General features: G+C 32.7%; 6 protein-coding genes and 1 pseudogene across 13 annotated transcripts; 4 read left to right on the top strand and 3 right to left on the bottom strand.

The window, feature by feature from the left end:
• The first annotated feature begins 209 nt into the window (after window positions 1-209).
• On the top strand, window positions 210-31,242 carry LOC143056370 (uncharacterized). 3 transcript variants are annotated; one of them, XM_076229457.1, is made up of 15 exons: window positions 210-316; window positions 5,235-5,321; window positions 11,816-11,914; window positions 13,261-13,359; window positions 13,865-13,963; window positions 14,806-14,931; window positions 15,184-15,199; window positions 18,222-18,467; window positions 19,424-20,176; window positions 21,030-21,136; window positions 22,605-23,825; window positions 24,858-24,903; window positions 25,506-25,762; window positions 26,734-26,776; window positions 29,567-31,242. In XM_076229457.1, exons 1-15 carry the CDS (start codon window positions 278-280, stop codon window positions 29,860-29,862), a joined length of 3,534 nt encoding a protein of 1,177 aa, XP_076085572.1. In that variant the 5' UTR covers window positions 210-277; the 3' UTR covers window positions 29,863-31,242. The 3 variants fall into 3 exon arrangements, with proteins under 3 accessions (XP_076085572.1, XP_076085574.1, XP_076085575.1); XM_076229459.1 differs by lacking the exons at window positions 21,030-21,136; window positions 22,605-23,825; window positions 24,858-24,903; ... (1 more) ...; window positions 26,734-26,776; window positions 29,567-31,242 and having other exon boundaries at window positions 19,424-20,293; XM_076229460.1 differs by lacking the exons at window positions 15,184-15,199; window positions 19,424-20,176; window positions 21,030-21,136; ... (3 more) ...; window positions 26,734-26,776; window positions 29,567-31,242 and having other exon boundaries at window positions 18,222-18,382.
• Window positions 31,243-35,912: 4,670 nt separating this feature from the next.
• Window positions 35,913-42,870, top strand: LOC143056011 (tyrosinase-like protein 2). 2 transcript variants are annotated; one of them, XM_076229083.1, is made up of 4 exons: window positions 35,913-35,987; window positions 37,801-38,214; window positions 40,371-40,489; window positions 41,804-42,870. In XM_076229083.1, exons 2-4 carry the CDS (start codon window positions 37,801-37,803, stop codon window positions 42,732-42,734), a joined length of 1,464 nt encoding a protein of 487 aa, XP_076085198.1. In that variant the 5' UTR covers window positions 35,913-35,987; the 3' UTR covers window positions 42,735-42,870. The 2 variants fall into 2 exon arrangements, with proteins under 2 accessions (XP_076085198.1, XP_076085197.1); XM_076229082.1 differs by lacking the exon at window positions 35,913-35,987 and adding an exon at window positions 36,064-36,151.
• Window positions 42,871-49,188: 6,318 nt separating this feature from the next.
• On the bottom strand, window positions 49,189-60,624 carry LOC143055934 (transmembrane protein 47-like). Of its 3 annotated transcripts, none has more exons than XM_076228988.1 (5): window positions 60,524-60,624; window positions 57,712-57,805; window positions 55,283-55,442; window positions 53,175-53,324; window positions 49,189-51,231 (listed from the first exon to the last, which is right to left on the bottom strand). In XM_076228988.1, exons 2-5 carry the CDS (start codon window positions 57,802-57,804, stop codon window positions 50,996-50,998), a joined length of 639 nt encoding a protein of 212 aa, XP_076085103.1. In that variant the 5' UTR covers window position 57,805; window positions 60,524-60,624; the 3' UTR covers window positions 49,189-50,995. The 3 variants fall into 3 exon arrangements, with proteins under 3 accessions (XP_076085103.1, XP_076085102.1, XP_076085101.1); XM_076228987.1 differs by lacking the exon at window positions 60,524-60,624 and adding an exon at window positions 59,454-59,593; XM_076228986.1 differs by lacking the exon at window positions 60,524-60,624 and having other exon boundaries at window positions 57,712-57,966.
• Window positions 60,625-62,626: 2,002 nt separating this feature from the next.
• LOC143057738 (regucalcin-like) lies at window positions 62,627-67,975 on the top strand. Its single transcript, XM_076231119.1, has 5 exons — window positions 62,627-62,904; window positions 63,299-63,478; window positions 64,899-65,114; window positions 66,537-66,674; window positions 67,287-67,975. The coding sequence occupies exons 1-5, from the start codon at window positions 62,748-62,750 to the stop codon at window positions 67,490-67,492; spliced, it is 897 nt and encodes a 298-aa protein (XP_076087234.1). The 5' UTR covers window positions 62,627-62,747; the 3' UTR covers window positions 67,493-67,975.
• A 2,949-nt stretch (window positions 67,976-70,924) lies between these two features.
• LOC143057739 (regucalcin-like) lies at window positions 70,925-78,429 on the top strand. Of its 3 annotated transcripts, none has more exons than XM_076231121.1 (6): window positions 70,926-71,068; window positions 73,461-73,631; window positions 74,547-74,726; window positions 75,961-76,164; window positions 76,858-76,995; window positions 77,635-78,429. In XM_076231121.1, exons 2-6 carry the CDS (start codon window positions 73,475-73,477, stop codon window positions 77,838-77,840), a joined length of 885 nt encoding a protein of 294 aa, XP_076087236.1. In that variant the 5' UTR covers window positions 70,926-71,068; window positions 73,461-73,474; the 3' UTR covers window positions 77,841-78,429. The 3 variants fall into 3 exon arrangements, with proteins under 3 accessions (XP_076087238.1, XP_076087236.1, XP_076087237.1); XM_076231122.1 differs by lacking the exon at window positions 70,926-71,068 and adding an exon at window positions 71,213-71,344; XM_076231123.1 differs by lacking the exon at window positions 74,547-74,726 and having other exon boundaries at window positions 70,925-71,068.
• Window positions 78,430-79,717: 1,288 nt separating this feature from the next.
• On the bottom strand, window positions 79,718-87,608 carry LOC143056146 (aplysianin-A-like; annotated as a pseudogene).
• Window positions 87,609-125,241: 37,633 nt separating this feature from the next.
• Window positions 125,242-135,614, bottom strand: LOC143056497 (aplysianin-A-like). The gene is made up of 7 exons (XM_076229572.1): window positions 135,460-135,614; window positions 131,825-132,022; window positions 130,829-131,021; window positions 130,100-130,204; window positions 128,699-128,908; window positions 127,018-127,132; window positions 125,242-126,028 (listed from the first exon to the last, which is right to left on the bottom strand). Exons 1-7 carry the CDS (start codon window positions 135,569-135,571, stop codon window positions 125,339-125,341), a joined length of 1,623 nt encoding a protein of 540 aa, XP_076085687.1. The 5' UTR covers window positions 135,572-135,614; the 3' UTR covers window positions 125,242-125,338.
• Window positions 135,615-144,179: the final 8,565 nt, after the last annotated feature.

The raw sequence follows: 144,179 nt of genomic DNA on the forward strand, positions 1-144,179 counted from the left end.
TAAAAACTGAGCTTTTTTTAAATGAACAGCTAATTAATGATATCAAATAATCTGTGTTGTGAATAATGTAATATGTTTAAATGTTTTCCATTGTTTAATGTATATTGAATTGATCATTTAGAATTGATAAAGTCCATGTGAGGACTGTGACAGCTTATCAAATGTCCAAATTTTAGAAAAGCATACCTAATATGCATTTAGGTATAGAACTCCAAGGTTTAGGAATGGATTGAAATCAGTCCTCTTTTTATGACACGAAGGGGCAAGACATAAAGAAATGTCTACTGCGGCAAGAAAACAGAAGCAACTTAATGAGGTTGGTACAATCTGAATTTTATGATATTATTTTGGGGGAAAATGTATACAACTTTGTACACAATACTATACTACTATGAAATGATAAGCAATCCAAATTAGTTTTGGAAGTTTCTTTGTAGTAATATAAATCAATTTATTCAGTTTATCTTGATTATGTTACTTTGTTGATATATGTTGTCAAGCTGTATGACACTCAAAACTAAAAAGATGTTCCTGGTTGCGTTCAATATCGTCGCGGCTACGTCGTGCTACGTAGATTTTGACCATTGAACGTGTAGCTATAGACTAGTTGTTAGATAGATATTGATAGCAGCTACGTAGCTGCTACGATATTGAACTCAACCACTGTGACTTGACTTCAAGCTATGTCATCTTGCCTCACAACTAGATACACAAATGAGTCAATTGATTAAATATTTCTCTAACTCCATTCAATTTATACCTTTTTAAACGGGTGGATAATTAACTAATGATCAATGTGTTGTTCGGTTGACATCAGTTCTTTACTGATTAAAATTCAATTATGACGTCAACTTTCTTGCCATCCTCTGAATTTCCTATTTAGATGTCTCACAGAAAGGCAACCTACCCGATGTCGCATCATAGAATGCTCGCATCTTTTTCGCAGTTAATTGTACAAAGTAGGATAATATTTGCCTACAGGTTGTTTGACCTCATAACAGTGTCAGATTCCAGCACATATTCTCTAGTAACAGGACATTTCCCCACTCTCGACAGTTTCAATAATTTTAACTGCATGGCAATTATGCTTTAAACTTTAAATTTTACGTATATGAAAATCTTATCACACCAAATGCAACTGTAAGAATCTACATTTATCAAACTGCTACAGAAACCCTTAATTTAGCAAATCATATGGCGTGTCAAAAGGTTGTGTTACTTTTAATTGTTTTCAGGTGGTATATTAATAGCACGTTCAACAGTCGGTAGTTTTCCCCATTCACATTCAGCTCTGATAAAATCTCAAAAATATTGAACTCCCTGAAAAATTCAAAACGGAAAGTTGTTAATCAAATGGCAAAATCTAAAGCTCAAACACACCAAACGAATAGATTACAACTGTCATATTCCTAACTTGGTACATGCATTTTCTTATGATGGTTATTCTTCCGTTCTCTCATTGAGAATTCAAGTTAATATATCTACTGTTGAAACTTTTCGTTTTATTTGTTTTTATTTTGAAGGGTATTTATTAAATATCACTCATTTGTTCACACATTTTTGTCAATATAATGAAATTGTATGCAACTGTTAAACGTCAAACAATTGAGAGGAATAGCTAGCTATAAAACCAGGTTAAATCCCCCTTTATCTTCATCAGAGTCAAAGACAGAATCAAGATAGTTTGTTTGAATGATGTGTTCTTCATTGTGCTTCTAAATGTTTCAACTTGTCGGAATGTCCTTTTGATATATTTCGCTTCTCTCTTAGACTGCTGACTTGCTGGAGTGCTCATTCAATACAATTAATGTTGTCGTTTCATAAGGTGGACCTTTATGTCATGACGTAAACACCACTGTAGATTTTCTCATTTCATTTTGTTTTCATATTGGTCTAAGTCTGAATTTATTTAGAAATGATTAAAAGGAAATTAAGATAAGCTGTGAGTCTAGTCCAAGTAATTTGTTTACATCTTGAATTCCTGTATTCCCCAGATTTAAATGCATATTTATTGTAAGTGGGTCTAATCTTAAATTATTTCATTTCAAAATGCATGTTGTTTTTTTATCAAAAGTTAAAAAATATTTTGACATATATTTACTAATTGTTTTGTACTGCTGTTTATTGGTGAATTCATAATGGCTTTGTTAGTTTACGTTTTGGAAGTCGACTTTCATATTTATATAATGTTTCCCTTCTAATGCATATGCTTCCATTATGACAGCAACATTAATGTCAACTTAGTTCTATAATGGGAAGTATGAGTAGATACTTAGCATTTAATACACTTTAGACATGCCAATTGTTAATAGACATACATGTTTCTTTGTCTTGATTTAAGCTCCATAATTCATCATATAAAACATAAGAATGATTTGCCCAACCCCCCTTTTTTTAAGATTGTGAGTGATTTTTGAATAGGAATACTGAATACAATTCCAAAGAAAGACAATATTCATATAATAAATTGTTAGAGATGATCTCAACAAGTTTAAGTCCCATGAAATGTTAATTAGTTTGACAATGATATTTTTTGTTCAACATTGTTGAATTAATAGAATTTGTTGCGACTGTCATACAAGTGAAAAGTTTACCAAGATATAAAACCAGGTTTAATCCAACATTTTCTACAAAAGAAAAAGTCAGGAATATGACAGTTGTTTTTCATTCGTTTGATGTGTTTGTGCTTTTAATTTTTGCCATTCGATTAGGAACTTTCCGTTTTATATTTTCCTCGGGATTCAGTATTTTGGTTATTTTAACTTTATACATAACAATGATTTGCACTACCCTCTTTTAATATTTTGAGTGACAGGAATACATAAAAATAAAACAAACGAAATACACTATTCGCAGAAAATAAATACATAGAGGTAAACTCAACATGTCTTAGTTCCATTAAATGTCGAGCTCCGAAACAGCGGTTACGTCCTCTTTACTACGCTACGTTGACTTTAATAGTTTAGCGAAGCAACGTCACCACTGTTTCGGAGTTTGATTAAATGTATATTTGTTTGACAATTATACTTTTTCTGGTCAGACATTGCAATAGTGTCATGACGTCACTGAATTTTATAAAGAATGTGTTTATCATAGGTAAGGTTAAGATTGTGCTATGGGTTTTTTGCTTATCAAAATTTTAAATACCGATGTTTGAAATGTCTCTCAGAGATTTTAAATGTTTGAGTTATATTTGAACAAGATTCATTAAAGGTACCCGACTTACAATTTAGTACACAACTCTTTAAGGTCCCACGTCAGCATATAGCTTAAGCGTCAATGTATTTATAAGCTTCTGTACTAAATGCTTAGAAAAAGTAAAACAAAAGTGCCGTACTTCAAGGCAAATTCAAATCAACGGAACAAGTGGCAAGAGATATATTCCTGACTAGGTACAGATATTTTCCGAAAAAAAAAAATAGTTGGTTAAACCTGGATTTATAGTTAGGTCATTTTACTTTTTTGCGTTTCTGTAGAAGGCAATTAAAAAAAATCCGATCTAAAAATCGTACTTATATCCTTTATCATTTTATAGTTCACAAACCAAGACGAAATAGTTGTTGGCTATTCTAGATATTTATAAAGATACAAATCTAACATGACAGTTTTACCATGTGGGTGGTTTGGACATCAGCCAAGATATCAATCGAAACACTATTAGATCAGCTGATATTAAATACGATATAATGTAAAACAATTATAAGCATATATATAGACATTACAACATTGATTATATAACGAATTCACATGGGTGATTATATAACAAATTTACATGGCTATGACATTTATGACGGCCTGGCTTTTTGACAACTTCTAGTATTCAGCGTTTTTCTTTTAGTGTCAAAAAAATGGTTGGTTATTAAATTGCACTGTAAGACCGTACTGCACATGCACTTGATATAACAGATAAATGAATCATAGTTAAATTTTCACACGTATTGCATATTCAAATGTGAAGCTATATCTTCACATATTGACGCTGGCCTTGGTGGCCAATGATCTAAGTAGTCGAACTTCTGTACTACTAGCCAGTCAGCACTAATGTTGTGAGTTCGAATCCCATATGGGGTACGTGCACTCGTCTCAAATCTGACTTAACTATGATTGTCAGTTTTCCTAAAACTCCTGTTTCCTCCGCCTTTAAAAACTGATCGACAGGAAATAGCATAATTGTTTTGGATCAATTAATCAATAAATAAATAAGATATAAACTAAATTACTGGCAAACAGTGCAATATATAAGTAATAACATTACTTTTGTTATCAAAAAGTGACGTATTTTTGTGACGTATATGTTGTCAAAGGTAGTCTTGAAATTCATACAATTATATGGAACGAGGTACAAAAATTCAAAATTATTTTCCAAAAAGCTAGTCCAAATAATTACCATGATTATGATGGTCTTGAAAGGCTTTTTTTTAGATTAATGCTGTGACGACATCACCAATATTTGGACTAACACAATGCTCTATCCATGGAAAATGGAAATAAATAGCCGGCTGTAAGGCACGTGCAAAAACTCATTTAAGATACCAGCTTACAATTTTGTGAAGATGTATGATTGTACCAGCCGTTTGTACTAAAACCCTAACAATAAATTAAGCATGATTGTACATGTACTAGCCGTTTATGCGACCATCCGAACAGCCCACAGGGCTATTGTCGCCATTTGCGTCTGTTATCGACCTTACAATATTTACAAATATCTGTTCTGAAACTTCTAGACTAAAAATAAATTAGAATCAAACATAAAGATATAAAATTAAAAACAAAAATTGTTTTGACGAATTTTCGTGCTTTCATTCAATCTAGCATATCTGCTTAAAAATAACAGTAGATGCACAGAACCTCTGAATAGTTAAAATGAATACTTTCACAAGATCTTCAAATATGATTTAAAAGTCGGCAACCGACTAACTGTGAGTGTCAATCCCTTAAAATCAAAATTTCAAACACTTTATTATCTTGATGGAAATTATAATGAACAAAATTTATCAGTAAGACAATATTGTGGCCACCACAATTTTAATTCAACACAAATATTCTCGTTGCATTGTATCAATGTTCTGCCAAATATCTATAAACATCTCGTGTACTCCTTAGACAATAACAGGCAAATAAGATGAAAGACCTTATTGAATTTATTTGTTATATATAAATGTCTCATTTACTCCTTGGACAATACAAAGCAATGAGATTACAGACCTTATTGAAAAAATCTTTGTTTTTTACAGTGTCTGTTATGGGCTGCTGACAAGAATGATACTGAGAAGTTGAGGTATTACTTGAAGGAAGGAGCAACAGTAGACAAGACTGACCCGGTAAGATCGTCATGTCATAGATTGTAGCAGTGTGTGAAATGTTTCTATCGTAAACAAATCTGACCCGGTAAGATCATCATGTCATAGATTGTAGCAGTGTGTAAAATGTTTCTATCTTAGACAAGTCTGACCCAGTAAGATCATCATTTGATAGATTGTGGCAGTGTGTAAAATGTTTCTATCTTAGACAAGTCTTACCCGGTAAGATCATCATTTGATAGATTGTAGCAGTGTGTAAAATGTTTCTATCTTAGACAAATCTGACCCGGTAAGATTATCATTTCATAGATTGTTGCAGTGTGTAAAATGTTTCTATCTTAGACAAGTCTTACCCGGTAAGATCATCATGTCATAGATTGTAGCAGTGGGTAAAATGTTTCTATCTTAGACAAATCTGACCCGGTAAGATCATCATTGCATAGATTGTAGCAGTGTGTAAAATGTTTCTATCTTAGACAAATCTGACCCGGTAAGATCATCATGTCATAGATTGTTGCAGTGTGTAAAATGTTTCTATCTTAGACAAGTCTTACCCGGTAAGATCATCATGTCATAGATTGTAGCAGTGTGTAAAATGTTTCTATCTTAGACAAATCTGACCCGGTAAGATCATCATGTCATAGATTGTAGCAGTGTGTAAAATGTTTCTATCTTAGACAAGTCTGACCCGGTAAGATTATCATTTCATAGATTATTGCAGTGTGTAAAATGTTTCTATCTTAGACAAGTCTGACCCAGTAAGATTATCATTTCATAGATTGTTGCAGTGTGTAAGATCATCATGTTATAGATTGTAGCAGTGGGTAAAATGTTTCTATCTTAGACAAGTCTGACCCGGTAAGATCATCATGTCATAGATTGTAGCAGTGGGTAAAATGTTTCTATCTTAGACAAGTCTGACCCAGTAAGATCATCATGTCATATATTGTAGCAGTGTGTAAAATGTTTCTATCTTAGACAAGTCTGACCCGGTAAGATCATCATGTCATAGATTGTAACAGTGTGTAAAATGTTTCTATCTTAGACAAGTCTGACCCGGTAAGATCATCATGTCATAGATTGTAACAGTGTGTAAAATGTTTCTATCTTAGACAAGTCTGACCCAGTAAGATCATCACTTAATAGATTGTGGCAGTGTGTAAAATGTTTCTATCTTAGACAAGTCTGACCCAGTAAGATCATCATTTGATAGATTGTGGCAGTGTGTAAAATGTTTCTATCTTAGACAAATCTGACCCGGTAAGATCATCATTTGATAGATTGTAGCAGTGTGTAAAATGTTTCTATCTTAGACAAATCTGACCCGGTAAGATCATCATGTCATAGATTGTAGCAGTGTGTAAAATGTTTCTATCTTAGACAAGTCTGACCCGGTAAGATCATCATGTCATAGATTGTAGCAGGCAGTGTGTAAAATGTTTCTATCTTAGACAAATCTGACCCGGTAAGATCATCATGTCATAGATTGTAGCAGTGTGTATAATGTTTCTATCTTAGACAAATCTGACCCGGTAAGATCATCATGTCATAGATTGTAGCAGTGTGTAAAATGTTTCTATCTTAGACAAGTCTGACCCAGTAAGATCATCATTTAATAGATTGTAGTAGTGTGTAAAATGTTTCTACCTTAGACAAGTCTGACCCAGTAAGATCATCATTTAATAGATTGTAGTAGTGTGTAAAATGTTTCTATCTTAGACAAATCTGACCCGGTAAGATCATCATGTCATAGATTGTAGCAGTGTGTAAAATGTTTCTATCTTAGACAAGTCTGACCCGGTAAGATTATCATTTCATAGATTATTGCAGTGTGTAAAATGTTTCTATCTTAGACAAGTCTGACCCAGTAAGATCATCACTTAATAGATTGTGGCAGTGTGTAAAATGTTTCTATCTTAGACAAGTCTGACCCAGTAAGATCATCATTTGATAGATTGTGGCAGTGTGTAAAATGTTTCTATCTTAGACAAATCTGACCCGGTAAGATCATCATTTGATAGATTGTAGCAGTGTGTAAAATGTTTCTATCTTAGACAAATCTGACCCGGTAAGATCATCATGTCATAGATTGTAGCAGTGTGTAAAATGTTTCTATCTTAGACAAGTCTGACCCGGTAAGATCATCATGTCATAGATTGTAGCAGGCAGTGTGTAAAATGTTTCTATCTTAGACAAATCTGACCCGGTAAGATCATCATGTCATAGATTGTAGCAGTGTGTAAAATGTTTCTATCTTAGACAAGTCTGACCCAGTAAGATCATCATTTAATAGATTGTAGTAGTGTGTAAAATGTTTCTACCTTAGACAAGTCTGACCCAGTAAGATCATCATTTAATAGATTGTAGTAGTGTGTAAAATGTTTCTATCTTAGACAAATCTGACCCGGTAAGATCATCATGTCATAGATTGTAGCAGTGTGTAAAATGTTTCTATCTTAGACAAGTCTGACCCGGTAAGATTATCATTTCATAGATTATTGCAGTGTGTAAAATGTTTCTATCTTAGACAAGTCTGACCCAGTAAGATCATCACTTAATAGATTGTGGCAGTGTGTAAAATGTTTCTATCTTAGACAAATCTGACCCGGTAAGATCATCATGTCATAGATTGTAGCAGTGTGTAAAATGTTTCTATCTTAGACAAGTCTGACCCGGTAAGATCATCATGTCATAGATTGTAGCAGGCAGTGTGTAAAATGTTTCTATCTTAGACAAATCTGACCCGGTAAGATCATCATGTCATAGATTGTAGCAGTGTGTATAATGTTTCTATCTTAGACAAATCTGACCCGGTAAGATCATCATGTCATAGATTGTAGCAGTGTGTAAAATGTTTCTATCTTAGACAAGTCTGACCCAGTAAGATCATCATTTAATAGATTGTAGTAGTGTGTAAAATGTTTCTACCTTAGACAAGTCTGACCCAGTAAGATCATCATTTAATAGATTGTAGTAGTGTGTAAAATGTTTCTATCTTAGACAAATCTGACCCGGTAAGATCATCATGTCATAGATTGTAGCAGTGTGTAAAATGTTTCTATCTTAGACAAGTCTGACCCGGTAAGATTATCATTTCATAGATTATTGCAGTGTGTAAAATGTTTCTATCTTAGACAAGTCTGACCCAGTAAGATCATCACTTAATAGATTGTGGCAGTGTGTAAAATGTTTCTATCTTAGACAAGTCTGACCCAGTAAGATCATCATTTGATAGATTGTGGCAGTGTGTAAAATGTTTCTATCTTAGACAAATCTGACCCGGTAAGATCATCATTTGATAGATTGTAGCAGTGTGTAAAATGTTTCTATCTTAGACAAATCTGACCCGGTAAGATCATCATGTCATAGATTGTAGCAGTGTGTAAAATGTTTCTATCTTAGACAAGTCTGACCCGGTAAGATCATCATGTCATAGATTGTAGCAGGCAGTGTGTAAAATGTTTCTATCTTAGACAAATCTGACCCGGTAAGATCATCATGTCATAGATTGTAGCAGTGTGTAAAATGTTTCTATCTTAGACAAGTCTGACCCAGTAAGATCATCATTTAATAGATTGTAGTAGTGTGTAAAATGTTTCTACCTTAGACAAGTCTGACCCAGTAAGATCATCATTTAATAGATTGTAGTAGTGTGTAAAATGTTTCTATCTTAGACAAATCTGACCCGGTAAGATCATCATGTCATAGATTGTAGCAGTGTGTAAAATGTTTCTATCTTAGACAAGTCTGACCCGGTAAGATTATCATTTCATAGATTATTGCAGTGTGTAAAATGTTTCTATCTTAGACAAGTCTGACCCAGTAAGATCATCACTTAATAGATTGTGGCAGTGTGTAAAATGTTTCTATCTTAGACAAGTCTGACCCAGTAAGATCATCATTTGATAGATTGTGGCAGTGTGTAAAATGTTTCTATCTTAGACAAATCTGACCCGGTAAGATCATCATTTGATAGATTGTAGCAGTGTGTAAAATGTTTCTATCTTAGACAAATCTGACCCGGTAAGATCATCATGTCATAGATTGTAGCAGTGTGTAAAATGTTTCTATCTTAGACAAGTCTGACCCGGTAAGATCATCATGTCATAGATTGTAGCAGGCAGTGTGTAAAATGTTTCTATCTTAGACAAATCTGACCCGGTAAGATCATCATGTCATAGATTGTAGCAGTGTGTATAATGTTTCTATCTTAGACAAATCTGACCCGGTAAGATCATCATGTCATAGATTGTAGCAGTGTGTAAAATGTTTCTATCTTAGACAAGTCTGACCCAGTAAGATCATCATTTAATAGATTGTAGTAGTGTGTAAAATGTTTCTACCTTAGACAAGTCTGACCCAGTAAGATCATCATTTAATAGATTGTAGTAGTGTGTAAAATGTTTCTATCTTAGACAAATCTGACCCGGTAAGATCATCATGTCATAGATTGTAGCAGTGTGTATAATGTTTCTATCTTAGACAAGTCTGACCCGGTAAGATCATCATTGCATAGATTGTAGCAGTGTGTAAAATGTTTCTATCTTAGACAAGTCTGACCCAGTAAGATCATCACTTAATAGATTGTGACAGTGTGTAAAATGTTTCTATCTTAGACAAGTCTGACCCAGTAAGATCATCATTTGATAGATTGTAGCAGTGTGTAAAATGTTCATATGCTTATTTTCTGATGCGGTGTCTCTAACGATTTATAGGCTGTTTATAATAACTTCCCAAAATATTCGGTTTTGATCTTGACTGCACTACTTGGTTCTTTTGATTTATCTCATACGATAGACGGTATCAGATGAGTTTTATAAAATAAGAAGAAGTCCTTTACTTTATCTGCTTATTCTTAAATCATGCAATGTTTTGTAAGAATATAAGAATTCTGTTACGTCTATTTTAAATGAGAAAAAAGAAAGAGGAAGTTACTAAAGGGACATTCAAAACTCATAAGTCAAAAATAAACTGACAACGCCATGGCAAAACGCACCCAACAAAAACTTGGGGTAATCTTAGGTAGTTGAATTTTGTATTTTCTGTGAATTTGATATCCTCTTTTTGTCGTTGGGTTTGAGTTTTTAATTTGCCACAGCTCCTTTAGTTTCTACATAGTTCTTTCTATCTTTACCATTTTTAACTTTTAACTAATTTCTTATTACATGTATTGGAAATCATATTGCAAGATTTGTATTGGTCAATATTTATGTTAAGCAATCTTATTGAACCATCTTCAAATGCTTTTACATTTAAACGTCATTTTAACATAAAGTACCATTGTACTGCTGAAAGTAGCACGGTAGTATTTGCATTCCAGAATTTAGGTTGCTCTTTTTGGTACCCTGCCTAAGTCAACGTATTTGAACAGTGTGATTGGACAAAAAGTACAGTATCAACTGAACATACTTTTCCAAAATTAGGAATGAATCAGGTGTAGAAAAATATGAAACAATTTTACAAACAAATGAAAAAGAATTTTTGAGAATTTTTGAGAATTTTGTATTCACTGCACGATAAAAGACCTAAAAGCACTAGTGGCCATAGGTTTTTTAAAAATATAAAAAAAAGTCAACGGTCATGATAAATATTCAAATTCATTTCTGAATAGTAAAATGAAAGTACTTCAGTTAACTGTGAGTGTAGATTTTTTGGCAGTGTTAGAAAGTGTTGAAAATTCTAAGAAGGCTATCATTATCCCTTATGGGCCAGGAAATACTACCGTGCCACCATAACAAATGTAACGATTTGTTCACGAGTAATGAAAAATGAACACCTTACTTATTAATAGTACACATGATTTAACAAGATTAAATCTTACTGTGTAGAAGTGAGTTAATATTGTAAAGATAACCTCATCATAGTTATCAGGAGAAAATTTCTGAACACACCAGACTTTCATTCTTCTTAAAAAAACTCACAAGTGACGCTCGAATCAAAAAAGATAAAATAACCAAATAAAGAACAACTGTAGTGCCTAACGACAGACCGCGTTACACTGAGGTTTATTGACAAATTATTTGTATTAAATGGTAGGGTAAATATGAATTTTTGGGAAGGATTGTACAGACTAGAACAGATATAGCTACATCCAGATTTATAGCCTGGTCTTTTGTATCAATAAAGGCAACAGTAGTGTACCGCTGTTCGAAAGTCATAAATCGATTGAGAGAAAACAAATCCGGGTTACAAACTAAAAGCGAGGGAAACATATCACATATAAGAGGAAAACAACGAAATAACAGGACCACTAAAGTGCAAAAAAAAAAAAAAAAAAAAAAAAAAAAATACAAACAACAATGTTACACACGCAGAAACGAACTATAAGATAACAATGAACTGCCATATTTCTGACTTGGTACAGGATATTTTAACAAAAAATGATGGGTTGAACCTTGTTTTGTGGCTAGCTAAACCTCGCACTTTTATGGCAATGTTAAATATAACACTAATATAACAATATTACATGACAGGACTACAACTGTATAATGAATATTAAATTTTCTCTCAAACAGTACAGAAGAACAAGTTTAATCAAAGTCACACAGTATGGTAACTTGGATTCTTTTGAAATTTTGATTAGTCATGGTGCTTCAGTGGACAAAGCTGATGTTGTAAGGTTTTTTAAATGAACATAAGTATAAATTAAAGAAAAATAAGATTGCCATTATGAAATAAAATTAACGGTACCAATTTTCTTGCACCAGATGCGCATTTCGACAATACATGTCTCTTCAGTGATGCTCGTGGCCAAAATATTTGAAATCCAAAGCTTATATAAAAGATGAAGAGCTATAATCCAAAAGGTCCAAAAAGTATAGCCAAATCCTTGAAAGGAATCAGAGCTTTGCATGAGGGAGATATTCCTTAATTTATAATAATTTCTATCATTTTGTAACAGTAAATTTTAATAACACAAAAAATCCTTATTTTCATGCCAGTACCGAAGTACTAGCTACTGGGGTGAAAAGTATCCGTTTGAGTTCATATGACGTGATTTGAAGTAACTATAGGTCACCGTACGGCCTACGAATACGAAGAAATCACATACCATATATTCAGCTCACCGTATGGCCTACGCATACGAACAAATCACATACCATATATTCAGCTATAGGTCACCGTACGGCCTACGAATACGAACAAATCACATACCATATATGCAGCTATAGGTCACCGTACGGCCTACGAATACGAACAAATCACATACCATATATTCAGGTCACCGTAAGGCCTACGAATACGAACAAATCACATACCATATATTCAGCTATAGGTCACCGTACGGCCTACGAATACGAACAAATCACATACCATATATTCAGGTCACCGTAAGGCCTACGAATACGAACAAATCACATACCATATATTCAGGTCACCGTACGGCCTACAAATACGAACAAATCACATGCCGTATATTCAGGTCACCGTACGGCCTACGAATACGAAAAAATCACATTTCATTTATTTAGCTATAGATCACCGTACGGCCTACGAATACGAACAAATCACATACCAACTATAGGTCACCGTACGGCCTACGAATACGAACAAATCACATACCATATATTCAGCTTATATGTACTGAATAAATCAAAACAACATTATCTTATTTTGTAAAACATTAAAATTCAACTGACGGTTTTAAATTTATCCAATACTCAAGACAAAATACACTGCGTCGTTCAAATCTGAAAAATGGCAAGTCTTGTTGTGAAAAAAAGCTATCATGCAACAAATATCAAATTTTTCTATATCGTTCATGTTCTCTTCATTATATCTATGAAAGTATCAATTTGAGATGGAAATCGACAAATTGTCATTATAGTAACTTAATCAATAATCAGATAACCAGACGCCAGCTTCGTCTACAAAAGACTTATCAATGGCACTGCAATAAAAAAAAATCAAAGGGTCGTCAATTAACAGTTAATGTCTTACAATACCTTGATTCTTACAGGATGGCGAGACAGCACTAACTCATGCCTCCTACAAAGGTTGCTTCGATATCCTGTGCCGTCTGGTAGAACTTGGAGCCGATGTCAATCACAAAAATAAAGTGAGCAATAGTTTTTTTAAGAAATGTATACAATTTTTTTTTATAACGTTTTTCTAATGACAGAAGTATTTAACTTGTTGCACACGCAAAAAAGTTATGGTTATGCAGTGAACGTGAAATTTACAAACTTGACACATTTTTTTCTTATGCAAAATGTGATGCTAGCCTATCATAATGTTTTTATTTCAAATCATACGAATTTAATTATAGTAATTTAACTAATAACATTATTTGTTTTTTATGCAATGCAACTAGAATATTTGCGTGGAATTGAAATTGAGGTGGCCAAAATCATGTCTTTCTTATAATTTTTGGTTCCTATCCATTATAATATTCATCAAGATTTATTTGACGGATAAACGATATAATGATCCAATGCTTAATTCAAACAAATTGTAAAATAGATTAATACAAAATGACATCGCAACATACATAATAATAATTACCCATAATGCATTTCATTCTGGACAAGAAATGGTAAGTTTGTATTTTTTTTCTTCTATAGAATGACGAAACACCATTATACATTGCCAGTAAATATGGTCACTACGACTGTGTACGTAGACTTGTAATGGTTGATGGAGACTATACTGTACAAAGTAAGGTATGTACAATTTGTTTGCCATGTCGTATAATGTTGAGGAAAAATTAACTTCGACAAAAGAACAACATAAGCCTATGAAGTTTTGTACACGTCCTTTTTTCATCTATGTTGATGATAGTATTTAACTACATTGACTGGATATTCATCCCTTGTACGGTCTGTCACTTTTCCTCTATTGTGAACTCCTTAATTGAGACTTATCATCCATTTTCTCTAACTTTTTCGTGAATAAAGGTTACCACTTGCAAAACAGGAACTCCTTCAATCTGGGAGCATGGTTTGTGTTGCTCATTCTTGATTTATTTCTATGCGTTTTCTCATTTCGTTGTTTTTCTTTTTGGCTCGAGTCTTGTCTTTTCTATTTTAAATAAATTTAATTTGCGTTTCACCCTTTCTCTTGTCCAATAAGTATAAGTTCGATAGATAAATCTGTAAATCTCGAATTTGCAAAACATACACGTTCAATCTATTCGTGGCATCTATAGATAAAAGGTACAACTCTGCCTTCTTATAGTATACAATGTTTAACTCGACAAACGAACAAGGTTAAGTTAAAACTATATGTGTACAACTTCCACAATGTAATTATAATTCTTATATTTCTGTCAGAAAACACTACAGATGCAACAAGTCAGACAGGAAGTACATACCCTTCCGTTGTACCTGCTTTCACAAACAGGTCCTATAAAAAGTAAAATCACAAAAATACTGAACTCCGAGGAAATTTAAAACGGAAAGTCCCTAAGCAAGGGAATCAAATGGTTATCATCTAATATGCAATGAAATGTTATGTATATGTATTTTTTTAATAATTATTCTATTTTCTGATATCATAAATACAGTTTAGAAAAACAGCTTTGGATGTTGCCATTGAATCTTTATGCAAAACGAAAAAAATGAAAAAAGAAGAAAAATGCAAACAGTTGGAAAGAATTGTTGAACTACTGAGCGATGCTGATGAAATACAGGTACCATGTATGACTATTGTATTCTTTTAAATTACAATATTCTGTTAAAAATACAACAATAGATAATTATCAATATCAATAGATGGAGCATACAATTGTATATGTTTTCAATTTTGGAAAGCAAGAGTCGTTATAAAGATAATAATATGTATGAAATTATTTAGGTATGATGGAAGGACAAGATGGCGATAACAAAAAATATATTTACATGCATGCAATTCTTTGGTGAAATATTTTTTTTTGTGCATACAGGCACTTCGGAAGCAAGGTTTGTATATGTTGTGTTTCGTTTGTTTTCATCTACAAGTGGCAAATAAAAGGTGTGGCTGCTTTTTTTAATATCTAAAACAATAACGATCTCCTCTCTTTTGTGTAAAATAACAAAACAAAAAAATCTTTAACATTATTGAACAACACATAGTACGACACTGCTACTTGGACCTGATACTTGCTCTCTTTATTCTTTTAAACAGAATGATAAATTCAACTAGTATTTGTCAATTGAATTCGAAATATAAAAGTCTAACAAATTAATCAATGACATAAAGTAACCTTCCTTAGATATTCACAATACGACAAGTTCACAGGTGTGAGACGATATTTTTTGAACATATGTATATATACTGAATACATTAAAAGTTACATATATTAAACAGGTTTCATCTCGTACCTTTGAATAGCCTGTTACATATAAGTATCTTTTAATTCTTTTCTTGTCCGAATGCGTGTTTAAAACTTTATGGAAATAAAACGCGACCTTTTTATTAGTATATAATTATGCAGCATCCCTTCGCAAAGATATACATTTTTCATTATGTTATATGCAATTGATTTTGGTATGAATAAACAGCTTTTTACTGGTCAGGTTGTTTGTGGTATCTGATTTGCTTACAACATATACTATAGCAATATAAGGTCCAATGTGTATTGTGTGGTGTTTTTACAAAGTTGGAGGGCTATTTTTATAACAATATAAGGGACAATGTGTATTGTGTGGTGTTTTTACAAATGGGCTATTTTTATTTTAATCTTTCATTTTGACTAATGTGCTTTGTCTATGTGCCTTTTTGCGTTTCTTTGTTACATATTTATTTGTTTTATAGTGATTAAGGTCATAACACAATGTTGACTACAATACCCCAATTTTTTACATTTTTACCTATTATGTCTGTTTGTTTTGTTCACACATCGTTGTCAATATCATATAATTCTATGCGACTGTCATACAAGTGAGAGATTTAGCAACTATAAAACTAGATTTAATCCACCACTTTCTACATAAATTATTTGTTTGATGTGTTTGAGCTTTTGAATTTGCCATTTGATTAGGGACTTTTCAATTTGAATTTTCCTCGGGGTTCGGTATTTTTTTCAATTATTTTATTTTTTTTCTGCTAGCCAAAAAAATCAGTGGAAAACCTCAAATGTTCCGTGTTCAAACATTTGAAATCAAACAGCAGTATCGTGCACCGCCTTTCGAATGTCATTGCGAATTATTTACAAATAGCATATCAACATTAAAGTGTCCACACTTGTCAATATACACGCATCAATAACATTCATATTATTTTTAAAGTATTAAAAATGTTTTTTTTTTTAAAGTTTTTTTTTTTTTTTTACTTTTCAATTTTTTTAACCAAATACTTTAATGAATACACGTGTATGTTTTTAATGAAGAATATAAAATGATGAAACTCTCCATTTCTTTGTTAGTGAGAATGTCTTGCATACATATCTTTTTGATAAAGAAAGATCAGACCACAAATCTTATTGTGTGGTTTGGACATTATAATTGTTTACTCGTTTTCGCATTAAAATGCAAAAACAACAAGTTAATGATATGTAAAATAAGTTCATCTTTAGTGCAAATAAGTAACGGATGTTTGTTCACAAATATCAACACTAACTAAAATAGAAGATTCGTAAAGTTGAAGAGTCATAAAAAATTTTGATGACCCCATGATTGCAAAATTAAAAATCCAAACACAAAAAAATGAATAATGATTCCCATTGTAAAAAACTTTGACAATCGTTAACATGTGAGAGTTTCTTTATTTATAGATGTTTGTGTTGTATTATTTGTAACGGCAACGTGCATGTTCGAACGGCCCGGGATATTATAATCCATACAAAAATATCATTAATCGGTCGGCATACGGAAACAGAGAATTACAAAAATACCGAACACTAAGGTAAATTCAAAAAGGGGAAGTACATAAAAACTGGCGAAATCAAACGCTTTCGGACAACGGAACAGGCAATACTATTTTTCTGTCCTAGTCAACTAATTGTTAAATGTAAAGTCTGTTTAATATTCACATCTTTACTATTCATATATCTTCATACATCATTTAATATTTACAAGTGATCAAAAACATTTTAATAAACTTGCATGTGTTTTAACAGTAGTTGATATTCTTACTAAAACTAGTAGATTTCAAAAGTTATACATTTATGCTAAAACTAACTATTTTAAACATTTTCATGAATTTGTTCTATCAAAAATATCTGCAATCTATTTTACCCAAAACTTTATTTTGTTTACCGTAAAGTTTACTAAACTTATCGAAATCATTGCAACTCTACAGTGTTCCGTTTAACTGTCAATATTAAAAAAGGTGAACTATCATTGAAAAAGAATGAATAGAAAAAACGAACCCCAAATCAAATTATAAAAGAAGGAAGTTTATAACAACCAACAAAACGAATTAAAAACAACAATTGTATTTCTGAATTGGTACAGGTATTTTCCCCAAAAAATGTGGATTGAACCTGGGTTTATAGCTACTCAAACCACTTGTATGATTGTTGTTTATTGATCTGTTAAATTAACAAAACTTGGTGAATAATATAGGCAGATACAATTCAAATGACCATCAACACTTCGGTGAAATAGACCATGCGACATGAATATGCAAATATCGTTGATAAAAGTGAAGACGCATATTTTTCACGAACTTTTGCTTGAATTATACCTTTCAAAATCATTACAAACTAGTAGTCTGTATATGTGTAAACGTTTAAATATTTCATTTATCTTTGGTATTAATTGTTTTTCTTTTCTTTGCCATGAATTATGTAATTGCCAACGAAATACCTTTCCTCTACTGAGTACAGCAAACGATATTAGAGTGAAGGGCAACACACTTTCAAATAATCAGATTAATTACTTTGAGCATTTGTTGATCATTCGTTGATACAGTAACGACGAAGAGACCAACACAAAAAAGAAACAAAATAATAAAGATAAAATGTTTCAAATCTGACACTATAAATATATTTTATTTTAGAGAAAATGTTTACTTTAACACCAGAAGAATTCCGCATCTGCCTCGAACGAAGCGAATATCGTCCATCTGATGTAAGCGTACGAGTCATTGGATTAAATGACCAATCTACTATGGTTGTTACACGTGCTCTCATTCGTCAGTCAGCTTACTCCAATAAAGATGAAGACATTGAAAATGGGATAAATATCTATAATGGAATGTGTGAACTGAATATTGAAAGTGGAGAATGGATAACACATGGAAAAAGTATTTTAAATAAATTTATATATTACATGATATAAATGACTGACCATCTTTTCAAAAGTGTACCGTGAATTTGCATGGCGGGTAATGAGTGCATAGCAGGAGACATTTGCCCTGTCGAAACACATAGCAACTCCCACAGCTTTTATTGTTACCTTGATTAGTATCTTTTTAATGCATTAATGAGATTTAAACAAAACTACTGAATCTCCTTGAATTGAAACGATTACCCAATATTTTATCCTCTGTTTATGTTAACCAAAGAAGTAGTAAAGACTACTATTCAACGTTTTAGCAATACGACAATTACCATACATATTGGCGGGGATTGATTCCATGGGTTTACATCTATATCGGAAGGAAAAACTTGTTGATACTTTGTTCCTACTTTTTATGTAAAAGTCCTAAAGAAAATTACTATGAATTTGAAAAAAAGTATAGTTTCTAAAAATACTGAAATACTCGGCAATCTTTGCAGTCACAAATGTTTGATTCCTCTTTTTCTTGTACGATTAACTTATTATAAGTTGATGAAATAGTACAGGTTATTGGTTTATAGATTTTCGAATAATATAACAAAGATCCTCGTATCTTTGATGAGTTTATTTATTTTGATTTATGTAGAACTTATTTTGAATAATTTTAAATCGTTTTACTGGATCTGTTTTCTCAGAACTAAACTTCAAAGTACGTATGAATACAATTTTTGTTAAAACATGTTTAATGGGGTTACACCAAAACACTTAATATCTGATTAAGTTTTACTTCTCAGTTAACCACAATGGCGTTTTCTTATGTAAACCTAATAGCAAAGCTTACTATTATTGCTATATAGAATGCACACGTTATTTAAAGGTTAATAGAAAAAAAATCAACATTCAAAAATAAATTGTATTTAATTGTGACTACTTTTGGAAATCTACCGAATGTTCTGTAATGATTCCTAATATTATTCTCAGTTGCAGACGAGGATTTAGTTCACAGACACATGGGAGAGGTCGTACGACACTATGTCAACACACATGATTTCAAAACAGAAGCCGAGAACGAGGCATCACTGAAAAGGAATAAACAGTCGCTACTATTTAGAAGTAACACTGTCTTTGAACCAGAATTGTCGCTAAAACCATTCAGTCTTACTCCCCATTTAAATGGTCTACGTAACAATAGTAGCAGTAATTTATTGTTGCCAAGGTCGGCAACATCAACTAGTTTATATTCACTTAAATCCGAAAGGAGCGTCGTATCATTATGTGATATGGATATCAAAATGACATCAGGTAGTACTAGGAATTTTCCCAATGTGGATGAACATGTTTCTAGTGATGGAGCTCAAGTTAGATTTAAGCAATTTGTATCAAATACTAAGAAAAAATTTGTAAAAGCAGCACAAACAATACAACAGAAAATGGATACGTTAATACATGGAGAAACGTCAGAAACTGGAAATCTAGATCCTAAAGGTGCATTAGTGAAAAACAGAAAGCACGTTTATGAAACATTTGAACATGTCAAGCGTTTAATGGATACAAACAATAGCAACCTAGCATCAATTTCTGTGTGCTCACTATCAACAAAATTTGAATACGCAGCAGCCCATAAGTTTTTGTTCACGTCAAGTGCAATATATATTGTTGTTCTAGACTTAGATATCGAAATTGATGGATTTAGTTCTGTGTTGTCTGATAGCAGTCCTCCCGTTACCAATAAAGGTCGGGTTTACAAAGAAATATACTTAAGGATAAAGAAACATGAATTTAGATAAAAATCATTTAATTGATCAAATTGTAATATTTATACTATGTATTTTATTATATCTTTATGACTTGTCCAATCTTACAAGTGATACTTAATTTTTATGACTTGATCAATCTTTCAAGTGGTATTTATTTTTTATGATGTGTGTCTAATACTGTAGTATGTAATTTCACATGTTTCATCATGAACACAATCGCAAAAAAAAAAATAATCTATTATTATCACTGTTATATGATGCTAGAAATAAGTCTTTTAGGCAATATAATTGAATTATATGCGACTGTCGTACAAGTAAGAGGTTAAGCTAGCTATAAAACCAGGTTTAATCCACAATGTTGTACATCGGAAAATACATGTACCAAGTCAAGTATATGACAGTTGTTATCCGTTAGTTTGGTGTGTTTTAGCTTTTGATTTGCCACTTAATTAAGATTATCTGTTTTGAATATGCATGAAGGTCGGTATTTTTTGTCTCTATATTCTCAAATATGGGATAGTTGACAAATATGCACAAAATCTCAATGATTATTCTTTTGAAATAAGTTACTATAGCTAATAGTCCAAATGTGTATTGAATTTTATTGCGCACTTATTCTGTTTTATGATAAAAATATATTAAGGTTTTACATAGCAAATAATTAATTTTGTTGGAAATAGGGGAATATGTTTTAAACGTACACTGAATATACTAAAGGATATATCATCAAGCCCTTTGGAAACTGACCATATCAAAGTACCATATTAGATTAAAAATGAATTACTAGCGTAAGTTACTAGATATTATAATCTTTTTTTTTCGAATTACAGATTATATTAAATACTTGATGGAAACAGTTACAAGACGGAATGAAGATTCATCGGTCCAGTTTTCTAAAATAATTTTTGTTGTCCTGAATTCTGGATCGAATGAAGAGGTATATTTTCGATTCGTTATATATATGTTTACTGAGATGTGAAACGATCTAGACAATCTTAGTGAATAAACTCATCATAGATACAAGGATTGAAATTTTATATCTGCGCCAGACGCGCGTTTACTCTAGGGGGTATCACAAGCCCAGTAGTCAGCACTTTTTGTGCTGACATGAATTGTCATTGATATGGTTATATTTATAAATTTACTGTTTACAAATTTTTGAATTTTTTGAAATACTAAGGCTTTTCTACCTCAGACATAGATTGCCTTAGCTGTATTTGGCAAAACGTTTAGGAATTTTGGTCTTCAATGCTCTTCAACTTCATACTTTATTTGGCCTTTTTAACTTTTTTGGATTCGAGCGTCACTGATGAGTCTTTTGTAGACGAAACGCGCGTCTGGCGTATATACTAAATTTAGTCCTGGTATCTATGATGAGTTTTATTCCTTAAAAGTTTTGCCAAATACAGTTAAGGTTACCTATCCCTGAGGTTGAAAAGTCTTAGTATTTCAAAAAATTAAAAGTTTCGTAATTTATAACTTTGATCATATCAATGGCAACTCAAGTCTACACAGAAGTGATAACTACTGGGCTGGTGAAACCCTCGGGGAATTATAGCTCAGCCAGCTATGGCATCAACCTTGTGGTTGAGGCACCTTAACTATCTTGAATAAGAGTTACGCCAATGTAGTTAATACTATATAGAAGATTTAAAATTTGTGTAGAGATAAACAAAAACATTATATTACTCACTTTATATATGTGGTATGATGTAAACTAGAGTGGGTAACATTAAGCGAATACTAGTAGCAAGCAACAAACAAATGTCTCCTAACAGGGAATGTGTGTGTTGGCGTAGATTTATTCTGTTTTATTGTTTAGGATCAAAGGTAGCTTCAAATACAATTGTGTAATAATTACGTTAAAGTTAAATTGGAAGGGGGATTGATTTATATGTGTCACATTCACAGCTATGTTTTAAATTGAAAGAATACACTGACTATATGATGACTTATATATGTCAATTTGGTTATTTATGTCGTTGGGTTAACAAAATCTTCTTGTATTTGTATTTGATATTAAATCAGATTTAAATATTATTACGTAACCTAAAGATAAAACATTTGAAAATTAGTTTAATGTTTTCACTTCAGAGGATTTATATACTAATAAAATTATGAAACTCATTACGAACCCAAAGATAAAACATTTAAAAATTAGTTATAATGTTTTCATGCCTTTTCATTTTCATGTGTTTTAAGTTAGTTTTCTCGTTTGAGTTGTTTTACATCGTCATCAGGGCCTTTTATAGCTGACTATGCGATATGGGCTTTGCTCATTGTTGAAGGCCGTACGGTGACCTTTAGTTGTTAATTTCTTTGTCATTTGTTTTCTTTTGGAGAATTGTCTCATAGACAATCATACCACATCTTCTTTTTTTATATTTTATATTTTTGGTATTTAGGGGCCAGCTCAAGATGGTTCTGGACTGCTGAAGACGATTACAGACATTGCAGTTAAAACAAACACGTGTGATTTTGTTATAATTGACAATGAACTAGAGTTCACATTAGAGGACTTATATACTGATAAAATTACGAAACTAACTAAACATATTTCCTCTATAGCATGTAAAACTATTGAAGCACGGGAACCTGTTCCAGCAGCATGGCTTTCCTTACAAGAGATTATTATTTCAACAAAGAAAAATAGTTTGGAAATCATCAGTCAAAAAGATGTAGTAGAACTCTGCATGAGTCAAGCTAAGCATATAACAGTGCCAACAAAGTCGGATGTAGAAAAATTCCTAAAATATCAAACTCAAAATGGAAATTTACTTAGTCTGCCATCAGACGGCGCTCTTAACAACCTTTGTGCAGATATTTCTACTCTTTATAAATTAGTAATATTTTTCAATCATGTGTCAATAATGTTGAGTAATGATAAATACGAATGTGCGCCTCTTCACGAGAAACTGATGTTTGTAAGTGAAGGTCACGTCGATAAAAGTATCACCAAATGTTACATCTCAGCAAATGATCCACTGTTTCGTATAACATGTTGTCTCTGCTTAGCATCAACAAATTCATTTAGACTACAGTCAGGGTCGCATCACATCGAAATGTTCTTGTCATCATACATGAAAGAGCTGGCACCCGATGGACTTGCATTGCAGTTTAGAAATTTTGATCAAAGTGTGTGTCTTGCATATAGACTAAGCAATTGCATTCAAGTTTCGTTAATTTTCAAACAATTAACCTGTGCATTCTTTGATGTGTTTCCTTTTAAACGAATTCATGGCAAGCCGATTGTATTTAAGAATTTTGTTGCATTTACTATAGACACATCATATTGCTTAAGTATAAGTATTGATGCTGACAGAATAATTCTACACGTAACTAAAAATACTTCTGATAATCCAACACAATGTTCTTCAAAAGTTGAAATCTGCAGTAGCATTCACGAGATAACGGCATACACAATAAAACAAATAATAAACGTATTTACAACTAGAAATGAATTGATGAGAGAAGAATTGCCTGTGGAATTTGAAACTTGTAATCTCACACCTCCCTGCTTTGTGGCCTCTACAAAACTCCAGCAAATTGATTCGTATACGTGTTCGAAGCATGGGACATTTGTGGATCCACAGGAAATACTCAGTGTATGGAACCTTACTCTTCAGGTACATTAAATTAGTGAAACATAGTCTCAGAGTTCGCTTTTTTAATTCATATCGTTTTTAAATTTCTTTATATTGTTCCCACAAATAAAATCGTCTACTTTCGAAATGCATATAACACATAGAAAATCACTTGCTAGCTCAACCAAAAATAAGCCTTTAAATGAAGGTATACATTGTAAATATCACTTTATTAAGCACAATAATTACTTTTCATCTTTGTATGTTTCAATAATGATAGGATAATCGTCGTTTACAATCTCGTCATATTTAAAATAACTTACATCATGTAGCCACTTTATAATGCTGAAATTAAAAACATATTGTGTTTTTTATATCAAATTTTGAAAAAAAACGTGTCAAAATTTAGATATTTGTGTTATGATACTTCACACACAAATAAGTTTAATGGTGATCTGATTAAGTCTGAAAAAGATACAGAAGGGATGTTCAATCTCATAAGTAGAAATTATCTGACAACCATTGCAAAAACAAAACAAAACAGGAAAAAAGGAAAACAAGGTATCAAATAGACAATCAAAACTAAAGTCGAAGATAGATAAACAAAATCATGGCCATGATAAACAGACGAAACGAAGGATAAATAGTCAACAAACACTACACAAGAAATATCAATCAATACTAACGGAAGGCAAGGGGTTAACTTGAATGGGTAATACTTTGTAGTATCTGTTCAACTATCAGTGTTAGCACCCGTCGCGTTGAACATGATAAGTTGCAATTCGTTGATAGGGACATCTAGTGAGCGGATCACAGCTACAGATATATGTGATGCAGATATTCTACAACGGTTAATCAATTAATGAAAGAGTCCGAAAAACTTCCGTATAGAGCATTGACTTTATTATTCAGAGAACTGTATACAATAACTTTTCTGGAAGTAGCAGTCCCTTTCTAGTAAGACATGAATAGTTTATTTTTTTATTAAATATTGCAATACGAATATACATAGAATAGCTATGAATATATACACTATATAATGAATAAAAATGGTTCATGTTATTTATTTTACAGGCCTGTCCAATGTTAGATGTTGAAAAATGCAGCAATTCATGTGAAGGTATGTGTTATTTTTGAAATATAGTGAAAGCAGTGCTGTATTTGAAAAAAAAAAATATGTTATCATCTAGGGCCGAGTTCACTTGAAACTCTAGAGTTAACTTTACAAACTCGAGTTTCAACAATCCGAGTTTACTCGAACCTATCGAGTAAACCCTTCTCACCCCGGTTCCAACCCTCACTGAGATAGGGTTAAACTCTGAGAAACCCTTGGATGACGTCAAACTAATCAGATGTTTGCCTTTTTTTTAATGCTGAGTCAGGTTCTGACCCTAGAGTTACTTAGAGTTGTTCCGAAAAGGGACTCGAGTACGTTCAAGTGATACTCTTGAAACTTTGAAGTGGACTCTAGAGTTTCAAGTGAACTCGGCCCTTATGTTTGGACAATGTCATATTTAGTTGTACATTTTTAATTGAAAGTGCCATTTTGATTTATTATGTTTCTGTCTTTGTATCTTCTTGCGTACACAGTTGTAAACCTGGTATATATGATGAATATAATTTCTCACACTTACATTTATTAAAATAATTTATAAAATGAAACCTTAACTTCGAATGAAAAAAATTCAAAAACTCAAAAACTTGATTTATATTGTTCATTAGGCTTGAGTGCTCAATCTTTGACAGAAACAGCCACCGATTCAGATCTCTGCAGAATGATAAGAAGAATGCCACCAGGTTCTAGACGAAGAATTTTGAATTCACTGAGGTCAGAGCTAAAAGAGCATACCTGTTCAAATATAGATATTCAGTTACTATTAGTCTTGATCGGTTGGAGAAATGCGGCAAAACAATTAACAATGAAGGATATACAGAAAAAACTGATCAATTGTGGTGAACAAAAACACATTATGTGCATGGTAAGGAAACTACTTGACGACCTCTTTCATGTAAAAACAAAATATGATCGTCAGAATATACATAAATTTTATGAACTTTCCGCTTTTTGAGTTAACATTGAAGTTTGACATTTTTTTTTTTTTTTTTTTAAATTATTGAAAGATTAAAGTTATAAGAAACCTCAAATAAAAAAAAAATTAATGCATATGTTTTTTATAAATCAATGGATAATTTTGATTATAAAGCTGTTGTACATGTACTTTTTTCTGCAGATTTTTTTTTAATTTGTTGATATTTAGAAGAAGTTTACATTATTTTAATTGCTTCCAGGAAGCAATTCCCCGACATATTTTCCGTATGCAAAGTGACCTCAGTGTGACCCATCTCGTAAAAATCTGGTGATCGCAATACGCATCGATGTCCTTGAAATAAACTATTATCTAGTTGTACATGTTAAACACGTGCTCAATATCCATGCTTTTTTGTTGTTTGTTGACAAACAGGTGACAATCGTTAAACTTCGGCTTTAAATACCTGCCATATTTTCACAACAACACTGACCCATTGAGAAAAAAAATTGACGATTATACGAAATTTATGAGAAAACAACGATAAAAATCGTGCACAGAAGACTAAGTTTATGATGTTTGTATCCATTGGTTCAAGAATTGGAATAACATTATTTTTCGCGGGTCACTCGTTCCATATGACTTTAATATAAACCACCCCCCCCCCAAAAAAAAAAAACAAAAAAAAGCTTAAGACTCAAAAACACGAATCCTTTCAATATCGAGTGATTTCAACTGCTCTGGAAGGGTGAATTTATCCTGCTTCACTAGTTACATCCTTCATTTTGCTTAAGTAGAAAATAATGGTTTCACAAGTTTTCCCTCTTCAAGGCATTTGTTTTGTCAACGTTGAAACGTCAGGATACGACACACGTAGCAAAGAAATGTAATATTTACTTACATTTTGTGCTTTTGTCTTTCAGATATATAGACATCCAAACGATGACCATGGGCTAATTAATTCAGGTAATATTTAATTATATGTTACCATAACATGGAGAATTAAGAGAATACTATAGCTGGTTTCGTAATCTCATAAAACAGTGCAAGCAGTAGATGTATGAAAGTGCATGTCTATGGTTCTATGTATATACTAGTACATGTTAAGGGGTCCAACGTTTCACACAAGGCAAGATATGTAAGATGAAAGAAGCAAATTAAAATTCTTGTTGAGCATAACAAAAGATTCAAAAGTTAAAGTAAACAAATGAATATGTGATCCCAAAAAGCAAGTACAATTCCCGAATTATTTCCATATCACTTTTTTGTACAACTGAATAAATTCTATGAAACTTTGAGTGTCATGAAAACCGGAGAGTTTTATTTTTATTATTGCAATTTTGGCTGAATTAATTATAAGAGGAACATCAGAAGCAAAGATTAATATATATAAATTTGAATATCTAATAGACGGAAACTACACTATTAAAAAGGATGTGCGTCTAAAATTGTCGAACTTTGTAACTGAAGTTTATAAATAAACTTTATAGGATTGATAAACTTTTATTAAAAAAGATTGACTACGATTCGTTGATTTTTTCTGTTGATTTACACTAGTAAGCACGTATAAAACATTAGGTGTGAATTTTTTGTTTTGTTTTTCAAATACTTATTGGTGATGGACGAGTTATGAATCAAATATATACATTTATTGGATAACAGAGTTAATTATGCATAAAATAGTATGAACAAATTAAATCTAATTCTGTCATATATAAAAATGACACGTTCATTGAACAAAACTTAAAACGTGTTGATTTATAATATTATTTGATTATTTTTCCAGTGATTAGAATGAAATTTGATATACTACTACTATAATTCTTTCACTGTACTATTTCATTGGTCCATTTTTAACCAATTAGGTTATTGAAAATTATAAAACATTGATAAAAGATAATGTGTCGGTATACTATTTGTGAACTTAAAACAACGTATATACACATTATAATAAGTGTTAAACGTTAACTAATGAAGAAGAACAGATTACTCTTTGACCCGAAACCGATCATAAAAAAGATGTTTTCATGATTGATGTGAAATTTATCAATTCATCATAGAAAAGGATGAATATGATATCTTCTTTTGTTTTAAAATGATATACATTACCGCGCCGGTGGTCTCTTGTGGTGCGTGAGTCGAGTGCGCGAGGTAGCAGTCAAATTTCTGACCTAGTAATCCAAAAACTAAAAATCGGCTCTTGCTGCACAATGTATTATTGTCCTTGAAAGTTTAACATGTACATTTTAGCTTATCAAGGCTATATGTTGACGATTTTCCCCTGTGTTGTTCCTTTGAAGATTATATATATATATATATATATATATATATATAGCTTTTACTGAATTTTTATATAAAATCATAATTGAAGGGAAATTAGATATGAGTTTAAATTAAGGCAACAGTAGTTTACCAATCTTTAAATCTCTTAAATCGATTGAATAATGTTGTCATAAATAAAAAGGGACGAATCAAGGTAACAAAAAATCAAAAATACTGAACTCCGAGGAAAGTCCTTATCAAATGGCCAAGTCAAAAGCCTAAATTTATCAACTTCATATTCCTGACTTGCTACATGCATTTTATTATGTAGAAAATGGAATTAAACCTGATTTATGGCTAGCTTAATCTCTTACTTGCATACCAGTCGCATTAATTCCTAATATACTGCAGCTGTGCTATTTGAGCAGTCAAATTGCATTGACCGTATATTCATATGTGATATACAGTCACTGACCGTATATCACCTTGTTTGTGACGTTGACAATGTGTTTCCGTAGAGTCTTATTTATGACGTCAATAAAACATACAGGTTCGCGGAGATTTTACGTCTTCCACTCAAAATTTAGAAATGAGGGTTTTTACCCTAAATACTTCATTTAGAACAGTTATAAGAGTTGCAGTATATAAAGAATAACCATACATTGTCTCAAAATATCAATGTTATTTGTACTCGGCTCGAAACAGATAGAAATGCTCGGCACAGCCTCGCTTTCTACCTGTTTCTAAGCCTTGTACAAATAACATTGATATTTCGAGACAATGTATGGTTGGTTATTCTATATTTCTATGTATTACCTACCATGCGAATTCACTTAATACACCTAATATACAATATCTTAATATTTACTTCAGACAACAGGTTTATGTTTTCTTCACAACCAACGCATTTAGTTTACATATGTCATATTATTATTGATACATTGCATTAAATTGTATCGCATAAACGTTTCAATGCTTGTCAATGTGAATGAAACTAATAGCCTCTAGTTTACTACAGGTTGAAGCAGGTACAAGGTGCACATGTCTTAATAATGGAAAAAAAATTCAACAACTTTAATACTATCGTATGAACATTGGAAAAAAATCAACAACAATGCTTCAATTTAAAGATCGCTTTATACTCTTTAACTTCGTACTTTATTTCGCCTTTTAACCTTTTTCGAGCGTCACTGATGAGTTTTTTTTATAGACGAAACGGGCGTCTGACGTAAACACAAAATATAATCTTGATATCTATGATGAGTTTATTTAATGTTCAAAAGATTTATGACAAATATATTCAGCCTGACATAAGATTATTAATATTGGTCTAACACCACCTACTGCATATTATCCGCAAAAAAAATACCTCAAGAACAATAGATCTGCAAATTTACGGTAACAATTTCTTCCTTCCCTGAATAAGAATAACTACATGTTAAATACAGTTGTCTTAATTGTGCCATGATATTCATCATCTTTTTCATTTTTCAGTTAAGGCTGACAGGTTACGAGAGGTTGCTTTATCCCCTTTTTTGCTGAACCAATTGGCTGTAAGACTGTTGACCAGGAGCTTGTTTCTAGCGCTTGAGCTTGGATTGGATGTTGTTGAATACAACCAAATTCTACAACAAAACAGAAACAATCCAGTGAAAACAACTCGTGAAATACTATTATTTTGTCAACATAAAACATTAGATAATATTCTAAGCATCTTCCAAGAAATAGGAATAAAGGGACATGGTTTAGACGAAATAATTTCACTGCTATCAAACACGAGCCACCTATAGGTTATAACTTTTTTTAACCATATCATTTGAAGTTAACATAGATGGTTTCAGACTTACCGCATGCTTTGACGCTTAATATTTCAACACATCCTTTTTTGGCGTTTGGAGTTCAGGAAACCATCACCATCAAAACAAGTTCTACGCATTCCCTATTATCAACAGTATTTGATAATCGTAATAAATAGAAACAGAATTTACCGTCTACGACATTCAATCATCTCCAGAAGCATTTTGAAGATCTGCTAAAAATATATATAATCTTGGTTAATAAATTGAATAAAAAGTCACAAATTAACAAGTTCTGAAAAAAAATAACGCCATATAGTATTTTAATTCAAATTGGAAAGAATCTGCTATTGGTTGTAAAAAAGAATGAGTTGTGAAAGACAACGGATATTCATATAGACAAACGATAAACCACAAAAACCAGGAGAATATATAAAGGTCCGATCTTCAAAGCTAAACGTGGACAGAAAAGCTGAGAATAGATTTTATAGAAACGTCAAATTCTGCCTTCAAATCAAAATACTCACAGCAACGGTTAATCTGAAAGCTTTGATGAATTAAAAGTAGCGAGCGTTTTTTTTTCATAAAGGCGAAAATAAAACGTTGAAATTGTATCAAACTTGAAATACGAAAACACGAAAAGAAAGATCATCACAAAAATAAATCAACCCTTAGGAAATAGCTGATAGCAAAAAAAAAGTACCTACGAAAATAAGTTTGTTTAATAATGATATTCATAATTTGATATTTAGAATTTTAAAAACGCTTTGAAGGTCACTTCACTTACTAAAACACTCCAAGTTTCTGAACCATATATTTTAAATTGCTGTTGTAGATTCTCAGTTTGGTCCACAAACTGTACTGGTTGGACTTCCAGATTGTATGAAGTCTGGCAAATGTTGCACGTATCTTGTATAAATAAAGGCAACAGTAGTTAGTATACCGCTGTTTGAAAGTCAGAAATCGATTGAGAGAAAACAAATGTGATGTTCAAACTGAAACTGAGGCAAACACATCAGTTATGGTGGATAACAACGAAACAACAGCAACACTGAAGTGAAAAAGAAAAAAAAAAACCAAAACGACAATGCAACACAAAGAAACGAACTATAAGATAACAACTGCCATTTTCCTGAATCGGTACAGGACATTTTAAGAAAAACAATGGTTTTGAGGCTAGCCAAACCTCGCGCTTTTATGGCAATGTTAAATATACTACACGTGCGTTTCAATTACATATCAGTTATCAAAGGTACCCGGATTATAATTTAATACGCAAGACGCGCGTTTCGTCTACATAAGACTCATCAGTGACGCTTAGATCAAAACAGTTATAAAGCCAAACAAGTACAAAGTTGAAGAGCATATATGACCAAAAATTTCAAAAAGTTGTGCCAAATACGGCTAAGGTAATCTATTCCTGGGATAAGAAAATCCAAACTCACCAGTGAGTCTGACGCTCAGATCAAAATAGTAAATTAAAGAAACCCTAGATAGTCTTACCTTTATATCTGTCCTATTATCTATACTCATGGTGCTACAAAGGAGTGAAATCTTCAACACTGTTCACTGGCAGAACATTGATATTAATTGGTGTAGTATTTGGCACTATAAACACCCCGTTTGATGATTTTTTGAAAAGTTGAAATGTTTGAATTGTGGTTATTAAAGAGATAATACTTGCTTTTCGTCGTGATCGATCGGATATATACATAATAAAAAACAAAGACAAAATGCAGTGCTTTGAAGCCAAACCTGAGGCAACCAATGTTCATCTATATACAACTATAGGAAGAGACTGATATCATTGAGCCGTAACTCCTCTAAAACCAAACAAAAAAGTCGGAAATATCTGAGATACGACGTTTAAATGTAGTTTTTTTTTATACTTCCTAAATTTGTCATCGAAACAATGTTTTTCCCACAGAAAACGCGATTTTTAAAAAAATACCTTCTAGTAAAATTAAATAGAGTATTTCTATATGTTCTTGTTATCATATATATAAGTGCATGTTTGTTTTATTACATGCTCCCTGAAGAAATTTGTTGATAACATTCTCACAGACAACTGTACTAAGAAACCTCTTTCTATGTACGGAAATATGTTGATTTTCTGATGCATATTAAAGTGCAAACACATAATTAAATAATCATGTACTTTTAATCGAATACTTGTCAAGAGGTGGAATGACATTGTTTGTGAAAATTAATACTTTTTACAAGTTTGAATGCCGCCACAACAATTTAACTTCTTGTATTAATCAAAGTATTTTTTTATACACATTGTAATTATGAAATATTCATGTTATTTCTTGTTTTTTTTTTACTGTCGTACAGTAATCAATTATATGTATAATTAATTTGATGAATTAATTTAACATCCCAGCATAGACGTTTGTTTAAATGTCTGCAAAATCCCACATCTTCGCACACCCCTCTTCTAAATCGATAATCATCCTTGCAATCGAAATCAATCTTAATTTATAAAGGAAAATAAAATGACATTTCCGCATGTCATATAATTTTGAGAATGCAGGGTTCTTAACTTTCATTGATTAATTGCACAGGTATGAAGATTTGCAATAGTACAAATAGAAAACAGATTTCGTTTCGTTCCTTCGAGGATTATCTCCCTTTAATTATTTTTGTCGAAGATATCTTTCTAGCAAGCAGGTAAATTTGATCCTAGTTTGTCAGATGTTCGGAACCCGTGATATTTATCTTACGATACAGAGTAAATCATTTTGCCCCAAAATCACCCGGCAAACATATTTTCATAGAAGACACCAATAGCTCGTCATAAAAGTTCATAACCAAACTAAAAGCAGAGTATTGGGTTCTGTCTTACGATTTGAGACGCAAATTATACCAATGCTGAATATAAAGTAAACGCGCGAGTCATACTTTTATCATTTTCAGCTTATTTTGTTCCTTAATATAGCTCTTCTAATTTACAATAAAATTGAGAATGGAAAGGGGAATATGTCAAAGAGACAACAACCCGACCAAAGGGCAGACAACAACTGATGGCCACCAATGGGGTCTTCAACGAAGCGAGAAAAGCTCGCACCCGGAGGTGGTCCTCAGCCAGCCCTAAATAAAATCAGGTAGCAGTTCAGTGGAAAAAGACGTCACACTAAACTCCAAATATATAAATGAACTGAATTAAAAAAAAAACATACAAGACTAACAAAGGACTTGGGACAGGCGTAAAAATGCGGCGGGATTAAACATGTTTTGTAAGATGTCAACCCTCCTCCTTTACCTCTAGCCAATGTAGAATAAAAAAAAACTAATATCAATACACACAGGGCCGTAACTAGCCTCATTTAATAGTGAGGCAAAATATATTCGCCGAGCGGTGCGAGGCGAAAAATTTTGGGCGAGGGGTCTGGGGCCCGCTGAAGGCCCCAGAAGCTCTGAGAAAAATAACGCAAAATCGTGCATTCTGAGCGTTTCCCCAGACTCTTTCTTGCATTGAAACGGCTTAATTAATTTTTAGATATTTTCTTCGACAATCAGGTCCCAAAGCAAAAACAAAGATTCATTGTAATTTAAGACTTTTAGGTATTAGAGACAACATTAAAAGACCAATATATAGGATAAAGCAAAAATCGTCATTCTGATAATTATTAATACCATATCTATCTGTTTGTTCTTGTCTTGTATTGTAATTAGACTTTGGAGATTTTTTTATGACTAGATTTAAATATAGTGACATTGCAGTATTATACTTTAAGTACTAGTACTGCTTAAGTCCACACTAGGGACCATCTTCACCTTATTTTACGATCTTTTACGGTATTAATGATTCTTTAAAAGTATTGTTGAAGACCATTCGGCAATTATCAAGATGAAGAGCAGGAACACAAACTTTGACCATTGATCATTTGTATTTTTTCTATGCATTGACTTTGTGTGCGATTATGTCCCCATACTCCTTTATTATCTGTTAAAGGTTCTCAACACGACTTAATGCAAGTTTAACCTTTCAATGTAAAAGGTCATATATGGCAATACCTTGTTTTTTTCTTCAAATTATTTGATACCGGGAAATATGTGACCTTACTTTAATTCAAACCATGTCAGCTATCTAGTTTTATTTACAATAAAACAAGCTGTTTTGTATTCTTTGATATCAATTTCAATTATCCATGCAGAAAGGACAATTTTTTTTTTGTGTCCACTGAGTAGCATCGCATGTTCTTAAAATATATTTCTCGCACAATGCTGGACATCGGTGGACATGCAACATTGCAAAACCACGTTTACAAATGAAAATCAACGTTCAGACTATAGTCATAAAGTAGGACAATAAATGAACAAAAGACAAACCCGGAACACATAAGTACAAACAATAGACCATCAACTCTGAAAACTAAAATGAAACTAGAAACATGAATAACGAAAAACATCCAGGGGATACACCAGAGAGTGAAGAGAACGTCTTGCTTCTTGCAAGACACTTTCCGTGAATTTGATATGAAAACAACCTTTTGTTTTATTATTTTTTTTATTTTTATTTTTTACATGAGGCATTTGCCTCATTTGCCTCAATGTAGTTACGGCCCTGACACATAGTAAAACTCAGTTTGAAAGAAGTCCGAGTCCAATGTCAGAATAGGTAATAAAAGAAACTAAGCTAAAAAAAACATTATACATACATTAACAAAGGACTTCTACACGAAGCAGTTACCGACATGCCAGCTCCAGTCCTCTATACAAATCTAAAATTCCAGAATTTTTAAAACTATACCTGACTACATATTTCTTGAAGCTGTTTTAAAAGGTTGCCAAAGAAAAAAAAAAACAAAAAAACAAAGGGAGAAGGCGAAGATACCAAAAGGAAATTCTAATTAATAAGTAGAAGTTAACTGACAGCGCCATAGCGAAAAACGTAAATGACAAAAAGACAACAACAAAATGTTAAACAAACACAACATGGCGAATTACAGATTGATCAACACTTACCCCACCGGGGATTATCTCAGGTGTTACATGTACAGAAGTGTAAGCAGATGTCGAGCCCGTCGTTTTACTCAAACATAAGTAAAAAACACAGTCAAATCGGTAGGTCACATTCGGGAAAAGAGAACGAGATTGTGATTACGATAATTGGAACGTCATCTGGGAAACGGATATTGTATTACGTGCAACCAACTCCTGATGGCGTCCTTAAAATTCAAGAAGAAATCACTTGGAACGATTGGTTTGATAGCTTCCCTGTGAAGAGCAACCCTCTATCAGATAAATCATGAATTACAAAATCTATCGTATCAGCTTTGAGATTATACCCCTTTTGCAGGCGTTTCTGGAATGTTGCGACATAGAAATGGAATGTTCACCATTGGGAATCTGAAATTTGAAGGTTGTCAAACAAATTTGCACATCACATGGTATCTAAACATATCTGCAATGATTAAGAAGTATAAACCGAAAATATAATTACCAACCTTCACATGTACATCCCTATGCAGAGTGATTATACTTATGTGACATGAGTAATCATGCAAATGACAATAACATCAGTTGCGAACAAATTAAAAGTAAATGAATTTATAGACAATAACAAGACATTTTCCCTCGTAAATTCGATAAACCAAAATCAAAATCACAATAGAAGGTATCGTCGTTTGGATTTGCCCAGATACCTAAAGAATGCTAAAATATTTGTTTGATGGTATTTATAATTATGTTTGTACTCGTTTAGTCGTAGAACCATATTTGGAAAAAAAACTATGCATTTACGGTTGAAAGCAGGTACACTTTTTTTTTTTAGAGAATAAAAGATAATATATAATGTTTTATTTAAAGAAATTAACATATTTGTAATTGTTTGATTTTAATTGCAAATTTATAATTACAATCCTTTTGTTTGTTTGCTTTTGTAAACTTTTTTTTCTGCGCGTGTCGCTTTGAACATAAAACAGGTCAAAAGGTCGCTAGCTCATAAAAGATGCCCTTCATATATTATGACACATTGGGAGGTAGACTCGTCCCATGAACAATATCACCCGATGGTACCTGATACGACTACAGGCAATAAAACACAAAACCGAGAGAAGATATCGAGCCCCGCAGATGACTTGCCCGTCAATAACACATCAGCCAATTGTTAGGTAATTAAATTCACTAACTGTCAAATTAATATACAAATGTATAATTGTTATTAATAAATATCATTAAATCATTTCATACACACCAATCCGTGACAGATATACGAGGAAAAGATGTATCTATTAACGGATTTGATATCAAACTATGGTTCCTGAATTTATTTAAGGTAAGCCTTTATATAATTCTGTACTCCCAGTTTGAATCAGAAGCATTCTTGATAATAGCTCACCTCGTATCACCGTGTAAAGTAAGATATATGAACGTGTAAAAGCAATTATAAATATGATCTGTCAAAGTGTTCGTCTTTGTGAACAATGACCTTTGTGTTCGTTTAGTTAAAAAGGGTTACTCATATGTAAACAAATGCTATATCTAGCTAAAATTTTACTTTTTTCATAGAAAATTAAGTGATGGATAAACACGTACGATTTATTAGTTGTTATTTACTCAAAATTCCGTTAGATACTGGATCAGATCTTGGATCTTTCCAAGGGGCGTAATTCCATAAAACTTAAGAAATATTTTGGATGTTTAAATGTAAAAAAAATATATATTTTTCAATCAATAAGGGGCATCCCTACGCTGAATCCGCCACTGAGATAGGTTCTGTAAAATTTGTATACAGGATAGTTATTTGAACTAGTTTTTTTTTTATAAAAATTAGACCGGAGGTTTCCTGTTTGAATGTTTTTTTTACATTAGTAATGTTTTGGGGCCCTTTATAGCTTGTTGTTCATGTGATCCTAGACTCTGTGTTGAAGACCGTACCTTGACCTATAATGGTTTACTAAATTGTGTCTTGGATGGAGAGTTGTATCATTGGCACTCATACCACATCTTCCTATATCTATATCTATAAAGAGTTGGTTAGGTAGTAAAGATTTAGCCTTGCTATACGCATACTATATAAAAAAAAAGAAGATGTGGTATGATTGCCAATGAGACAACTCTCCACAGGAGACCAAAATAACACAGAATTTAACAACTATAGGTCACCGTACGGTCTTCAACAATGAGCAAAGCCCATACCGCATAGTCCGCTATAAAAGGCTTCGAAATAACCCACTAAAGAATTATTAAAAGGTTTTTTAAACTGCATAGTCTAAAATCCCGGTAATCTCTTGTCTGCGTAATGGTATATCTCACACTATTTGATAACGGACTCTTCCCTCGGCACGGGTCATTACAGTCAAACAGTAGACATCATGTTGATAATATACAAATTCAGATATATTGTCCAAACCCAGTCAAACTGAAGGCTACCCGAAAAAATTAAAACAAATCAAGCAAATTAATAATTCTGCTGAGTAGGAAAAACTTAAAGATTGTTCTACACAACTACACAACCAGTATAATATCAGTATTACCTAAGTTATATCAAAACTAGCTTGCTGAATACGGACGATGTGTAAGAAATATAAAAATAACCATAATTTCGGTGCGGTATGGATTTTGCTCTTTTTTGAAGGAGAGTTGTCTCTTTGATAACAATATACATATCTTATATATATATATAAACTAAATTAAAACAACATGTTGGATAATATGACCAATTTTATGGTTCTACCAAGGATTTTTTTTTTAGTCTTACTAAGGCATTGCCAATTTTAAAGACATCATTTCGAGTACGAGTCCCTATCCTATTGTATACAAAGTTCGTAAGGTTTGCCATTGCTTAAAGTAGCTGATAGCAATGGGATGCTAACTGTATATCGTTATTATATTCATTAAACATTTCAGATAAACCTAGTTTTCCCTCAAAGGTTATTTTTTTTTTCAACTTGTACTTTTACATTTATATATATATATTTTCAGATGAAACGAACACTTTATATGTTGCTGACTATCACTTTATTCATGGTGAATCTCTGTTGTTCGAATGCATTTTCAAGTGACATTTCAGACTGTTTCGACCTTTGGTCAGATGCGGGTATCATTGGGGAACAATATTCTCGAAAAATGCAAAACAAATGTGTTAATTCATTTTTAGTCGGCACAAAGTCAGCCTTAAAAACAGATAAAAATACAATCAATTACTTAAACTCGTTACTACGAAAAAGAATCGGAGAAAGCAATACACGAACACACCGGAGTAAAAGACAGACGATACAACAACCAACTAAATCTCCAGTAACACCAGATAAACTCAGACATGAAGTTAGGACACCGAATTATAAAATGGTATGGGAAAGATTTGCAAACAGAACAAAACGACTGGCAAATTATACTGTAAGTACATATACTTGTTAGCTCTTTTAATCCTAAATAAATAGTCAAACCTGATGAAACACCACTATCATATCATGCAAAATATGTGTTACAAATAGATATAAAAAGAAGTAGTATGAGTGCCAATGAAACAACTCTCCATCCAAGTCACAATTTGTAAAAAATAACCATTATAGGTCAAAGTATGGCCTTTAATACGACGTTAGAGGCTTTAAAGGGCCCCAAAAATGACTCGGTCTAGTGTTAAATTATTAATCAGGAAAACCAACGAACAGTCTAACCTATTAAAAAACGAAAAATGAGAAACAGTTAAGAACGGCATCAAACAACGACCACCACTGAATAAACTACACCATGTATTTAGTTAAAGGTCTATCTGTAGTGCATTTGATACATATTGAACCTGAGATAGACCTTTTGTCTTATTAAACAACATTTGCTCTCCCTTAAGTGTTTTTTTTTAAACAGGTGCCATTGTCGTTTCTTCGTCTGAACTTACATTTCGTGACCTTTTGTCTAATTGTTTACCATGATTGTGTGTTAGAACCTGCACATATAGAATTATTATTGATATAGCTATACTTTCTTTTAAAAGAGGGGCGAAAGATATCAGAGGGACATTCAAACTCAAAGATCGAAAATAAACTGACAACGGCTTACCTAAAAAAGAAACAAACAGACAATTAATAGTACACAAGACACAATAAAGAAAACTAAAGACTAAGCAACATGAACCCCACCAAAATATGGAGTGATCTCAGGTTCTCCAGCAGATCCTGGTTCACCTGTTGCACCCATCGTGTTATCAAAAACCCAGAAAAGCGTCTAATTCGGTAGGTCACATTCGTGAAAAGGGAACGGGATTATTCGATCATGATAAACCCTTTGCAAATAAAGTACGTCCGAACCGTTTTTGTTTACTTTTTTTTATTTACCTTAATTCATTAGGAACTCTCAAACCAAAGATTCATTTGCTATATAAGAATTTATAAATACTTAAAAAAGCGAGAAAGTATTTGACAAAGTTGACATTTAACAGCAACATTCAGCTAAAACAAACTTAGACTGATTGATTCGTTGAAAAAGAGGGACAAAAGATACCAGATAGAGAGTCAAACTCATATATTGAAATAAACTGACAACGCCATGGATAAAACTGAAAAAGACACACAGACAAATAATTTATCAAAAAGGAAAATTTAAGGAAAGTCTGATAGAATAAAGTCGGTACCGAAGCAACGATAGCTGCTAATCAGATTTTCATTTTTTTTTTTAAATTTTCGTCGCTTTGATCGTTCTGACTATGAATGAAATATTTGCCACTGGTCATTAACAACCAAATTTTATGATAATGTAACTTCGTTACTGAAAGCTACACCATAATAAAAAAATAAATAAATTATTATACGAGTTTTTACATGTAAACTGTATATAATAGATAAAAGAAGATGTGGCATGAGTGCAATTGAGACAACTCTCCATCCAAGTCTCAATTTGTAAAAGTAAACCTTTATAGGTCAAGCTATGGTCTTAAAAACATAGCCTTGGTTTATTGTTTATATATAGTCTTCAACACAGAGCCCTAGTAATAATTTATATGTAGTCAGTCGCATCAGCTAAGAATATATATTTTATTTATGTTCATGTTTAGAAACATTCCCCTTACTGTTCCTTCTTTTCTTCTTGAAAATGACTCAACAATTGCTTTAAAAAAAGTGCAGTAAATTAAAAGAAAAACAATACACAAGTTAAAATTCTTTATAACACGTTCCTGTTTTAAGACATGTTATGAGACATACGTATGTAAATACTTCCTTTTTGATGCCAAATAATTAACAAGAATGTAATACAGTATGATACAAACCATGTCCTACTACTCATTCGTCTTCCATGTAAACTAAAAAATGTATATACTAGTACATTTCCACTTGTATATTATGGTATTTTATATTATTCTGGTTCTCAAATATGGAACAGCACAAAATTTTCACGGAGAAGGCCTTTTCATTAGTGCATTTGTACTTATATAAAATTGTATAGTGTGTTTGTATTATTATATTATTGTATGTACTTTATGAATTAGGTTTAACTATTATGATTATCCTCTTAAAGTAAATAGTATTTATTCATTTATCTAATTTTGTTCATTTTTTCAGAGTGTTCGAAATGGAATTACTGACTATGCCGTTTTAGCATCGCTTCACGCGGGAACAGCTCTAGAATCTGTATATGGTGGCCCAGCTTATCTAGCATGGCAACGTATTTACCTTCTCTTGTAAGTTTTACATCCGGGTGTTTCCGTGGGGTTGTCTATGTTTTCATTACTAAATTAGTACTAAAAATAAAATTCATGAGATCAGCATACGAGAAATTGAACATAAATGCTGGTGCTAACTAAAGATTGCCGAGAGTCATCTTGTCTGGACAGCAAAATATAAGTACTGACAATTTTGCATGGTTCTGAGAGTTCATTTTTGTTAGTTCATCTGACAGAGTGTTTTCGACCTGTTTGGGTTTGATTTAGAGAATTTCGAATAAAATAAAATAAAATAAAAAACGAGAAAGATTCTTTATGTACTTTCACTACCTATAAAGTGAAACTTGCATGTATTACAATTTATATTATGACTTGGAAGGAGAGTTGTCTCATTGACACTCATATCACATCTTCTTTTATCTATTTCACATTTTATTCTGCCGAATTTCAGATTCAATCGAAGATGAACAGGTGTTTTCAATTGTTTTAATTCAAGTTTTTTTTTATACTTTTTATTTTCACATAAAAGTCAAAGCGTACAAAAATACACATTTATTGCTATTTTATATTCTCCTTAACATATTTCGTGTAAAAATGTAATTGTATAGTGGTTTGATTTAGTTCCATAAATGCCTTGCATACTGCAATAAATCATATTTTGTTTTACACGAAAAGAACACTCTGGGTCACAAGAAAGTAGTTCCATGTAACAAACAAATTACTACGCTTCAACTTGATCTTGGTATTCGCATTGTTATTGTTATTTCTGCTTTGTTTGTTGATTTTAAGTATACTCAATACCATTATAATTTGGAAGAGATGAGGGTTAATTAAATCGTACAGCTTAAATGATAAACATTCGTCAAAATCATATTTCTAATAAATATCTGAACAATAAAAGAGGGCCAAAAGATACCAGTGGGACAGTCAAATTCATAGATAGAAGACAGACTGACAACGCCATGGCTAACAAAAAAAAAAACCACGAAAAACAGACAAATAATAGTACATTTTAGTAAGACACAACATAGGAAATTAAAGACTAAGCAACACGAATCCCTATAAAATTTGGGTTGATCTCAGGTGCTCCGGAAGGGTAAACAGATCCTGGCCCACATGTGGCACCCGCCATGTTGCTCGTGTTTCAGATTTAATTGAAACGCCCGCAGAACCGTATTATAAACTCTAAACTACATAAATTTAAAATATCATCAATTCTGTCGAAATGTTGACATAAACCGCTTTTTGCGAATTTATTTTAAAGGTGGTCGTCAAAAGATTATGTTAGTCAATCACCCTTTGATATTTTATTGTTTAAATTATCCATTTCAGATTTGAAGCCGCCATTGGAGTTCCTGTTCCCTACTGGGACTGCTCACTTGATTTTCATATGCGTGATCCTACCAGATCTAACGTTTGGAGTCCGAAATACTTTGGTAATGGATTTGGCGAACTAACAACTGGTCCTTTCAAAGATTTCAGGACACCTAGTGGTGCGCTTATTTTTCGGAATGTTGGAGCCGATGGAACACTGTTGTCAAAACAATCAATAGAATTGATTATGTCTAAAACTAACCATTCCGAAATAACAGAGCCTCTTGATGATCCACGACATAGTCTTGAAGGGCACGCGCTAGGAGTGCACGTCTGGGTGGATGGTACTTTCTCGCGGTTAAATATAGCAGCATACGACCCAATCTACTTTGTGTATCATTCATTTATTGATATGTTGTGGGAGCGGTTCCGAGAACAAATGATATCTTTGTACCAGCAAGATCCGGCTTGGGATTATCCTATAAAAGGAAAAATCGAACACAGACCTCAAAATTTAATGAAATTTGAACCGCGGTATGGATTTATACCACAATTCAGAAATGTTCAAGGTTATTCTGAATCTGTTGCTAATATGATTCATTTTGCCCCGGCACCAGATTGTCCCGTCTGTCTTAACACAACAGAACTTTACTGCAGTCCTCAAGATATATGTATTGCAAGGGAAGTACAGGAAAACTTACTCGTCCCTATCCCAAAGTCAAGACAGAAAGATGGTGAACAGTTATCGTCCTTTGCTAGAGGATCTATACAAGGGGCTAATCCAAAAGAAGCCCCAAAAGAGGAGGAGGATGCGCCTGGTAGAACGCTGGCTGCACTTGCCGCTGGGTTTAGGATAGATCTTGGACCGAAATTTAAATGTCCGTTTAGAGATGTTCGTACTAGAGGTGATCCTATTTCTGCAGAACCAAACAGTTCTCCAAAAGGATAATCTTTGGGCAAAAAGATAATCTTTGGACAAAAGGAAAATAATCGTTGGGAAAAAGCCTAATCTTTGGGAAAAAGCGTATCATGACAGTTTGTTCGTCACTTTACAGTAAAGGAATAAAATACTTTATTATATGTGTTATTAGCTTATTTTCAATATATTTTGACTGAAAAGTTTGCAATAATTTAAAAAGTTCCTGGATTACAATATAGTCATTGGTACGATTGAACTGCGAACAAATTCATTTGTTGTTTTCTGATATGCAACTATGTAAACTATAGCTAAACTTTGGACAAACTTTCAATATCGGAAATATAACCCTATCATTGTTATGGCCCCGCAACGAAGTTGTCGGTGCCATATAGTTTTACACTTGTCTGTAATTCCGAAACTCTGTAATTCCGTCATTCTGTCATTCCGCAACAAACCCTTTATACGGAGTTTTTTTCTAAACGCCTTCAGATATTGGGCTGATTTTTGGTATCTGAGTTAACCATGATGAGTTACAGATCAAGTTTCAGTTTCGTTCCGCTCAGCTAATTTTTGCCGAAATTACGGGCTTTGGACTTTGATAAATTGATAGAAATCACAGTTATACGGACTTTTTTCTAAACTCTTTCAGATATTGGGCTGATTGTTGGTATGTGAGTTAACCATGATGAGTTACAGATCAAGTTAAAGGTTCGTTCCGCTCGGCTAATTTTTCCCAAAATTACTGGCTTTGGACTTTGATAAATTGTTGAAAATCACAGTTATACGGATTTTTTTTTTTAAACTCTTTCAAATATTGAGATGATTTTTGGCATGTGAGTTAACCAAGATGAGTTACAGATCAAGTTTAAGTTTTGTTCCGCTCGGCTTATTTTTGCAGAAATTACGGGCTATGAACTTTGATAAATTGTTGAAAATCACAGTTATACATACTTTTTTTTTCTAAACTCTTTCAAATATTGGGCTGATTTTTTGGTATGTGAGTTACTCATGATGAGTTACAGATCAAGTTTAAGTTTCTTTCCGCTCCGCTAATTTTTGTGTCATTCGTGTCGCTTTGGCACATCTAGTTTAAATGTACAGTCGTGCTCGAAAAGTTAAAGCTCGATCTTGTTTCTTAATTTTGTTATTATGTAGTATTTTACAGTAAATATACTATACGGTATGAGTTTTGTTCATTGTTGAAGTTCGCAGGGTGACATGCAATGGTTCACATCCTTGTCCAAATTACTTGAATTTGTTGTATCATTCACAATCACACATGTTCCTCATCGCCTCATTTTTACATAATGACCTCCCAAATTCCACCTTGTAAAATGAGATGATTTCTTTGGTTTCTTTTCGACGTAAGTTTTGAGTAACTTGATGCTTAGGCTTAAGAAGTCTTTAGCAATTTAATATATAATCTGCCAATAGTCCTTTGTTATGCGCATTTCTCAACTCATTCGGTATTCAAGAGGTTACAGCTGCTACTCAGACTTTATTAAATGTCAAAGGTTGATGAACCAGTGTCACGTCAAAAGCGTCTCGTACTTTTTCTAAAAATATTCAGCGGAAGAGGCCAACTGAAGAGGCCAACTGAAGGCGTAGTTGATGAATACTCCGTATTTGGTATACCCTTTTGGCGTGGCTCGGTACTTATGCATCCCGCTTATGTGTTGTCATGCTGTGATTATTTATTTGTATTCTATTCTTGTCTTCTTTTTTTGCTTATGTGCACTGTCTATATGCCATTTTATTTTTTTAATTTTGTCGATATATTTGTTTTATATAAGATTATATTACGATCATGCCTGCTGTACCTTTATTTTTGACAGTTTTACCTAATACGTCTGTTTATTTTTCTTCAAACATTGTTTCAATATCATGGAATTGTATAAATCCGACTGTCATACAATTGAGAGGTTGATCTACTTATAAATCAGGTTTAATTTACCATTTTCTACTTAGGGAAATGCTGTACCTAGTCAGGAATATGACAGTTGTTTAACATTGGTTTGATGTGTTAGGGCTTATGATTTTGCCATTTGATAAGGCCTTTCCGATTTGAATTTTCCTTGCAATTCGGTATTTTTGTTATTTTACTTTTTGTTGATTTATGTTGATCACTGTCTTTTTGCTCTGTTTCTTCTGTAGCCTGTATATTTTGGCATCGGCTATTATTTAACTGATTTCTTATCTTAATTTTGTTGATCATGCACCTTCAGGGACATATGCTTAATTCATACTAGCCGAATTTTAAAAACCAATTCGAAATACAAGCATACAAGTTTTGTACTGCAGGCTTATTTAAAAAATTATAAAAAATGTGTTAAGTTGTGTTTATGTCCTGCAATTTCCTAACCAACCCAAACAGTATCAGGACAGTTGATACAAACTTGAATCAGATACATGTATGTAAAGGGTTGTCTTTTCCATAACTTATTACGAATCCAGATAAAAAAATACACAAAAAAAAAAAAAAAAACAATATTCAATGTTTAAGCCAATGAAAGTATGGTATTCTTTTCATATCTAAAAATCGAAATCAGCAATGTTTATTGAATAGCTAACAACATATGAAAATCATTTGTTTTGGGTTAATGAATAAAAACCATTTGTTTTGGGTAAATGAATGAAACCTAACACGTTTAAATGCATACAGCTGACTTTGCGTAAAGAAATTCCATTTTACTAAATACGTAAGCGAACCATGAATGATTCTTTTGCTAAAGAAACAATGAAAGTAATTTGACCTAGTCAACACAAACTTTCATGAAGAAGGTAAGAATTTGTTTTGTGTAAAACTTATCATTAAATTTTATTTCAAATAAGAAAAAATAATTCGTGTACATAATTTATAAAAGTGGAAGTATTAATTCAACATGGAATTGTTTTCGTGGGTTTTTTGTAAGTGTTAATAAAAAAATGTAACATATACCATTTCATTCCTCAAATATTTTTTTAATGAAAATGTGCGTATTGAATTTCTTTTTTTTTTAATTGGTTGAATGACTTATAGTTATTTACACTGACGTTCCTGTTTAAACTTTATCTTTGTTTCAGTTAATTTGACAGTTCTGCTCTGACAATGACATCAAGAAGAGCGAAAAAGACTCCTCGTACACCAGTTTCAACAAACTGTGGATATTGTCCACTGCGGGAACAGCCAGCTGAACTATGGTGTACTCTTTGTAAACAAGGCTTATGTTCCGATTGTAAAGTCCATCATAGATCTGTAGGCAGTACAAAGAAACACGAGGTGCTTCCGATAGAAGAATACCATAGGTTACTAAATTTTGTTTCTAATATGAAAGAATTTTGTGGTTTGCATGGAAAGAAGTTTGATTATTACTGTGTTAATCATAACTGTGCTTGTTGCTCTGGTTGTCTTGCCTCTAAGCATGCCAAATGTAACAATACACATTTTATCGATGATAACTTAACCCAGCTAAAAACACCAAGAATGTTAACCGATTTAGAAAAAAGAAGCAAACAACTGGCTTCCGATATACATTCCATTCGTGATAATCGGAAAGAGAATATTAAAAATATTGAACAACAAAGACAGAAAATCCAGAAAGAAATAGTAAACGCCAGAAAAACTATCAATCAATTTCTGGATAAAATTGAACATGATACACTTGTAAACTTGACCATGGCTGAAGAAAAACAGATTGGTGAATTAGATGACGTCATGTTAGAGTTTGTCACCATTGAAAAGAATATAAAACATATAAACAAGTATGTAAGCAATATTAAGAATTTTGGGTCAGATTCAAAGACATTTCTAGCCACGTGCGAAATGGAAGCAAAACTTGAAAAAGAGGAAAAATCGCTACACAAAATGTACGAGGATGAACGATTGAAACAACGTGATATGGAACTTAAATTCAATCCAACTTTTGCATCCTTGTATAATGAAGTAAAATCATTCGGAGACATAATAGTAAAAAAGAATCCGGTTAGAATCATTTCTGCTAGAAGCCGTCCGCAGAGCAACAACAGCAGAAATCAAAACGAGGGTGCTTCCGTTACCGTTTTTGGTGTCCGTAAACCAACATGTCTGTTAACACTTAAGAGAAGCATTTCGATAAAAAAAGGAAAGCGTGATAATTATATTACCAGTTGCACGGTGTTACCAAACGGTAAATTTATTTTCGTTGATTGTAGCGACAAGCGTCTTATCGTCTGCCATGAAGACGGTAGTCATAATCGTGACATACCACTTCCGAATCAACCTTGGGATTTGACTGTAGTCGGAAGACAAAGAGTTGCTGTAACTGTGCCTTTGGAACATGCCATACTTATCATCGATGTGGCAAGTGGATTGACTATTCGAAGGTTTGATGTCGAAAGTCAGTGTTATGGTATTGACTTTTCTGATGGGAAACTAGTGGTTATTTCTCATCGAGACGGCATAAAATTCATAAATCTTGAAGGGAACGTGGAAGAATCTTTATCACTGAGTGTTTCGAATGTGTGGTACGTTGCAGTATGTAACGATCAAATCGTTTATTCCGAATGGAATACGCATACTATCCATTGTTGTGATCGTGACGGTAAAACACTTTGGAAATTTAAGGATGAAAATCTACGTAACCCTCGAGCTATCACGTATGATGAGGAGGGACACATCTACGTTACCGGGCGTTGGTCTAACAACGTTGTTGCAATATCACCGGATGGAAAGCAGAGTAAGGTATTATTAAGTAAAACGGATGGACTTGATTGCCCAACGGGGGTCTTCTATGAAAAGGATAAGAGGCGCCTACTTCTATGCAGTAGTTTTCAAGGAGCGGTTTCTTATTACGAAGTTACAATCGCAGGACAAAAGTCGTCGGCATGTTCTATTTCATAATTATTTATATATTGAAATCTTCGTTTCTTTACTTTTGTTTTTTTCTTATACACTAAATGTATTTTGTGTTATATTTCACGTTCATCTTATTTCGTTATCAGCAGAATGGATGTAACAAAATGACTCGTGTTTTTTTTTTTATATATCTGTCAAATATCCGATGCCGTCTAAATTGCAAATGATCAGCACGCACGCCTAGACAAAAATAAAATGTTTTTAATTTCCGTGCAATTATTGTTTTTGATTCTTGTTCAGAATTTTGGTTTATCTGGAGTTATACTTTACTTATAAGAATATGGACTGCTCTAACAATTGATGGCATTGCATCATATAAAAATTAAATGATGTGGTATGATTGCAAAGGAGATATATATCAACAATAGTTAAAATGAAGTGGTAGTAAGCAATTATAAACCATCATAATGCCTTGAGAAAAACGTATACCGTATAGTCGCCAATAATAGACCCCGAAATGAAAATGTGAAAAAACGATTCGGACGAAAAAAACTAACGGATTAATTTATAACAAAACAATTTGCGACAATCACATATGATAGAAATGAACAAAAGATAACCACTATACTAGAGGTTCATTACTTGGGACGATGATATGATTGGGTGTAACATGTGTGTGAGCACTCATCATTATCCCTAATGCTTACCCTTCCATGGGATTGTTTGGTTGAATTATTCATTGTTGCCTCTTTGACACATTCTCCATTTCATTCTCAGTGTTATCATTGACAATCATACCTCATCTCCTAATTTTGTATTCTCCATATATAATTTCCTAGAACCTGTCTTTTATAATCTGATTGGAATGAGAACGGATTATGAGTTTTTTCGTAGATTCAGTTCACGTGTATTAGAGTATCATGTTCTACAAATGTCAATGTTGTGTTTACACTTTGCAGACGATACATGATCCGCTCACGGTTTTTTAGAGTGTTTGTAAAGTTAAATACGTTTTATGCTAATCCATGTCAGTATCGATCCCTGTTATGTGCTTGTCCATTTATTTTTACCGATACATGTTTTCATGGCAATCATAGTATCCTTCCTTTGTTCGCTTCGAATTTTCAAAAAGGGCGGCTGGAAACATACAAATATCATGTCACTCGTGGCGTACGTTGTAGATCCTGAAGTATGGTCTCTGTTTCTTAAGGGCCTCGGTGACCAACTAGTAATAGAAGTCGAACTACTGTATCACGGTTATCGAAAGAAAAAGAACTACTGTATCACTAGACTGTCAACACTAAGGGATGACATCAAAAGTTCAATGTAGGATAAAAAAACTTAATTCACATAGTTTTTTCACTGACCCCCCCCCCCCACCCCCCTTTTAACTTAATTTGGGAAAAATTGATTTACCAATAGGGATATATGTAAAAATCGATTTATACAAAACTTGCAGAATTTTAACCCCCCTTCATCCCCAAACTATTTGATTTAATTTTTTTTTATCCTACATCGATCTTTTGATGTCGTCCCTAAGGTTGTTAATTCGAATTCAGCTAAACGGATACATTCGATTCAAATCTTAATTGATAATTAAGGAGTTAATTATTTACCAATTTTTCCTACAGAAAGTCGGTATGATTCTTCATAAAAAAATGAAATTGAACAAACAATTTGGTAGGAATTTATTATTTTGCATTTTTCAACAACATTTTATATACAAATGTGTTTATATAAAAATATAAATGTAACAATTGGATAAAAATTCAACAAAAGGAACAAATGCAGTAAAGGAACAATAATGTAAATACAGGTATACTCAAACTCCCCAACTGTAAGGTGTAGATCGGATAGAACAAATTTGGCGGGAAATACAAGGATTCACTCAAACTATGACAAACAGTGATAATTGAATGACATATTTCAACCGTCCAGAATATCACCATAATATCATATATTACATTATACTTACTGGTACCGAGATTCAAATGGGTCACGTAAACCAGTATCGCTCTTCAAAAGTCTCGTGTTAATGTAGTTATGTCTTTTGCTTAATTGGTACATGATATGATTTAATGTTGAGTTCATTTTGGTCTCTTGTGGACAGTTGTCTCATTGGCAATCATACCACATCTTCTTTTTATATATTCAGTTGGAAACTGTAAGATATGAACGTTGCTATGATTTCCTCGTATATAGACGTATGTACCATGTGTACTGTTATTTCGCTATTTTTCACCCTTTTTTAAAAAAAATCTCATCGATTTGGGTTGCTATCTTATGGCGTGTACTTTACACTAACAAGAAAATAATCTAGAGAGCTTGATTGTGGTATTCTTAACGTCCAGTTGCAAATGTTTCATGCATGTTCAGAATGACGATAAGTTTGAAAAAAAGTTACAACCAATATAATGATTTGAATCACCAAATATTGTACACACAGTAACCAGCAAACCCAATATTATTTTAAAAACGCTTATTAAAAGACCATCGATAATCAAACAGCAATTTGTGTAAAACGTATATATAAACAAACTTCAAGAATTTTGTGAAAACAATTTTCAGAAACTCAAATGCATACTTAATATATCATCAGTCAGCAGCAGGTTCGTTTTTACTTCACTTTAAGCATATTTACGTTATCACAAATTAAAATGCTCATTTTGAAACAAAAAACGTTTTTTTACTAAGAGGTTGAAAATCAGCAGTATTTCCTCTCACACAAAAAGATAATTGAACATAATATCATAAAATTAAGTACGCAAACTATGTATTCAGTAGACAATATTCTCTGAACAAAATAGAGTTTTATCTTTTAAACATAAAAAGATTATCTTAGATTCATACACTTCGTCTTCCGTCGTAAGTTCTTGATTTTAAACACTTTCACATAGTCATTAAATATAACAATTATAAATATTACAAATAATAAATAAGTACAATAATTTTAAAAATCATGAATAAATTTAAATTCTGTTTACGCTGATTTATTTTGCCTTAGAATTTTTCTAAGGTGAATCAGTATACCATTATATCTACAGAAAATATGTTGAATCCATTACAGCAAAATGCATTAAGTGTGTAGGTGAAGGTAATATCTTTGGCTAGCTTGTTTGCTAGCTGAACCGTGAAATCATTACAAGGTTAACTATACTACCCTCCTTTCGGAGTAGTCTAGTCCTACAGACACACAAGTTGGTCTGTCGGACCAGTCTACTTCTACGGGAGGGTAGTATGCTTAACCTTATAGTGACTTCATGGTTCAGCTAGCAAGCAAGCACACCAGAAGAATAGAATAGAATAGAAAATTTTATTTTAAGTCGGGTTACATGAAATACTACAAACATAAGCCCTGTGGAGCTTTTTGTCGACATTAAAGAGATTACCTCAATTCATCTTGATGTAAGACGTGAAAAAGCCGAGATCATAATGAATACCAGTATATCATATACCCCTAATAAATCCTTCAAACGATTCAGGGGTCATACGATTCTTCTATTGAATCATTATAGTTTGTTCTCTCACGATAAATCAATTCATCTGCATTTTTGTCAATGTACAAGATAACAGCACCTACGGTCATTAAAATAGCAGCTATCCATCCAAGTCCATATGCCCAGCCCATACCCCAAGAAAGTTCAACAACGTTCTTTTCCATCGCCTCATTATATTTGACAGGATGAATGATTAAACAAATCATTTCTGATAAAGCTGAAATGAAATTAAATTTTCATATCATTTTACTGGCATTATATCAAATCTATAAACAATTATGTGGTATGTTGTGATATTCCATTATTGTTTTAGATAAGGGTGAAGGTTGGTAACTATTTAAACGTTTAAACATACTGCCTTTGTTTGCACCTATCCTAAGTCAGGAATCTGATTTTCAGTATTTGTTATTTGTTGATGTGGTTCATAAATGTTTCTCGTTGCTCGTTTTATTATATAGATTAGACCGTTGATTTTACACTAGTAATTTTTGGGGCAATTATAGTTTGCTGTTCGGTGTGAGCAAAGGCTCTGTGTTGAAGACAATAATTTGACCTATAATGGGTTACTTTAACAAATTGTGACTTGGATGGAGAGTTGTCTCAGTGGCACTCATACCACATCTTCTTATTTCTAATTACAATGGTAACGTATGATTTAAAAAATAAGTTTAACTATCATTTTCTTTATTAAGCATACTTTTATAAAATTACGCGGCAGGGAATACTGTACAAAACACAAAACAAACCCTCCACTCGATCATTTCACAACAACTGTGCAATTATGATAACATGAAACGTTTAAAGAAAAATTCCTTCACTTGTATCTTTTTTTATAAATAATACTTCGTGTATTACAAAAAATGTCGGAAGCCTGTAACTCGGTAGTTGTCGTTTGTTGATGTGTTACATATTTGTTTCCATTCGTTTTTTTAACATAAATTAGGCCATATGTTTTCTCGCTTGGATAGTTTTCATAAGTCATTTCGGAGCCTTTTATAGCTGACGATGCGGTATGGGCCGTTGAAGGCCGTATGGTGACATATAGTTGTTAATTTTTGTTCATTTGGTCTCTTGTGGAGAGTTGTCTCATTGCCAATCATACCACATCTGCTTTTTTATATTGTAACATACACGGAGTGGCTATTTATCCGGCTAGCCAGACGAATAGTACCAGGGTTATTTGTCCGGCCATTGTAATACGCATGTCATATAATGTGCGTTCAGAAGTGTGTGTAATATTATCTTCAGTAGCACCAAGGGGGCGCGTGTAATCTGATCACTGATTTTCAATTTTAGGATCATGGCTGAAAACGGTGATATTAATATTTGTGATAAATTATGCAGTTTGCGGAATTAGACAATGGAACATGATATTATGAACTTTAAAGAACTTTAGAGAAAGGAGAAAGGCCTTTACAAGAGGAGGAAAGGGCGGGGTTGGGGGGGGGGGGGGGGGGGGGGTTGAGGCTTCAAACTTGAAGTGGGTATGTTGGAAATAGGAATATAAAAAGTGGGGTAATGATACACGGGACAACAAAGATGGGATCAGGAGAAAAAAAGAAAATAGAAATTTGGGAAAAAGAAGGACACTGTGTCACCCCGATCCCCTCACGGAAATAAAATAAAACAGTTGTTTTTTTACTTTTTTTTTGGGGGGGGGTTGGGGGAGGGGCATTATAGAAAAATCTTTCATCTCTCATTCAAAATATGGATAACTTTATGTCAAGGGTCTATAATTCTTTTTGACAGCTTCAGACATAATAATTTTGTAATTTTTACAGCTAGACAAAATCCTTTACGTTAACTTAAAATGCACGAGTCAAACACAACCCAAGTTTGTTTTACAAGTACTTTCTTCAATCTTCTTATATAAAAAAAAAATGGGATATATATAATTTTTTTCTAATTATTCGTTATCCACATTGGATAATATACTAGTATGAAGAAAACAACAATTTCAATTACCAGTAACATGATAAGGTCCTAACACTAAAGATTACAAACATGTGCTACCACCTGGTGCTGCTGAAGTTATTATATTACACGCACGCCACACACAAATATCATAGTGACATGCGCGTTGTATTGGTCGGACAAATAGTCCCGGTACTATTCGTCGGGCTAGCCGGACAAATAGCAACTGCATAACATAAAACCTACCTGCAAGAACCATACATGTCATACCAGCGATGTAATATTTTTCTTTCCGGTGGAATAGATCTGTAGTTACTCCAAGAGATGTTATTACTATAGACAGGAAACATATAACCATCCCAACCACAAATAAAACACGTGAAGCCTCCAACCAATCTGAAAAAATATTACAAAATATATCCAGATTGACAAGGAAATATGTTGCAGAATTTATGATTTTTATAAATATTGTTAATATACTTATCTTTAATAGAAAATCCATTGATATAGAATTTAATGTTTCAAACTGTTTTCTACAAGTTTGAATGTTTTATTGCTGGTAGCAAGTAAAAAATGAATCAGTTTCATTTTCATTGCAAAACGTTGTTTTGCGCTGTGATTAAAACCAAACGTAATCCTTTTGGAGAAATAGTTTATGCTTGTGTTGTAAAGTGTTTTTAAGTATTCATATAAATGATATTTCTGTGTATTGGCTTGAGTGTCCTTTAAGCACATGCCCTTGGTGACTCCTGCATATGAACAACAATACTATTTGTTCATATGCATTAGCCACGAGGAAGGACTTGACTCAAAACCATTTTTTTTTTATAAAGGATGAGATGCTGCTACTGGTGCATGATCAATAGACACTAAACATACTGGTTTACGTGACTTCACTTATTATAAACTCAATGTATATTTCATGTTTTTGTTTTCAGTTGTTTTTCTTTTTTCCTTTCTTGTGTATTGTCTATTGTAATGGTTTGATATAAAAAACAAGAATGTGTCCATAGTACACGAATGCCCCACTCGCACTATCATTTTCTATGTTCAGTGGACCGTGAAATTGGGGTCAAAACTTTAATTTGGAATTAAAATTAGAAAGATCATATCATAGGGAACATGTGTACTAAGTTTCAAGTTGATGTAACTTTAACTTCATCAAAAACTACCTTGACCAAAAACTTTAACCTGAACTTCGCACTATCATTTTCTATGTTCAGTGGACCATGAAATTGGGGTCAAAACTTTAATTTGGAATTAAAATTAGAAAGATCATAGGGAACATGTGTACTAAGTTTCAAGTTGATGTAACTTTAACTTCATCAAAAACTACCTTGACCAAAAACTTTAACCTGAACTTTGCACTATCATTTTCTATGTTCAGTGGACCATGAAATTGGGGTCAAAACTATAATTTGGCATTAAAATTAGAAAGATCATATCATGGGAAACAAGTGTACTAAGTTTCAAGTTGATTGGACTTCAACTTCTTCAAAAACTACCTTGACCAAAAACTTTAACCTGAAGCGGACGGACGAACGGAGGCACAGACGGACGGACGGACGAACGGAGGCACAGACCAGAAAACATAATGTACTGGCTATGCCTATAATGGGTCCTCTATTGAAAATAAAATTTATATTATGTTATACTTCTATGATAGTTAATCCAATTCGATGGGAGCGGTTCTCATAAGCTAACCATTCCTTTCAAACAAAATTCAGCAGTAGCATTACTGCATGTATGCTTTCATTGAAACACCGGTACCGATCATTAAAACATTGAAACACCGGTACCGGTCATTAAAACATTCCAGAGACTAGCGAGTTGTAACAAACTACAAATATAACCATGCTGTCGTAAAAAATAAATTTCTGTGAAACAGACAAGCTATAAGATAATGAACTTCAAAAGCGAAATAATTGAAAATGTGGAAATATGAAAAAATCTAAACAAAACAAAGAAATTCTTTCTACAGAACAATATGTATTTCTCCATTGACTATAATTTCAATTATTTTGGATATTAGAATTCGTCAAAATGCCTATACATGACTTCAAAATGCTATAAAGAACATTTTTGTTGCATGTTTATATACTGATATGAACTTTTGCTTTATATGTTTAATTTATGTGTGCATGATTTGATGTAGATATAGTAAGATGTGGTATGAGTGCCAATGAGACAACTCTCCATCCAAGTAACAGTTTATATGTTTGTTTTGTTTTATTGTTGGTCTGTCGGTTTTAAAAGTTCTTCAGAACTATGTTTGTACTTGCATTGCATATACCGACTTTAAATAAAGCTGTAAGTCTGAATTATGTCTTATGTATTTAATCTTGAAGAGATACCTGTTGGTTTAAAGGTCCGACACTCAATCGCATCTTCATCAATAAACTTGCATGACTGCCACAACCCATCTCGTCCAATATCTGTTTGAAACCAAGTTGTCGATCCAACTGATAGACAGTTCATAAATAAACCAAAGACTGCACATAAAAGGGCAACTACCTGTAATACAAAACAAAATGTTTAGAGATCTTTCTGTCTAACATCTAAATGAAATTAAACTTTTTTAATTCCCAGACAACATGCGACACACACATAATTTCTTCCTGAAATATAAAACGCAGTTTATCATGTTTGTCCTTTGTTAGTCTTGTATTATTTTAACTTTTAGTTTCTTGTGTACAATTTGGAGTTTAGTATGGTGTTCATTATCACTGAACTAGTATTATAGTATATATTTGTTTAGGGGCCAGCTGAAGGACGCCTCCGAGTGCGAGAATTTCTCGTTGCATTGAAGACCTGTTGGTGACCTTCTGCTGTTGTCTGCTCTATGGTCGGGTTGTTGTCTCATTGAGACATTCCCCATTTCCATTCTCAATTTTATTGTGTATAGAAATCTATGTTGTAAATTTCACCAAACATCTGATTGAAATAAAATGAATTTCAAATTTACAGACACTATTTATACTACTGTTGTTATATATATCTCCTTGAATTATGGAACAGACTGATGTTCATTTGGTTGGTTCCAATGGTTCTTGGATATGAGCCAGTGTATTTGCTGTGTACATTGGTACATTTTCTATTCACTTTTATTGATGGATTTATTAAAGTCAGGAGTAAATTAAAGGACATTATAAGAAATGACAAAATATGCCTCAATTCTAAGAAGAAGTCATACTAACCTTTACATCAGTGGATGTGTGACTAACAGTTTTTGAATACGAAAATTGAAAGAATTAGGACGAACAGAACCTAGCAAAAAAATAGGCAATGCAATAAAGAAATTCGAATGCATAGCAGAACACAAAATATTAAGATTTCATAATGAAAATTAAAAAAGTTATATAATAAGCTCTACATATACATAGGGTACACACGTACATGACTTAATTGTATCAGAGTTTTTTTCTCTAATATATATTTATATTATATATATGAAGGGAACTTTGGATAACTATTTTTAGAGTGCATAGGATACAGTACCCCTACATATATATCTAAATAGTCTTATAACAACCATCTAATTGTATCATACCCATATGTTTTGGCTTATGGTAATTTTTGGCTTAAAACTTGCATGCATTAACGGTCTTCCATATTTTATCAAAATACAGAAGGTTTTTGGAGAAACCGACAAAGAATTATAATAAATGACAGGAATTACTTTGTAGTAATTACTCCAGCAGACTTTGGAGTCGATCCAAATCAAACAAAGCACACTTTTCGACGATACTTTCATGTGTTGATCGTTGTGTGAAATTTATGAAAGTGATGATAAAGATTACCTAATGATAGCATGGATAGGTAACAAACACATGTTAGTTCGTAACCGTTACATTATCGACTTGTATTATATTTGTTTTGTTACATGTTCAATTTTCTTGTGATTAGGAACACCATAGATGTATAAACCTAACACAGATGTACTTGTAAATATGCATACACAATTATTTTTAGCATTTCGCATGCACATGGTTAAAAGTCAACAAAATTGTTAAATAGAAGACCAAGTTTCTTATTCTGTTATATCAATACTTGAAAATGTTACAAGAACAGTGATGCTGAAGTTTCAACGAGAACATCTATAACCTTCAAATCAGAATATAGAAAATCGATCTCTTTTTGAATAAATGAGCGGAATATAATTTTTAAGCCAAATATTAAGCCATTGACTTGACGACACAAAACTATTAACATACACCAAGAGGTCGACATACTGTTTTCAAAAACAGACAAGTGTCTGTACACTATTTTGAGTGCTGAGTCTAGAAGGAAGTGCTAAAAATTTAAAAGTGACTATAAAAAGTAAAATGAAAAAAGAGGAATATTCTAAACGTAAAGTCCCTTAGCAAATGACAAAATTAAAAGCCCAAACACATCGAACAAATGAATAACAATTGCCATATTCCTGACTTGGTACATACATTTTCTTATGTAGAAAATAGTGGTTTAATCTTGGTTTTATAGCTAGGTAAACCTCTCACTTGTATGACAGTCGTAAAGAATTCCTTGATATTGACAGCGATATGTAAAACAACTTGAAACAGACATTAAAGATCTGACATCAATTCGAACTATTTCATTTTCATTCTGATTTAAAATAAAGGAAATCTGCAGCAGCGTTAACAGCTAGGTGGTCACTGATATTACATAATATTTGGATGTAGATATGCAAAAAGAACTAGGTAAAGTATTTTTGTCTAATGTAGTTTAATATTTTTAAGCAACATCCCACACGCATTAAAATTGTTCAACGAGATATTCTTACCTTTATCGGGCGAACTATGGTAATCTGCTCTATGGAAACAGTTGGCGCCATTGGTGTTTTCTCCGTGTCTTTGAATTCAAAATCAGCAGTCATGCTGAAGAAAATTAACTTGATTCACACTTAGAATATTAATGAATTAATTCCTGTTTTCATTTAATTACTTCGTCAATTCAAAGACTGTCGATGCACGTTCTATCTATAGCGTGGGTAATTGATACAGGGAGAATGGAGGGTGAATTATTAACAGATGCTATCTCTATGTTTGCACAATATGCACACAACAGGCATTTATAACAATGTATTTATTTACACGTATAACTTACACGTATATTTATTGTCTTAAGAATTAGTGTACTGTGTGCAAATATATTGTCTATTATATTATTATATGTAATGCATGGCATGGAAATCGAGAATGATTCGTATTTAAACAGAGCATTCACACGATAAATACATAGCAACTATTAAACAAGTCGGAAAGATTAAGCAAGAATGAAACTTTTTGATACGGTAACTAAATTGTATCTATTTAACTTGCACTTGAAGATATCATTAAATATATTTGGATATCCTGCATTTAACATAATTTTTCACTATATATAAATATATATAGCACAGAGTTTCCAAAATTAGGCAACACTCTTAAAAAACATCAAAAGACACAGCTAGAGCTAATACAAAAGTTACGTTTACTTAAAAATATATATACCATTAAAACATAATTTATAAGAGAGAACTTTTTCTATGATATTATACTGAAAAGAACAACGATATTTCAAGTGAGAACACCCAAGGGTGACTTAGGAATAGAAGTATGTATACTTTTGGTTTTCCTCCAACCAGCAGCAAAACCCTAGCCAAAAGATGGGAGTCCGTTTATTTATGTTGGTTTCTTAAATACGCTGCCACGTCTGGTCAGATTGGGTACGGGAAATCTGATGCATATAGTACAGGGAGTGCCATGCTCTCTGTACATTAAAAGAACCCTCGCAACAACTGTTTGAAAGGTCCGAAAGTGGTCTGTTGTAAGATAAAATTCTGTTTGTATCCAATACATCATTGTTTTTCCGTGGCAGTCCTATTTTTAAATCCTTCATCCCGCCTGGTCGACCATTATTGCAGGACCTTCCCATTGTATTTATTTTTATTTGGTTTTCTTTCTAAACATACATCAAATATTTGCCACTGGATGTTGAGCAAACGACGATCAATCAATAACTCATATGCGAGTAAAACTATCAGCGTAATTCATCTGAAATAGTCCTTGAAGGTACTTCAGCACTGAACTATACAAATGAAACACGTCGACAAGATTTACAGTCTTTATCTAGACTGAAGCAGTTTTACTAGATATCCATCGATTAATTAGTTTTACATAAATGAATGCTGTTTAATTGATAAGTTATTTGTATACTAGTAACTGGTTTATCCTTTCTATAAATACCACCGTGTTTTGTCGGACGAAGCAAATATCATTAAGTACAAAAATGTATCGATGAATATTGCATATTTATTAGAAATACCACAATTAAACACAATGAGATTTTGAGTATCGGCAAATAAGGATTAACAGTGCTTATTGCATTTTCACCAGAAAGATCGATTATAACTTCAATTTCAAAGAGAGAGCGAATGCTGTTAATGTTTAAAAAAAACCAACATAAAAAAAAACAAAAAAAAAAAAACAACACTCACATATATATACAATAAGAGTAATAGTTTTTTGTTAATTTAGTACTTACATGATTATCTTTCACACTATTTAATTTATCGAATTAATGATTTATATTCCGTTTCTCAATGACACACATTTTACTGAATATATGATTTTAATGTGGTTTTATCAATTACTTTCAATTTGATTTAAATGTGTCTGTCAAATATATCGATTTTTATTGTCAGTATAAAATGCGTTCGAACCTAGGAACAATAATATTTTTTCCCAATAAAATTCAATTAGTTTTTAATTCTCTCTTCTCTCATAAAATCATATCATCAACTGTTATTAAGGTAAACATAAGACGGGGAATTTAAATGGGGTCCTTTAGTTCTGTATATTTTAATCCATTTGTCTCTATTCTTTGTACTTTTTCCCTATTTTTCTCTAATTCTAATTTTTTCAGCACCCTGTTTTTCTATATTCCTATTTTTTTGGACAATTTCTTCCGCACTTTTTGTGCATTGTTCTCTTCTCTGTAAACCCCACCCAGACCCTCATAAGAATCAAGAGTGATAAGTTATTTAACAATATTTATATGTCTTTTAAGTAAAATTGATTGGAGTGATTTATCGCTTTCCACACAGTTAAGTGGCAAATATTTAATGCGGGAAAATGATATAAAAAAGGTACGTTAGCAATGTAGGTTTATGGGGATGAATGGCGAAAAATTTGGACTGCCACAGACACATGAGAGTATGTTGGAACAGAGCAAGACATTTTACATTGTAACATGATTGATTGATTGATACACCTTTCAGAACTAGTGTATGACGGTCAGTTTTTATTGATGGAGTAAGTCTGAGTGTCCGGAGATACCCAATCCCCTTCGGCAGGAAAACTAATTTTAAGAATCCTTTTCATTAAGATTGGATTTGATCGCGCCAGCCACGTGGACGTGCGGGGTTCTTTCATGCAACCGCAGCGTTGGCATGCTTCTATTGCAACATGTCACCTACTGGTCACTCAAAGGTCCGTATAGGTCCATTGGGCCGGGTGTATACATATTTATCTACGATATGTTTATAATCTGTACATATTTACACATGTCACTATAATAAATTAATTACTAACTAACTTACTTATATTACTTACTGTATAGTTGTTGTAATGGTTCTTTAATATCCTTAATGTGCAAAAGGCGTATATACCTACTCTACACGAGACATGCATCGGATTTAACGTCTCTTTCCAATGAGATGTGGCTGACCAGTATTAATACACCCCGAACAGCAAAACTTATGCCAAACCTCGGTAATTATTCTACTACAGGACACTAAGAATCTAGGGCGGACCACATTTAACCTTGATCAACCATTATGTTCGAGCTTCGAGCTTTGAGTGGAAATTGTGTTAAAATATCACCTGACTTTGTGAAACAGAATACGACAATCGGATTTTTTAATGTTTTATATGCAATTTTTATACTTCCATTGATCATGACAGGCATATATACACCAAAACCGAAAATGAATGTTGTATCAATACGACAAAAATGTTGATGTTCAAAACAGAAAAAAAGTTGATAGCAATAGCATAAAAATGTTGATCGCAATAACATATCATTATGAAAACAATTCGATGGGATTAACCCACAGGCACTTGTCTCAGACCTCCCCCCCTAATATATCTTAATATAACAGTGTTATATTAAGGTATATAGGGGGGAAAATTCAGAGACAAGTGCCTGTGGGTTAACCGAATAGACTATACGGAATAGAACATAATGAAAAAAAACAGTACAGAATAAAGGACAAAAAAAAAAACAAAACAAATAGAGAATAGAAAATATTAAAGAACTGAAAATAATTTGATGCTGAATTATAAAAAATAAAGAATATTGGGCATAGTAATAAAGAATAGAGAAATGAAGGACACCTCATCCAGGTCGGCCATCTTACCTCATACATTATGACAAACTTCTCAAGGCGCTAATATTCCTTTAATGAATTGAGAGCCCAGTTAATAAAAAGAATATATAGAGCAGATATTGAAATAATTCGGATGAACAATAAAAAACAGGTAAAATTTGTAATCATCTTTGGGTTTCAGGGAATCAAGTACCTCGTTAAAACAAAGAAAACAAATTCCTTTTTTTCCTGAACTTGCTACATTTGTACCGTGGTGTATGAACTGCATAAACTGAGGAAGTTGCATAACATAATTTCAGCTTGTTAACAGTGTTGTATGTTCTGTGATTAATTGGACCATGGTAGTAGTATTATATTGACTTTTATTTTACTTCCATGATAGAACCGATAAGTTTATAGCGCCGTGAATAGTCATGTAATCTGGAAGGGTAAGCAGATCCTAGTTGCAATCGTAATGCTGAAAATGGGAGCAAAAATCTAGTGAACATTGTTTACATGTAATTTTGTGGTCGCAACTAGAGGTCGGTAATTTAAAGTATCATATTATACGTTGACGTATCCGCATCTGCAGATATACCAAAAAACAGTATGTAATCTCGAGCTTTAATTTTATGTACTTTCAATAATGCAAATGGGCAACTGATTAATTTCTAATGCAAAAAATAACAAAACAAGTAGAAAATATCGAGTTTTTGTGGAACATGTAATCCGACTTTTAAAGATATTCCTTAATAGTTGGAACATGAAAGGAGTGAATACGGTAAAATCGTTTATTTGTGTGCTAACTTGTGCTCACGTAGAACCAAATTGTTATTTGACAAATAGAGTGATACTCAGTACTGTTTTATTAAATGTACATGTATTTATATGACATCTGAAGACAACTCGTGTTTCTATTGCCTCTTATGATAACATCGCAAATGAACAATATTCAAAGTTCCTTAAATGTATATAAGTAGTACATTAGATTTTTTGTGTGCGTTTATTTATGTAAGATCTTGAAATATTTTTTAAATATATTATTAAAGATTTGTGTACGATATTCATGTACCTGCCCTACATTGGCTCCTTTTTAAGGGCATGTAAAAGTAGTTGATTAACCCCCTTATTATTATTTTTACAAAACACCACTATTTCAAATTTTGAAAGTGAATGTTTGATTGATTCGAACGTAAGGTGTTTTTAAGCTCGGGATCACATAATAGTTTTTGATAAATCTGCAGATGCGGATACGTCAACGTATACGATACGGTTGATACGTTTTTAAATGACCGACCTCTGTTATTAATAACAGTGTACACACACAACTCTTTTATCATTTGTTTGTCAATCATGTTGTCAATTGTACACAATTCTTGTATCTTCAGATAACCTGGGAGGTCACGGTCAACTGAAATACAAGATTATTGTAACTAGACTTGTACTCCATATATATATAGTGCTTACAAATGTCTGTAGAAGTGTTACTGAAGAATGTCTTCACTGGCACAGGGGAAGGTCCCCATTGGGCTGAGGATACACAAACATTATTTTTCATAGATAATTTAGGACAAAAAGTGTTCTCTTGGGATTACAGAACTAAGGAAGTACAGATGATTCAGTTAGGTAAGTCTATATGAATGAAATTTGCTAGGGAAAAAGTAAGTCTCTTTGGTGACATTTTTTGTACATTCACTTAAGATTAGATTAAATTTGATCGGTTTAGCATCACTGAGGAAACTTATTGTCGGCATGCGGATTTTGTGAATAAAATAACTTTAATAAATAAGTATCGTGTATGTTATATTTACTACCACTGGGTCAGTGCCTCTGTTGGTGGACATTTATTCCATTTGCAGACGGGAATTTCTCATTTCACAACAAACGCATGGTACTTATCCTGCCTTGAATAGTTAGACATGTAAACAATATAAAAAACTATATAACAAGCAAATGATAAGTTATTTATTGTTTTGTTTGTTCAAGTGGATATTTTTGTTTATCTTTGATTTATTTATAGAAAAGGTTCTTGGATTTATAATTCCACGTGCGAAAGGTGGCCATGTAATTGGTTATGGAAAAACTATATCAGCCATAGATTGGAACTCGAAGAAGGTCACTGTGATCACGGAAGTTGATGAAAATGTTGATACCAGGATGAACGATGGGAAATGTGATGCTAGGGGACGTTTGTGGTTTGGTAAGAAACAAGGAGCTATGAAAAAAGTTAAATCACAAAAATACATAACTCCGAGGAAAACTCAAAAAGAAAAGTCCCTAATCAAATGGTTAAATCAAAATCCCAAAAACATCAAACGGAGGGACAACTACTATCAAATTGCTGTCTTGGTACTGGCATTTTCTTATGTAGAGAATGGTGGATTATACCTGGTTATATAGCTAGCTGAACCTCTCACTTGTATGACAGTCGCATAAAATTCCATTATATTGACAACGATGTTTGAACAAAACAAACAGACACAAAGGTAAAATAATGTCAATAATAGGGGTAGAGCAGTCAACATTGTGTTATCATTTTAATGAGGTGCTTTGAAACGTATCGCTTATGGATTAAAATGGAACAAAATGTTTCTGTTGGTTTTGATTATTTTCATTACATATAAAACCCATATCGCATTGTCAGCTTTAATATGACTAACAACCTGATTTATGTTTAAAAAAAAAATCGAACAAAAAACGAATATGATATACAGCAAGAATGACACTGAAATTATTTATAACATGAAAATACGTAAAACCCATACACTATAAAGTATGCAATGAAAGGTCTGAGCATGACAACATGGGGGGGGGGGGGGGGGGGAGGGAACTATTAACTCAATTTACTATAGTCAGCAAAGCGAACAACGTCATTTATTAAAAAAAAATCACAAACAAAACATTATGGTACCAATATATCCAATCTTCTGTGTGCGAGAATTTATAAAAACACTTGTCAGATTTTGAGCTGAACCAAATTGCAAAAAGGGAGATTGAAAAATTTGTTTGCGTTTATTCCAGTCGCATGAAAAAAATACCCTTGTTCATAATGATTTGATGTGGGATAAAATAAAATCAATGATATCGTATAAATTTAAACATGGAAGGCAGCAACCATTTGATTTTCTTTGGGGGGGGGGGGGGGGGGGGGGGGAGGGGCTATGGTCTTTTTTTCTGGACAATTTTTTTTTCGCCGTAATTTTTTCGCGACAAGTCGAAAACAATTTTTTTCTTTCAATTTTAGCATTACATATAGTGGCAGCTGAGGGTGAAACAAACAATTTTTTTTTCTCCAAAAACTGGAAACAAACTTTTTTTCCAAAAAAAACCATAGCCTCCCCCCCCCCCCCCCCCAGAAAATCAAATGGTTGCTGCCTAAGCTGTATTGGACGTGTTTGGGCTTTTGATTTTGGCATTTGATTTGGGACTCTTCGGTTTGAATTTTCCTCAGAGTTCAGTTTTTTTGTGATTTTACTTTTAAAATATTTTGATTTAGTTGTCTTTAGTCTGTATTGTCAAGCTGTAATGAAACTTAGAACTTAGTCCAAATGTTGGAATTGAAAGATATAAAGAAGCACATGGATCTGTACAATAAAAAGGTGTAATTGTTTATCAAATAGGAACCATGGGAGCTGATAGACTACCGGAAATGACCGAGAAGGAGCAAGGATCTTTGTATTGTTTATATACTGATGGTACAGTGAAGAAACATAAAGAGAAAGTCACCATATCTAATGGACTGGCATGGTCCTCTGATAATAAAAGGATGTATTACATAGACTCAATACCTGGGAAAGTTTACGGGATGGACTACGATATAGAAACGGGGACATTTAGTAAGTTGTATTGTTTCCTGTAGATAAATTCAGGGTTGTTTTGTAATTTTTTAATATGAATATATACGCCTTACGGGTAATGCATGAATATCAGAAGGCATTTAATACCCTGTCGATGCACCGAATCTTCCTCCTTTAATAGTACATGTGATTCCTCCAGTTATTGTTTGTTGTATTGATTTGTCATTTTACAAAATTTGAACATCGCCAAACAAATGTCGCCATAATTTAGTTCTCCAATTTGAGAAAAAGGATACCACAGATATAATTAAGTCGACTTCTTATTTTGACTTACACCATGAAATCAACAATGATGGTTGGTTGAAATACAAAAAAAAATTGTGACAAAACAATTCTAGATTTACCTGTCAAATTGTGAACTTTCTAGATCTAATTCTATGTTGAATCTTATTTATGGAGTATGCATATCCCAATTTACACGACATTTCAGAGTTTGCCTTTCCTACCACGATTTCCTTGATAGATAGTTGCTTCTTCAATGAAACTGTTGCACTAATATACCAATAGGTTAAAATGAAGTCGTCCTTTTGTAATTTAATGGACCTCATCACGAGCTTGTTGACCAAATCTGATGACAACGGATTAGGTTCAATTGTCGATGTCATAATCCAAGCCTCTTTTCAAGGATTGTGCTATCATCTTATGTGTACTTACCATGAGCAACATGGCAGATGTCACATGTTGAGCCGGTTTTACTTAACATTGAGGAGTACTTGAGATCCCCATTGGTTGGTCCGTGTTACTTAGTATTAAGTCTTTAGTTTTTTTTATGTAGTATTATATAGTCTGTTGTTTGTCATGTCGGTGTCGTTGTTTTTATTTTAATTTTCAATTTTATTTAATAATCTCCACAAACTATGAGGTTTGATTGACGTCTTTTTATATGGTCCACCTTTCTTTTTAATCAACACAACTTTTTACAAATACTAATATATTAAAAATATAAACATATTATTTTGGTACGATAGTAGATGGGCATTAAGTTTCCTGGTCTGTGCGGCGTCCGTTCGTCCGTCCGTCCGTTCGTCCGTCCATTCGTCCCGCTTCAGGTTAAAGTTTTGGTTAAAGTTTTTGGTCGAGGTAGTTTTTGATGAAGTTGAAGTCCAATCAACTTGAAACTTAGTACACATGTTCCCTACGATATGATCTTTCTAATTTTTAATTTTTTTAATAATTTTAAATTAGAGATTTTCCCCATTTTACACGGTCCACTGAACATATAAAATGATAGTGCGAATGGGGCATCTGTATACTTGGGACACATTCTTGTTTCTTTATATGTATACATAGTTTGATTTTTCGTCATCTCACACAAATATATTGTAGCTTTTTCAAGGTTAACAATTTTTAACTTGTCAATTCTTTGTAGTTCTTAATTACACATTTCTTTGTTTCATATAGCCAATGAAAAAGTCATAGTAGACTTCGAAGCAATAGGAACATTAGGTTTACCGGATGGAATGACTATTGACACAGAAGACAAGCTATGGGTGGCTTGTTATGCTGGTGCTAAAGTTGTAAGATTTGATCCTGATACGGGTAAATATGATAACAAACAGTTAAAAAAAACGAACTCTCAGTTAAATTCACTAAGGGGAAGTTTATGAAAACTGACAAAACCAAACGTTATACTATATCAAACACGGGACAAACGGACAACAACTGTCATATTCTGACTTGATACTTGCATATCCGGAAGAAAATTATATTTCAAATGTGGTTTTATAGCTCGTGAAACCACCCACTTGTTTACATATAACAGTTCTGAATATGTATAGTTCCGTAATATTGTTTAAATATTACGAATATAAAAATTTCAAGAAGAACAACTTCAGTAAGGTACGCCTGCACAACCTTATGCTTTTAGTCCAGACAATTATTCATGCATGGCAATCACAGTATAAAACAAACGAGTAGACTAAACCTAGGCGGCAAGCAATCAATCCCATAATTTGAGAATTGGTCGACAATGACGTGGTTAAGTTAACAGAAGCACCACACCTTTTAGTTCGGTATCTTTATTAATACTTTTCATCAAAAATATCACCCAGAAGTTGCTTCCATAACTGCCCATTTTAAGCATCATTCGGAGATCTACAAGCCATCTGATTGTTCCAGAAATGAAGTGTTTTTTTTTTGTTATTCTTTCAGGTAAACAGTTGCAGTGTATTGATTTTCCTGCTAAAAGAATAACGTCATGCTGCTTTGGTGGTCCGAATTATAATGAGTTATTTGTCACGTGTGGTCGATCAGGTGCTCCAGAACAAGAACTTAAAGATCTACCACTATCGGGTTCCCTATTCAGAGTTACGGGCCTTGGTGTGAAAGGCTCAAAACCAAATATTTATGAAGGATAATGCCATGGTTTATGTTGTTTTGCGTATTATTTAAATCAAATAGATGTGATGCAATGGAATAAGAGTTCACGACAAAGAAGAGCAGTCATGACACAGCAGTACATATACTACAATATATAACTTTTACGTGTATAAAATCATGGTGCTAAATGTTGTCAAATTTTTATGCCCCCCTACGATAGAAGAGGGGCATTATGTTTTCTGGTCTGTGCGTCCGTTCGTTCGTCTGTCTCAGACTAAAGTTTTTGGATCAAGATAGTTTTTGCTGAAGTTGTAGTCCAATCAACTTTAAACTTACTACACATGTTCCCTTTGATATGATCTTTCTTATTATAATGCCAAATTAGAGTTTTAATTTTACCCCAATTTCACGGTCCACTGAACATAGAAAATGATAGTGCCAGTGGGGCATCTGTGTACTGGGGACACATTCTTGTTTTTTATATTTAAAATAGCAAAAAATGTAATAAAGTATCGAATTAATTGCTTCTTCCAGTGGTTGGTGAAACTAGCCGCCTTGAAAAGGAACACAATAGAGAACATGAATGTACACAGAAACGTTTATATGTTATTGACAAATAAATACAGGCAACAGTAGTATACCGGCATTCAAAAAGCATCAATCGATTAAGAGAAAACAAAACCAGGTAACAAACCTAAACCGAGGGAAGCGCATCAACTAAAAGATAAAACAAAATTTTCTTCAACAATGATCCTACCGTTGGATATCTAATTTAAATCAAACGAATAAACTCAAGTTATTATAGATCTAAAAACCACAAAGTGTTTCTGGTCCTTAAAAATCTAATGCACATGAGTGTACATAAAAAAATACTATATAGTATACTATAAACGTTTTTAGTGTACAGATTGCATTGATATAAATTGCTTCTTATTAGGGCCAATAGTTACAAATAACTGATGTTAGTAGTTGCAAATACTTTTGGATCTTGAAGATGCATATTACTAAATTCCAACGAATTATGTTTTGGATATACCGTTGCATACTATTGTATACTTACTTTTAAGGTGATGTTTTTATAGACTATGTGAAAAAATTCTTTGAATAAACGTATTCTTAAATCTAAATAATTTATGACCGTAATACGATCTTTGAATATTGTATTTATTGGTACGAACATTCATTGAATATGCATTGATTGCCGCGTTTGTAGGAACACTTGATTTATTTCTTAAATGTAAGAGGCTTTGAACAAGGAACTAGCTTTCAGAAACTGTGAGTACTCTAAGATCGGTGCTATGTGTCTTTTGTCGTTTGTATTAATTTGTGTCAATCAATTTCCAACTGGTTTATGATAGTTTGCTTAAATTTTTTGCTGGTGAAAGCTTAAAAATAAATATTTGATAAGACAAGTGAATAAAATCAGCAGAATGGTCAGAGTGGAAAACAAAATCTTATCTTACATGGGTAAAATCTAAAATAAAACAAATTTCATATGTTTAAATAATTTTTCCTCCTTCCTTATTGACAATAAGATATGTACGATTAATTATTCTCTGATCGGATACTCCCATTGTATAATTTGTTAAAACTCATCAAAGTTACCGGTAGTATAATCTAATTTTTTTTTGATTCAAGCGTCAGTGATAAGTCTTTTGTAGACGAAACGCGCGTCTGGCGTAAGTGTAAAATTTTAGTCCTGGTATCTATGATGAGTTTATTTACAACCACTGGGTCGATGCCACTGATGGTGGAGATTTATTTCCCCGAGGGAATCACCAGCCAAGTAGTCAGCACTTCTGTGTTGACTTGAGTTAATATTGATATGTTCATAATAATAAATTAACTTTGAACAAAACTTTTAATTTTTGAAATACTAAGGCTTTTCTACTTCAGGAATAGATTACATTAGCTGTATTTGGCAAAACTTTAAGAAATTTTCAACTTCGTACTTTATTTGGACTTTTAAACATTTTTTGATTCGAGCGTCACTGATGAGTCTTTTGAAGACGAAACGCGCGTCTGGCGTAAGTGTAAAATTTTAGTCCTGGTATCTATGATGAGTTTATTTGGTACGCCATATCAACGAAATAGTCAATTGTTTTTTATGTTTACAGTTTTCGCTTATCGACAACTGTTTTAAAGATGGCAGGAGGTAAATTATGTGCGAAAGTAGTCGTTAACAATCATATAAAATCACGGATATAAATGATTTTGAAATCTGGCTTTGCAGATCATTTTTTGCCGTAGGCATTATCTCTCTTTATTATGATACTGCTTGAAGATGATGGACAGCAATGTTAAAGTTGGTTTTCCAAGTATTCTTTAAATGCAATAAATCTTATGTGAATTGATGATTGCACTCATATTTTCAATTTTGTAGATTTTCTGTTGCTGATCTTTTCTGATGTGTACAGTGTTTTGTTTATCTACTTTTAAAAGGTGTTATTTAAATTTAAAAACATTCTAGTCACAAATTTACTGATATGGGTTTCATAGCAGGCTAAAATCTGTGTGAATCCTGTCCAATACCGAGGACAAATGCATGTGTTCAAAGTCTAGTAACATATTATAAAAAGAAAATGGTACTATGAAACACCCAATATATGATTATGACTACAACTGTCGAATTCAAGGGAATCTTTTTCCGACCGTTTTTCGTATGCAACTGGATATGACGTACTATGATTTGGTGCTATTACACACGGTTTCGTGAACTGAGATTCGATAAAAATTCCTAACTTTTAAATACCCGACTGATCGATCTTGTTTAATATTGATAAGAAAATCATATAATTGTAAGATTGTATGCTAGTTATACTTCCTCAGCCAGAGTTAAACCAATTAAACCATTTGTAATTTATAATGTTTGATAGTCTTATTATTTCGATCGAGCAATGTTGAAGTGTTGATCTGGTTCTCATATAAACAATCCTTTAAAGAGGAAAAAATACAAATAAACATAATAATGAAGACAGGTTTTCAGTAAGAGTGATCATCTGCTGTTATTCATATATTGCAGTACTATTTATATTCCTTCAAAACCTAGCTGATTTAATAAAGGTTCAAATAGCAGGTACTTGAGTGTCAATTAACCAATATGAACACAAGTTTTAATTGATGAAGACAATAGATATTTTATTCGTTTTATTATCAAATTGAAAAAAAAAAATGCAATGATTAATTTTTGCATACAGTTCATGACCATGATAATGTAGATTTAAACCCCATTTCCATTCTCAATTTTATTTAAGTTTAAGCAAAAATAAATAAAATATCATTTAATTAAAAAGTATTGCTTATTAAGGAGTCGGTTGGCAATTTTAATATAAATAGAGGGTCAATAGATTCTGACGATCTAAATTTGACCCATTCAGAATATCTGTATATGTAACTTTCATAGATATAAAACAATTATTTGCATTTTAAACATGTTTTAATATTCTTGTACCATCTTGTATGACATTTATACAATTTCAACAATAAATCGACTCAGTGAGGGTTTATTTCACATTTTTTAGCAGTTTCAGATGATCAAATCGTAATCAGGGACGCCAAGGGATAACATAATCTCATACTGACCCTTTAGAAAGTTAATCTGAAAAAGAAGTCAGGTAAGCTTTTATAACAGGCAGAACTTGTAATAATATTTTTGAACATGTTCAAGCATACTATACCCATTTGATCTGTGATGTATGTAATTATATGCAAGTTATTAATGTGAACTAAACAATCAATTTCATTCACATTTTGGGTTTTTGTTGTTTCCGCTTCAAGTGATATCTTTTTAAGATTATAAAGATTTATTCTTTTTCAACAAACATTGATATTGTGTAGATAGCCTACTTGCGAAGGTCAATGTCATTTTAAAAAAAAGATAAGTTCAAAAGGTAAATATGTGTAAAATAATAAAATGATGCTTTAACTGTTTGACGTAAAATATATAACAAATAAACAAAACTTATACTTCTGACTGAATAATTATAAATGTTGGCAACATAATTATGTTATACGAGGCCTGCTCAGTCAAAACCGGAGTTTTCTATCTATCATGTTTATTTTCTCGTTCAACGATCTTCAATGCATGTTGTGTGTATTCGTTACATATATACACATCACAAAATCAATGATAATATATGACTAAGGGGATAAACATACAATTTGTCGCCAAGAGCATGGACCAGTTTGAGTTATTTCTTATTATGTAATGGGTTTGAAGGTGCATAATGTTGGGGGAAAAAATGCGAAATAACTGCTTTAACCATGTTAACATGGTTAACGGCCTAAACTGTGTACCTGTTATATGCAGAGTTAAATAAAATTAAATCACAAAACGGCGATTTAAAGACGATAGTTCCCTCCTTTTATTTTGTGTCTTTAAATCTATTTCGAATGCTTTTCAATTGTATTTATACTGGTGAAATATTCAAGTTGTGTTTATATGAGATGAAACCCGGGAACAAGAAGGTAAAGAAAATGAAATATTTATAGATTATCGATTTATAGATTAATTTTCTTGCTTGAGCCGGTACGGCGAAAGTGAGGATAGCAATCGAGTTGAAATGACCAATGATAATCTGTTTATCGCTATATAACATATGAAGACGTTGTTAATTTCTTTGACAACGGCACGTGTTCCCTTAGTTTCTAGCGATAATTTTACACATCACTCGACTCCGCTGAGAAAGGAAGTTATCAGTTCGCAAGATCGATGGAAAAATTCGTAAAATAGCGATAACAAAGAATATCAAGTATCTCTTAAAGAGAAGCATAGTTTGTGAACCAGTTTTTTTCTAACAAAGTAAAACCAATTACATACTGTTCAATCACAACGAATACTGATTTTAAATTGATATTGCACGGCACCTCTTTTCTGCCAAACTCAAACGTTTAGAATTGCAACATTAATTAAAGAAGTGCACGATTGATATTGGCCGAAAACCCTCAAATTGAACGTTGCGTTTTAAAATTTCTTCCCACTTCTCCAGACGTCCAAAAAAAATGATTGAAAAAATTGAAAATACAATGGCTTTGTATAGTTTTTCTAATTTGTTATGAAGGAACCGCTGAAACCAGTGCTGTAGTAAATAAAAAAAATCATTTTTTTTCTTCTAAATAACTTCTAAGTGCTTGACTCATCATTGCGACTTTAACATGTTTAAGCACAAAAACATATGTTTTGGTAAAATCGACGAAAGCAATAAATTGAGGAACAGATAAACTTCATATTTTTCAAAGTTCCAATATGCGTCTACGTGATCAAGTGTATACGTTCGTGATAAAAGTTGGAATTTGAGATGAGATTAACTTGTTGGTGACGGATGTTTGAAAATTTATGTTAAGTTTCGAAATAGGAAAAAAAAGACGCAAACACAGATTTTATAAATATGAAGAAATACGACTGAAATCGTCATTACATAACTATTGAGGTGACCGTCGCAAACTGGCTGACCGATGCAATGTGTCGATGTCTCAACTTTATAGCGACCTTTAATATGACACTTTGTCGGCTTTTATTATGTACCTGGTAATGGACAGTATATTCTCAATCGGCAATTTGGTTTTAGAAATTCACCTTACTGATTATATGAATGCGCAAATCTAATCACTGAGCTATAATAACGCGAATTTAAGACTACTGTGAAGCCTTCAGCTATCACTTGAACATATACCGTTTAGTTAGCTAAAAATTGTAAAACCCCCGATATGATAACCTGTAAAACAAGACTAACTGTCTAGTGTATGACAAAACAATAAACGAGTAAAAATACTAATAACAGACAGCAACTGACCAAAACCATTGCATAACAGGTTCCTGACTTGGGATGGGCATATACATAATGCAAAGCCTGTATTACTCACATCCAAAAATTCAATGTCAAAACCTAAATGTTTCCAAATTTCATCAAAGGTGTTTTAATTTTAAGATGATGAAAAATTGTAAGTGTTGTTTTAACAATCGCCCACTTATAACTTGTGCAATATTTGTATTTAATGATCTTGTAGATTTATGCCGAAACATGTCAGTTGAAGTTTTACTGGAAAACAACTTCACAGATATAGGAGAAGGTCCCCACTGGGACGAGACAACACAAACATTGTATTTTGTAGATAATATTGCTCAAAGAGTTTTCTCATGGAATTATAAAACTAAAGAAGTACAAAAGATTCAGTTAGGTAAGTTAATAACAGGAGCCGTCGCAGATTCACGTCAAAAACAGGAATCCAGTACAATACAAAAATCAAGATAGTCGATATGTGTGAACATATTATGGTTTTCGTCAATTGACAAACATTAATGTCGTTCTACACATAATGGTTTTGCTTTTTTGAAAATTCCTTGTCATATTTTAAAACTACATTTAGCATTAGATAATATATTCTGCTTTAAGTTGGAATTAAATGTTACCTCATATTTTTGTTTTAAACTTGCTACTAGTAGTGTTAGTCACAACCTTAAGATGGTCGGTTATAACTTACATTAATGTATTATTGAAATAATTGGAATCATTGAATGGTAAGGGTATGCCTTATTTTACTCGTACTTTAAATTAACAATATACCAAAATAAAAAGCGCAAATAAACTGAATTGGTCACATAAAGTCAATGAGTTATAAGCAAATCAATAAATGAAACATAGAGTAAGAAGTCTGCGGTGCTCATATATTACAGAAAGAAATTTTGATGAATTATGGCACTACCACTAGGTCGATGCCACTGCTCGTTGGGGTTTCCTCCCCGAGGGTATCACCAGCCCAGGAGTCAGTACTTGTTCGTTGACATGTTTCGTCATTGACATGGTCACATTTATAAATAATTGTTAACAAAGCTTATTCGAAAGGCTAATGATTGCTACCCCATGAATAGATAACCTTCGTTGAATTTGGTAAAACTTTTCGGAATTTATTGAATCAAGGCGCTTCAACTTCAACTTCGTACTTTATTTAGGCCTTTTAACTATTTTTAATCTAGTGTCACTAATGAATCTTTTACTAAGCTGTATCATCAATTCAATTACACGATCAAAGATATACCGAACAAAAACAATTATATGGAATATTTATCATAAATCTATTTTTCAATAATTACAGACAAATATGTAGGATTTATAATTCCACGGGCAAATGGTGGCCATGTGATTGGTTATGGAAAAACAATATCAACATTAGACTGGAATACAAAGAACGTCAGTTTGATCACAGAAGTTGATACCAATGTGGTTACAAACGTGAACGATGCCAAGTGCGATACAAGGGGACGTTTATGGTTTGGTAAGAATACATACTGAAATATTGATGTGATCTTGGAAGATTCGTGATGTGTAAATAACTCATCATAGATACCAGAATTAAATTTTGTATTCACGCCAGACGCACGTATCGTCGTATCGTCTACAAAAGACTCATCAGTGACGCTCTAATACAAAAAAGTTAAAAAGGTCAAATAAAGTACGAAGTAAAAGAGCATTGACGACCACAACTCCTACAAGTTTTGCCAAATACAGCTAAGGTAACCTATTTATGAGGTGGAAAAGCCTTAGTATTTAAAAAAATTCAAAAGTTTTGTAAACAGTTAGTTTATAAATATGGCTATACCAATGATAATTCATTTCAGCACAGAAGTCTGATGATACCCTCGGGGAATTGAAATTCCACCATCAGCGACATCGACACAGTGGATGTAAAAAAACTAGGCTCAATGCAATCACCGTAGTTAAAAAAAAATCATGTTTGTTTAATTGCGTTTCTTACATGAAAACAACTTTTGTTTAAACTGGTATGTTTGTTTTCACAATTTTAACATTTTAAGATATATGCAATGAGAGACAGAAGATACCAAATGATGACGTCATTGCGTACTTACTAAAAAACGTCAGCTTAAACACTAAAATAATTTGGTTTTAGAGACTAATTCTTCAAACTGGATAGAACACAAAAGCTTTAACATGTCTATTATATGAGGGTAGTAATGCCCTTTACCGTCAGGCGTCAAATGGTCATTTTCGGCTACCGTTAGCGTCAAATTGATTAAAATTTTACCGTGATTCGTCAAAATATCCTTATCGTGATTCGTCAGAGGTCTTAAGTAATTATCGTGACCGTTATTGTTGAAAAAATATTAACGTGATTCGTAAAAATTATTCGATTTTTTTATCGTCTAAAAGAAAGTGCACATTTTATCTTCATGCACCAAAAATTAACGTTATCGTCATTTGGCAAGAATTTACCGTTATTCGTCATGAAGGTACCCCCTTTACCACCCTCTTATATTGAGTTCATTAAAAACTCACACGTAATATAATTAAAGCCGGCTTGGTAACTGAGATATTGATGACTGATTGGTAACAAATAATTGTGTAAGTTACTGACACAGGTATTGTGGGCGAGAAGATTGATTGTAACATAGCTCCCTTAGAAAGGAAAAACTCGCTTACATTGTAATGCTCCTGCATAAAATGATACATACCCCAGATGTACATGTCAATTTAACATAGTCTTTTTACAGGGACACTGGGGGTCGAAATATCTGCAGACGGAAAGGGATCTTTGTATTGTTTATACACTGATGGTACAGTGAAGAAACATATGGAGAAAATCGCAATCTCTAATGGACTAGCATGGACGTCTGATAATAAAAGGATGTATTACATAGACTCAATACCTGGGAAAGTTTACGGAATGGACTACGATATAGAAACAGGAACGTTTAGTAAGACAGTTATTTATCTCATTGTAAAAATGTTATGTTTGTTTTAATAGCTGTTGTATCATTGAAAACTGCACCCTTTGATTTAAATGAATGATGCATCATTGTGTATCATCATCTCCGGTGGCCTGGTTAGCGGTCTACGAAAAAAACAAAACAAGTGTTAAAAAACCAGCGTATACCTGGGTACCTCTATCTGGGCAGAAATGTAGTTTTTCATAGAGAACACAGAGAAACAGGCCTACCTATATCTGGTGGTGATGATACACAGTGTGTATATTTAATTTATTTTCTAAACTGAAATAATATAGATATACTGTTGGTTGTGACTTACTGTTGTGGTATTTACACAATAGGGTTTCTATTGAAATAAAATGACAAACTAAAGATTGTATCTTTAGTAACAAAAAATATGATTAAAAAAGTCCTTTCATTTAGTATTTCTTATTAATGATGTCTCATTGGTAAACATGCCAAAGTAGTTCTGAATGATTTGGTCCGACATTGCGATATTATAAGATATGACCATAGTTGCGAGTGCAAAATTTTCTTTTACATGAAATGATTCGATGGAATATATATTGATTGTGCTGCAATTTGTGTCCTAAATAAAGATAGGACATGATGTCTGATATACAATTTGTTATAAAATGTATACTGAATTCTGTGTATTGACACATTAATATATTTTTGTAGATAATGAAAAAGTGATAATAGACTTTAAAGCCATAGGAACTTTGGGTTTTCCTGACGGAATGACTATTGACACAGAAGACAAGCTATGGATTGCTTGTTTTAATGGTGGTAAAGTTGTAAGATTTGATCCTGATACGGGTAAGTTTTAATGGACACGTAACCTCTTATTCACTGGTGTCAATGTGATAATCGTAACTGCAACTACGATTATCCCCATATGGCGGACGCAGATTTCTCTACTTTAACAACTTACTTTTAGATTTGTATCATTCCAAGAAACATCTATATAACAATGATCATTGAATGGTTTTTTTCCGAAATGATGAAAAAGCAAATAGAAGAACGAAAATCGAGATACCAAAAAAAACCGATGATGATCGTAACTTCTATTTGTAGGATAAGGGTGTTATGCTATATAAGGAATAAGAATAAGGAGATGTGGTATGATTGTCAATGTGATAACTATCCACCAAAGGTAAAACCTAAATTGAAAAAAGTTGATCTCAAAATGTACTCGAGAATGATAAATTTCCTTTGCCAGAAAATCTATGTCAAATAACAATATTATCAGAAGGAAATGCTGAAACCGTGTTGTTTGTGTCAGTTTGGTTGAATACTACTACATATAAATTACTTATATTTGCAGTTGAGGGTCTCAGGGAAGATTTGTGTTGTAACTAACTATGTAACCCTCTTTAAATTTAAGAATTATTATTATTATTATTATTATTATTATTATTATTATTATTATTATTATTATTATTACACGTATTTCAGGAAAACAATTACAATCCATCGATTTTCCCGCTAAAAGAATTTCATCTTGCTGCTTTGGTGGACCAAATTATGACGAATTGTTTGTAACCTGTGGTCGAACAGCTGCACCAGAAGAAGAACTGAAAGAATTCCCACTATCTGGTTCCCTATTCAGAGTTACGGGCCTTGGTGTCAAAGGCTTAAAACCGAGTGTTTATGAAGGATAAAGTGCCCACGGATAACATTTTGACCAATGATACTATTTGCTGATTTTTTTAATATGACATCGAATGTATGCACATCAATGACAAACGATAGCCATCAATTTGACAATATAAACTTCTGTTCCGTATTTTACATCATATATATCGTGAAAAACTGAATCGTTTGGTATTATTATATAAGAATAAGGAGATGTGGGATGTTATCCACCTAACATGTTTAACCCCGACACTTTCTGTATGTATGGGCCTGTCCCAAGTCAGGAGCCTATAATTTAGTGGTTCAGACTCATTTGTTGATGTGTAACATATAAGTTTATGTGACTATAATAATATGCTCGTATGAATATTGCTTATGTACACTTTATATGATGGTTGCTATTTTCCTTAAATCTTCACAACGCATATCTTATTCATTCATTCATTGATTCGCTTTTAATATTTCCGATTTTAAAGCTAGTTCTCATCTATTTCTTTAATAAGGGCATGATCCCACCAATATTGAATTGTGTAATTTATACCACGTTTGTAATATAAGTTGTTGTATTTGCTTTGATGAATTGTTCAACAGAAGAAGTAAATCAATCAAACAAATTTTCAATCGTATTGTGTTATATGCAATAATCACTATTTGTAATACCAAAAAGTAAAATCACAAATAATACTGAACTCCGGGGAAAATTCAAAACTGAAAGTCCCTAATCAAATGGCAAAATCATATTATAAAACACATTAAACGAATGGACAACAACTGTCATATTCCTTACTTGGTACAGGTATTCTCAAATGAAGAAAATGATTGATTGAACCTGGTTTTATAGCGCTAAACCTCTCACTTATATGACAGTTGCATTAAATTCCATTATATTTATAACGATGCGTGACTAAAGAACTTGAAAAAAACATCAAAGGATGCGATTTTAGCAAGATTACAATATAAAAAATATTATAGGCGTTTGTTCTTTTGTTACCTCTACATGCTCCTTATAATAAAAGATCACTTCTAATGAAAGGAAATTGGTAATCAATTTTAAATGCGTAAGTAGAAATAATCTTCACTTCGAAAATTATGGATGCAATGTATTTTTTTCAATTGGCATTTTTGATACATGTATAATAATCCAGACGATTAATAACATAAGCAATTAGCTGTGTACAAAGAAAGTTACAATAGAGAGAAGTGTGTACAAAGAAAAAACAAAAGAAAGAAGCTGTGTACAAAGAAAATGACAAAAGAAAGAAGCTGTGTACAAAGAAAGTAACAATAGAAAGAAGTTTTGTACAAAAAAAATACAAAGAAAGAAGTTGATAACATAGACAATAACAAAAAAGAAGCTGTGTACAAAGAAAATTATAAAAAAGGAAGCTGTTATCAAAGAATGTTCGTCTGAACCAAATGCGACAAAACGTTGTTAGTACAATTCCCAAGAAATAAATATTTTCAAAATGATGAGTAGGATATCATATTAAGCATTCATTTGCGGTAAGATATTTAATATATTCGAACCATCAAGTATGTACGACTAATCAGTTAGTGATCTGACCGCCATTTTGTCATATTTACTTAACATTTCAAAAATTCAATTCTGCAAAAAGTATCGTCCTGGCATGAACTATTTCCCACTTGACACTAAGCAATCAGCATTTAATCAATCTACTTTAAAAGTGCAAATTTGATCACATAAATTGCTTAAATCGTTAAAAAAAATTGGTACAAAAGAACATTGTGGGTGCAATTTAAGCAGTTATAGATCTTTTAGTGCAAGTAATTTAGTTTACATATTTGGTTCATCATTTCAGATAAAAAGAATTCATAGCAACACAGTTATGACGAACAGGTTTTATTTCTTAAATGCAAAGGCATGAAAAGGAAAAAGCACATACTATAGAAATAATGTAATAGCTCTACATTTTAAACCAAAATATGGCATAACGAGCTCCACTACTTGTAATGTTGAGTTAGAGAACGAAAAACGAGAACTGAATGCGTTTACAGCTACAAACACATCATCATTCTTTGACGGTTTTGTCATCTGTTTTTTCAACTTCCGGCCATATATATCCTGGCATCCATAGCTGCCACCATATGGATAATTCTGCCAATAACTGATAATTCCATTTATTGGTGGTGGTATGTCTGAAAGTGGAAGTCGATATATGGCAGACAAACATCTGTTTGTAACTTTGACAATTTCTTTTCCAACCGAGAAGACCGTATCCGTATTGTCTATATCACCATGTTCCCTTTCAATTATTTCGTTCCAGTATTGCATATCACTATCGGTATACATGGGTAGTAGTATGGACTTTGAAGGATTAGCTTTTGATGTACCCTAGTCGTAAGTTTGCTTTAAAGGGGTATCTGATATAGAATATTTGGGGTAAACCGGAGAATTTCTCTTGAATGTGTTTGCATATTGTTTTATATGCTTTGTTATGAAAACAAGAATGTTGTATGTATAATCAACCAATGGCAGGGGTTCTGTATCTGCCCTCCTCGTGAAAATTAGTCACGGTTAATACAGGTGCAAACTATATGAAATTCATAACATCCGGACCATAAATTTTGGTAACATTACATTTGTTTTCGCTTAATACAGGTGGTTTCTTGAGCAGATCTGATCGTAAAAGTTTCGTACGTATACATTTCACCATATACCTTTGGTTTTATTAAGGGTATGAAATATGCTACTTTAACATAGAGTGCATTTATTTCTAACCAAAACTTTTTAAACGTTGTGTGGCGTTTTTTTTCTAAACGCTACAAATATAGAAAAAAACACATCGCTTAATCACTGTTTACTGACCCTGTTTGAACTTTCGATAATGCATGCACATGTTGTTGGTAAACAGATTTTTTACAAACGAAAAAATAAATACATCGTTTAATCAGGGTGAAGTTAGAAACAATGGTAGCGTTTGTTCTAACAAAAGATGAACGACAAACTGTAGAAGCTTTTGTTCTAACAAAAGATGGACGACAAACTGTAGAAGCTTTTGTTCTAACAAAAGATGGACGACAAACTGTAGAAGCTTTTGTTCTAACAAAAGATGAACGACAAACTGTAGAAGCTTTTTAATTAGGGTGTATTTCTTTCTAACACAAACGACGCAAACTGCTAAGCGCGCACATGTGTTGATCATTTGTTTCTAACATACGTTTGCAAAGTTTACATAAACTTTGACAAACTATGCAAACGCTACAAATGCGTCTGCAATTTGTCGCTTGTCGTTTGTTCGTAAAAACGGTTCATTTGTTTCTAACTTCAACCTTATTAAACGAAGTATTTGTTTCTACGTTTGTAAAAAGTCTGTTCACCAACAACATGTGCATGCATTATTGAAAGTTCAAACAGGGTCGATAAAGCAATGTATTTTTTTCTACTTTTGTAGCGTTAAGTACAACAACAAACGCGACACAACGTTTACAAAATTTTGGTTAGAAAGAAATGCGGCCTTAGCGCATAGTTTGTCAAAGTTTATGTAAACTTTACAAACGTATGTTGGAATCAAATGATCAAAACATGCGCGAGCTTAGCTGTTTGCATCGTGTGTGTTAGAAAGAAATGCACCCTTGGTCTATGACAATGTGATCGCGTCTTGCGTACACATTTTTATATATTGTAACAAACCTAGGGTTACTATAAAACTGTTTAACTCATCATTCAGGAGGAGTGGAATAAACGGCATTGTGGAGAAACAGATTTGTAATAAACATAACAATGATATTTATTTTAGTAGTATTTTGACTTCTTCTTTCCATATAATAAACATCAAATACACATTCATCATTCAACAGATAAAGCAATACATCGGGTGGTCAATATAAAAGGTAGTTGAAGGTTCAAGAGATTGATTCAGAATGACATGTTGTTCTACAGGCTCCTATTTTTGTCTTTTGGCACTTACTATGACGTTAGAGTAAACATCTAATCGTCCAATCAAAAGCAACGTTTCTTACGTCTTTTGACTTGAAACGTTCAAGAAGACAATCAGATTTCGTTATTATTAAATAAAGACTCGTTATTGAGTTGTCCTCTTTTTGTCCTTCTTGTCCGAATTATATTTAAAAGCAAATAAAACTAAAAGGACATTTCTATATAATGCTATATTTAAACGGACAGTAAATTCCTTTCTCGATACGGCGTATGAACTTGGGTGTAATTTACATAACCTTACGCATTAGATATAATGCTTAAATGAGATCAATGAAAACCCTGTTCTATCATAAATAAAGACAATGTTAATGAAAAGGGAGGCACAAACATAATAAATACGCAATTTATCTGCATTGATAAAATGTTAACTTAAACAAATAATAATATGAGATCGCAAAGTGAAAGTACAGAACGGTGTCATGGCAGATGTAAACAAGTTGAATCTCACGACAATATTTGTCAAAATAAATCACTATATGACGGGATAATCAAAGTATTTCATAGGTAAACATTACCAAGATATACATATAAAACTGACCCTTGTCGCTTGCAAAGTACAAATAGTTTAAATCATGAGTATGAAAGTCAATGCATTTCAGCACACCCGAGAAGTTGACCACCCGGCAATATTCAAATAAATATATGTAATATACAATAAATAATATGTTGAATAATAACAATAATCAGTCCAGATTTGTCACAATATAATGAGTTTATGTAAATTAATTTTGGTTTATAAGATGCCATTGCTGGTTGACAGATTTCACCAGCCCAGTAGTCAGCACTTCGATGTTGACACGAATATCAATTATATGGTCATTTCGATAAATTTCTTGTTACAAAATTTTTCAATAAAACTGTAGATTTTCTTATTTCAGGAATAGATCACTTTGGCCGTATTTGGCACATCTTTTTGGGAATTGTTGGTCCTTAATTCTCTTTTTAAACTTTGTACTTGTTTGGCTTTATGACTATTTTGATCTGAGCATCACTGATGAGTCTTATAGAGACGAAACGCGCGTTTGGCGTATTAAATTATTATCCTCGTACCGTTGATAACTAATTATATAATTTTTCCACTATGTATTTAAATAATATTTGATGTATATCTTATTTAAAAAAAAATCAATTACCTTTATAATGGTTGTCCGTCCATTTCTGGTAATCGTACGTTCGAAGTATAAATTGTACATAACCATTTCTCATTTTCTTAATTGCTTTTAAGTGGTAATTCAGCTTAATACTGTGCCTGTTGTTAAAATATATAACAGATTTTTTGTTTAATTCAGTTCAATTGCAATTAATTTTAAATTTATATTTTTTCTTTGTTGGCTATTGTCTTCCTTTTGCATCGTTTCACTATGCGAAGTTATAAGTTTCATCAATTTAATAAAATGAAAATGAAATATCTGCAATCGCTCAGTTTTACACTTGGTCGTTGCATTGAAATTACAAGAAGACATGCATCAGTCATTATTGTGTTATTCACGCTATGTTTTACTTAAATTTACGGTATTTTCCAAACACAATGTTTTATCTACAGCTAAACTGACAAATGCATACGTGATAAATAACGATGTGTGAAGGAGAAATTTACAGTATAGAGTTATAACTAATAAGGGAATCAGCCAAGATGTTGCTTAACTTCTACATATAAGATTTGAACGAGTGCCATGAGTGAAGCAGGATCTGTTTGCCACTGTGGAGAAATATGATAGTTCATCTTATCCACCTTATCATTTTATTTGTGTTCGTATTGCTCATTCGTTAGTTTTATGTGTGGTGATTTTCGGACAGTTATCGTTTCTTTGCTTTTTATATTTGATCATGATTTCGTCGGTTTTAATTTGACGTTGCTATCATCTCCCTCATTTTGAACTCACCTTCGACTCGCCCGAAGGAACTCTTCAAGTAGCTTTTCAGGTATAGAACCAAATCCTGTTGTCACTGTTAAAACTTCATCCTTTTAATGAGACGGAGGCGATGTAATAACCTTTGCCGATGCACTTACACCTAAATTTAAGAAAGAATCTGTGTCTCTGATATAATTCTGTGCTTCTGAACTAAGGAATTTATGGTACAACGAATTGACACTACAAAAAATAGAACAAAAAAATGAAATGCATTCTAATAATATTTTTCACGCACGTGTGTTCGACTGTTATTCACGTCTCAATTCCGGTCCGGGTTTTTTCTCTGACATACTGGTATACTTATGAAAGCTTTTTAAATCAATGATATTTCCTTTCGTCAAAAACATTTACGATTCTAATATTATAAATTGAGATCATTAGATGGAGTATAAAAAGTAAAATCACATAAATACCGACGAAAATTCAAAACGGAAAGTCCCTAAGACAGTTAGATTTTATTTTCTCTTCAATTACAAACAAAATAGAGAATGGAAATGGGGAATGTGTCAAAGAGACAATAACCCGAACAAAGAGTAGATGAAACCTTTTTTGGCAGAAATTAGTTCTTCTTCTCTTATATATTAATTCAAGTGAAATGCCGATGATTCCATCTGCCAGTCAAGGTGGGAGCCATCACAATTCACATCCCCATCAACTGACTGTTTTAAGACTAAAAACAAAAAAGGTCAAGATCTTTGAGAAATATATTTAAATAGGCGTTTATTCTTGGTCCTATACATTTTTACTCTATGTATTTGCTCTATTAATATATTTTCTAACGGAAGTTGAAATAGGTGAGAATAAGACCTCACAATACATCAAAAGGAGAAATCACAGTTGTCAACAATATATCGTCATCTTTAAAATTTGTCACACTCTAACTCGCCATGAGTCCACACAATTGCGAACATAGTATTTATCTATTACCAATACTATTTGATATTACACAGAATGATGTTACATATCATAATTATATATGGGATAATTGTTAAATATTGTTTGCTGATCTTTGTGTATATATGTCTTGACGTTGGTTCTGTGGTTAAGCTGCTATTTGACTGACGTATATACTATAGATCCTTTTTAGTCAGATTTTTTTTTTATTATTCTTTATCTAACATTCTTAATTCATTAAATTGATGCTTAAATTCCTTTGATTTTGTCACTTTTGAATTATATATTTCAGACATTTTGTTTTATTCACCACCAAACACGCATTAATTTTGAATAATTGAATCGAATAAAACAACATTAGATATTACCTCTGCTTGTACATTTGTAGTCCATCAACATCTTTAATTTGAAATCATTTAGCATATTCAGGGACAGCAGTCGTTAGTACGTCGGTATAATTCTTAAACATTTCCCTTACTTTAATATAACAACAGATTTTGATAAAGAAATAACCAACTTTTTTATCATCAAAGTTTTATATAAAAATTATAAAGTATTATTGAATTACTTTTATGATGGGGTACTACGAATCTCTGAAGGTATCATTTATCCATAAATCAGTATAATTATTATATTGCTTTGGCATGATATAATTTCAAATTAAGATCATCAATCAAGAAATTTTACGGTTGCCATCATGAGCTGATTGGCCATTATGACAAAAGTGTGTCAGAAATCAAATCTGATATTCTTCCTCAGTCATAATAATTAACCTTCCATTATTACCGAAATGAACAAAGAAATAACACGAAGGGTGCCGTATACGGTGCAGGAAATGCTTACCCTTCCAGAGCACCTGATTTCACTCCCGGTTTTAAGTGGAGTTCGTGTTGTCTCTTATTTATCATTTATAACTGTTGATGTAAATGTCCTTTTGTTTTGTGAGTCTTTGTTTACTCCTTGGCTTTGATTGTTATTGTCTTGGGCCGAATTATTCGTGAGCTTTTATTAAAGCTACCAAATAAACTCATCACAGATACGAGGATTAAATTTTGTATTTACGGCAGACGCGCGTTTCGTCTACAAAAGACTCATCGGTGTCGCTCGAATCCAAAAAAGGTTAAAAAGGCTAAATAAAGTACGAAAGTACGAAAGTTGAAAAGCATTGAGTACCAAAATTCCAAAAAAATACAGCTTATGTAATCTATTCCTGAGGTAAAAGAGCCTTAATATTTCAAAAATTCAAAAGTGTTGTAACAGTTAATTTATACATATGACCATATCAATGATAATTCATGTCATATATATATATATATATATAGGACTCAAATCTATGGTGGGTTCCAGATCTATGACAAATTTCTAATCTATGGTAAATATGTCGTCATGCCATCCCAATCTATGGCAGATATTTAAGATTCCTTATCTATGGCAACTGTTTAGTTTCCTAATCTATGGCATTTCTTTCAGTTTTCTAATCTATGGCATTTTTTTAAGTTTTCTAATCTATGGCATTTCTTTAAGTTTTCTAATCTATGGCGAATTTCTAGTTTTCAAATCTATGACAGATTTCCTGCAATGGTCGGACAAGTGATCTATTTCAACTGTTTATGATTACATTTGATAGTTTAAACTTATTCAGGGATACAGATCTGGTAATCGAAATCAACCATGTAAAATGTACCATTTAAGTTGACTAAGTGGTTTTCGTTCATTAGGAAGTAGTTTGTAAGGAGTACTTGTGCCCGCTTAATATTTGCATCGTAGATGTGCTCCACATACGCGTACAGTAGTATCTCCTGATGCTACACCACCTAAAACGAATTTTTGGACAGGAATTCCTTGTTCTCGTATGGTATCATACAGTAATTTGTGTGCTGGAAATATACATAAAACAAGTAGTTAGGTCAGTTTCAATCATAGCCATACATTGATTTGATAACTAAATTTCAATATTTAATTAGATAATCTCTAATAAATTTTCAACGACTAACGAAAAATAGCAAGGTGACCCATCCTTTTTATTATATATTTGAAAATTTTTATTTTGGCAAGATATAAGAAAATGTTGTCTCGGGAAAACATATACCGAAGATCTATTAGAAAAAAAATTGAATTGTTCTTTCCGAACATAAAGAAGGTGAAATTTAGAATTATAATTTTAGTTTATGAATATGATTTTTTTCTTCAAAATTCACCGTAATATCTGTTTTATACTTACATATAGCATAGCGCCGAGCTCAACATTAATGTCATGAATATCTGGAAATTTCATCGTGTAACATCTTCCCCCTACTCTGTTAGAGCATTCATACACAGTAATTTGCTTATTTAAGTTTCTGAGTCTCCATCCAGCGTATGTTCCAGCTATACCGGCTCCTATTATAGCTACATATTCACATGACCTCGCTTAAGAAATATATATATCAGAAAATACTGAGTTTAGTAACCTTCGAATATGACATCTTTATTTTACTTGATTGGCTCAATTTGAAATATAACCATTAGAATGTGTGTACTAGTTCCAGGATACAACTTTCTGTGTGAAGAATAATCATGTATGTTATTTTAAGATTAAATATTTTTAAGGTGTCGTGTGAAGCAGATGAGCGTGTCCCTGAAAAAACTGACTCTATATATTATCAATAGTTATTTTTATAATATGGATTGAACGCCATATATCAATATTCTCTTCGTTTTTCTAGGACATTTGTGAATTATGATACAAATGAATAAGGGGAAAGCGAAAGGATTATTTGTCCTTTTTCATATATCTTCTTTCGCTTTTCCGACACTATTCTCTCGGTGTCCATTCCCCTTTAATTTTACTCCTAGGTTTTCATGAAAGAATTATTTTCCGTATCGGTATGAATGGTTTGTACAATCCTCCTTTCACTAGAAACATACATAAAAGAACTTTGAACACACATTTTTAAACAGATGAATGTAGCATTACCAGTCAAGTTCCAAATGTCTTTTAAATGACAATGAAGTAACACCAAAACAGCACAATCAAAACCAACATACATACATAGCCTTATGTGTTACCATATAGTCGTGATCCAACAAAAGACAAACTGTATCTATATACATTATGCTAGTATCTGAATCGTCTAGAAATTAAAACTTTTATAGATTTTAGATCAGCTTGTTTATACGTGTATTTTTTATCATTCATTTTTCTCTTCAAAACAGTTTCACTTTGAATAATTAATGCTCATTGCATCAAATATCAGTACGCAATTTGTTTGTAACTAATTTTTGAGTAATTTAAAATCTGCCTCAAAGGAAAGTTCAATTGTTAACAGTGGCGGGTCCAGAACTTTTCCTAAGGGGGGGTGGGGGGAGCTGACTGACCTAAGGGGGGCCCTTTCCAGTCATACTTCAGTGATTCCCTATATAATCAACCAAATTTTTCCCACGAAAGGGGGGCCCGGGCCCCCAGGCCCCCCCCCCCTGGATCCGCCTATGGTTAATGTTAAAGTTCAAGTTTAAGTTCACTATCAGTTACACTGTTACAATTCTTCAATAGTCCACTAAAATGACAACTAAAACACACAAATCAATGATACGAACATAACAACTGAACACATTTACAAACGACGTGACTAAATTAATAATTGCACATACTACGCAACATATATTTTGAGAGACACCTAAATGATTGATTTCACGAAATAATTTACGGACAGGTTTGACCATATGTTTTTATACAACCCTTAATTGTTGCGGTTATCTAGGTATCTGATGAGTTAAGCCTATTTCAACTGATTTATATAGTTCGTTCTTATGTTGTACTGTTATACCACTGTCCCAGGTTAGGGGAGGGTTGGGGTCCCACTAACATGTTTTACCCGGCCACATTATTTATGTATGTGCCTGTCCCAAGTCAGGAGCCTGTAATTCAATGGTTGTCGTTTGTTTATGGGTTACATATTTTTTTTTTTCGTTCATTTTTTAAATGTAAATAAGGCCGTTAGTTTCTCGTTTGAATTCTTTTACATTGTCTTATCGGGGCCTTTTATAGCTGACTATGCGGTATCGGCTTTGCTCATTGTTGAAGGCTGTACGGTGACCTATAGTTGTTAATGTCTGTGTCATTTTGGTTTCTTGTGGACAGTTGTCTCGTTGGCAATCATACCATATCTTCTTTTTTATATTGTAGTAAAAAGTAAAATAACAAAAATTCGAACTCCATGTGGAGTTCAAAAACGGAAAGTCCTTTATAAAATGGTAAAATCAAAAGCTCAAACACATCTAACGAATGGAAAATCACTGTCACAATTCTGCCTTGGTACAAGCATTTCGTTATATAGAAAATATTGTATATAACCTTTTTAGCTCACCTGGCCCAAAGGGCCAAGTGAGCTTTTCTCATCACTTGGCGTCCGTCGTTCGTCGTCCGTCGTCGTCGTCGTCGTCCGTCGTCGTCGTCGTCGTCCGTCGTTAGCTTTTACAAAAATCTTCTCCTCTGAAACTACTGGGCCAAATTTAACCAAACTTGGCCACAATCATCATTGGGGTATCTAGTTTAAAAAATGTGTCCGGTGACCCGGTCAACCAACCAAGATGGCCACCAGGGCTAAAAATAGAACATAGGGGTAAAATGCGGTTTTTGGCTTTTAACTCAAAAACCAAAGCATTTACAGCAAATCTGGGTGTTAAATCGTTCATCAGGTCAAAATCTATCTGCCCTGAAATTTTCAGATGAATCGGACAACCCGTTGTTGGGTTGCTGCCCCTGAATTGGTAATTTTATGGAAATTTTACTTTTTTGGTTATTATCTTGAATATTATTATAGATAGAGATAAACTAAAAACAGCAAAAATGTTCAGCAAAGTAAGATTTACAAATAAGTCAACATGACCGAAATGGTCAGTTGACCCCTTTAGGAGTTATTGCCCTTTATAGTCAATTTTAACCATTTTTAGCTCACCTGGCCCGAAGGGCCAAGTGAGCTTTTCTCATCACTTGGCGTCCGGCGTCCGTCGTCGTCGTCCGTCGTCCGTCGTCGTCCGTCGTCGTCCGTCGTCGTTAACTTTTACAAAAATCTTCTCCTCTGAAACTACTGGGCCAAATCAAACCAAACTTGGCCACAATCATCATTGGGGTATCTAGTTTAAAAAATGTGTGACGTGACCCGGTCAACCAACCAAGATGGCCGCCACGGCTAAAAATAGAACATAGGGGTAAAATGCAGTTTTTGGCTTATAACTCAAAAACCAAAGCATTTAGAGCAAATCTGACATGGGGTAAAAATGTTTATCAGGTCAAGATCTATCTGCCCTGAAATTTTCAGATGAATCGGTCAATCGGTTGTTGGGTTGCTGCCCCTGAATTGGTAATTTTGAGGAAATTTTGCTGTTTTTGGTTATTATCTTGAATATTATTATAGATAGAGATAAACTGTAAACAGCAATAATGTTCAACAAAGTAAGATCTACAAATAAGTCAACATGACCAAATGGTCAGTTGACCCGTTTAGGAGTTATTGCCCTTTATAGTCAATTTTTAACCATTTTTCGTAAATTAAAGTAATCTTTTACAAAAATCTTCTCCTCTGAAACTACTGGGCCAAATTAATCCAAACTTGGCCACAATCATCTTTGGGGTTTCTAGTTTAAAAAATGTGTGGCGTGACCTGGTCAACCAACCAAGATGGCCGCCACCGCTAAAAATAGAACATAGGGGTAAAATGCAGTTTTTGGCTTATAACTCAAAAACCAAAGCATTTTGAGGAAATCTGACATGGGATAAAAATGTTTATCAGGTCAAGATCTATCTGCCCTGAAATTTTCAGATGAATCGGTCAATCGGTTGTTGGGTTGCTGCCCCTGAATTGGTAATTTTGAGGAAATTTTGCTGTTTTTGGTTATTATCTTGAATATTATTATAGATAGAGATAAATTGTAAACAGCAATAATGTTCAGCAAAGTAAGATCTACAAATAAGTCAACATGACCAAAATGGTCAGTTGACCCGTTTAGGAGTTATTGCCCTTTATAGTCAATTTTTAACCATTTTTCGTAAATTAAAGTAATCCTTTACAAAAATCTTCTCCTCTGCAACTACTGGGCCAAATTAATCCAAACTTGGCCACAATCATCTTTGGGGTATCTAGTTTAAAAAATGTGTGGCGTGAACTGGTCAACCAACCAAGATGGCCGCCACCGCTAAAAATAGAACATAGGGGTAAAATGCAGTTTTTGGCTTATAACTCAAAAACCAAAGCATTTTGAGGAAATCTGACATGGGATAAAAATGTTTATCAGGTCAAGATCTATCTGCCCTGAAATTTTCAGATGAATCGGTCAATCGGTTGTTGGGTTGCTGCCCCTGAATTGGTAATTTTGAGGAAATTTTGCTGTTTTTGGTTATTATCTTGAATATTATTATAGATAGAGATAAACTGTAAACAGCAATAATGTTCAGCAAAGTAAGATCTACAAATAAGTCAACATGACCAAAATGGTCAGTTGACCCCTTTAGGAGTTATTGCCCTTTATAGTCAATCTTTAACCATTTTTCATAAATCTAAGTAATCTTTTACAAAATCTCCACTGAAACTACTAGGCCACAATCATCTTTGGCGTATCTAGTTTGAAAAATGTGTCCGATGACCTGGCCATTCAACCAAGATGGCCGCCACGGCTAAAAATAGAACATAGGGGTAAAATGCAGTTTTTGGCTTATAACTATGAAACCAAAGCATCTAGAGCAAATCTGACAAGAAGTTAAATTGTTAATCAAGTCAATATCTATCTGCCCTGAATTTTTCAGATGAATTGGACAACTGGTTGTTGGGTTGCTGCCCTCCAATTGGTAATTTTTAAAGAAATTTTGCCGTTTTTGGTTATCTTGAATACTATTATAGATAGCGATAAACTGTAAACAACAAAGTAAGATCTACAAATAAGTCAACATGACCTAAATGGTCAATTGACCCCTTAAGGAGTTATTGCCCTTTATAGTCAATTTTTAACAATTTTCATTAATTTGGTAAATTTATGTAAATTTTTACCAAATATAGTTCTCTGTTACTAATGGGCAAAGTTCATTATAGATATAATTGTAAGAAGCAAAATCGTTCAGTAAAGTAAGAACTTCAAACACATCACCATCACCAAAATACAATTTTGTCATGAATCCATTTGTGTCCTTTGTTTAATATGCACATAGACCAAGGTGAGCGACACAGGCTCTTTAGAGCCTCTAGTTTCTTAAATCTTAGTAATCTTTTACAAAAATCTTCTCCTCTGAAACTACTGGGCCAAATTAATCCAAACTTGTCCACAATCATCATTGGGGTATCTAGTTTGAAAAATGTGTCCGATGACCCGGTCATTTAACCAAGATGGCCGCCACAGCTAAAAATAGAACATAGGGGTAAAATGCAGTTTTTGGCTTATAACTCAAAAACCAAAGCATTTAGAAAAATCTGAAGACGGGTAAAATTGTTTATTAGGTCAAGATCTATCTGGCCGTAAATTTTCAGATGAATCGGACAACCCGTTGTTGGGTTGCTGCCCCTAAATTGGTAATTTTAAGGAAATTTTGCTGTTTTTGGTTATTATCTTGAATACTATTATAGATAGAGATAACCTGTAAAAAGCAACAATGTTCAGCAAAGTAAGATTTACAAATAAGTCAACATGACTGAAATTGTCAATTGACCCCCTAAGGAGTTAATGTCCTTTATAGTCAATTTTTAACAATTTTCATTGGGCCAAGTTCATTATAGATAGAGATAATTGTAAGCAGCAAGAATGTTCAGTAAAGTAAGATGTACAAACACATCACCATCACCAAAACACAATTTTGTCATGAATCCATCTGTTTCTTTTGTTTAATATTCACATATACCAAGGTGAGCGACACAAGCTCTTTAGAGCCTCTAGTTATGTATAGGGAAACCTCTTACTTGTAGGACAGTAATTATCATCATAATCTTATCGTATTTCGAAGGATTGGCAATGAATATTATCGAATATGTTCGTATTCTTGAAAAAAAAACCACCAAAATATTTGTTTAAATCATGGTACAAAACTATTCTATTTAGATTGGATGCATTTTCTCTGTTTTTATTATTAATAGTTGTAATGTTCAGCCATAAATTTTGCGTTTACAAAATTTTCAGTGAGCAAAGCTTTGGATATGAAATGAACACAGATCAATACCAAAACAATAAATAAAAAGAGAAGTGTTACCTCATTATTAATTGATTACTTGTGCATAAACCCGATTGCTTTTTTCAAATTATTTTTTTTTGTATTTTTCACATTTAAATTGAGTCAAAAGTTTAGGCACAAAAATTACTAAACTCCGATGAAAATTCAAAACGGAAAGTCCCTGATCAAATGGCAAAATTAAAAACTCAAACACGTCAAACGGATGGATAACAACTGTCATATTCCTGACTTGTTACAGGCATTTTCGTAAAGGACCCAAACATCATTTAAATAAATATAAAAAATAGTATGTGGTATTAGTTCCATCCATGGCACAATTTATGAAAGTAAACCATTATGGTAATTTAAACTAGTATAATTAAAAATTCCCGAAGAGTCCCGTATGGAAGCCGGAGTTACTGGAAACAAGTGATGGCGGGAAAATGAGTGATGGTAGGGAATGAGTGACTCGTTCTATTATTTTTCATTAATGCCCTTTCCCAAGCAAGTCTGTCGCCCTTTGACCAACCCTCGTTTGGTACTGGACTCTTACTCATTTCGGAATTTTTCGGAATTATCCTAGTTTAAATTACAGGATTAGCAGGGATGTATAAGTACGCAGTCACGTTCAATTATTTAACCTTAGTCAATATTCAGTATTACACACACAGTTACACAGACATTTTTTCAAAATGTTTTTAGATATTGGGCTGATTTTTGGTGGGTCGATTAACTATTATGAGTGTCAGATCAAGTTTAATTTTAGTTCCGCTCAGCAGATTTTTGCCGAAATTAAGGGTTTACGAAATTGTTGAAAATGACAGTTATACGGACTTTTTCTAAACGCCTTTAGATATTGGGTTGATTTTTAGGGTGTCGATTAACCATTATGAGTATCAGATCAACTTTAAGTATAGTTCCGCTCTGCTAATTTTTGCCGAAATTAAGGGTTTACGAAATTGTTGAAAATCACAGTAATACAGACTTTTTTCTAATAAGCCTTCAAATTTTGAGCTGTTTTTTATTTTTTTTTATATGTGAGACTACCATTATGTTTGTGTCCATATGTGTTGTTGATATTGCAGATTTTTCAAATTTTTGAGACGGAGTCATTCGTGTTGTTTTGACATATCTAGTCTAATCATTATCAAACTGCTACTTATTTGGGATGTTTGAATACGCAGTCTCTGTTGTAATTCCTCTATCGTTGTAAAATTTAAAATATAAAAATTTTTATTATATCAGCTTAGATCGGGCAGGGCTGTTTTTCCACGCAGTTGTTTTAACATCTTAACTGTCATCACCTGTGGGATTTTAGAGTTTCAAGATTATTATAGTTTTTTTTTTAAATTAGAATACATTGACATGATTCATTTTACATCGTGATTATACTAATGAAAGATATCTGTTATCTGAAATATATTACATTTGGTCGTTTTATTGTTATTTTTGGTAATGTTGTGCCTTTTTAGACTTGTAAGTTTGACCCGAATTTATCAAGTCATCTTCCGGTTGCTGGTTAAACTAAGAAAACACTTCCAAAAGATACAAATACAGCCCGATAAGTCTTTTATCAGGTTATCTGCATATTGGTATTATAAAATATTAGCTGTTCGACACAATATGAAGGCCTTTTTTACTTAAGTACTTTGATTTTTATAGCCGACCAACAATATTGTTCATTAAACACAAGTTATCCCCCGTAGATTTGGAAGTTTTAAAGAATTAATAATATTGACTCCACTAGTTTTTCTGATGATATTTACAAATGACAAATGCAAATATAGCCCTTATTAGATACCATATGAAAAGTAGCCAGTAGTAGATTTACACCAAAGGAATGTGTGATTAAAATGTCAAGCCATTTAAAAAAAAAAAAACACGTAACGCTGATGTCAATTTCATCGTTGTAAACATGAAATATGTTTTACTGGAATAATTATTATGTAACACCGTGTTGATAAGGAGTGTAACATGTATAAATTATCAATTTATTTCTGTATTATAAAATTTGACATGTACATATGTAACTCGGTGAAAAACATAAATTTTTACTAACATTATTACGTTTATTAGATTGACACGTGATCGAAAATCTTGAACAGTCTTAAGTACAAAAGGTTCAACAACGACATGATGTGATCCTGGTTTTTTTCTAAGAAGAAAGTTTATTTATTATTAAAAATCAATTCGTTTGGTGGTTTGTTCTTAGTTTTCTAGCGAATTCTGTATGTAATAAATGGTGAGTGGGCATGAACCGCTGGAATAGAGAACTTGTTTAAACTCCCTGATATGTGATTAGGTCGAGAAATTAATATGAAATTGATGACAAGAATGCTGGTTAATTCATAAGTATCTGAAACTAATCATCTCAGGCAATCATATATATATGTTTTGTTAAAAAGTATATTATAATATCTGTTACTGTGCAACTCGAAATAAAAGAAGGTACACAGTCTGTAAGATGCTCAACACTACCGTAAAAAAGTTCGAAGAACCAACCCGAGAGCTCAACACGTTACTTTAATGGAATTACCGTTTCACAAATCAAATCGGATATATTCCTTACGTCGTAACTGCAATCCCCTTCCCTTTTCATGAATGTGACCTACTGAATTAGACTATTTACCGGATTTGTTATCACATAAGCAACACGACGGGTGCCACATATGGAGCAGGATCTGCTTACCCTTCCGGAGCACCTGAAATCAAACCTAGATTTTGGTGGGGTTCGTGTTGTTTATTTTTTAGTTTTCTATGTTGTGTCATGTGTACTATTGTGGTTTGTTTGTCTTTTTTTCATTTTTAGCCATGGCGTTGTCAGTTTATTTTTGATTTATGAGTTTGACTGTCTTTTTTGTATTTTTCGTCCCTCTTTTACCTATGGTTGTGATTTAATATGTTGTCGTTGTTTTTGTATTGATGAGTGCTTTCTATCTTTTCTAGAATTTTCGAGGGATTAAAAGGAATATCGAATTATGCACAATTCATTTATTTGTGTCTATACTGTAATAATTTAAAATATAATGATTGTGGTTCTGTCTTGTTGTTTTTCAAATCACGTGGGCCAAATAATTGGGGCGGCAACGATGATGAAGGTGATGGGGATGATTTGTTATGGATCGGACAGTAAAGAGTCTATAGAAATTGAATAATCCAACCTAAGTGAGAGTAGTCTCATTTGCAATCATACCACATCTTCATTTTTATAAGTTCTCCATTTTCAAATAATTTATTGTCAAAACATAATTAAATAAAGTTTCTTGTTTCTTGAGTGTTGTGTGAATAATTTTCTTTCCATTTCTATTATCTTCAATACGAATAGAAGTATACAAGATGTTCAACTATCAAAAACCGGTAGTCAAATCCGAGTATTGTTGTCTATCAGAATATGTTTCAGTTGTTTTGCTATTTAAGCTATTCAAGGTGCATAGTCAGCATTTATAGTTACAGCTACAGATTTGCCCTTTTCATTCCAGCTTACAGCGATACTGTTTACATATTTCTCAAATTTTAAATGACAGAACTTAGTGGAACATCTATAATACTAAAATTACGAGGTCCAATTTGTCAGCCGTCATCACGTAAAAACGACGAATCACAGAATTCAACTTTATATATAACTAATATAGTACAAAGGTGTAGATTAAAAATTACACCACTCCAGGCCCTTTTGTTTTCCACGTAATTAATATTGCCAATAATTAAGAAGTTCCGGGTCGAGTCCGCTACCGATACCAATAGTATATTCACCTGTTACCTATTACCTTATCTGTACGTTCCGCATCTGACAGGCGCACCACCAAACGTTGTATTCAGGATTAATATGCTATATACACGGGTCATAACCACAGGGTTGACACTACTAAATTGTCAAATTGTTACCTATTGTAGTATTTTAATCAGTAAGACTTTCTAAGATAACAATACGAATACTAAAAATCTGGACTAAAAATAAAGCGTATAGGTACAGTTTTCAATTTGTTAGTGGGCATGACGTAAAACAGCGAAGCAAAGAATTCAACTTTATTTATAACTTATATAGGACAATGCTGTTGATTAAAAAATACTCCATTCCAGGACCTTTTGTTTTCCAAATAATTAATATTATTGTTTCAGTTTGACGGGTTCAAACAGAAAGACTTGAAAGCAGAGAAAAACTGTGCATCTTATAATCGGCATGACTTTATCAGATGACAATACTAATACTAAAATAAGGCTTGCGCATAGTTATATACTTTAATTCAGTCACGGACCCGTGATATCACGGGTGTGTTCTAGTGTTATATATAACCAAAACCAATTGTTTCGTGCGATGAGAATCGTATTAAGATTTGAAGTGTAATCCGTTCCAGTGCCATCGTTCATCACATGATTCAACCATTTATTGGTCTGACTACTGATAGAACTCTATATCAGTCATTTTGAACATTTATTGGTCTGACAACTGATAGAACTCTATATCAGTCATTTTGAACATTTATTGGTCTGACAACTGATAGAACTCTATATCACTCATTTTGAACATTTATTGATCTGACTACTGATAGATCTCTATATCAGTCATTTTGAACATTCAGTGGTCTGACAACTAATAGAACTCTTTATCAGTCATTTTGAACATTTATTGGTCTGACTACTGACAGAACTCTATATCAGTCATTTAAAAGTTTTGAACATTTATTGGTCTGACTACTGATAGAACTCTATTTCGATCATTTTCAACATTCATTGGTCTGACTACTGATAGAGCTTTATGTCAGTCATTTTGAACATTTATTGGTTTGACTACTGATAGAGCTCTATGTCAGTAATTTTGAACATTCATTTGTCTGACTACCACTATCATCAGCTCTAGTATAATCTAAAGACGTTTACAATTTTTTTTTTGAAATGCTAAGGCTTTTCTACCGCAGGAGTAGATAACCTTAGCCATACTTGGTAAGAAATACGTTGGCGGGGGGATAAACATGTGAACAATTCTGTTTAAATGTTATTCCACGCGTACTTATTATATAATTATGTGTATTAAAAGAAGTTTTCATATATCTTTTACAAAAAGGGTATTTCAACTAAAAAGTCACAGACACCGCCATGATAAAATATGAAAAAGGATCAAAAGGCAAACGTCATTCTTCAAAACACAAGTTAAATAAATTCAGACTGAGCAATACGAACGCAATCAAAAACCGGTGATGTTCTCACGTGTTTTGAAACAAGAAGCAGATCCTGCTCAACATCGAAATATTGCTACATATACCTAAATTGGACTCATAGTCTTTTTATGTTAATTTCTTAAATTAACAATAATTGTACATTCAAATAAATTTTAAATGCAAAAAATACACAAAAAGTTATCGAAAAACACACAATGAAATGTTATTAAACCAATATGATTCTCGGATTATATTATTTTTTAAATACTAAAATCGGTATTTTATTGCAGTGATATATGCAGATTAATATGATCAGGTATACCATTGTAATAAACTATCTATCTTTTTCTACTCGGAAGCCCAAACGGCAAAAGTGAACAATTACCAAATGTCAACAAAGATTAAAATACAAGACTATGAGCAAACTGATAACTTCGCATCTATTTTACACCGGCCTCTTAACAAAGTTATATTGATTCGTGTGTTGGTTAATATGTCTGCTAGTGACCTAATACGATATAAATGGGGTCAAGTTATGACCTTCAGCAACTGCATGGACAAAGTGATTTTGATAACAAGTTATGACGTTCAGCAACTGTATGGACAAAGTGATTTATATTATTAGTTACATGGTGTGTTAGTGACCAAATACGATAAATATGGGGTTAGTAAATTCCATATGGGGTGAGAGCGAAATCACTTTGTCCATACAGTTGTTGAAACTCATAACTTATTATAAAAATCACTTTGTCCATACAATTGCTGAAGGTCATAACTTGTTATAAAAATCACTGTGTCCATACAATTGCTAAAAGGTCATAAATTGCTATAAAAATCGCTTTGTCCGTACGTAGGTGAAGGTCGTAACTTGTTATAAAAATGACTTGTCCGTACAGTTGCAGAAGGTCAAAACTTGTTATAAAAATCACTTTGTCCATACAATTGCTGAATGTCATAACTTGTTAGTTATAAAAATCTCTTTGTCCATACAATTGGTGAAGGTCATAGCTTGTTTATATAAAAAAAACGTTTTCTGTACAATTGCTGAAGTTTATAACTTGTTTTAAACAACACTTTATAAAACAGCTGTTGAAGGTTATAAGTTGTTTCTAATACGACGTTTTCAGTACAGCTGCTGAAGGTAAATTGTTGTTGCAAAAATCACTTTGCCAATAGTTGTTGAATGTCATAATTTGTAATAAAAATCACTTTTTCAGTACATCTACCGAAGGTCATAAGCTGATGTTCCCCTATTTTTGACATTTTGAACTATTGTGTCTCTTTATTTTGTTCACAAATTGTTGTTAATATAATAAAATTTTATGCAACTGTCTTACAAGTGAGAGCTAGCTAGCTATTAAAACAGGTTTGCTCCCCAATTTGTCTACATAAGAAAATCCCTGTACCATGTCATGACAGTTGTTATCCGTTCGTTTGATGTGTTTTAGCCTTGAATTTTGCCATTTGATAAGGGACTTTCCGTTTTGAATTTTCCTTGGAGTTCTTTTTCTTCAGAATAATATTATCATAGAAAGTTTGTTAGATTATTGGATATGGGTCAACAGGTGCAGGTTTATTTCTATCAAACAGCAGTTTTCGTTATATTTCTTTTAGCCTTCGTTTTTTTACGCAGAATTTATAAATGCTTATATACAAAGATTGAAACGATGAATTTAATTCAGTTTTATTTCAGATAAAGATGACCTTAGATTTTTGTTTACTATTCGGTCTTAGATCTTTGTAGGTCATTTGTAAAAGTCTGCATTTTAGGGTTTAATTATATATAATTTAATTTTAGATGTAATGCGTCTTCTGATTGGCTGACGTTATTTTGTTATCAGCCCATATACATAATTTAGTCATGTGACCGTGATGTCATCAACATTTTTCGTGGTTTTCTACGGTTTAAAATGGAATTTAGAATTAAATTATAAGAAATGACTGTAATATTTTTTCTGTCTATTCGAAATAAGGGAACGACCATTTGATATTCGGGGGGGGGGGGGGGGGCAGGAGGATTTGTTTTTGATCGGTTATTTATTTTTGCAAACTAAGAGGACAAATTATTCATTTTCTGCACTATTGAAGCAAGATTTTTCATTTTCATTAAAGCAAGGGACTGATTATTCATTTTCACAACTATATTTTTGATATTCGAAAAACATACAATTTTTTAAATGTTTTGTTTATAAATAATACATATAGTATAGTCAAGTCATTATGTAACATTTAATTAGATTAACCATCCCCCTCTACAGAAATGAATCTTTTAAATTCCCAACTGCATATACACATAGTATTAAGTTTAGTTATAACTAGGCACTTTTAAATGTTATGGCAAACCTACTATGCCGAGCGGAGCGAGGCAAAAATTTTTTTGAAGGGTTTTGGAGCCACCGATGGCCCAAGAAGCTATAGAACAAATGATGCAAAATCATGCTTTCTGGGTGTTCGGAAGACCGTTTCATAATCTGAAAATGAAGTTTTGTTTTAATAATTTTTTGACAATATTTTGGTCTCAAAGCAAAATGTATAAATTCAGTGTAAGACTGAAGTTTCTAGGGAAAACATCAAAAGACCAATGTGCATGATAAAGCAAAAATGGAATTCACATAGTTAAGCCTGTGGCTGCTGGTTTTTTTTTAAACTCATGATCAAGTTCATAACAAAATTACTAGATTACAAAAGGAATGCAACACTAACAGAATACAGAAGGGCAATCAATGAACAAAAGACAAATAAATAAGAAACATTGATTCCGAAAAATCAGGGCTATAAGTCTGAGGGCAAACAGAACTTTCTTCTTGCAAGGCCGTGAACACAATTTGATATGGAGACAAGCGTTTGGTTTTGAAATTTCCTACATGGAGTTACGGCCCTGTTAAAATAAAGGTGAGGTAAGGTTTCCTGAGACAATATACTTCAAATTAAATGAAACCAATTTTCAGACATTTCAAGTATATTTAAATAATATTTATACTTTTGTTATTAAAATATTTGGGAAGTGTTTCCCGATTTTTTTGGGGAAAAAAGATGAATTTATGAAGAATCTGGTGCCATCTCATATACTTTCGATTAGACCTGCTGAATTATTTATTTTCTATACATTGCAAGTCAGGTAATTTATTTTCAAACTACCACAGAACAAACCATTTATTTTTGTGATTATCAAGGCTGAGTTATCTATTTTCAAAATCCTCCTGGCCCCTCCCCCCCCCAGAATATCAAATGGTCGTCCCCTAACATAATAAAATGTGGTGCACACTGTTAAATAACCCGCTACGCGCGTTATTCAGTGTGCACCAAATTTTTTATTATTTCCATAGACAGAAAAAATATTACAGTCATTCCTTCAATATATTTATATACAGTTACATGCAACACTTGAAAAGATAAGTCTCATGTTTAATTCATTGTTGATATTGTAATAATTTAGCTGTAATAAAAACAACTGTTAATTTAATTTTTCCTGAATGTGACCTACCGAATTAGACCTATCACTGAGTGTGTTCCATTTGCAACACGGCGGTTGCCACATGGTCTGCTTTCCCTTCCGGAGCACTAGAGATCATCCCCAGTTTTTGGCGGTGTTCGAGTGGCCCAGTATTTAGTTTTCTAAGTTGTGTTTTAACATTATATTTTGGATCTGTTGTTATTCTGCGGTTAACATATTGTAATGTACTATCATATTATTTACTTTTTTATTTCTGCTGAGTATTCTAGCGATTGTCTTTACTGTATTCATGTTACGTAGTTACGTAGTGTCGTGATTTTTGATGTTTTTTTTAACATTGACATAGTAGGTGGAGGTTTGGCTAGTCATTAAATCATCTTTTTTTTCTGGTTAAAATGTCCTATACCAGGTCAGGAATATGGCAGTTTTATCTATAGTCCGTTTTTATGTACGTTTGTGTTTGATTTCTGTTGTTTAGTTGTTTTCTTGTTTTCTCTTGTTCTGTTGTTTTCTTGGTTTCTTGTTCCGTTGTGTTCCTGTTATCTGTTGTTCAGTTATTTTCCTCTTATACTTTATGTGTTTCCCTCGGGTTTAACTTGTTACCTGGATCTGTTTTTGCTTAATCGAATTATAAATACGGTATACTATTGATGCCTTTATTGTGCACTGTTGTTTTTCGGTTCGTCTTTTTCTTTTTCAGTCAAGGCGTTTCAGTTTTTTTTATTACTTGCGAGTTTGTATGTCCCTTTGGTATCTTTCGACTCTCATTAAGTCTTTCCACTTTTTTGTGAAAAGACTTATTGTATTTCTTCTGATTATTATTATTATTTTTTTCTTCCGCCAAATTTTGTTCTTGCGATAAATGTTTGTTTCGCAATATGTCGCTTAGATATATCTCATATGGTATCGTATAGTTTATGCGCTTTTAAATTTCACCCTGCTAAGGCAAACCATTTTCTTTGTAAGAGTTATCTCCCTATTCACTGTTTATCATCTGTGTGCATCTCCTTTGTAACAAAAGAAGATAGCGACAAAATTCTTTTTACAAATTGTTCGTTACATCCTCAGGAATTTTTGGCTAATTTGGATTGAAGCGATTCAATGTCATTTTATAGGAGTTATCTACCTTTACAAAATAAATTTGTCGGTATGTTTTTTTAACTCATAAACAGTTAACCGTATAACCCTGGAATGTTTATATTTGAGTCCCCTAGGTCCTAACTTAGAAAATAAGGTCAAGGTCAAAGGTCAAGGTCAAATTCTCAATTGTGACTTTTGCTTGTTTTTGCATTTTCTCCAACACCTTAAAAGATACATATAAAAGAACAAGTGCAAAATGTCCGCTTTATTGTTATGAAGATATGATACATTAAGTCTGATACAATTTAATGGCATCTTATAGGAGTTAATGACCCTGAAATGTGTTGATATGAGGTTATTTGATTATAACTTCAACTAAGATCATTATAAAGGCATTTGATCTTGTATAAAAGGTTAGGTGACAAATGACCTTGAAAAACGACTACCGGAAGTGACCTTAAGAAAACCGGAAGTAGATTTTTTTGCAATTTTTTCATATAAATTTACTCAAAATCCATACATTTTGTCATATAGATACATAAACAGATTACTGAAGACTAAAAATGACTTCCAACAAACCGGAAGTGGCCAAGTATCTCCCATTCTACATACAAAAGTATATAGAAACTATATATTTTTGAAATCAGTGTGAAAGAAGCTATCATATGAGACCGGAAGTGACATTCATTTCACCGGAAGTAGCATATTATCTCCCTTATAGCACTCAAAAATATAATTAAACCGCTATTTATCGCATCAGTATGAAGAAACTATCTTCTTATCAAAATTTCTTTGGTGTGGAAAGACTTTCAATTGTTCTCTGAACAATTGGTTTTTAACTATTATTTTTTTTATTTTTTTCTTCCGCCAAATTTTGTTCTTGCGCAAATTGTTTGTTTCGCAATATGTCGCTTAGATATTTCTCATATAGTATTGTATAGTTTATGCGCTTTTAAATTTCACCCTGCTAAGCGGAACCATTATCTATGTAAGAGTTATCTCCCTTTTCACTGTTTACCCTCTGTGTGCATCTCCTTCGTAACAAAACAAGATAGCGACAAAATTCTTTTTACAAATTGTTCGTTTCATCCTCAGTAATTTTTGGCGTATTTGGATCGAAGCGATTCGATGAAATTTTATAGGAGTTATCTCCCTTTACAAAATAAATTTGTCGGTATGTTTGTTTAAGGGGGTACAGAACACCTAAGAAAAGATAACTCTTACTCATAGTCTGATTCATTGCTACGTTTTAAAATTATGTGCAATATGCAAGCTTTTAAAAGATCTTGAACAGAATGTTTACAATATTGCTAAGATCAGCTGTGCACCCTTTGTTATTCATTTAATCTTTAAATTCATTTGAAGTAACTCATTTTCCATAAATGAATCTTCAATGAGACATAAAAGGGGAATTTCAAAGTGCAATAAATTTACCAAAAGAAAGCCAGGACGTTAGAAAGGGAGGGAAACAGAAAGAGAAAGGTCCATAACTGTTTTCGTTTTTTACTTGGCCATGCCATTGTCTTAAATATAATGAAATAAAGTACAAAAATTCAAAAGTCTAAGGATGCTACCATTTGATTTTAGGGGGGGGGGGGGGCTAGGATTTACAATTGTGTCTTGCACTTTTTTTCTATAGTTGTAATCATCATTATTGTCCTGTATTTTTTATTTCTCATTCTTTACGGACCTGCAATTTTCATTAGTTTACTGAAATTGTTTTCATATATTGTCATCCTGCTTGTTATGCAAATTACTAATCCTGTCTTTGTTTGTTCAAAAGCCTGTCTTGCCTTTTTTCAAATTTCATCCAAGCCCCCCTTCAAATGAGGGTGGATAGGACCTTTATCGGGACTCCGGGATCGACTGTTTTTAAGGTCGGGATTCAGAGATTGACCCTTTCAAGATCTGGAAATTCGTTTTCGAATTTCGGGACGTCGGGATTTAAATGTATTTAAATTCAGGACCTCGGGATTTCGGGATCAGGACCCCTCCTACCCCACCCCCTTTAAATGGTAGATCCCTCCGATAATTAAATTTTAACCAAATATATAAGAATCCCTGGACAATTACACAATGCTTATGTTCGTAAATCTTCTTATCAAATTGATTAAATCAAAACTGAATTGACTCCACAATACTTTTTTTTAAACGAAACATGTAGTTTTTAAAGAAATACACTGTGGCCTTAGTAATGTAGTAATGTAAACTTTTAACTTTGCCACTGAACGTTAAACTTTGCCACTGAACGTTACACTTTGCCACTGGACTTTAAACTTTGCCACTGGACTTTAAACTTTGCCACTGAACGTTAAACTTGGCCACTGGACTTTAAACTTTGCCACTGAACGTTAAACTTTGCCACAGGACTTTAAACAGCCTTCCATTATCATTTAACTTTTAGGGAGCTACCATTTGATTTTTATGGGGGGGCTAGGATGAAATTTGAAAAAAATAGGCAGGACAGGAGTTTTGAGTAAAAAAAAGGCAGGATGAGACACTTGCAAAAAAAAAAGTCAGGACGACAATTTAGGTAAAAAAAGTCAGGATAACTTAAAAAAAAAGAAGGCAGGACCGAACAGAGTGAAAAATGAAAAGGCAGGACAGAGATTACAGCTAAAAAAAAAGGCAGGACAAAATTTTTCATCCTAGCCCCCCCCCCCCATACAAATCAAATGGTAGCTCCCTTAAGGTTTATGAGCTCACATTCTAAATCTCGTGGAAATACATCATTGGTGTATGGTATAATTTAAATTGATCAAAATTATAAATCGAAAGGTTCTAACTTCAATTCCAGATGTATTATTTTGTATTTTATCATTAATTTTAACTACTCTTTCTGTCATTTCCTACAATATTTTGAATACAATTTCTTTTCCGTCTGATGCAGTAAAAAAAAACACGACACATATTTTTGCTCTCTGAATTCATCTGAATAAAAAAAATGTATCTTTCTAGTATTTTTTTCTAACCTTTATCCTGACAGGTGTAGAAAATTAACGGGTGTCTCCTATTCCGTCCGCAATTTTAGGGAAAGTAAAGTCTATATTTAGAATCATAGATGAAACTGAAACTACACATGTATGATATAAATAGAGGATGTTATTTTCGCTTTATCAAATTTAAATTTCGAAGAGATAGCAAAATTTGTTATTTTCTTTTGTTGTGCTTTTGTCATGTTTGTGTATCTTTCCTATTATTTTTTTTATCTAATGCAATTTTGAAATAAATATAAAAAAAGAAAGTGTGGTGTTATTGCAAGTGACAAGTGAAAATGTTTCTTCTCAAGTCTCAATTTTAAGATTATTACTGAATAGAGTAATCATTCTCTATAATAATAAAGGGCCCCAAAAATAATGTGAAACTTGTCACTGCCGTGCTTTTAACTAAAAAACAGTTGTATCTAATTTTCATAACCTCTGCAGAAATACTAAAAAAAATCTATGTTTAACGAACTTGATTTAACAGTATAAGGATTTTGCACAGTCAGCTCTATTTCATCTCTTATGAGCCATGGTTCTTTAGTTTTCACCAATGGTTTTATCGTTAAGTTTTGAACTGTATATTTTTGAATCTGGCCAAAAGACCAATAAATTGAAAATCTTTATCATGTAAAGCATCTGCCAACTTTAAAGCTTTTCCCTATGTATCATGTGTATTTTTGGCGTGTCATGCTTTTAATTTCAACAGCTGGTATCTCAAATAAAAAATCGGTTACATCCTTTTTTTGCCCCTGCAACTGAAAGTCAAAGGGGGGGGGGGGGGATTATTTTACCACTATCCGTCTGTCCTTCCGTCCGTCCCATTATTGGTATATAATTATTTGGCATAACTCCTCCTACTGTTTGATTCCTAGGAAGTTTTCACTTTGCTGTCTGTTGAGTAGTTAAGCACGTACACTGCTCTTCAATAGAAACGATTCCCTTTTCAAACAATTTTATGTGACTACATGTCCATTATGATAAGATAAGATAAGATAAGATAAGATAAGATATTTTTATTTCCAATTATGGGCCCCAAAGGGCATAAACATTACAACATCAATAATTTTTTCATAATACAATACAAACAATGAGATAAAAAACAAAAAAGTTAAACGAGAACTATTTAAGTTCTTAAAGAATACGTAGATAAAGAATCTATAGTATGTTGGTTTTTTTTAATACTAATGCATTTTATTACAAGTGTGGTTGATATAGATAACAAACAAGCAGCCCAAAAAGAAAAAAAAGAAAAATAGATATCCACATATGTATAGTACACAAAAAGTTGGATCAATTAAATATACAATTAAAAACCAATTGTTCAGAGAACAATTGAAGGTCTTTCCACACCAAAGAAATTTTGATAAGAAGATAGTTTCTTCATACTGATGAGATAAATAAAGGTTTAATTATATTTTTGAGTGATAAAAGAGAGATAATATGCTACTTCCGGTGAAATAAATGTCACTTCCGGTGTCATATGATAGCTTATTTCACACTGATTCCAAAAATATATAGTTTCTATATACTATTGTATGTAGAAGGGGAAATAATTGGCCACTTCCGGTTTGTTGGAAGTCATGTTTCGTCTCCAGTTATTAGTGTATGTATCTTTATGACAAAATATATTGATTCTGGGTACTTTGAGATGAAAAAATTGCAAAAAAGGCTACCTCCGGTTTTCTCAAGGTCACTTCCGGTAGTCATTTTTCAAGCTCAATGGTCACCTAATCTTTTGTACAAGGTCAAATGCCTTTATAATGAACTTAGTTGAAGTCATAATCAAATAACCTCATATCAAGACATTTGAGGGGCAAAAACTCCTATAAGATGCCATTAAATTGTATAAGACTAAATGTAGCATATCTTCATTACAATAAAGCTGACATTTTGCACTTGTTCTTTAGTATGTATCTTTCAAAGTGTCGGAGAAAATACAAAAAGAAACAAAAGTCACAATTGAGAACTTGACCTTGACCTTTGACCTTGACCTCATTTTCTAAGTTAGGACTTAGGGGACTCAAATAAAAACATTCCAGGGTTATACGGTTAACTGTTTATGAGTTAAATGAACATACCGACAAATTTATTTTGTAAAGGTAGATAACTCCTATAAAATTTCATCGAATCGCTTCGATCCAAATTAGCCAAAAAACTCCTGAGGATGTAACAAACAATTTGTAAAAATAATTTTGTCGCTATCTTTTTTTGTTACGAAGGAGATGCACACAGAGGTTAAACAGTGAAAAGGGAGATAACTCTTACATAGAAAATGGATCGGCTTAGCAGGGTGAAATTTAAAAGCGCATAAACTATACGATACCATATGGGAAATATCTAAGTGACATATTGCGAAACAAACATTTTGCGCAAGAACAAAATTTGGCGGAAGAAAAAAATAATAATTAAAAACCAATTGTTCAGAGAACAATTGAAAGTCTTTCCACAACAAAGAAATTTTGATAAGAAGATAGTTTCTTCATACCAATGCAATAAATAATGGTTTAATTATACTTTTGAGTGATGTAAGGGAGATAATATGCTACTTCCGGTGAAATGAATGTCACGTCCGGTCTCATATGATAGGTTCTTTCACACTGATTCCAAAAATATATAGTTTCTATATACTTTTGTATGTAGAATGGGAGATAATTGGCCACTTCCGGTTTGTTGGAAGTCATTTTGAGTCTTCAGTAATCAGTTTATATATCTATATGACAAAATATATGGATTCTGAGTAATTTTATATGAAAAAATTGCTAAAAAGGCTACTTCCGGTTTTCTCAAGGTCACTTCCGGTAGTCATTTTTCAAGGTCATTTGTCACCTTACCTTTTGTACAAGGTCAAATGCCTTTATAATGAACTTAGTTAAAGTTATGATCAAATAACCTCATATCAAGACATTTCAGGGGCACCAACTCCTATAAGATGCCATTAAATTGTATTAGACTAAACGTAGCATATCTTTATTTCAATAAAGCAGACATTTTGCACTTGTTCTTTTATATGTATCTTTCAAAATGTCTGAGAAAATGCAAAAACAAGCAAAAGTCACAATTGAGAACTTGACCTTGACCTTTGACCTTGACCTCATTTTGTAAGTTAGGACCTAGGGGCCTGAAATAAAAACATTCCAGGGTTATACAATTGACTGTTTATAAGTTAAAAAAACATACTGACAAATTTATTTTGTAAAGGTAGATAACTCCTATAAAATTTCATCGAATCGCTTCGATCCAAATGAGCCAAAAATTCCTGAGGATGTAGCGAACAATTTGTAAAAAGAATTTTGTCGCTATCTTTTTTTGTTACGAAGGAGATGCACACAGATGATAAACAGTGAATAGGGAGATAACTCTTACAAAGAAAATGGTTCGGCTTAGCAGGGTGAAATTTAAAAGCGCATAAACTATACGATACTATATGAGAAATATCTAAGCGACAAATTGCGAAACAAACATTTATCGCAAGAACAAAATTTGGCGGAAAAAAAAAATAATAAATATAAATCAATTGCTTTTTTAAAGCAATTGTAGGGGGTCTTTCCCCCTTTACAATTAATTGAATTTGGGGGGTGTTTGTTTGTTTGTTTGTTTGTTTGTTTCTGTATGGGGTCTATATTATTGTTACCGGAGAAGTTTCATGTTTAGTTTGGAAAGTTTTTCTTTTATTTTAGGTACAGCGCGCGCGCCACATCACGTGACACGGGTTTATAATAACGAAAAGATGGTCTTTTTATTCCTTTTTAGGTGGGGACTTTGAACAGACAACATGTATAGAGACGGAATGCACACAATGTAATTTCTTTTGTCATTGTAGGAAATTGACATTTTGATGACAGTTCACAAGCAGTGCATGTTTTGGATTTAATTGATCCGGTGTAACTTTAAAACACATTTATTGATTATTTTCTGATAATGTACATTTTTCAGCACCTGTTTGTAACACAGATTAGTATTTCAATCTCGGAGCGGACATTTTATTGTAGGCTTTTACTGAAATTTACGGACCTAGCAAGCAATTTTTACGGCATTGCAATTTCTTTTCTCTAGGAAAAGCTTTGAGAGATATCTGCACCAAGTTTTTTTATAAACTTTTAGTACATGTATGCCCTGCTGACTGCAAATTTTGAGGTCGATTGTATTTGTAGTTTCAGAGTACATGTGGATTTTTTTTCAGAAGTGACGCAAGAACAATATTAAATTTCAATTTTTCATGAAACATGATTGATTGATCATGATCATGATTGATTGATCATGATTGATCATGATCATGATTGATTGATTGATTGATTGATTAGTTGGTTGGTTGGTTGGTTGGTTGGTTGGTTGGTAAAACACGTTGGATAGGGCCAATTGAAACAGCGAAAAAGAAACAAAAAAGATCTTGGACCCTATATTAAACACACGAGACGGAAACATGATTGATTGATTGATTGGTTGATTGGTTGGTTGGTTGGTTGGTTGGTTGGTTGGTTGGTTGGTTGGTTAAACACGTTGGATAGGGCCAATTGAAACAGCGAAAAAGAAACAAAGAAGATCTTGGACCCTATATTAAACACACGAGACGAGACGGAAACATGATTGATTGATCATGATTGATTGATTGATTGATTGATTGATTGATTGATTGATTAATTGATTGATTGATTGATTGATTGATTGGTTGGTTGGTTGGTTAAACACGTTGGAAAGGGTCAATTGAAACAGCGAAAAAGAAACAAAGGAGATCTTGAACCCTATATTAAACACATGAGACGGAAACATGATTGATTGATTGATTAATCATGATCATGATTGGTTGATTGATCATGATTGGTTGATTGATCATGATCATGATTTGTTGATTGATCATTATTGATTGATCATGATTGGTTGGTTGGTTGGTTGGTTGGTTGGCAAACACACATAAAATTCTTCAAGTCGTGCCCCAAATCACATATGTACATGACCTTGACCTTTGACCTTGTGACCTTTGTCAAGGTCATTGCTTCACAATGTCATTGCAAAAGACCCTATGGGTCAAGGACCTTTTGTTTAAGAGTTATGCCTAATAATGGCTTTTTATAAACCATCAATGGGGGTTATGTCCCTTACATAATGGTAAAACCAATACAGTCATAATGTAACAAAGTTGCCCCTTGAAGTACTCAACATTTTTCACTGCTTAAATTTTCTGTATCTATAACCATTCAAGAATTATAGGGAAATCAAAGACATATGAAAATCTAAAATATGACCTTGACCTTTGACCTTGACCTAATTTTTTAAGTTAGGACCCAGGGGACTCAAATAAAAACATTCCAGGGTTATACGGTTAACCGTTTATGAGTTAAAAAAACATACCGACAAATTTATTCCGTAAAGGTACATAACTCCTATAAAATTTCATCGAATCGCTACGATCCAAATTAGCCAAAAATTCCTGAGGATGTAACGAACAATTTGTAAAAAGAATTTTGTCGCTTTCTTAATTTGTTACGAAGGAGATGCACACACATGACAAACAGTGAATAGGGAGATAACTCTTACAAAGAAAATGGTTCGGCTTAGCAGGGTGAACTTTTAAAAGCGCATAAACTATACGATACAATATGAAAAAAATCTAAGCGACATATTGCGAAACAAACATTTATCGCAAGAACAAAATTTGGCGGAAGAAAAAAAAAAAAAAAATAATTAAAAACCAATTGTTCAGAGAACAATTGAAGGTCTTTCCATATCAAAGAAATTTTGATAAGAAGATAGTTGTTCATACTGATACGATAAATAATGGTTTAATCATATTTTTAAGTGATATAAAGGAGATAATATGCTACTTCCGGTGAAATGAATGTCACTTCCGGTCTAATATGACAGCTTCTTTCACACTGATTCCAAAAATATATAGTTTCTATATACTTTTGTATTTAGAATGGGAGATACATGGTCACTTCCGGTTTGTTGGAAGTCATTTTTAGTCTTCAGTAATCAGTTTATGTATCTATATGACAAAATATATGGATTTTGAGTACTTTTATACGAAAAAATTGCAAAGAAGGTTACTTCCGGTTTTCTCAAGGTCACTTCCGGTAGTCATTTTTCAAGGTCATTTGTCATCCAAACTTTTGCACAAGGTCAAATGCCATTAAAATGGACTTAGTTGAAGTTATAATCAAATAACCTCATATCAAGACATTTCAGGGGCACTAACTCCTATTAGATGCTATTTAATTGTATCAGACCAAATGTAACATATCTTCATAACTATATAGCAATCATTTTGCACTTGTTCTTAAATATGTACCTTTTCAAGGGTTGGAGAAAATGCAAAAACATGGAAAATTCCGAATTTAGAACTTGACCTTGACCTTTGACCTTGACCCCATTTTCTAATAAAGGGCCTAGGGATCTCAAATAAATACATTCCAGGGTTATACGGTTGACGGTTTATTAGTTAATAACACATATTGAGAAAATAATTTTGTAAAGGTAGATAACTCCTATAAAATTTCATCGAATCGCTTCGATCCAAATAAGCCAAATTTTCCTTAGGATGTAACGAACAATTTGTAAAAAGAATTTTGTCGCTATCTTTTTTTGTTACAAAGGAGATGCACTCTGATGTTAAACAGTGAAAAGGGAGATAACTCTTACAAAGAAAAGTGTTCGGCTTAGCAGGGTTAAATGTAAAAGCGCATAAACAGTACGATACAATATGAGAAATATCTAAGCGACATATTGCGAAACAAACATTTGTCGCAATATCAAAATTAGGCGGAAGAAAAAAAAAAAAAAAAAAAAAATAATAATAATCAGAAGAAATACAATAGGTCTTTCCACAGAAAAGTGGAAAGACCTAATAATAATAATCAGAACAAATACAATAGGCTTTCCACAGAAAAGTGGAAAGACCTAATAATAATCAGAAGAAAAACAATAAGTCTTTCCACAGAAAAGTGGAAAGACTTAATAATTAGCCAAAAAGAAAGTAGAAATTAAACATGTCCATGACACATCCTGTGTCAGCAGCAAATAGGAAAGCATTATGGTTTCCTAAAGGCAGCTGACACCAGGGGACGATACCTTATGGGCCATAGGCATGTAAAATTATGTATTCCGTGTGCATTGAATGGGTTGACATGTCATAAAATGTGTCTATATTGTTGTATGGTCGATTCAAGCTTGTGTAATATGATTTTTTTAAATAAATATGAATTCGTAACTACATAAAAGTCATGGCTCGTACAAGTGTTTCTTACCAAAAAAACACAATTATCGTCCTTCAGGTCAAAGTTCAAGGTCACATGAAGTTCAAAATTTTAAGAAGGCACACCACCTCATGATGATACATCCACATGCCAAAGATGTAAGGCCTAGGTCAAAAGGCAAAGAAGTTATGGCCTACATGGTTGTGTTTTTCACGAAAAAAAACCATAAAGTTGACCTTGAGGTCATATTTGAAGGTCACACAAAGGTCATCATGATGCAAGACACTTAACCCTGTGATGATACATCCACATGCCAAATAGCTATGGCCTAGTTCAAAAGACGAACAAAAATATGGCCATTATGTACTTTTTGAATAGATTTTGCTCTTATCTAATGAACGAATTTGAGGGTGGGGCGTAATTTAAACTTAAATACCAAAAAATCTAACGGTTAAATTTTAAAAAAATTTTGCAAGAACAACCTACTAGTATAGCACTTTAAATGCTTAGTTTTATGAAAAAATTAAACGACACATTTTTTTTCAAAAAAAAAATTCTTCTTCAAATACTAGAAGCACAGCATTCACTTTTCGGGGCTGATTCTGATGCCCCCTATTTAATTTCTGGCAAAATTTTAAATCCGGAATAAAAGACTTACAAGAAAGGGGTATCAGTGAACTAATATTCACCTCAGCTATCATTATTAGCTAAGCTATTGTCAATTTAGGTTTAATTTCAAAAATTTTAACAAATTCAACCCTATACCCATATTTTAGAAACTTCCAATTTTGGCCGATACTAGTATGTAAAAGATGCCATATTTGAGTTACCAAATCTTTTAAACCTATGGTTCAAATCTTTTAAAATTTTTACAAGATGTTTAGGTTGGCCTAGTTTATCAATGAAAAAAAATTAAGAAAAATTAAACGACAGGATTTTTTTGGGGTATAGTGTTGGGTACCCCCTTAACTCATGAACAGTTAACCGTATAACCCTGGAATGTTTTTATTTGAGTCCTCTATGTCCCAACTTAGAAAATGAGGTCAAGGTCAAAGGTCAAGGTCAAGTTCTGAATTGTGATTTTTGCTTGTTTTTGCATTTTCTCCGACATTTTGAGAGGTACAGAGAAAAACAAGTGGAAAATGTCAGTTTTTTTTGTAATGAAGATATGCTACATTTAGTCTTATACAATTAAATGGCATCTTATAGGAATTATTGCCACGAAATGTCTTGATATAAAGTTATTTGATTACAACTTCAATTAAGTTCATTATAAAGACATTTGACCTTATACAAAAGGTTAAGTGACAAATGACCTTGAAAAATGGCTACCGGAAGTGACCTTTAGAAAACCGGAAGTAGCTTTTTTTGCAATTTTTTTTCACATAAAAGTACTCAAAATCCATATAATTTGTCATATAGATACATAAACAGATTACTGAAGACTAAAAATGACTTCCAACAAACCGGAAGTGGCCAATTATCTCCCATTCTACATACAAAAGTATATAGAAACTATATATTTTTGGAATCAGTGTGAAAGAAGCTATCATATGAGACCGAAAGTGACATTCATTTCACCGGAAGTAGCATATTATCTCCCTTATATCACTCAAAAAGATAATTAAACCATCATTTATCGCATCAGTATAAACAAATTACCTTCTTATCCAAATTTATCTGGTGTGGAAAGACTTTCAATTGTTCTCTGAACAATTGGTTTTTAATTAGGTCTTTCCACTTTTCTGTGGAAAGCCTATTGTATTTGTTCTGATTATTAGGTCTTTCCACTTTTCTGTGGAAAGACCTATTGTATTTGTTCTGATTATTATTATTATTAAGTCTTTCCACTTTTCTGTGGAAAGACTTATTGTTTTTGTTCTGATTATTAAGTCTTTCCACTTTTCTGTGGAAAGACTTATTGTTTTTGTTCTGATTATTATTATTATTATTATTATTATTTTTTTTTTTTTTCCGCCAACTTTTGTTCTTGCGATAAATGTTTGTTTCGCAATATGTCGCTTAGATATTTCTTATATGGTATCGTATAGTTTATGCGCTTTTAAATTTCACCCTGCTAAGCCGAACCATTTTCTTTGTAAGAGTTATCTCCCTATTTACCGTTTATCATCAGAGCGTATCTCCTTCGTAACAAAAAAAGATAGCGACAAAATTCTTTTTACAAATTGTTCGTTACATCCTCAGGATTTTTTGGCGTATTTGGATCGAAGCGATTTGATGAAATTTTATAGGAGTTATCTACCTTTACGGAATAAATTTGTTTGTATGTTTTTTTATCTCATAAACCGTTAACCGTATAACCCTTGCATGTTTTTATTTGAGTCCCCTAGGTCCTTAATTAGAAAATTAGGTCAAGGTCAAAGGTCAAGGTCAAGTTCTAAATTATGACTTTTGCTTGTTTTTGCATTTTTTCCCTTACTTTGAGAGATACATATAAAAGAACAAGTGCAAAATGTCCGCTTTATTGTAATGAAGATATGCTACATTTAGTCTTATACAATTAAATGGCATCTTATAGGAGTTGTTGCCCCTGAAATGTCTTGATATGAGGTTATTTGATTATAACTTCAAGTAAGTTCATTATAAAGACATTTGACCTTATACAAAAAGTTAAGTGACAAATGACCTTGAAAAATGGCTACCGGAAGTGACCTTGAGAAAACCGGAAGTAGCTTTTTTTGCAGTTTTTTCACATACAAGTACTCAGAATCCATATATATTGTCATATAGATACATAAACTGATTACTGAAGAATAAAAATGACTTCCAACAAACCGGAAGTAACCAATTATCTCCCATTCTACATACAAAAGTATATAGAAACTATATATTTTTGCAATCAGTGTGAAAGAAGCTATCATATGAGACCAGATGTGACATTCATTTCACCGGAAGTAGCATATTATCTCCCTTATATCACTCAAAAAGATAATTAAACCATTATTTATCGCAACAGTATGAAGAAACTACCTTCTTATCCAAATTTCTGTGGTGTGGAAAGACTTTCAATTGTTCTCTGAACAATTGGTTTTTAATTATTATTATTATTATTTTTTTTTTTTTTCCGCCAACTTTTGTTCTTGCGATAAATGTTTGTTTCGCAATATGTCGCTTAGATATTTCTCATATTGTATCGTATAGTTTATGCGCTTTTAAATTTCACCCTGCTAAGCCGAACCATTTTCTTTGTAAGAGTTATCTCCCTTTTCACTGTTTATCATCAAAGCGTATCTCCTTCGTAACAAAAAAAGACAGCGACAAAATTCTTTTTACAAATTGTTCGTTACATCCTCAGTAATTTTTGGCGTATTTGGATCGAAGCGATTCGATGAAATTTTATAGGAGTTATCTACCTTTACAAAATAAATTTGTCGGTATGTTTATTTAACTCATTAACAGATAACCGTATAACCCTGGGATGTTTTTATTTGAGTCCCCTAGGTCCTAACTTAGAAAATAAGGTCAAGGTCAAAGGTCAAGGTCAAGTTCTCAATTGTGACTTTTGCTTGTTTTTGCATTTTCTCACTCACTTTGAGAGATACATATAAAAGAACAAGTGCAAAATGTCTGCTTAATTGTTATGAAGATATGCTACATTTAGTCTTATACAATTAGATGGCATCTTATAGGAGTTGTCGCCCCTGAAATGTCTTGATATGAGGTTATTTGATTATAACTTCAAGTAAGTTCATTATAAAGACATTTGACCTGATACAAAAGTTAAGTGACAAATGACCTTGAAAAATGGCTACCGGAAGTGACCTTGAGAAAACCGGAAGTAGCTTTTTTTGCAATTTTTTCACATAAAAGTACTCAGAATCCATATATTTTTTCATATAGATACATGAACAAATTACTGAAGACTAAAAATGACTTCCAACAAACCGGAAGTGGCCAATTATCTCCCATTCTACATACAAAAGTATATAGAAACTATATATTTTTGCAATCAGTGTGAAAGAAGCTATCATATGAGACCAGATGTGACATTCATTTCACCGGAAGTAGCATATTATCTCCCTTATATCACTCAAAAAGATAATTAAACCATTATTTATCGCATCAGTATGAAGAAACTACCTTCTTATCCAAATTTCTGTGGTGTGGAAAGACTTTCAATTGTTCTCTGAACAATTGGTTTTTAATTATTATTATTAAGTCTTTTCACTTTTTTGTGAAAAGACTTATTGTATTTCTTCTGATTATTATTATTATTATTATTATTATTTTTTTTTTTTTTCCGCCAAATTTTGTTCTTGCGATAAATGTTTGTTTCGCAATATGTCACTTAGATATTTCTCATATGGTATCGTATAGTTTATGCGCTTTTAAATTTCACCCTGCTAAGGCGAACCATTTTCTTTGTATGAGTTATCTCCCTATTCACTGTTTATCATCAGAGTGCATCTCCTTCGTAACAAAAAAAGATATCGACAAAATTCTTTTTACAAATTGTTCGTTACACACTCAGGAATTTTTGGCTAATTTGGATCGAAGCGATTCGATGAAATTTTAAAGGAGTTATCTACCTTTACGGAATAAATTTGTCGGTATGTTTTTTTAACTCATAAACCGTTAATCATATAACCCTGGAATGTTTTTATTTGAGTCCCATGGGTCCAAAATTAGAAAATTAGGTCAAGGTCAAAGGTCAAGGTCAAGTTCTCAATTGAGACTTTTGCTTGTTTTTGCATTTTCTCTGACACTTTGAAAGATACATATAAAAGAACAAGTGCAAAATGTCTGCTTTATTTTTATGAAGATATGCTACATTATGTCTGATACAATTAAATGGCATCTTATAGGAGTTGGTGCCCCTGAAATGTCTTGATATGAGGTTATTTGATTAAAACTTCAACTAAGTTCATTATAAAGGCATTTGACCTTGTACAAAAGGTAAGGTGACAAATGACCTTGAAAAATGACAACCGGCAGTGACCTTGAGAAAACCGGAAGTAGTTTTTTTTGCACTCAGAATCCATATATTTTGTCATACAGATACATAAACTGATAACTGAAGACATTAATGACATCCAACAAACCGGAAGTGTCTAATTATCTTCCATTCTACATACAAGAGTATATAGAAACTATATATTTTTGGAATCAGTGTGAAAGAAGCTATCATATGAGACCGGAAGTGACATTTATTTCACCGGAAGTAGCATTTTATCTCCCTTACATCACTCAATAATATAATTAAACCATTATTTATCGAATTAGTATGAAGAAACTATCTTCTTATCAAAATTTCTTTGATGTGGAAAGACTTTCAATTGTTCTCTGAACAATTGGTTTTTAATTATTTTTTTTTTTTTTTTTTTTTTCTTCCGCCAAATTTTGTTCTTGCGATAAATGTTTGTTTCGCAATATGTCGCTTAGATATTTCTCATATGGTATCGTATAGTTTATGCGCTTTTAAATTTCACCCTGCTAAGGCGAACCATTTTCTTTGTAAGAGTTATCTCCCCTTTCACTGTTTATCATCAGAGTGCATCTCCTCCGTAACCGTAGAAATATGCGACAAATTTATTTTATAAAATTGCTCGTTATATCCTTCGCATGATTTGTCCTATTTTAACCGAAGCGATATGAACACTCCTTATGAGAGTTATTCCCCCTTTTGCATTTGATATTAGTAATATGCATTTCTAACTGGTAAACCATAGGTAATAGAGACCTAGGGTCTTTTGATTTAAGGTCCTTGGTCCAAAAAAATGAAAATTAGGTCAAGGTCAAAGGTCAAGGTCATATTATAAATTTTGATTTTGGCTTATTTTCACTTTTCTTCAAAAACCGTATAACATATACACATGTTATCTTTACTAAATTGTTAGTTACGACATGTCGTAACTTATAAATTTTGGTTGAAAGGGTGCGTAATCAATAATCTTATATTTAGAATTATGCATAAAGTGATATAACTCATTATCCATACATATTATAAGACCTTGCATCTTTTGATTTGAGGTCCTTGGTTTGTGACCTTGAAAATGAGCTCAAGGTCATTGGTTAATAGGACGTTCTAGATTTTGACCTTTGCTTTAAATTCATATTTATACATCATAAAGCCATAGGAAGTGACATTTTAGACTGATTTTTAATATTTTTATATCAAAATTGATCTTTACCGATGGAAAGACCTTCAATTGTTCTCTGAACAATTGGCTTTTAATTATTATTATTATTATTATTTTTTTTTTTTTTTTCTTCCGCCAAATTTTGTTCTTGCGATAAATGTTTGTTTCGCAATATGTCGCTTAGATTTTTTTCATATTGTATCGTATAGGTTATGCGCTTTTAAATTTCACCCTGCTAAGCCGAACCATTTTCTTTGTAAGAGTTATCTCCCTATTCACTGTTTGTCATGTGTGTGCATCTCCTTCGTAACAAAATAAGAAAGCGACAAAATTCTTTTTACAAATTGTTCGTTACATCCTCAGGAATTTTTGGCTAATTTGGATCGAAGCGATTCGATGAAATTTTATAGGAGTTATGTACCTTTACGGAATAAATTTGTCGGTATATTTTTTTAACTCATAAACCGTTAACCGTATAACCCTGGAATGTTTTTATTTGAGTCCCCTGGGTCCTAACTTAGAAAATTAGGTCAAGGTCAAAGGTCAAGGTCATATTTTAGATTTTCATATGTCTTTGATTTCCCTATAATTCTTGAATGGTTATAGATACAGAAAATTTAAGCAGTGAAAAATGTTCAGTACTTCAAGGGGCAACTTTGTTACATTATGACTGTATTGGTTTTACCATTATGTAAGGGACATAACCCCCATTGATGGTTTATAAAAAGCCATTATTAGGCAAAACACTTAAACAAAAGGTCCTTGACCCATAGGGTCTTTTGCAATGACATTGTGAAGCAATGACCTTGACAAAGGTCACAAGGTCAAAGGTCAAGGTCATGTACATATGTGATTTGGGGCACGACTTGAAGATTTTTATGTGTGTTTGCCAACCAACCAACCAACCAACCAACCAACCAATCATGATCAATCAATAATGATCAATCAACAAATCATGATCATGATCAATCAATCAATCATGATCAATCAATCATGATCAATCAATCATGTTTCCGTCTCGTCTCGTGTGTTTAATATAGGGTCCAAGATCTTCTTTGTTTCTTTTTCGCTGTTTCAATTGACCCTTTCCAACGTGTTTAACCAACCAACCAACCAACCAACCAATCAATCAATCAATCAATCAATCAATCAATCAATCAATCAATCAACCAATCAATCAATCATGATCAATCAATCATGTTTCCGTCTCGTCTCGTGTGTTTAATATAGGGTCCAAGATCTTCTTTGTTTCTTTTTCGCTGTTTCAATTGGCCCTATCCAACGTGTTTAACCAACCAACCAACCAACCAACCAACCAACCAACCAACCAACCAATCAATCAATCAATCAATCAATCAATCAATCAATCAATCAATCATGATCAATCAATCATGTTTCCGTCTCGTCTCGTGTGTTTAATATAGGGTCCAAGATCTTCTTTGTTTCTTTTTCGCTGTTTCAATTGGCCCTATCCAACGTGTTTAACCAACCAACCAACCAACCAACCAACCAACCAACCAACCAACCAACCAACCAACCAACCAACCAACCAACCAACCAACCAACCAACCAACCAACCAATCAATCAATCAATCAATCAATCAATCAATCAATCAATCAATCATGATCAATCAATCAAGTTTCCGTCTCGTCTCGTGTGTTTAATATAGGGTCCAAGATCTTCTTTGTTTCTTTTTCGCTGTTTCAATTGGCCCTATCCAACGTGTTTAACCAACCAACCAACGTGTTTAACCAACCAACCAACCAACCAACCAACCAACCAACCAACCAACCAACCAACCAACCAATCAATCAATCATGTTTCCGTCTCGTGTGTTTAATATAGGGTCCAAGATCTTTTTTGTTTCTTTTTCGCTGTTTGAATTGGCCCTATCCAACGTGTTTTACCAACCAACCAACTAATCAATAAATCAATCAATCAATCATGATCAATCAATCATGATCAATCTATCATGATCAATCAATCATGATCAATCAATCATGATCATGATCAATCAATCATGTTTCATGATCAATCAATCATGTTTCATGAAAAATTGAAATTTAATATTGTTCTTGCGTCACTTCTGAAAAAAAAATCCACATGTACTCTGAAACTACAAATACAATCGACCTCAAAATTTGCAGTCAGCAGGGCATACATGTACTAAAAGTTTGTAAAAAAATTTGGTGCAGATATCTCTCAAAGCTTTTCCTAGAGAAAAAAAATTGCAATGCCGTAAAAATTGCTTGCTAGGTCCGTAAATTTCAGTAAAAGCCTACAATAAAATGTCCGCTCCGAGATTGAAATACTAATCTGTGTTACAAACAGGTGCTGAAAAATGTACATTATCAGAAAATAATCAATAAATGTGTTTTAAAGTTACACCGGATCAAATAAATCCAAATCATGCACTGTTTGTGATCTGTCATCAAAATGTCAATTTCCTACAATGACAAAAGAAATTACATTGTGTGCATTCCGTCTCTATACATGTTGTCTGTTCAAAGTCCCCACCTAAAAAGGAATAAAAAGACTATCTTTTCGTTATTATAAACCCGTGTCACGTGATGTGGCGCGCGCGCTGTACCTAAAATAAAAGAAAAACTTTCCAAACTAAACATGAAACTTCTCCGGTAACAATAATATAGACCCCATACAAAAACAAACAAACAAACAAACAAACAAACAAACAAACAACCCACCCCCAATTCAATTAATTTTAAAGGGGGAAAGACCCCCTACAATTGCTTTTTTAAAGCAATTGATTTATATTTATTATTATTATTATTAGGTCTTTCCACTTTTCCGTGGAAAGACCTATTGGTTTTCTTCTGATTATTATTATTTTTTTTCTTCCGCCTAATTTTCTTTTCTTCGCAATTTTTTTGTTTCGCAAGATGTCGCTTAGACATATGGTATATGATATCGAACAGTTATTACGCTTTTGTAACTGACACCGCGAAACCAAAATCTTTTCAATGTAAGAGTTATCTCCCCGAACACTGTTTTTCTTGTTATCGCTAAATATTCGCAACCGTATAAGAAACCGACAAATTTATTTAACCAAATTGCTCGTTATATCCTCAGGATGATTTGATCAATTTTGACCGAAGCTATCCGGAGACTCCATATGAGAGTTATTTCCCTTTTTTTGTTTGATATAAGTGAAATGTATTTCTAACTGGAAAACCATAAGTGATAGAGGCCTAGGGTCTTTTGATTTGAGGTCCTTGGTTCAAAAAAATGAAAATGAGGTCAAGGTCAAAGGTCAAGGTCATGTTTGATTTTGGTTTGTTATCTCTAATTTTCAGAAATCTTATAAGATATCGACAAAATCTTTTCACACAATTGTTAGTAGCAACATGTAGTTACACATAAATTTTAGTCGAAAGGGTGCGTAAACATTTGATGCGAGTTTTCCCCCCTTATATATCTAATATCAGTCGTATGGTAATATAACTCATTAACAATATAAAGTAAAGACCTAGAGTCTTTTGATTTGAGGTCCTTGGTTTGTGACCTTGAAATTGAGCTCAAGGTCATATGTTAATTTAACGTTCTAGATTTTGATCTTTGTTTTTACCTCATATGTATTCATGTTAAAGCGATTAGACTTGTTGCATTAGGTTGCAAGCAATATGACGTTGAAAAAGCTAACCGGAAGTGACCTTTTGTAAACCGGAAGTAGCTAATTTTTGTAATAAATTATTGTAAAAGTATGTAAAACCATATATTTTTGGAATCAGCGTCAAGTAAACTATAACACAGTACCAGAAGTAACATATTTTGAACCGGAAGTAGAAAATTATCTCCCTTATTTATATCTTTTTGTATAGAAACCTTATATTTTTGGAATCAGCGTACAATAAGTTGTCATTTGACGCTGAAATTGACATTTAAAACCAAATTTTCATATTTTCATATAAAAAAGATCATTACTGGTGGAAAGACCATCAATGGTTCTCTGAACAATTGGTTTTTAATTATTATTATTATTCTTTTTGTTCCGCCAAACTTTGACGAAGTTAGCCTCCGTAACCGTAAGACGTGTCGCTTTCATATTCACACTTTGTATCGGTGTCATGAATACCTATCCGGAACTCACCCTGTGAGTCGAAATATTTTGTCGGTTCGGAGTAATCCCTCCGAAACCCAAAAACCTTGTTATCGTTCCAACACCGTAACCGTAATAGGTAGAAAAAAATGAAGGGTGAAATTTGTTCAGGACCAGACCCCGGTTCTTCGTTACATTTGGATCGAAAAGATTCAACGACTCATTGGTAGGGTTATGCCCCTCTGAAAATTAACCGGTGTCGGTTGACCACCAAAACTCAGAAACCGTAAGTCGTAGACACCTAGGATCTTCACCAATCATCATCAATTCATGTATCTTTGAAAAATACCTCAAGGTCAAATTTGTATGTTGACCTTGACCTTTGACCTAACACCTTGTTATGGGATAATCTCAGAAACCCTTATACTTACAGAAGTTTTGAATAGTGGAAAATGTTTGGGTCATTTATGCGCAACTTTGTTACATTTTGACCGAAGAGATTTGACCTTTCTGTAAGGGGCATAACCCCTGATTTAGGTTTCTGAAAAGACAAAATCAGCTTTTACTACATAACCAAAGGTCCTAGACCCATGGGGTCTTCAGCAATGACATTGGGGACTAATGACCTTGACAAAGGTCAAAAGGTCAAAGGTCAAGGTCATGTCCCAAATAGCGAATTATGTGTTTTTGACCTTATTTAAAGGATTTTCAGTGTGTTTTAAAGCTTTTCAATACATTCTACGTCTATTTGAACATATATTTAACATTATAAAAGGAAAGACCTCTCAATTGTTCAAGAACAATTGACATTTTAATTATTATTATTTTTTTTTTTCCGCCAAATTTTGTTCTTGCGATAAATGTTTGTTTCGCAATATGTCGCTTTGATGTTTCTCATATGGTATCGTACAGTTTATGCGCTTTTCAATTTTACCCTGCTAAGGCGAACCATTTTCTTTGTAAGAGTTATCTCCCTATTCACTGTTTTTCATCTGTGTGCATCTCCTTCGTAACTAAAAAAGATAGCGACAAAATTCCTTTTACAAATTGTTCGTTACATCCTCAAGAATTTTTGGCTAATTTGGATCGAAGCGATTCGATGACATTTTATAGGAGTTATCTACCTTTACAAAATAAATTTGTCGGTATGTTTTTTTATCTCATAAATAGTTAACCGTATAACCCTGGAATGTTTTTATTTGAGGCCCATAGGTCCTAACTTAGAAAATGAGGTCAAGGTCAAAAGTCAAGGTCAAGTTCTCAATTGTGACTTTTGCTTGTTTTTGCATTTTCTCCGACACTTTGAAAGATACATATAAAAGAACAAGTGCAAAATGTCTGCTTTATTGTAATGAAGATATGCTACATTTAGTCTTATACAACTTAATGTCATCTTTTAGGAGTTGGTGCCCCTGAAATGTCTTGATATGAGGTTATTTGACTATAACTTCAACTAGTTCATTATAAAGGCATTTGACCTTTTACAAAAGGTTAGGTGACAAATGACCTTGAAAAATGACTACCGGAAGTGACCTTGAGCAAACCGGAAGTAGCCTTTTTTGCAATTTTTTCATATAAAAGTACTCAAAATCCACATATTTTGTCATACAGATACATAAACTGATTACTGAAGACTAAAAATGACTTCCAATAAACCGGAAGTGGCCAATTATCTCCCATTCTACATATAAAAGTATATAGAAACTATATATTTTTGGAATCAGTGTGAAAACGCTCTCATATGAGACCGGAAGTGACATTCATTTCTCCGGAAGTAGCATATTATCTCCCATATATCACTCATTAATATAATTAAACCATTATTTATCGCATCAGTATGAAGAAACTATCTTATGAAAATTTCTTTGGTGTGGAAAGACTTTCAATTGTTCTCTGAACAATTGGTTTTTAATTTTAATATAGTGATGTTTAAAAGACAACAACAACCTTGGGGTTCTGGTATTAACAAACAGGGACTTTTCACTAGAATGCTTAACAAGAGAAGAACAGCAGATGTGTAAATGTTGTTGAAGAAAAGAAAATTTAAAAAGGGTCGCCCTGACTATGCATGATTTTTTTCTATTGACCTCAAGCAATCAACAATTAATAAATCTATTATAACATTGCAATTTGATCACATATATTGAACTTTTATAACAATTGGTTCGGAAGAAAATTTTGGATCCAATAGTTATCAAAGGTACCAGGCTAATATTTTAATACACCAGACGCGCGTTTTGTCTTAATAAGACTCATCAGTGAATCTCAGATCACAAAAGTTATAAAGCCAAACAAGTACAAAAAATTCCAAAACAAATTGCCAAATACGGCTAAGGTAATTTATGCCTAGGTCTAGGATAAGAAAATCCTCAGTATTTCGAAAAATTCAGTTTGAGCTCATTTACTTATTGTAAATTAATCTACCCATGAAGTATAATTTCTGGTGAAAAGATAATACTTCATAATGAGACATTTGAAAAAGACAAGTTTTATTTTTAAGATGCCGAGGTGAAGAAGGGAAAGTGCACTTAGAGATTTTAGAAATAAATCTATAGTCAACAACTTTTTACTCTTTACTTTTTAAACCGAAGTAGGGCATAACGAGCTCCACTACTTGTAATGCTGAGTTAGAGTCGTATGACAAAGAACGAGAACTGAAAGCATTTACAGCAATAAAAACATCATCTTTCTTTGACGGTTTAGTCATTTGTCTTTCAACTTCCGGCCATATATATCCCGGCATCCATAGCTGCCATGCCCCACCATATGGATAATTCTGCCAATAACTAATAATTCCATTTATTGGTGGTGGAATGTCTGTGAGTGGAAGTCGATATATGGAAGATAAATACTTCTGTGTAACTTTGACAATTTCTTTCCCAACGGAGAAGACCGCATCACTGTTGTCTATATTACCGTGCTCCCTTTCAATTAGTTCATTCCAGTATGGTATGTTACCATCGTTGTACATGGGTAGTAATATGGATTGTGTAGGATTAGCTCTTGATGTTCCGAAATCGTAAGTTTGCTTCAATGGGGTATCTGATATAGCATAATTGGAGTAAACTGGAGATTTTCTCCACCAAGGAAAATTGTAAGCTAGAAAAAATTTCCCAGCGCTGACATCTTTTACCGCTTTGGTAATGTATTCTCTGATATGAGGTTGATGCAAACCCTTCCAGTTCAGGCTTTCAAGTGATAATCTATTGACTGCAAGGATAACTTTTTTTGCACACTTCTTCATTAAAGGTTTGATCTGTAAACAAAACATATATTAGATTGTTTTTTTCATATTCATTATATATTTTGTGATAAATACAAGAATAGTGTATAAATAATCAACCAATGGCAATGGTTCTGTATCAGCCATCCGTGTTGATATCAGTCACGTTGTGAAAGTCTTTATCAAAGCCCTAGCCTGTATTACGTCACGTCACACGATTTTTTTCAATATAAAACATATAAACATCCCTCAACCTTGTCCATGCACCAAACAGAGCTCTCTGAATTATGTTTTCTACCTCAGGAATAGATTACATTAGCTGTATTTGGCAAACTTTTAGGAATTATTGGTCTTCTATGCTCTTCAACTTCGTACGTTATTTGGATTTTTTAATATTTTTTATTTGAGCGTCACTGATGAGTCTTTTGTAGACGAAACGCGCGTCTGGCGTTATAATTAATTCCAATCCTTGTATCTATGATGAGTTTATTTATATAAATTGACAAAGATAGTCAACTTATGTTCATGCTGATATCTGTTCAAAAGGAAAGTTATTAAATTGCAGTTTGTTCATTTTCTATTTGTACAAAATATCAGTGGAAGAAGGCAAAACGTTTAAGGAATTAATACACTTATAAACAATAATCTAAAAACCGAATGAACGCACTCATCGAATGCATTTGCCAGTAATTATTGTCTCGTACATTTATAAAAGAGGGTCGAAAAATACTGATGGGAATTCATACTCGTAACGACATACCATGTAAAAAATACCACAAACGACGATAAGTAAAATAATAGTACACAAAACACAACATAGAAAACTAGAATAAGTTACATGAACCCTATCAAAAACTGGGGTGATCTTAAGTGTACCGGTAGAGTAACCATGTGGCACCCGTCTTGTTTCTCGTGTAAGTACTACAAACCCGTTGAGTAAAGCCTTAGTTATATAGTTACATTACTTACCCATACCCATCTTAATAAAATGTTATATAGATCTAATTTTAAAAATCAATTACCTTTATAATACTAGTTCGTCCATTTATGGTAATCGTCGGTTCAAAGTACAAATTGTAATTACCATTTCTCATTTTCTTAATTGCTTTCAAATGGTGATTAAGCCTCGTATCGTGCCTGTCGTTTAAATATATAACAATTAAATATTTAATTCAGTTTAGTTGCATTGCATTTTGAAGTTTTGAGATTTTAAAGATTGTTTTGTGCATGTTTATCTTTTTGCGTATTTCTTTTTTGATTATTCTTTGTCTTTTTACTTCTTATCTCGAAGCAAAGTTTCGTCAATCTAATTAAAATTGAATCTCCGTGGTCGCTCATGTTTTATGATTGTTCGCTGCATGGCAGTTATCAGTTATCTTGCTAAGTGATATTGTCTTCCGAAATTATGCAATATTTTATTTTATATTTGGTTATTTTTATTGATGATTTTTTAACACTACTTTCCATGCTATTTCCTATTACAAGGCGATTAACTTTTATTGATGGAGAAAGTCGGAGTACAAAGCCACCTTCGGCCGAGCACACCTGCACATGCTGGGTTCTACATTTGAAAATGCCTGTACTAAGTCAGGAATATGACAGGTCTTGTCCCTTCGTTTTTGATGGGTTTTGTTATTTGATTTTGCAATGTGATTATGGACTTTCGTAATTGATTTTCATCTAAGTTCAGTATTTTTGTGATTTTACTTTTTTCGATCTTACAGTGTTGAAAAGCTAGTGTTCCATAAGTTGAACTTCTTAGACCAATCGGCCACCGAGGCCCGAGTTATTATTTTAAAAACACAATGTTTGTCTATACAGTTAAATGGAGGAATAAATATGTGTGAAATAATAAAATGCGAAAGTTAAGCATTTTTTTTTGTTTTAACTAATACTTTAAGGTGTAATACCCCTTATTCGGGCCCGGCCAGAAAGCACATACCAGAAAGTAGTACATATTTAACACAAAATAATTCCTACGCATGAGTGTAACTTTCAAAATATGTAGAATATTTAGGTATTTTTGGTATCAAATGAAAGCTGAAGGACTGGTGATCATTGAAGAACACTTTGGACTTTTAATTTTGAATATTAAAAAAACTGCACCAAATTTTAAAAAGAGGGTACATTTTGTCTGTTTGTCAGATCTGAAGTACCTGTTTTGGTACATCCAAAGTTCCGGGAACCAGTTCTTTCTTATATGCCATTAAAGGTATGTAGATTTTTTTCAGTACAAGACACCATAAATTGTTGCTTTGAAATGCAATGGTTGTCACTTTATTTGAACTAAAAACAAAAAAGGTGGGCCTGCTTGAAACGGAGGAATTTAACATAGAAAGCAATGGGACCATGAATTAGTGGTGTACTTCCTTAAGAAGTATCACCAACTGGTAAATTCGTAAAGACTTGCATAAACAAATTATATGAAGGTAGTCTACCAAAAATATTTAATAATACAAACGCACAATAACTGGAATGAAACATTCAGACCTCAAACAACTAAATCTAAACTGACTGAGGATACATTTTTCCGTTTCCGGAGCATCATAGTTCACTCAAAAATGTGGATTGGGTTCGTATTGCTTGGTGATTTTCGGACAGATTTATTTTCATACTTTTCATACTTGACCATGGGGTCGTCGGTTATAAGTTCATTTGTGTATTTTAGTTGTCCTTCCTATCATTTCCCTTTTTTTTACTCACTTTCGACTCGCCCGAAGAAATGTTTCAAGTAGCTTTTCAGGTATAGAACCAAATCCTGTTGTAACTGTTGAAACTTCATCCTCTTCTTGAGAAGGTGGAGACGTAAGTACCTCTGCCGATGCACTAACGCCTAAATCTAAGAAAGATGATGTGTCTCTGATATAACTCTGTGCTTCTGGACTAAGGAATTTATGATACAACGAATTGATACTGCAAAAAAAAAGAGAAAATGAAATGAGTATAATAATATTTTTTATCGATTGTCATTGAGATGCACAGACCCGTTCCCGTTTTCATACGTATTTTCACCTTAACCAAATACATGTGTCATTTGAACTGAAGATTACAAGAGAACACGAAAAGGTCTTCTGTTTTCTCTACAATGGCAGAGTCTTTTTGGATAAAATTTTAGTATTCTTGTCTCGTAGTGTCTTTATTCAAATGAAGAAGATACCATTAAATGCGCGTCTGGCCATGGCGTTAAAACAAACTTTAATCCTGGTTTCTATGATGAATTTATTTACAACCACTGGGTCCATGCCACCGATGATGGAGTTTTAATTCCCCGACGGTATCACTTCTGTGCTGACATGAATTATCATTGATATGGTCATACTTATAAATAAACAGTTTACAAAAATTTTGATTTTTTTGAAATACTACATCTTTTATACCTCAGGAATAGATCACCGTAACTCTATTTGGCAACACTTATAGGAATTTTAGTCCCCAATGCTCGTCACTCGCGTCTGGCGTAAATACAAAATTTAATCCTGGTATATATGATGAGTTTATTTACTAAATGTGGTCGCCATTATAATTTACACCCATCCATAAGTTCTTGTCTTAAAATAAGAATAGTAAAGATTTTTTGACAAGATTGTGAAGTTGATTCTTATCCTTATTCTTTTTCATTATAGATATATTTTTTTCTACACGGAGGTTAAATAAGTTGTGCGTAATATGTCAGCAGACTCGAAACGGCAACACACAGTTTTTAACAATATATCGGTGTCATTATAATTTGTCACACTCTAAATTGTCCAGAGTCTCCAAAATGTGCAAGTATAATATATTTATCTATTACCAACATTATTGAAAATTAAAAATATAATACACAATAAGTAACTGTTGGAGATTTATGCCGACCTCTGGATCGTAGACGGTTGTGTTGTTAGGTTGCTATTTCATTGATGTATATCACATATTCGTATATTCTGTTAGTCAGATATATGTATATGTACAATTTTCAATTCACAAAATCCATGCTTAAATTACTTTGATCTTTACACTTTTGAATTATTCAGTATTCAATCTCATTCTTTTAGTTTTATGTACCATCGAAAACAAAATCAATTAAATAGATTGATATGAGGAAAACAACTAAAAAATAGAAATTACCTCTGCTTGTACATTTGTAGTCCATCAACATCTTTAATTTGAAATTGTTTATCATCTTCAGGAACAGTGGTCGTCAGTACATCGGTATAATTCTTAAACATTTCCCTGAAATTAAATGACAACAGATTTCATTTTAAAAAATACCTACCATTTTTATCATCAAAGTTATAAATGTATAAATGAGTATAATAATACGTGATGTCAGTTTCAAAGAAAAAAAATATTTGTAGGTAAACTATTGTACCCTTTTGACGAAACCGTTAATGCATGATAATAGTTAAAACAAATCCTTTTTGCAAGTCGTAGCCCCTGTTTGTGAAACACAGAATTCGTATTTTGGTCCACACCTTGTCAACTGTCGATAACAAAGAGGTTAATGTGGTCATTTTTATAAATTTCCTGTTTACAATTCTTTGAATGTTTCGAAAAACTCATGATTTTCTTATCCCAGGCAAAGATTGCCTTAGTCGTATTTGGCACATCTTTTTGGAATTTTGGATCCTCAATGCTCTTCAACTTTGTACTTGTTTGGCTTTATAAATATTTTGATATTAGCGTCACTGATGAGTCTTATGTAGACGAAATGCGCGTCTGGCGTACTAAATCATAATCCTGGTACCTTTGATAACTATTAAAATGTGGTTCAGAAATGTTATCTGTAGATCTGTAAACCAGAAATGTTTTCAGGTTTACAGATCTAATTATTGTAAACAATTATGTATAATGTACCATTTAAGTTGACTAACTGGTTTCTGTTCATTCGGAAGTAGATTGTAAGGCGTACTGGTACCCCCTAAATCTTTGTATCGTAGATGTGTTCCACGTACGTGTACAGTAGTATCTCCTGATGCTCCACCACCTAAAACGAATTTTTGTACCGGAAGTCCTAGCTCTCGTATGGTATCAGACAGTAGCTTATGTGCTGAAAATATTAATAGTGAAGTGCAAGTGTGCGGAGCTACCGATTTATTTCTGGCCGTTTCAGAATCTGAGGAACCATGGGTAATTTCATTGGTCGTAGCCCAAAATGAAAATAACGTCACGTCATTGGTTCAATTTTCAATGTTTATGACATTTTAAACCAATCACGACGTTTTGGTGTACACTTTAAAATATTACCCAAGATGCAGTAGATTCTGAAACGACGAATTTCAGTTATACTTGTAACCATGCTAAACAAATTGTATCAATCATAACAATTCAAATATATAGACAACATTTTAAAACTATCACAACAATTTCCCATCCCTCAGCAGTTATTTTTTTATCTCTCTTTTTCTTTTTATTTCCCCTCCAATGGAGAGAGTATATTAGTTCATTTCTGTCCATCCGCTGGTTCTGCCGTCCTATGATACCTTTTCTCAGAAAATGTAATGAAATTAAAAAACGTGTTGTCTCTATGTCTGAATTGTCATTTCTTATACACGTAACATTTCATGTGTAGTATAATGGTCTATTTTTACACAGCTCTGCAAGTGATGTATAATTCCTTAGTTTGCGTACTTTGTAGAATTAGTATTTCAAAATTTATAAATGTTCCTACTTATAACAGAAATGAAAAATTTAGGTTATCAAAAATAAATTGTTCACGAAAATATGAATTGTGCTTTTCATATTGTAGAGACTGATATCTAAAATAGAATTATAATTCTTGTCTATTCACTAGGATATGATCTATTTGCCTTATTCTTAAAACAAAACACCGTTACATCTTTATCAACTTACATGAAGCAGTGAATCGCATTGCGCCGAGCTCAACATTAATGTCAGGAATATCTGGAAATTTCATGGTGTAACATCTCCCTCCTACTCTGTTAGAGTATTCGTACACAGTAATTTGTTTATTTAGTTTTCTCAATCTCCATCCAGCGTATGTTCCAGCTATACCGGCTCCTATTATAGCTACATCATCACATGACCTCGCTTTAAATATAACAGATAATACTATTAAGGTGGTACCTAACACCTTGACTAATATTAAGTTGGCTCGTTTTATTTTCATAAAATTTTCACAAAAATTTCAAAATTTCAAAACATTTGACCAACCACTTTATCAGAATATATGCATTGGTTTGAAGTTTGACCAATACTTATTTAGATCACTGAGAAACTTAATATTTCCATAACAATACAACGTGATTAAAACGTTTAGCTGATTTGTACAGAGTTATCTCCCTGCAGGGTTAGGTACCACATTAATTGAAGGAAAAAATTTAGTAAAAATACTATAATGATATCCTTAATTAATTCATTTGATTGCCTCAATGCAAAATGTCCCGAAATATAACTTTCTGTCTTATCATGTCGGTTTTCATTACAGCTGTGCCATAAAAAATTGACTTTGGTCTGTAAAAATGGTTTGATGATGGGGTTATGGATATTTTCCTGTAAACAGTGACTATAGATATTAACCATCGTTTTTCTCAGTTTAACTTCTGCTAAATGGTCATTGCATGAAAAATCAATACGCAATTTGATTGAACTTAATTTTGGTACATTGCGAAAAAATAGAGAAAATGCATGGTTTCAGTCGTCTATATGATAGATAATCTGAAATTTTTGTTTGTTTGCTGGTGACTATTGTTTACAACAGTGATTAAATGGAAAGAATTTGTGCCTGTTTCTGTTAGGGTTTTTTAATCAATGGGGAACCCTTTTTGGGGCAACTCAAAACTTTCCATGCTGTAACTTCCGATAAAGTTGTTGTACGGTGTGGTAGTTGTAGAACAGACTTGTAGTACAGACTTCCCTCCCTATATTTGAAGCAACTGTCATATAAGTGAGAGGTTTAACTAGCTTTAAAACCAAGTGTTATCCATCATTTTCTACTTTAGAAAATATCTATACCAAGTTAGGAATATGACAGCTGTTATCCAGTCGTTTGATGAGTTTGTGCTTTTGATTTTGCTATTTGATTAGGGACTTTCTATTTTGAATATTCCTCGCAGTTCAGTTTTTTGTGATTTGACTTTTTTAAACAGCTTTACGATTTGTATGGAATATATATTTTAAAATGCACAACACATGAAACTAGGACAAAAACATAATGCATAAAATATTTACAAACGACGTGACTTAATCTAAGTAAACAAGATATACAACACACTATTATGAGACACACATACATATATGATGAATTACATTTGTTGACGGTAATATTTAGGGACGGGTTTAAATAATTATGTGTTTTCACTTCCGTAAATTGTCCAGGTTATCAATGAGTTGTAGTCGTTGCCATCATAATCGTTTCGTCTGTCTAAAGATTGGAAATGAATATAATCGAATCTTTTTGTATCTTTTCTTAAAAATAGTACCAAAAATATTTTTTCAAATGTTGGTGCAAATCATCTTGTTTTAAGATTGGATACGGTTTGTTTGTTTTCGTGTCTATTTGAGATTAGGGTCACAACACAGTGTGTAGCTACATATTTTTTAGTTAAATATTTTTTAGGTAATTTCTGTTTTCGTTATAAAATGACGAATACAGGTCAACACAAACATAATCTAGAAAAGACTTTCGAATTTTCTCATTTTTTTGTACATGAACCAACTTTTTTTGTACATGAAGGGATACATTTTGTCGCGCATGTTCCTCTAGAAAAGGCATTTGGTAATATTCACATTATCCAAAAAGTATAGCTAAACCTCTCGCATGTATGACAGTTGTTTAAAATTTCATTATTTTGGACAACGATATGTGCACAAAACAAACAGACATTATAAGTCAAAATGTCAGAAATAGGGATACAGCAGTCAACATTGTGTTATAATTAAGGACGTAAGACATTTGCGCCGATTTTAAAAGTTTTCGAACTTTTATTTACGCCGATGGTGTACAGGTAATTAACAGGTGAATTTTATTTTTTCTTATTTATCATTATAAACTTCGAGCTCTTCCGTTAAACAGTTGTACACATATCATAAATTGTCTTTTATAACATAACTGATGTCCCCCGGCAATAGATTGTTGTCGGTTTCATATGGTTCAGAACTAGTGGAGAAAAATCAATTATGTTGGGATAAGCACAGAGTATAAGGATAAATCAAGTGACACTGGTAAACTGCTATCGGCATTTTCGGGCTACCATTACTTCCCTTCATGTGTGACATTATGTATGAGTATTCTTCCTACTTATGTCAAAATAAGAACTCTTGAAATGACCGACGGTGTACACAAGCAAGAACAAAATAGACTTAGCTATTTACAAGTACAACAAGTAGTAGAAGAGATGAAAATACTTGAAAGGAATATATCAGATGTATAGCATTTGAATACTCGGTCAGAAAACATTTATAATTCATTGTATCATAACATTAGTTCAACTGGATAACGGAAGAGGTTTATAATGAAAAATAAAAAATAACATTTAACCTTTAATTTACCTGTACACAATCGGCGCAAATGAAGGACAAAAATCGGCGCAAAATGCAAAACGCTGATAATCTTAATCACTAAAAAACACACAAATATATCAAAAAAGCCTAACTATAAAGGCATATAGACAACGAACACTAACAAAAAGAATACAAAACAATATACCAGACATTGTAGCACAATAACACAATGACGGGGTGTATAGTTTCGACCCACCGTATAAAGAACTGTAAAGCCTTTAACAATGAACAAAATCAATATCGAATATAGTAAGCTACGAAAGGCAGCAAAGTGAAAAAATTAAATAATTAAAAACGAGAAACCAACTACTTATGTACATCAAACAGAATATAACCTGCAACATGCAACCAACATTAACCACTGAATTACAAGCTCTTTGTTATCATTATATAAGTATCATATATATATGCCTCGCCCAACGGTTGTCTTTTATTAACTCAAATATTGTATATACAAATAATTTTAAGATGAAAGGAATGTTCTTATGTATGTACAATATAAAATAAATTGTTTTTTCAGTGCCAGCCTTTGTAAGAATCAGGCAATTTAGTAAAAAATCAAAACAAGACAAAAAAAAAACCCAACAACATCGACAGTGGTTTATCATCTTTCTGGGAAGTTACCCTAAAAAGGGTAAGGTCTCTTGTTTCTGAGTGTCTGGTAATTCTAGAAATCTGTAGATAACTTTTGGTTAGAATGATAACAAATTAAGGAGTTAGATGCCCTTAATGGTTAATTTCCAGTGCATTTCAACCAAATTAGATCTTGAATTACCACAACAGGAAAAGAAACCATTGTTATATGCGTGCATCATTATACACTTTGAATATAAATTAATGTCAATTTTAGTGGGTTTTAGTTTGCCTCGATTTCACCACTGCCCGATTCTTAGACAGATTGCCACACATAATTATCATTTTTCAATCTACGATATATACTTAACTAAGATATGAAATAAACTTACACTTATACGGACGTCGTTTATATTTAGCCTCTATCATCACAACAAATATGAAGCCAATTATAAAAACAGTTATCCAAGCAGACATATTGTACATGTTGTAATTCATGTACATATGTAGTCTAAAAGTGAAAAACAAGAATTTTTATAAACATTATTAATTATAAATATGCTATTCAAGTATTTTTTTTCTTGATCACGTGTGCATCTAACAAGTCTTACGTACTGGAGGACATTAACAGGACATAATGTTACTATTTACCTAGAATTAAAGTTTATTTATAATTGTTTAGTAAATTTCTCATCCAGATCCTATTAAAAGATTAAGCGTTTTTTTTTTTTGTTTTGTACTTAGTTTCTAACTTTTGATCTAACTTTATAGACGTATTATGGTAATTTAAATCTAGCACCGCTTAATTATGGTTATGCTTTAATATGGTAACAAGGTCTTTGGAATGACGGTTACTTAATCATGTTAATATTCTCTCTCTATATATATTTATAAATGGATTTCCCTGTAGTTAAAAATATTCATAAAGTTTTTGTTCTATACGATAATCTAAAAGTAGTTTGTATCTTATCATGCTTATATCTAACTTCTTTGTGAAAAAAAACCGAGGACGCGACGACGGTAGAGGCGATAGATGTTGTTTGTATAGAATCATATGTGAAGAATGTTTAGAAGATGATTTATCTGCACTATTTCTCCATTATTTATTCCTAAAACAAAATGATATACAGTGTTTAGTTTCTTTTTCGGTGGCGTGGGTAACTATTGTTTCCCGCTTCTTTCCTGATATTTCCTTTACGAAAGATTGGTCTCCACCAACAAACTGGTGTTTTTGTTATGCAATATATATCTAAATCGAACAAAGAGTTAAGGGTCGTGAATAAATTCATCTGAATCTTTTAAAGACCTGCAGTTTTAAGTATTGTTTTCTGTCTCTGTCAGAATATTATGTTTCGACGTTGGTTTGGCATTGGAGCGATTCCAAAAACATATAGTCACCATTTGTAGTTAAGCTACAATTTTTTCCTTTTCATGAAAGTTTTTAACGCGAATGTTTACTGGTTTCTAAAATTCTTATATTATCGACGGAGAACCTAATAGTATTATCTATCCCAATTAAGTATGTATTGTACGATTAACATCAAAATTAAAAGTGAGTGACAGCATTGTCCAATCACGATTCAACCATTCGTTGGTCTGACCACTGACAGCACCATTGAAACTTTACGGAGCGGACATTTCAGTAGTAGCATCAACCAAGCATGTTGGAACTATATTAAATGCCGAATTTAAGAGCATGTCAAGAACTTTAAATGCATGCCGAATTTTGCGTGCAACTGCGTTTTCTGTAATGAAATCCGCACTATTTACTTGTGCGCTTTGTGCGCTTTGGTATGGTCTTTTAAAGACTGAGTTAACAATGTTAGAACGTTCTGACAAATATATATGTAAAATAATTCAAGGGCTTCCTGCACGAACACGATCCGACAAGTGCACAAGCCTACTCGGTTCCTGTGGCTTCCTGTGGAGTGCTATATTGACAAGTGTAAGTTACAATTTTCGGAAGATTATGTCATTGGACATAAACTTGCTACCAAAACGTATACTATTACTACGACTTTTAGAATTTAGAAACAAATGTGATAAAAAGCAAGATGGTTTTGTACCAGAGTTAATCAGAATAGCCGTTAAATATGATTTGATATACTTTGTTGAAAATTTCATGAAATCAGGCAGCTTCCCAAGTAAGGCTGTATGAAACAGATATATATTTCCATTTCAATGGCGAATTCTGAAAACAACAGATGGCAACAAAGAATATCAGTTTACAGTGTCTTTGAAATTTTCCGTACAATTCACAAACACATGGTACCACACAGAGCTTGGGTTATTGCTTAAACTAATCCTAACTTCAGAGAAGTAGCTAAATATATTGTTGACCTATGTTCTGTCATCCGAACTGAAGAGTCGCCTCTCTTATGCGAAAAATGTAGACAAGTTTTTCTATGACATTATTGAACATATCATGTGTATGTGCGATCGTTTATCAGACTTAAGAGCGAAGCTTTGGGAGGACTTAATAAGTATTAATCCGACTGTGTTCAGTGTGTATCTAGACAATCTATCATGATCCACATTCACAGCAACACTTTTGTCGTGTTATACGGAATATGATCTGGATAATGATAACAGTATTTATTTCTCAAAAACTTGTATTACACATGTTCAACAAATGTGAAGCGTTTTTTATAACATTTAACTTACCTTCAGTGATATAATCATTTACTTTAAAGTGACTTTGAACTGATTAATCATTCTAATTAATATGTGACATTTTAATCATTCAATCACTCTAATGTCTTGATCAATCTGTAAATATTTTTATTGTATAAACATTGTTTAATACTTGCAAATCTTCGATAAGAAGGAAATGAAGTTCAAATTTTCAAATTCTTTATTAACTTTGAGCCTTACGGCTCATCAGTATAATCATATACATGTACAGTGTATACATATGGCATATTACAAACAATATAAACAATATGTATAATAAACAATAGGTGACGTCAGAAGTTTCATCAATACAAAATATCTTTTATTACAATAAACTGTTTCTTAATTTAAAAGAGAAATGTAAAAACTTTCCCAAGTTACAAAGCTGTTTTGTGTTTTCACCTGACAATAATTCTATTAATTTAAAAGTTGATGGCCTAGACCAGTAATATTTTTTTATATATTTTTTTCGCAAATCAGTATATCTACTACATTGAAGGATAAAATGAAATTCATCCTCTATTACTCCTAAATCACAAAAAATACAATTTCTTTCATTTCTATTAGTACCAACATAACGTCCAGTTTCAATACAAAGGTTATGTGAAGACAAACGAATCCTTGTTATACATTTACGAAAAAGTACAGGAATGCATTTCTGTAAATAAAATTGCAAAACTACATTTGTTACAACATACTTATATAATCTACACTTTGAAGAAGAATCTAATAAAAATTGTAACTCTTGGTTAGCTTGATCAAACAAACGCTGTCTTATCAAAGGTAAATATGAGCTGTCTACATTTAACAACCATTGATTATCCCACAAATTATTCATACCAAGACTATATATCAATCTTTTAACATATGTTGCCCAATTCATACATTTTGAACAATTTAACACAAGTTCTTTATAACAAGACCTTAATATACAATTGTCACTAATTAAAATTTTGAACCAAAATTTAAGTATTCTATAATTACGCTCATACTGCAGTGGAAATCTACCTAATTCAAAATAGACCATCACATTTGGGGTCGTTCTTTTGACACTTAATAACATTTTGCAGTAGTCCAAATGGACCTTTTCTATCATAGGAGATTTGTGTACTCCCCATATTTCACACCCATACATTAATATGCTACTAACATAAGTATCAAAAAGACTAAGCATTGTAAATACATTTAAACATAATGATGATGTAGTTCTTCTCATACTGAACATAGCTTTTCTACCTTGTTCTGCACAATATTTCTGTGTTTTAAGAAATTTACAATTATACGGTATTAATACACCTAAATAACAAAATTGTTCCACAATATCCATTGTTTGACCGTTATAGACCCATGTCTCATTAGGCCGTACAATTCCACCCTTCCTGAAAACAACAATTTTTGTTTTTTTTTGTATTAACAGACAAGCCCCATTTTTCTGTGTAAATTGACAAAGTATTTAACATTTCCTGTAAACCTTCTACTGTTTCAGACATCAAAATCATGTCATCAGCATACATTAACAAAAATAATGTTATATCTTGAAACTCTAAGGCACAGTTGCCATTAGCAATAAATTCATTTTCAAAATCATTCACATAGAACGAAAATAAAATTGGAGAAAGAACTTCCCCTTGCATTAAACCAAGGTTGTTACAAAAGTAATCAGAGTTTAGCCCATTGAATCTAATACAGGTTCTAACATTATTATACATAGATTTTAAAACAGTTAATAGTCTTCCCCGAATACCTAATCTGGAAATTTTGTACCATAAACATAAGCGATCAATTGAGTCAAAAGCTTTCAAGTAGTCTACAAAGCAACAATATAATCTTTTATTTTTACAGAGTGTATTTTGAATAACAGAGTATAAACAAAAAACAGCATCAACTGTACTATAACCGTTTCGAAAACCAAACTGTGCATCAGATAATATATCATTGACAGTTGCCCAATTTAACAATCTTTTATTGAGTATTGTGGTGAAAAGTTTACCTAGATTGCTGACAAGGCTTATGCCACGATAGTTTGCTGCATCATTAGCATCACCAGATTTGAAAATTGGTACCAGGATGGCATCTGACCACGATGACGGGAAATATCCACTAATCAATACGGCGTTAAAAATAGTACATAAATGTGGTATAATAAAATCCTTGTATTCAATGAAAAATTCATTCAGCAAACAGTCTGGACCATGGCTTTTGTCCATTTTAAGTTCATAAATTGCCTTTATAATCTCATCCGCAGTAATATCTGCATCTAGTTCATCAAAAACACATTCATTATTAATCACTTCGGGTCTCTTATTGCTATTCGGCGCACTTGATACAAGTTCTTTGAAATATTCAAAAAAGTCATGCAGTAATGTTTAAATCACATTTCCTCTGATTATTTTTCCTAAATAATGAATAAAATTTTCTTGGATTGTCTTTCTTTAGTTTACACAACATATAGCCTTCCTGTCGTTTGTAACTACGTTTGAGCTTGCATTCATACTTCTTGTAAGCTTTTTTGGCACTGTTCAAATCTATATGACTATTAAATGTTTTTTTACCATTAAAAGTATGTAATTTTTTACAATAATTGGCATATAGCTCTTTACACTTCTGGTCAAACCAGGGTTTATCAGTATTTACTCTCTGATTTTGGGAATTTCGCTTTAATTTCGCTTTTACTTTTGGCATTTGTTTGAAAAAAGGAGCTGTCACATTTGTTAAGCACTGAGTGAAGTTATTTATGCACAAGTCCATACCATCCTGAGACGCTATGTCCATATTAGCTATCGTTAAACTTAAATCATCAGCATTAACTAGTAGGGCATTATAGCATAAGTCTCTAAATTCTTTATTCCATTTGAAAAATTGAGATTCTTCACCATCCATTAAATTTGAATTTATATCATTGCACTGCATAGTAAAGTCAGTTTTAAATTGAACATGTATGGGAGCATGGTCACTGTATGTTGTAAAATTACTTGTAATAAATTTTAAAACTTTTTCAATATTAATTGGCTTAGCTAACAAGTAGTCGATCACACTCATACCTCTTGGACCACTATATGTAAAATCATTTGAAAGTCCATCAGGGTGGCGCCCATTTATAATTCTAAGTCCACTGCTCTTACACAAATTAAGTAGTTTTGTTCCATAGTCGTTGGTTCCTGCATCCGGGTTATTACGGCAAGACAAAGCCTCATCAGCAACATATGTAAACAGATCACCAACCCTATCTAAAATACTATCATGTAATTTATCATTTTGTACATAATCATTCATATTAGCTGTTCTAGCATTTAAATCACCAATAACAAAAATATTTGGACATTCAGCTGAGTAATGTATCATTTGAGACTCAAGCTCATAAAATAAATCACAATTATGAATCCTATAAAAGGATGAGTTCTGTGGTGGTATATACAGATTTGCAATTAAATAGTCACTTTCACATCCAGTCAGTTCTTTAGCTATCCTTATCCAAATCAATGTCTCATATGAAATGTCAATTATTTTAACATAGGGTGATAATATTTTTCTTATCATTACATACATACCACACCCTTGTTTATACTTTTTTCTAGATAAAGGGATAGATTTACACACAAAATCATCAATTTCAATATTACATGTATTATTGATCCAACATTCTGATAAAAACACAATATCATAAGTACAAATAAAATTCTTAAATTTCTCATCTTTAATTTTTTCTTCAAAACCACCATTTATATTCCAAGATAAACACTTTAAATTTTTAATTAAAACTTCCGACGATTTCTATGATACTTGCATACCATTTTCATTCATGACATCAGCACCATCATGATTTTGACTTTTATGTAAAACATTTTCTGAATCACTAAATTTAATTTTTTCCTTTTTTGCGTTTGCAATAGCAACATCAAGTGGGCCACCTGAATATAAAACACCTCCAATAAACAATTTATCCTTAATAAGCACTGCTTTCACATCTGCATCACCAGCTTTTTTAAGATAGGGAATTAATGATTTCCTCTTTTCCACAACAGATTTCGGATATTGATCAGTAATAGAAATTGACGAACTTTTCAACTTGTAACTCCTTTTACGAACACTGTCACGTTTTTGCCTGTCACTAAATTTCACCAATATAGGCCGTATACGTTCCTGACCCTCATTTTGACTCGATAATGCTACCTCATTTTTTTTACCAAGACGAAAGGCAGATTTTATGTTTAATTCATCCTCAATTTCAAGGTTGTTTTCGCACATACTTTTAATAATAAGAGCACAATCTTCCCCTTCACTTTCCTTTATTCCATGAAAAAGCAAATTATCGCGCATGGATTCACACTTGATAGATTCAAGATCATTGTTGAGCTTTTCATTTGCTTTGAAAATTTTCTGAAGGTTGACTTTTGAATCGGACAAGTTTTTAGAGTCCCGCTTAATAAATGACATATCATTGCGCAATGCTTCACACTCTGTTGCAAGTTTTTTAATATCAGATTCTATCTTTTTGTTTGTTTTTTCATGCACTTTAATATTTTCATCGAATGATTTGGATATGAAGTTTTGGCTTGTTTCTACATCAAGTACACGTTTGGATAGTTTTTTCATATCACCTTTCATTTCACTCAATTTAAAATCAACACTGCTAACTGCACTTTTTATTTCATCAATACTGTTCATTTTAACTGACATAGCTTCAAATTTCGATAACAGTTCGGTTGCCCATTGAGGTGGGCTCGCTTGCGTTGGTGTGGGGCAGGGCATATACGGAGCCCCCATTTGGAATTGCTGCGTAGGCGAAGTTACAAAAGATGATGACATCATGGGCATGGACATGTTGTGGAAATTTGTGTTATTGTTCATGTAAGGTTGACCATTCATATTATTGCTTAATGGAAATGTTTGTTGTGAGTTTAAAATGGCGGACAAATCAAACGCACCCGGAATTGGCTCGTCTTTGTTTTTACTTCTAATCCGTTTTTTCTTTTTCTTTGGTTGTTCAGGCTCTTGATTTGATGCCATTTAAGTTTATTAAACCACTTTACCATAATTTTACCGCTCAAAAACAGTTGCAAACATTTGCAAATCACATTTTACTGGAGCCGATGTAAACATGCTGCCATATGTATCAAGGGCAGATAACTCCATGTTAATATATATATATATTAAAAAGATTAATTTTTAATTGTTTTGTTTTTTGTTCTTAGTTTCTAACTTATGATCTAACTTTATAGACGTATTATGGTAATTTAAATCTTGCACCGCTTAAATATGGTAAATAAAGGCAACAGTAGTATACCGCTGTTCAAAACTCATAAATCCATGGACAAAAAACAAAATCGGGGTAACAAACTAAAACCGAGGGAAACGCATTAAACACAAGAGAACAACGACACAACACACACAGAAACGGTCCAAGCAACAGACAAAACACCACGAGAACAACAAATATAACATCAAAACCAAACACATGAATTTGGGACAGACAAGCACCGTGCCACGTCTTATCTCAAAAACAAGAGAAAACACAAACGACTCAACGTTAAAATGCAACACACACAGAAACGAACAATATTATAACAATGGCCATCTTCCTGACTTGGTACAGGACACTTTTAAAGGGGAATAACAGTGGTGGGTTGAACCTGGTTTTATGGCATGCCAAACCTCGCACTTTAATGGCAAAGTTAAATATAACATTGAAATGACAACACAACATTACAGGACCACAATACAAACAAAAAGGAGACCATATTAGACAAAGAAAAGCATGACCAATAGATAACAAAAAGCATCAGGTTTAAAATTCAATACGCCAAAAACGCGTCTTGTCCACACAAGACTCACTAGTTACGCCCAGATATAAAAGATCGAAAGTGAAAAAAGTACAAAGTTGTACAGCACTGAAGATCAAAAGTTGAAAAGGTTTTGCCAAATACGGCATTGTTTGTATGCCCGGAATAAGAACATTCTTATTATATAGAACAATTCATGCTATTGCAAACAGTAAATTTTAACAAATGAATATGAAAGAGATATACATAATGAAACTGAAGTATTAACTAATTACAGAAAACTAAACGCGGTCTTTGATTGATTGTCGGTTATTTAATCATGCTAATTTTCTCGTTAGAATTTTCCTGTAATTAAATATATTTATCAAATTTTTATTCTATACGATAATCTACAGGTAGGTTCTATCTTGTATCTCACTTCTTTGTGAAAAAAAGTGGACGCGATATCGGTAGAGGCGATTGATATTGTTTGTATAGAATCATATAAGAATGTAAGAAGATGATTTATCTGCACTTTTTTCCATAATTTATTACTAAAACATAATGATATACAGTGAAACCTGGCTAAACCGGATCCTGCATAAACCGAAAACCTGTATAAACCAAACGTATGCTTAAAAGCACGTCATATCAAATTGTATGCGTTGTGAACATGATAA

Source organism: Mytilus galloprovincialis, chromosome 13 (assembly GCF_965363235.1).
Source record: "Mytilus galloprovincialis chromosome 13, xbMytGall1.hap1.1, whole genome shotgun sequence".
Classification (NCBI taxonomy): Eukaryota; Metazoa; Mollusca; class Bivalvia; order Mytilida; family Mytilidae; genus Mytilus; species Mytilus galloprovincialis.

Coding starts and splice junctions, on each gene's coding strand:
- LOC143056370 (XM_076229457.1), top strand. CDS start 278: ATGTCTACTGCGGCAAGAAAACAGAAGCAACTTAATGAG. Junction 5,322..11,815: donor CAGTAGACAAGACTGACCCG/GTAAGATCGTCA, acceptor TCTCTCAAACAG/TACAGAAGAACAAGTTTAAT. Junction 25,763..26,733: donor AAAAACACATTATGTGCATG/GTAAGGAAACTA, acceptor TTTGTCTTTCAG/ATATATAGACATCCAAACGA.
- LOC143056011 (XM_076229083.1), top strand. CDS start 37,801: ATGAAACGAACACTTTATATGTTGCTGACTATCACTTTATTCATGGTG. Junction 38,215..40,370: donor AACGACTGGCAAATTATACT/GTAAGTACATAT, acceptor TCATTTTTTCAG/AGTGTTCGAAATGGAATTAC. Junction 40,490..41,803: donor CAACGTATTTACCTTCTCTT/GTAAGTTTTACA, acceptor TATCCATTTCAG/ATTTGAAGCCGCCATTGGAG.
- LOC143055934 (XM_076228988.1), bottom strand. CDS start 57,804: ATGACTGCTGATTTTGAATTCAAAGACACGGAGAAAACACCAATGGCG. Junction 55,443..57,711: donor CCATAGTTCGCCCGATAAAG/GTAAGAATATCT, acceptor TTTGTATTACAG/GTAGTTGCCCTTTTATGTGC. Junction 53,325..55,282: donor TCGGACCTTTAAACCAACAG/GTATCTCTTCAA, acceptor ATATTTTTTCAG/ATTGGTTGGAGGCTTCACGT.
- LOC143057738 (XM_076231119.1), top strand. CDS start 62,748: ATGTCTGTAGAAGTGTTACTGAAGAATGTCTTCACTGGCACAGGGGAA. Junction 63,479..64,898: donor TAGGGGACGTTTGTGGTTTG/GTAAGAAACAAG, acceptor TTTATCAAATAG/GAACCATGGGAGCTGATAGA. Junction 66,675..67,286: donor AAGATTTGATCCTGATACGG/GTAAATATGATA, acceptor TTATTCTTTCAG/GTAAACAGTTGCAGTGTATT.
- LOC143057739 (XM_076231121.1), top strand. CDS start 73,475: ATGTCAGTTGAAGTTTTACTGGAAAACAACTTCACAGATATAGGAGAA. Junction 76,165..76,857: donor TATAGAAACAGGAACGTTTA/GTAAGACAGTTA, acceptor ATATTTTTGTAG/ATAATGAAAAAGTGATAATA. Junction 76,996..77,634: donor AAGATTTGATCCTGATACGG/GTAAGTTTTAAT, acceptor CACGTATTTCAG/GAAAACAATTACAATCCATC.
- LOC143056497 (XM_076229572.1), bottom strand. CDS start 135,571: ATGTACATGAATTACAACATGTACAATATGTCTGCTTGGATAACTGTT. Junction 131,022..131,824: donor AATGCGATTCACTGCTTCAT/GTAAGTTGATAA, acceptor TAATATTTTCAG/CACATAAGCTACTGTCTGAT. Junction 128,909..130,099: donor CTACAAATGTACAAGCAGAG/GTAATTTCTATT, acceptor TTTTTTTTGCAG/TATCAATTCGTTGTATCATA.